At 48.6% G+C, this 120,367-nt stretch overlaps 7 protein-coding genes and 1 non-coding gene across 15 annotated transcripts; 4 read left to right on the top strand and 4 right to left on the bottom strand.

Annotated features, from left to right (window-relative positions):
* Positions 1 to 1,745: 1,745 nt before the first annotated feature.
* FAM167B (family with sequence similarity 167 member B) lies at positions 1,746 to 3,361 on the top strand. 2 transcript variants are annotated; one of them, XM_041767245.1, is made up of 2 exons: positions 1,746 to 2,222; positions 2,886 to 3,361. In XM_041767245.1, exons 1-2 carry the CDS (start codon positions 1,962 to 1,964, stop codon positions 3,111 to 3,113), a joined length of 489 nt encoding a protein of 162 aa, XP_041623179.1. In that variant the 5' UTR covers positions 1,746 to 1,961; the 3' UTR covers positions 3,114 to 3,361. The 2 variants fall into 2 exon arrangements, with proteins under 2 accessions (XP_041623179.1, XP_041623178.1); XM_041767244.1 differs by having other exon boundaries at positions 1,751 to 2,222; positions 2,883 to 3,361.
* A 1,980-nt stretch (positions 3,362 to 5,341) lies between these two features.
* Positions 5,342 to 33,614, top strand: LCK (LCK proto-oncogene, Src family tyrosine kinase). Of its 3 annotated transcripts, none has more exons than XM_041767126.1 (13): positions 5,342 to 5,454; positions 20,460 to 20,569; positions 20,834 to 20,915; positions 21,110 to 21,200; positions 21,614 to 21,712; positions 21,840 to 21,943; positions 22,201 to 22,350; positions 22,644 to 22,796; positions 23,003 to 23,182; positions 25,323 to 25,399; positions 25,492 to 25,645; positions 25,727 to 25,858; positions 33,458 to 33,614. In XM_041767126.1, the coding sequence occupies exons 2-13, from the start codon at positions 20,465 to 20,467 to the stop codon at positions 33,466 to 33,468; spliced, it is 1,338 nt and encodes a 445-aa protein (XP_041623060.1). In that variant the 5' UTR covers positions 5,342 to 5,454; positions 20,460 to 20,464; the 3' UTR covers positions 33,469 to 33,614. The 3 variants fall into 3 exon arrangements, with proteins under 3 accessions (XP_041623060.1, XP_041623058.1, XP_041623059.1); XM_041767124.1 differs by lacking the exon at positions 33,458 to 33,614 and adding an exon at positions 28,616 to 29,251; XM_041767125.1 differs by lacking the exons at positions 20,460 to 20,569; positions 33,458 to 33,614 and adding an exon at positions 28,616 to 29,251 and having other exon boundaries at positions 5,364 to 5,454.
* Positions 26,792 to 26,933, bottom strand: LOC121498261. Its single transcript, XR_005989660.1, has one exon. It is a non-coding gene; the product is annotated as a U4 spliceosomal RNA (small nuclear RNA).
* A 127-nt stretch (positions 33,615 to 33,741) lies between the features above and the next one.
* HDAC1 (histone deacetylase 1) lies at positions 33,742 to 67,884 on the top strand. Its single transcript, XM_041767127.1, has 14 exons — positions 33,742 to 33,915; positions 40,781 to 40,893; positions 53,189 to 53,306; positions 60,370 to 60,444; positions 61,801 to 61,939; positions 62,400 to 62,541; positions 63,576 to 63,668; positions 64,794 to 64,902; positions 64,985 to 65,125; positions 65,673 to 65,781; positions 65,876 to 66,006; positions 66,285 to 66,437; positions 66,951 to 66,999; positions 67,274 to 67,884. Exons 1-14 carry the CDS (start codon positions 33,867 to 33,869, stop codon positions 67,299 to 67,301), a joined length of 1,449 nt encoding a protein of 482 aa, XP_041623061.1. The 5' UTR covers positions 33,742 to 33,866; the 3' UTR covers positions 67,302 to 67,884.
* A 208-nt stretch (positions 67,885 to 68,092) lies between these two features.
* On the bottom strand, positions 68,093 to 70,503 carry MARCKSL1 (MARCKS like 1). The gene is made up of 2 exons (XM_041767128.1): positions 70,204 to 70,503; positions 68,093 to 69,362 (listed from the first exon to the last, which is right to left on the bottom strand). Exons 1-2 carry the CDS (start codon positions 70,288 to 70,290, stop codon positions 68,853 to 68,855), a joined length of 597 nt encoding a protein of 198 aa, XP_041623062.1. The 5' UTR covers positions 70,291 to 70,503; the 3' UTR covers positions 68,093 to 68,852.
* Positions 70,504 to 91,208: 20,705 nt separating this feature from the next.
* Positions 91,209 to 94,170, bottom strand: FAM229A (family with sequence similarity 229 member A). 2 transcript variants are annotated; one of them, XM_041766549.1, is made up of 3 exons: positions 93,990 to 94,170; positions 91,677 to 92,364; positions 91,209 to 91,471 (listed from the first exon to the last, which is right to left on the bottom strand). In XM_041766549.1, the coding sequence occupies exons 1-3, from the start codon at positions 94,006 to 94,008 to the stop codon at positions 91,369 to 91,371; spliced, it is 810 nt and encodes a 269-aa protein (XP_041622483.1). In that variant the 5' UTR covers positions 94,009 to 94,170; the 3' UTR covers positions 91,209 to 91,368. The 2 variants fall into 2 exon arrangements, with proteins under 2 accessions (XP_041622483.1, XP_041622484.1); XM_041766550.1 differs by lacking the exon at positions 93,990 to 94,170 and having other exon boundaries at positions 91,677 to 91,823; positions 91,910 to 92,193.
* On the top strand, positions 92,370 to 94,171 carry TSSK3 (testis specific serine kinase 3). The gene is made up of 2 exons (XM_041766551.1): positions 92,370 to 92,749; positions 93,510 to 94,171. Exons 1-2 carry the CDS (start codon positions 92,605 to 92,607, stop codon positions 94,169 to 94,171), a joined length of 807 nt encoding a protein of 268 aa, XP_041622485.1. The 5' UTR covers positions 92,370 to 92,604.
* A 655-nt stretch (positions 94,172 to 94,826) lies between these two features.
* On the bottom strand, positions 94,827 to 119,835 carry BSDC1 (BSD domain containing 1). Of its 4 annotated transcripts, none has more exons than XM_041766546.1 (11): positions 119,788 to 119,835; positions 119,464 to 119,524; positions 114,207 to 114,323; positions 112,020 to 112,187; positions 110,060 to 110,114; positions 107,271 to 107,386; positions 106,771 to 106,839; positions 106,526 to 106,604; positions 104,517 to 104,996; positions 97,858 to 97,961; positions 94,827 to 95,423 (listed from the first exon to the last, which is right to left on the bottom strand). In XM_041766546.1, exons 1-11 carry the CDS (start codon positions 119,796 to 119,798, stop codon positions 95,292 to 95,294), a joined length of 1,392 nt encoding a protein of 463 aa, XP_041622480.1. In that variant the 5' UTR covers positions 119,799 to 119,835; the 3' UTR covers positions 94,827 to 95,291. The 4 variants fall into 4 exon arrangements, with proteins under 4 accessions (XP_041622480.1, XP_041622482.1, XP_041622478.1 ...); XM_041766548.1 differs by having other exon boundaries at positions 94,827 to 96,407; positions 119,788 to 119,829; XM_041766544.1 differs by lacking the exon at positions 119,788 to 119,835 and having other exon boundaries at positions 119,464 to 119,776.
* Positions 119,836 to 120,367: the final 532 nt, after the last annotated feature.

Genomic DNA, 120,367 nt, shown 5'->3' with positions numbered 1-120,367 from the left:
GGGCTCCCCGCGAGGAGCCTGCTTCTCCCTTTGCCTCTGTCTCTGCCTCTCTTTGTGTGTCTCTCTTGAATAATAAACAAACAAACAAACAAACAAAAAAAACCATACACAAAGAAAAGAAATCAGGTGGATACCCATAGTATAAACATAAAATCGAAGTAGTCTGTGAAAGGCACTAGATGTAAAAGAGTGTAAATTGTAAAAATCCAAACCAAATGGGCTGGGAATTCGTTAGAAATGTGCCCCAACCCACATGTCTCTTTAAACAAGTTTTTCAGGAGATTCTCTTGCACAAGAAAGTGTGAGAACCATTGGAAAGTACATAAAAAAGAACAAAACTAGGAGTACCTGGGTGGTTCAGTCAGTCAAATGTCTGCCTTTGGCTCAGGTCATGATACAAGGGTCCTGGGATAAAGCCCTCCCCTAAGCAGGGAGCCTGCTTCTGCTTCTCCCTCTCTCTTTGCTGTTTCCCCTGCTTGTGCTCTCTCTCTCAAATAAATAAATAAAATCTTTTTTTTTTAATTTTTATTTATTTATGATAGTCACAGAGAGAGAGAGAGAGGCAGAGACATAGGCAGAGGGAGAAGCAGGCTCCATGCATCGGGAGCCCGACATGGAATTCGATCCTGGGTCTCCAGGATCGCGCCCTGGGCCAAAGGCAGGCGCCAAACTGCTGCGCCACCCAGGGATCCCTAAATAAAATCTTTAAAAAAAAATAGGCAAACTAATCTTCACTGTCAGAAATTGGGAGAGAAAAAAAAAAGAAAGAAGAAAGAAAGAAAAAGAAAGAAGAAAAGAAAGAAAGAAAGAAAGAAAGAAAGAAAGAAAGAAAGAAAGAAAGAAAGAAAGAAAGGAAGAAAGAAGAAAGAAAGAAAAGAAAGAAAGAAGAGGGATCCCTGGGTGGCGCAGCGGTTTGGCGCCTGCCTTTGGCCCGGGGCGCGATCCTGGAGACCCGGGATCGAATCCCACATCAGGCTCCCGGCGCATGGAGCCTGCTTCTCCCTCTGCCTGTGTCTCTGCCTCTCTCTCTTTCTCTCTGTATGACTATCATAAATAAATAAAATTTAAAAAAAAAAAAAAGGAAGGAAGAAAGGAAGGAAGAAAGAGAAAGAAAGAAAGAAAGAAAGAAAGAAAGAGATTGGGAGAGTAGTCACAGACCAGGAGCACTTCCTGGATGCTGGTAATGCTCAGTTGTTCTATCTGGGTGCTGGGTACATAAGTGGGTTCAGTTGGGGAGAATTCAGCAAGGCATGTCCTTAATTATGATGTGTGAAATTTTCTGCGTGTATGTTATAGATCAATACAAAATTTAAAAAAGGGAACAGCTCTGGTTGAAGCCCTGGGAGGGGCAGGGATAGGTGGGTCTAGGAACCCAGCCACAGCTCTGTCTTTATCACATACAGACCTCCTGAGGGATTTCCAAGGGAACCTAAAGTTCCTGAGAGTACAGGTTGAAATCATTGATCTGTCCCCATAGAGTCAGTGACTTGTCTAAGTGTCATGAGTGAGGAGAGAGGGCACCTCACCAAACTTCAATCCACTCCCACCCCCTTAACTTGGGTCTTGGGAAGAAGGCCAAGACTTTAGTGTGGATGATGCTTTTCTCATCCTGGAGCAACTTCCTTTCTGGGAACAGGGTGTCTCCTTCTGGGCAAAGACAATAAAATTCATCCAAGGGGCAGGAGGAGCCCTGCTCCTCCGCCATCCGGATGGGCATCACGTGGCTCCCCAGAGTTGCAGGCCAGGAAAATCCCAGCTTGCACACTCAGCCTTCCATACCCCTCTATTCGCCCTCCCTGACACACTCAGCCTCTCTGACCCACCTTGAACATTCACCATCACACACTCCCTGGAACAGTTCTGTCACTCTCAGCTCCTGCCACCACTCCCCAGCAATACTGCCAGCCTTTCCCAAATTCCCAGGGCTGCAGCTTTGCCCTGTCACCCACTCCAAACCCACCATGTCCCTGGGGCCACTGAAATTCCAGGCACTAGGTGAAGAAAATGAAGAGGATGAGGAGGAAGAGAGCCTGGACTCTGTGAAGGCGCTGACGGCCAAGCTGCAGCTGCAGACACGGCGGCCCTCATATCTGGAGTGGACAGCCCGAGTTCAGAGCCAGGCCTGGCGCAGGACCCAAACCAGACCTGGGCTGGGGGGCCCTGGGGCCCTCTGCGGATTCGACTCAATGGACTCTGCCCTTGAGTGGCTCCGACGGGAGCTGGTGAGTTGGGTAGGGTGGGCAGTCATCCTTAGGACCCAAGAAACATGGGTTTGGGGAGGGCATGAGAATGGGCCTCACCTCTAGCAACTGCCTACTCCTTGGCTTTGTCCTGGGGCTGAGGAGCCGTGAATGGACTCCTCCAGTGATTTATTCAGGGATACTTGCTGAAGCAGGATTCCATCCAATCTACCTACTACCGACTACTCCCGTGACTCTGGGGACAGAGCCCTGCCCTTTGGGGCCACAGGTCTTAAGTGGGGAAGGCATAGCCTCCCCTACTCTGGGAATGGCCATACCTCAAAGTTGCAGGGAGGGACAAAATGACGCATTGATCACACTGTAGGCAGAATCTGAGGAAGCCAGCATTATGCAGGTGGCTCTTAACCCAACATGTGCAAACAAAAAAAATGTCTAGGCTCCAAATTGGAGATTGCGCTTAGTTGACCTGGGGTGGGGCACCGGACACCTGTGTTTGTGTAACAACTGCTCCTTAGCTTAGTTTGAGAGCCAGATCTGGACGTTGGGGAGGGCTCAAGCTGGGGCGATGGGGGGTGGGGAAGACACAGCCTGTGCAAAGACCCAGGGTGTTGACAGGAAGGGAAGACTGATGCGAGTGGCTGAGGACCCGTCAGGCAGCCTCACGCCCCCTCTCTGCTGCAGCAGGAGATGCAGGCTCAGGACCGGCAGCTGGCCGGGCAGCTGCTCCGCCTGCGCGCCCAGCTGCACCAGCTGAAGGTGGACCAAGCCTGTCACCTGCACCAAGAGCTGCTGGACGAGGCTGAGCTGGAGCTGGAGCTGGAGCCTGGGGCCGGCCTCGCCTTGGCCCCGCCGCTGCGGCACCTCGGCCTCACCCGCATGAACATCAGTGCCCGGCGCTTCACCCTCTGCTGAGGGGCACCTGCTTGCCTCCTGGGACCTCCTGGGAAGGGGGAATGGAGGGGTGCCTCAAAGGTGCCAACACCTGGCAAGGGGTGGTGGGAGGGTTGCTAGGGGCGGGGCTCCCTCAGTTCTCTGGGAGCGTAAAGCCCCAGCATCCTGTTACCCTTGCTGCCCTAGATTGGGGAGGGGAGGTTGGAGGAAGGGGAGAAACTCACAGACCTCCAAGCTCTTCAATAAAGGCCCTCTCTGTTTCCCAAAAAGGTCTCTGCAGTCATTTATTCAGGCCCAAGGTCACTGTGTGTCATCTGTAGCTAGGGCCAGGACTTCCACTGTGGGAAAGAAGGCCTGGGTTGGGGGTAGAGATGAACAGATGGATCCCCATCTCTCCCCCAGCTCCAGCTCTGTCTCTATATCTTATCAAGCTCAGAACTGGGCACGAGCTTGAAATCCTGAATCACCCCTATGGAAGGTGACAGGTCAATGGGCAGCTGAAGAATGCAGGGCCTAGTAGACCTGGGTTCAAAGCCAGCTCCACCTTGCATTTCTTTTCTTTTCGCTTTTTTTTTTTTTTTTTTTTTTAAATTTGAGAGAGAGAACAAGTAGGGTGGGGTGGAGGGAGAGGGAGAAGCAGACTCCCTCTGAACAGGGAGCTGGAGGTGGGGCTTAATCCCAGGATCCTGAGATCATGACCTGCGCTGAAGGCAGACGCCCACCGGTTCACTAAGCCACCCAGGGGCCCCTCCACCATGCATTTCTAGCAGACCTTAAGGATGTCCCTAAGCTTGCAGCTGTTTCTTTACCTCTAAACTGGAAATGCTATTTCTTACTCCACAAGTAGTTGAGGATGTCTGAAGTGAGACAACACTTAAACACTCAAAAAACATGAACTCTCTCTTGCTGATCCTTGCTTCCGCCAGTGGTATGAATGCTGTTGTGCTGAAGGCCAGAGACGGGCCTGTGCAGGGCTCTGGGTCAAGTAGGTTTTTTTTACAACGTATCTCCTCAGCCTTTGTTTCTGTGTTACCCTCTTTGTCTGACTTTCCAGCTCAGGCTTCCTCTTCCCCCCACCCATTTCCTGTCTCCCCCTTCCCTCTGCAGCTGAGGTGCACACAGCATCAGCTTCCACCTCACAAACCCCAACAATGCTCTGTGGGCTCCCCTCCCCCAAACTGCTCGCTAAGTGTGGGCTCCAGCAGTGGTGACTGTGACACATTTATACTTTCCTATGGGTGGGGCCAAGGCCCAGCTCTTGTGCCTCATAGAGACCATCCAGAGTTCCTCATAACACTGATAACCTGGCACTTAACCTATGATGGGTGCCTGGCACTTAACCTATGATGGGTGCCACCCTCAGCTTGGCCCCAGGGGGAAGGGAGATTCTCAGCCTGCTTGCTGCTCCTGACAAGGCTTCTCTGTCCTGCCTCTAACAGAAAAGACCTGCCAGTCAGCGGCTGGCACATGGGAGCCTGGGCAGGAGTGTTTGTCTGCCTTCCACCTGTTGCAGGAGATGGTGGCAGGCCCTACATGTCTAACAGGGGCTGTGACCTTGCCTCTTCCTGAATTAGAAGTGTCACCCTGATGAGTGGGTGTTAGCCTGTCCTCTGCCCCCAGCAGGAGCTGTTAATCTGTCATTCTAAAGACACGAGGTGGTCTGGCCTGCTTGCTTAAACAGCTTGCTGTCCAGTCTTCTGTCTGTAAGAAGCTTACCCTCTGACTCTAGTAAAGTTGTTGTCCCTTGCCCTGAGATGGCATGACAGTTGTTAGGCAGCCATATTAGCCTGACATCTGACTGTAGCATAGGATGTTTGGCTCCCCAACTATTTAACAGGGCTAGTGTTCTCTCCTCTGACTTGGAAATGGGGTCACCTTTGCCATCTCTAGACTGCAACGAAACGTTCACTCAGCTCTCAGACTGTGACAGCCGTACCACTCGCCTTTCACTGAAAGCTAAGTGTGTGTCTGCTCACCCTTTGCTCACTGGGGTATAAAGGCTGCCCTTGACTCTCTTGTCCAGGTGCTCCCTGAGGGGCAGGAGGGAGGTTCCATCAAGTGTCCTCTCTTCAGCTCCAAGTGCCACCCTCAGGAGGGCCTGGAGATGGTTAGGACCCCCAGGGACTGAGGAGTGGGGGGCTCTAACAGCAGGAAGCTTGGGGTGCCGGAGGCTTGTGGTTGGGCTGCTGGGGCCCGGTTGGCTGCGGAGCCCTCAGGAGGAGGCAGGAAGTCAGGGTGGGACGTGGGCGCGCTAAGACAGGCGGTGGCCACCTTAGCAAGGGGAGCCGAAAGTGTGTGTAAGCAGCCAGGCCAAGCCAGGAGGATCATGTGAATGGGACCAGAGGGCTCCCGGGCCGGGCAGGTAAGGAACACTGGGAACAGGGGTCTCAGGGCTGTGCCGGGAGCCTGACAGTGGGGGCTACACCTGGGCATGGGCATGGGGCTGGGCTCCTTGGGCATCCAGCAGCCCTACAGGCTGGGGAATAGAAAAATCTTGCTAGAGGTCAGGTGGGCCTCATACAGTTCAGCTGGATCACCTCTTGCCCCTGCCACATCGTCAGTCACTGGTCCCTACCTCACTGGGAGCATTTTCTTAGAGATCTGGCACATGGACTGTCAGGTATTTTAAAAAGGCCTCAGAAATCCCTGAGTTCAAGGGCACCTGGGTGGCTCAGTTCGTTAAGCCTCTGCCTTCAGCTCAGGTCATCATCTCAGGGTCCTGGGATCGAACCCCACATTGGGCTCCTTTGTCAGCAAGGAGTCTGCTTCCCCCTCTCCCTCTGCCCCTAACCCCACTCATGCTCACTCACTCTCTCAAATAAATAACTAAATAAATAAATAAAATATTGAAGAAAGAAAGAAAGAAAAAAAGAAAGAAATCCCTAAGTTCAGCCCCTGATCCGATGATGGGTGAACATCTTGAGGCCCAGAGAAGGCAAGACCTCCCTCCCCACAGTACTCAGCAAGGCAGTGGCAGGGCCAGTCTCTGGGAGAGGGTGGTGGCCTAGGCTAGTACTACCCCCCACCCATGGGGCAGGGTGATAGTCAGGCTTGAGTCAGGGGACCCAGGAATCCTGTTGATTGCTGGGGCAGACCCCAGGGACAGGAATCTTCTGAGAGAGACAGAGTGAGATTGAGAGAGAGAGAGAGAGAGGAATCCCTCGGAACATCCGGATGGACACGTGAGAAGTGATTTTAGCCTCAGTGACCAGCAGCGCTGGAGAGGCAGAGGTGTATTCTTTGGAAGCTGCTGGATACGTGAGGGTATGTTTATCATCTGGGATGGGCCTCCAGGGCGGAAGTGTCTGACTGGAGGTCAGGGAGTCGAAGGACAGAGAATGGGAAGGGAAGAGCAGAGGAAGGGCTATTTTTATCCAAGACAGGGGTGCAGTTGGCCCTGGGCAGAGAACGTCTGCATTTCCATCTGGAAAGTTGCCATTCCTGCCCCTGCTGAGTGTCATGGAATGCCCACCCCCTTCCTCTGGTTTCACCCCTACCCCCTACTGCATGTGTAGGACCAGTTGGTCCTGCTGATTGCTGCTTCAAACCCCTGGGAAGTGGAGGCCCAGGAAGGCATAGTCGGCTACCTGCCCACCCCTTCATTTTCTTATGAACCTTCAGTTTATGGGGGGCATCCCCATGTGAGCCAGACTTTCCAGGTTTCCCTCACCCTACGCTCCACCATTGGAATTTTTTTGACACATAGTTTCCACCTAGTCAGCAGCGTATCCCAGCCTTTCTCTTGTCCCCAAGCCCAAGGCTGGAAGCCTTTTGTGGGGACTCTCCCTGTGCTTCAGAGGGGCTCATCTGCACCCTGGACTTGCACCCCTCTCATCCAGCATGTGCTGATAGATCACACAGGGTCCCTTGCCTTCATGGCTCAGGGACAGAGGTTCTCCTCAAAGGGTTAAGGACCAAGTGATGGGCAAGAGAATAAGGTGAGGTTCTCAGAGAACAGCCTTCCCTCAGGTGATCTGGAAGGCTCCCTGGAAGAGTCAACACAGTTCTGAGAAGGACAAAGGCCCATTTTGGAAAGCGGTTATGACATAGGCAAGGGCACTGTCCTTGGTTTCTGTTTCTTGAGAAGCAAGAGAATAGAGCAAGACCAAACACCAGACAGTTAATGGACATGGTGTAGTGCAAAGAACATGGGTTTCAGGGTTAGGCCAACCCAGATAGTTTTGGTCCTGGCATTTCCCTGAACAATATTGACTTCATCCTCTAGACTCCCAACTCCAGATCACTAATCTGTGAAGAGGCAATACTAAATCTCTCCCTTACAGAATGCCTGTGGGGACCTGTGATATGCCCTGGGTTGTACCTGACACATTGTAGGTACTTAACAGAGGTTAGGTAGTCCCTCCCCTGTAAATAGTGCACCAAAAGGAACACTGTTCACACCCAGAATTACACCTATTCAGCACCTTGGCTGGCCAGTGCACCACCATTCCCTCACACTTGTGGTGTGGCTTTGCAAATGAGCTTGTTTCCTGTGTTTAGTAGGAGTGAGAACTCTAAGCTGAGCCACAGAGTCTGCTCAGCGCTAGATGAGAGTTCCCCACACACAACTTCACACTCACCCTATCCCAAACACGAGACATATCACCAGAAAATATATGTGTGCACGAATGGGCAGAGGCAGAAGCAGGTTCTATACACACAACATACACTGGATCTTACAGATCTATACACACCCCCACAGGTCGGTGACTTCAAGGCCAAACTCAGTTCAGTGAAAGCAATGCTGAGGGGAGCTGGGGGTGGGGGTGGGGGTGGGATGGGGGCCGGGAGGACCAACATACCATCCAGAGAGGTGGCCTCCAATAACAAACTTTGGTGTTGGCTTTAATGTAGCTGGCGCTGCATTTCCAACGCTTGTTCTTTTTTTCTTTTTTTTAAGATTTTATTAATTTATTTGAGAGAGAATGAGCAGTGAGGAGGGGCAGAGAGAGAGGAAGAAAGAGAGAAGTAGACTCCCTGCTGAGCAGTAAGCCTGGATCCGGGGCTTGATCCCAGGACTAGAGATCATGACCTGAGCCAAAGGCAGATGCCCAACCGCCTGAGCCACCCAGGTGCCCTTCCAATGCTTGTTCTGAAGAATACCAGTTCCATGAGGCACCTGGAAAGGGAATCATTCTGGGGCCAAATCAACATGGCCTCAGCCACAGACTGGCCCATATTAACTTCTCAGTCCAAGTCAGCATGTTAGAACTCTGAGAGTTCCCCCAGAGAAGGGGCCTGATCCATTCTGTCTAACTTAGCGTTTCCCAAGCTACTTTGGACACAGAACCCTTTTTTTCCTGGATGACCCATTCCACGCCTACCTTTGAGACAAGGAGAAGAATGGAAGGGTAGGTTATGCAGTGAATCCTCCTCAAGTGATTGTGTCTCTTGGCAGAGTTTCTGCGTTGGCGGTGGTTTGTTGTTTTTTGTTTTTCAATTACAAAATTAGCACATGGCTGTCGTTAAAAACTCAAACAGTACAGAGGCATAAAAAGAAATATAAAAAAAGCAGCCCCCTCTGATTTCACTTCTGGGATGTGTTCACTGAGAACGATTTGGTGTGCATTCTTCCAGATTTTCCTATGAACAGCTGTTGAAAAGGGTAGTGGTTCAAAGCTTAGTCTCTGGAGGCAAGTAGACCAAGGTTCAGCTCACTACTCCACCACTTATTTGTTTGTTATGAGGCCTCAGACAAATAGCTTTACGCTGTTTGTGCCTCAGTTTTTGCATGTTTAAAATGGGTATAATAATAGCCTTGACGTCACGTCGTAGGATTATAATGAGAATTACATGAAAACATGCAAATAAAAGCTTAGCACAGAACCTGGCTTAAAAGAATCCCTTATAAGAAAAAAAAAAAAGAAAAAAAAAAAAAAAGAAAAAAAAAAGAATCCTATATATATATATATATATATATATATATATACATATTTAAATGCAAATAGGCTTCTATTCTACATTCTGTTTTGTAACTTGCTTGCCATATTTTTTGTTTTTTTGGTTTTTAGCTTGCCATGTTATGTCTGGGATATCTTTCCAGGTCAATATATGGAGATCAACCTCATTTTCAGTGATTTTAGCTAAATGTCAACTTGGTAAATGGGTAGTGGTGGTGATTTTGCAATGCTACTTCCTGACAAGTATTGCTGTTTTGTGTTGCCAGTGTCCTGAGCCATAGACATTACCAATCCCTGAGCTGAAGACAGGCCTATGGCCTCCTATGAAAATGGAGTGACCTGCTAGAGGGGCACTCACTCACCTCTGTCAGAGAGAACAGGGCTAAATGGACAGGAACCTCTCTATCTGCTCACCTCTGTGTCCCCAGCACTAGATCAGAGCCTGGTACATAGAGGTACCCATTAAATTTTTGTCAGTAGACTGGCCAGTTAAGAAAATTGTGCCATTTCCAACCCACTAACAGAGGTCTAAGCCCAAAGTTCTGTCTCACACTGCAGCATTTCCCAAAATATCCTGTGTACTTCTGATGTAGAGTCATTTTAGGGGGTAATGAATGTGAATTAACATATGATATTATGTGTTTTTTATAATGTATATTGATTTCTATCTATGGCTGGTAATACTGGTTTTCCATTTATAGTAGTGAAGTTTCCATTTTAGGTAAACATATTAAAGGTGAAAAGGTGTTTGTGGAAGTGCCCAAAATCACAAAGGAAAATGAAATGAGGGCACCTGAGTGGCTCAGTGATTGATCGGCTGCCTTTGGCTCAGATCATGAACCCGGGGTCCTGGGATCAAGTCCCACATCAGGCTCCCCACGTGAGGAGCCTACTTCTTCTTTTGTCTATGCCTCTGCCTCTCTCTCTCTGTCTCTCAGGAATAAATAAAAATAAAATATTTTTAAAAAAGAAAATGAAATGAAAATGAAAATGATTGATAATAGCTAATGTTAGGATTTAGACTGGAAAATGTTCGAGGCTGGTGTAATGACATGCTCATGCTAGCCTCAGTAACAATTAGAGTTGACCTTTAAACAATAGTGGGGTTTGTGTTCTGACCGCATGTAGTTGAAAATCCACATATAACCTTTGACTGCCCAGAAGCTTTAACTACAGTTGATCCTTGATCAACGTGAGGGTTTAGAGGTGTTGACTATCAATGGGGTCAAAAATCCACGTATAACTTTGGTTCCCCCCAAAATTTTACTAATAGCGTACTATTACCAGAGCCTTATTGATAATGTAAATAGTTGTTTAACAAATATTTTGTATATGTCTTATATACTATATCCTTACAGTAGAGTAAGCTAGAGAAAAGAAAATGTTAAGAAAATCATGGGGGAGGCACCTGGGTGGCTCAGTGATTGAGCACATGCCTTCCGCTCAGGGTGTGATCCCCAGGTTCTGGGATTGAGTCCCACATTGGAGTCCCCACAGGGAGCCTGCTTATCCCTCTGCCTATGTCTCTGTCCCTCTCTCTATGTCTCTCGTGAATAAATAAATAAAATCTTAAAAAAAAAAATCATGAGGAAAGGGCACCCGGGTGGCTCAGTCGGTAAGATGTCTGCCTTTGGCTCAGGCAGTGATCCTGGGGTCCTGGAATTGAGCCCCATGTCAGGTTCCCTGTTCAGCAGGGAGCCTGCTTCTCCCTCTCCTCCCTGCTTGTGCTCTCTCTCACTATCTCTGTCTGTCTCTCCCTCTCTCTCTCTCAAATAAATAAATAGAATCTTAAAAAAAAAAAAAAAAAATGGGATGCCTGGGTGACTCAGCAGTTGAGCATCTGCCTTTGGATCAGAGCATGATCCCGGATGCAGGGATCAAGTCCGCATTGGGCTCCCTGCAAGGAGCCTGCTTCTCCCTCTGCCTATGTCTCTGCCTTTCTCTCTGTCTCTCATGAATAAACAAATAAAATCTTTTTAAAAATTATTAAACAAAGAAAGAAAAGAAAAGAAAATCATGACGAAGATGGAGTATTTGGCTGGCTCAGTCAGTAGAGCACGTGCTCTTGATCTTGGGGTTATAGGTTCAAGCACCATGTTGGGTGTAGAAATTACATAAAAACAAAATCTTAAAAAAAAAGAAAAGAAAAAAGGAAAGACAAAGAAAATCACGAGGAAGAAAAAATGTATTCATAGTACTCTACCGTAAAATATCCAGTATAAGAGGAGCCACACAGTGAAAACTTGTGTTATTCAAGTGTCAACCGTATTCACATTTGTTTAGTTTTACTATGTGCCGAGCACATGATAAGCACTTTATGGGATCATCTGTATCTCACATGTAATGCTTACAACAGCCCTACACACAGGTCCCACTTTAATTCCCATTTTGCTGATGAAGAAATAGAGGCTCCAAAAGGTTTAGTAACCTGCCCAGAGGCCCTCTGCCAGTGAGTGACTAGGAGGCTTTGGGATTGACTGTGCATCACTATGACATGGATACGGTAAGCTGAGACTCTATGACCTGCAGACTCCCAAAGACTAATAAAACAGCATGGTTTGTCAAGCTGTAAGCAAGGCTCCAGGCAGCCCAGGTGGCTCAGCGGTTAGCGCCGCCTTCGGCCCAGGACCTGATCCTGGAGATCCAGAATGGAGTCCCATGTCAGGCTCCTTGCGTGGAGCCTGCTTCTCCCTCTGCCTGTGTCTGCCTCTCTCTCTCTCTCTCTCATGAATAAATAAATAAAATCTTAAAAAAAAAAGTAAGCTCCGTCCATCCTGATAAAACCCTTATGTCACAAAATGTGCACAGAGGTACACAGGGAGTGGACTCCCTGAAAGGGATTTCTAGGTACGTACAAGTTACTAGTTGGAGGGCCTCTACCAAAAATAGCAACTTTATTTTTTTTAATTTTATTTATTTATTCAAGAGAGACAGAGAGAGGCAGAGACACAGGCAGAGGAGAAGCATGCTCCCCACGGGGAGCCTGACGTGGGACTTGATCCCAGGATCTCGGGATCATGACCTGAACCAAAGGCAGACGCTCAACCACTGAGCCACCCAGGCACCCAAATACCAGCTTTGGTATATAGAATCATTGCTCTGTAGCCCATATTTATGGCAATAATTAATAGAATCTGTCTTATGGTCAAGCCACTTCCAGCTCTTGCTTGCATTTAAGAGAAACTTATCTTTTTGTTCTTTATGGATAAGAAACAAAGGGTATTATATCACAAAGGAACACATGAAAAAGGAGGGAACTCAGGACACATCCTTCCTTTGTTTTATTTTATTTTATTTTATTTTTAAAGATTTTATTTATTTATTCATGAGATACACACAGAGAGAGGAAGAGACATATAGGCAGAGGGAGAAGCAGGCTCCTCGTAGGGAGCCCGATTTGGGATTCAATCCTGGTACCAGGATCACACCCTGAGCCAAAGGCAGACGCTCAACTGCTGAGCCACCCAAGTGTCCCTAATTTATTTTATTTTATTTTTAAAGATTTTATTTATTTATTCATGAGAGACACACACAGAGAGGCAGAGCCATAGGCAGAGGGAGAAGCAGGCTCTCTGTGGGGAGCCAGATTTGGGACTTGATCCTAGGATCCAGGGATCAGGACCAGAGCCAAAGGTGGATGCTCAATCATTGAGCCACCCAGGCACCCTCTTTTAACCATTAGAAATTATTTACCATGCCCACCAATCTTGATTCTTGAGTACTGTGGTGAAGGAACTGGGTGGCCCTCTATAGCCAAGGCTTTTCATTGAACATATACAACTTTGCTAATAACCAAATCTCGGCCAAAGAAAAAGGCCAAGAAAGCGTTTTAAATGATTCCTGACAGATTTTGCCACAAAGTGGCCCAGAGAACCACAATGGTCTGCCATAATATAGCCACTTGACTAAGAAACCCCTGCAAGAAACCTGCACACATTATGGACAGAATGTTCAATACGTGAATAGGTTTATAGTGTAGGGAAGGAAAAATGTTGTGCCACCCCCCTTTTTAAGGGGACAGAACACATTCTAGGCCCAGCCAGGTGAGATAATGTCTATGGGGTTGATAAAAGTAAATGGATTGGCAAAAATCAGAACTCATGGTGATATGAGTCCTAAACAGGTCTGGGTTCAGACAATCCAGTCCAGGAGCTGCACATAGCCTGGGATTTATGGTCAGTTCTACACAGTGAACAGGGCCACTCTTGTGTTTGGTGCTATGCTGAAGGGCATGAAGGGGTGGGGAGTGAGGTCTCCTCCACTCTCCAAGTTTGAAATCCCAGGGAGGAGTGGTTCTTTATAATTGACACAGAGTACTCTGTGGACCATGGGCAGCTTTGAATTTGACCAAGAACAGTATAGACCCTGGTCAGAGGAGGTCTAGATCTATAAAATTCCTGCTATTGACCTTGAATTCTGAGTTAGGAGAAGAGAACGTCCTGTTTCAGTCACCCCAGAATCTGCCCTCGATGCTGGTTCTGAGAACCCTGTAGATTCTCTGGATCTGCCTTTTCTTCCTTTCAAACAATGAGCATTAACTAATTTTTAAAATATTTTATTTATCTATTTGAGAGAGAGTGAGAGAGAATGAGTAGGGAGGATGGGCATAGGGAAAGGGAGAAGCAGACTCCCCACTGAGCAGGGAGCCTACCCACAGGGCTTGATCCCAGGACCCCGAAATCATGACCTAAGCCGATTGAGCCACTCAGACAGCCCTGACAATGAGACATTTATATTAAGCTTTATTTTTTATTTTCTTTTTACTGACCTCATTTATTAACCTGGTTAGATTGTTTTGGCTCCCCAGTAATCTCTGTCAAACTAAGACCAGAAGGAGGGGACCCACATTTTGTTTGGTTTTTTTTTTTCATATTTTGTATAGATAGATGTATCAGTACATGACCTCACAATTATATAGGGACAGGCACAAACCATACATAGTCTCATTCTGTTACACATCCATCTACACCCACAGCCTGGGACAAATCCACAGGTATGCTCACAAAAGCAGGATGCTCACTGAATCATGTGCCTTCATATACACAGAGCTGCTTTCACCAGTCAGGTAAATGTACACTTATAAACATGCATTCCAGGTGGAAGGAGAATTTTCTTGGAGAAAAAGGCCTTTGTCAACAGCACAATGATCAAATTTTTGATGAAGAGTGGCTCCCTACCCTGCCTCCCTGCCCTGTTTCCTCCAAGACCTCTCAGGATCCTCCACCCTCCCCTTTTAGACTTCCCAGGGAGTGAAGAGTAGAGGAGAAAACCCCCAAAAAGGAGGCAGGGACCTGATTTGTGTTGTGCTGCTGCCTAGAGCCCTCCTGTGCGGCTGGGAAAATCATGTAAACTCTCTGATCTTTAAAACAAGGCTGGTAAAGTACTCTTGTGTTTCTAAACTCTTCCCTCTCAGACTCCATGGCCCTTTCTCTTTTGTACTCCCGTACCCCTCTTGGTCATGGGTCCCATGATTTTGAAGTTTTTGCCTACTAAACTATCTCACTTAGGTACTCATTTTCATGTTTTTCTCTCTTTCTTTTTAAATATTTTATTTATTTGACAAAGAGAAAGGGAGAGAGCAAGCACAAGCAGGGGGAGCCAGGCAGAGGGTGAGGGAGAAGCAGACTCCCCACTGAGCAGGGAGCCTGATGCAGGGTTCAATCCCAGGACCCTGGAATCATGACCCAAGCTGAAGGCAGATCCTTAACTAACTGAGCACTCAAGGGCCCCTCATTTTCATGTTTCCTTTTTTTTTTTAATTTTTATTTATTTATGATAGTCACAGAGAGAGAGAGAGAGAGAGAGAGAGAGAGAGAGAGAGGCAGAGACATAGGCAGAGGGAGAAGCAGGCTCCATGCACCAGGAGCCCAACGTGGGATTCGATCCCAGGTCTCCAGGATCGTGCCCTGGGCCAAAGGCAGGCGCTAAATCGCTGCACCACCCAGGGATCCCTATTTTCATGTTTCCTAATTCAAATTTTAATCAGAGACTTCATCAAGTATGCACTGAAGAAACAATAATATAATTTGTCAAACCTTCACAAATTATAGTATAATTTTTCTTGAGGTTTTGCAATACTGAAATAACCTGGTGCCTCCCAGGAGCATGGAGCGTCCAGTAGCTGGGAGCTATTGAGCAAAATCATCTCTGGTATTGGCGGAGCCTAGGGTCTCATGACTACTGCCAGGCCCTACATTCTACAACTCATGCTTTTGTAGAGGGCAGGATACATCCACTCCCTGCAGTTGGACAGCTCCAGGAACACACAGCAAGCCACAGAGGAAACACTAGGGGTCAGATTCCTAGAAGAGTTAGAGTTCCTTTTGGCTTAATCAAGGCACAGCTTGACATTTTCCTCATTCCTGGCTCTAGTCTTTAGGGACATCAGGTCTTCTCTGGTAGGCCCAGACATTGGTCCAAGACATAGGTCTTGTCTTCATGCTGTCCTGGTTCCTGGCTCTATGCCTTGGGGTTCTTCCCTGTGCGGTCCCCCAGCCCCCTGCCCCTGCATGACCCAGTACCAGCTTCCAGCCCTGTGATCTGTAGCCTAGCTTCCTTCTGGCCCTTCCCCTGGCCTCTCCTCACTGCTGTATTCATATTCATTCCGTTACCTCAACTCTAAACTTTTCTCATCTCTCTCTTACTCTTTGCTGCAACCTTTGAGAATGTTAGCCTGGAAGGGACCTTACAGATCTAAGTCCAATTCCATCTAATGTTGGCATTCTCTCTGCAGTACCACTAGTCTGTGATCTTCCAAGGCCCACTTGAGTGTCACAAACAGGATGCTCAAGGCCTCACTACATAGTTCATCTTAGGCTGCTTCCAGATTGTTATCAGTGCTTCTCTGGAGGCTTTTGCTGCTCATTAGTCCCTAGCCATAATAAAATTAGCTGTCAAAAAGCCATTTGCAGGGGATCCCTGGGTGGCTCAGCGGTTTAGCTCCTGCCTTTGGCCCAGGGCGTGATCCTGGAGTCCTGGGATGGAGTCCCATGTCAGGCTCCTGGCATGGAGCCTGCTTCTCCCTCTTCCTGTGTCTCTGCCTCTCTATGTTTATCATAAATAAATCTTTTTTTTTTTTAAGCCATTTGCAGGGGTGCCTGGGTGGCTCAGTCAGTTAAGCATCTTATTCTTTTTTTTTTTTTTTTTTTTTTTTTTAAGCGTCCTATTCTTGATTTCGGCTCAGGTTATGATCTCAGGGTCCTGGGATTGAGCCCCGAGCCATGCTCCACCCTGAGCAAAGAGTTGGCTTGTCCCTCTCCTTCTGCTCCTCCCTTGCTCACTCTCTCTCTCCCTGTCTCAAATAAGTAAATAAATAAATAGATTAAAATCTTTAAAAAAATAAGCCACTTGCAGCCATAAATGGCTGGTTGAGCAGGATTTCTCAAATGTCTTTCCCCCACACTCCAGGATTCTTAACAGTAGGGAGGAGAGTGAATTGTACCCTTTCTCTTGATTTGACCTAAAATTCCATCTGTGGGCACCCTGGGTGGCCTTCTGCCCAGGGCCTGATCCTGGAGATCCTGGATCGAGGCCCTCGTTGGGCTCCCTACATGGAGCCTGCTTCTCCCTCTGCCTGTGTCTCTGCCTCTCTCTCTCTCTCTGTCTCTCGTGAATAAATAAATAAAATCTTAAAAAATAATAAAAAATAAAATTCCATCCGTGTATATTTTGCATTTTCCTCCATAATATATCTATGCTTAACTATATGAATAAGGTCAGATAACATTCATGTTCTGGGAAGATGTATACCCATGACTCCTGGTACTCATGAAGGGTTCTGAGTGTTTCAGTTTAAGAAACATGAGTTTCAAGGGTGCCTGGCTGGTCCAGTGGTTGAGTGTCTGCCTTTGCCTCAGGGTGTGATCCCCAGGTCCTAGAATCAAGTCCGACATCAGGCTCCCTGCACAGAACCTGTTTCTCCCTCTGCCTATGTTTCTGCCTCTCTCTGTGAGTCTCTCATGAATAAATAAATAAAATCTTTTTGAAAATTAAGAAACATGAGTTTCTAGCAAGAAGGATTATTTACCAATCCCATTCTTCCACCCTCCAAAGTAGGTGCTGGGAGGACGGAATGAGCAGTGGTGGAAGTCTTTCTAAGCTCTAAACTAAGCTAATGGGATGCCTGGGTGGCTCAGCGGTTGAGCGTCTCTGCCTCTGGCTCAGGGTGTGATCCCAGAGTCCCAGGATCGAGCCCCACATCGGGCTCCCTGCATGGAGACTGCTTCTCCCTCTGCCTGTGTCTCTGCCTCTCTCTGTGTATCTCTCATGAATAAATAAATAAAATTTTTAAAAAAATTTAACTAAGCTAACATTTGTGTAAACTTATGAGAAAGGGATGATCATCCCCATTAGACAGGAAAGGAAAAGGAAGAACAATTTCAGCAAAGCCATATAGTAAGTGTCAGAATAGGGGTTAGAACTTAGGTCTCTCTGACTCTGAGGCCTGTCCTTGAGTCTTTTTTCTTTCTTAAGATATAATTGACATGTGTCCTTCAGTCCTCCTGCAAACCAAAATATCTCCACTACTCCCCACTTTCACTTGATCCCAGCATGGATTAGCTTCTCTGACTTTGTTCTGTCCCAAATAGGTTGTGTGAGTTTAACTTTTTAAAAGATTTATTTATTTTACAAAGAAAGCATGCCTGAGCCAAGGGAGGGACAGAAGGAGAGAGAGAATTCTAAGCTGGTTCCCTACTGAGCGCAGAGCCCTAGGGCAGGCGTGGGGGAGCCTTGATCTCAGGACCCTGAGACCATGATGTGAGCTGAAACCAAGAATCAGATATTCAATTGACTAAGCAATTCAGGCATCCCATATGAGTTTATTTATTTTAAGATATATTTAATTTTTTAAAAAAATTATTTAATTCAGCTCAGGTCAGGATCCCAGGGTCCTGCGACCAAGCCCCACATGGGGTTCCCTGCTCAGCAGGGAACCTGCTTCTCCCTCTCACTCTGCCCCTCCCTGCATCAAATAAATAAATAAAATCTTCAAAAAACCCCAATATTTATTTATTAATTCATTTGAGAGATTGGGGGAGGAAGAGAAGGAGAGAAAGAAAAAACTCAAGCACACTGTGCTGAGTGGGGAGCCCAACACAAGGCTCAATCTCATAACAGCAAGATTGGCCCTGAACCAAAACCAAATGTCAGTTGCTCAACTGATTGCACCACCCAGGCCTCCTTAAAGCGGCCCTCTTTGGGCCTCCATTTGCTCATCTAAAATCAGAAGTTAGGGGACACCTGGGTGGCTCAGCAGTTGAGCATCTGCCTTCGGCTCAGAGCATGATCCTGGAGTCTTGGGATCGAGTCTCACATGGGGCTCCTTGCATGGAGCCTGCTTCTCCCTCTGCCTATGTCTCTGCCTCTCTCATGAATAAATAAAATCTTAAAAAAAAAAAAAAAGAAACACTTCTGTTCTGGATGAACCCCCTCCCATCTCATTAAAGGGATGGGAAAATCAGTGGGACTGACCTATATCAGTCTAGTCACAGCACTCAGTGCTAAGGGGACGACTGTGCCTGTGTTGTAGGAGAAGGGTATTTGGAGGGCTTCACAGAACAGGTAATATTTGAGCTGAGCCTTAAAGGTTGAGTTAGTTCAGTAGGCGGACAAGAAAACATTAAGGCAAGGGAACCACGTGTGCAAAGGCATGGAGTAAGAAAATAGTATGGGGTGTTTGGGAAAGGCAAGGGTAGCTCAGAATAAAGGCTCTGTGAGTGTGAGTGTATGCATGTGTGTGTAGCAGAATTGAGTGTGGAAGTAGATTTGGTCTTGATATTAAAGCCTCATGTGTTGGGATGCCTCAGTGGCTCAGCAGTTGAGTGTCTGCCTTTGGCCCAGGGCGTGATCCTGGAGTCCCTGCATGGACCCTGCTTCTCCCTCTGCCTGTGTCTCTGCCTCTCTCTCTGTCTCTCATGAATAAATAAAATCTATAAAAAATAAAGGTTTGTGGGGAATGCCTGCGTGGCTCTGTCGATTGAGCGGCCGACTCTCGGTTTCAGCACTGGTGGTGATCTCAGGGTTGTGGGGTTGAGCCCTGGAGGGCTCTGAGCTTGGTAGGGGGTCTACTTGGGATTCTTGCTCTCCTTCTCTGCCACCTGGGTGCAAGCTCTCTCTCCAGAATGAATAAATAGATCCTTATTTTTTATTATTTTATTTTTAAAGATTTTATTTACTTGTTTATGAGCATGTGCACACAGGAAAGAGAGCATGATTGGGAGAGGGCAGAGGGAGGAGAGACTCCCCGCTAAGCAGGGAGCCCAAGTGGGCATGGGGGAAGGTGGGTGGGTGCTCCATCCCAGGACCCCAAGATCAAGACCTAAGCCGAAGGCAGAAACTTAACCGAGTCACCGAGGCACCCCAATAATTTTTAGGGGTCATGGGGCACCTGGGTGGCTCCCCTCGGTTAGGCATCCAACTCTTCATCTTGGCTCCAGTCTTGATCTCATGGTGGTGTTTAAGGCTCACGTTGGAGCCATTGGAACTGTGCCTAGCGTGGAGCCTACTTAAAAAGGGGGTCTTGATCTTGGCTCCAGTCTTGATCTCATGGTGGTGTTTAAGGCTCACGTTGGAGCCATTGGAACTGTACCTAGCGTGGAGCCTACTTAAAAAGGGGGTCTTGAATGGTAAATTGAATTGTATCTGAGGACTAGTGCTTTCCAAGAAGTCCGGAGGAGCAGCCCTAGGGCAGGAGGGGTCTCAGGACTCCTAGGGGCTTCACAATGACATCTCCACTCTGTTTCAGGCAGAACAGTCTCATTTTTACCTGCTTTATCTGTGAGGTTCTGCTTGATTTTCAGCTGACAGAAAGTTTCCACTGCTTAAGCAAACAAATAAAAAAGTTATGGCCAATAGCATCACTGAAGGGTTTTCAGCTGGTGAGAATGAGAACTCTCTGAAGGAAACTTGTTCTGGGGGAGGCTGAGGCCTGACCTCTGACATTACAGAGCAGGAACCTCTTACTCTGCTTCCTTGGCCAGAGAGGGGAGTTGTAATTAGAAGGTAGGGCACACACACTTCTCTGGTAGGGGAGTACCAAATTTAGGGCTCCCCCAGAGCCTGGGGAAGTGTGTGTGATCTCTAGTAGGTAGTCCTCCAACGTGGGGGATGGGAGGAGAGAGAGGGGTGGGGGGAGAGGCAGGAAGTGGGCAACTAGGCTAACAAAGGTATCTGCAGCGGTTTGCCCATCCCAGGTGGGAGGGCGGGGCCTAGGGTTCAGTGGGGGCCCAAGTGTGACTTTACTTGTGGCCTGGGGGTTCAGAGGGAGCAACAGTAGGGAGCTCCCACTGACCTGACCTGGCCCTGCACCACCAGACCCATTTCAGCTTTTCTGTGGCTGGTGAATGGGGGTTGGGAGGCCTGACAATCTCAGGTACTTCTGGAAATTCCCAGGGCAGGTCTTAGGATGTCTGATGTTGGGGACGTAGATTTTGGGGGAGCCCCTTCAGCCCCCTCTCCATTCGCCCAGGGACCATGGGCTGTAGCTGCAGCTCAAACCCTGAAGATGACTGGATGGAAAACATCGATGTATGTGAAAACTGCCATTACCCCATAGTCCCACTGGATGGCAAGGCCACGGTAAGAGGCAAGATGGGGGACTTGGTGAGGGAGATGGGTGGAGTATACCAGCCAGGAGAAAGAAATGGATCATCACTGAAAAAAGAGTGGCCCTCTGACCATGGAAAACAGAAAGGAAAGGAGTACCAGATAGGAGAAGGGACTCTCCAAAGTAGTTGGCAAATGCAGGGAGAAGACCCAGGCAAGCTGGAGAAGTGGGAAGGGGAGCTAGGATCTGACTCAGGTCTCTTGCTCTCTGACCCCACTTTTGAACTCACCCCACAGCTGCCCATGCGGAATGGCTCTGACGTGCGGGATCCACTGGTTATCTACGAAGGCTCCAATCCCCCAGCCTCACCACTGCAAGGTGACCTCACAACCAGAAGGGCCTGAAAGTTAAGGGCCAGGGATAGATCCTTGGCTGTCCACCTCCATCTCCGTATCCACTCTCTATCCTGTCTTGCCTCTCTTGCCCCCGGTCTCTGCTGCCCCGGAACTCCTAAACTCTGTACTGCCAGCACAGTCCAAGCTAGTTCTCCCTGACATCTCCTGTCTTTCCAGACAACCTGGTTATCGCTCTGCACAGCTATGAGCCCTCTCACGATGGAGACTTGGGTTTCGAGAAGGGTGAACAGCTCCGTATCCTGGAGCGGTGAGTGCACCCTCCGCACGACCATCCTTGCCCGATGGGAGCATGGGACCGAGCAGTGATTCCCCAGGACCGCGGTCCCTGGGACGGAGCAGTGATTCCCAGGACCGCGCTCCCTGGGAGAGGGAGCCGGGATCCCCGGTACCGCGGTCCCTGGGCGGGGGGGAGCTGGGATTCTCGGTACCGCGGTCCCTGGGGGGGTGGCTGGGATCCCCGGTACCGCGATCTCTGGGAGGGAGCCGGGATCCCCGGTACCGTGGCCCCTGACGGGCTTGCAGAGGGCGCCTTTGGGACAAAATGGGAGGCTCCAGAGTGCTGAGCTGGAGGGTGGGGTGGCATGGCGTAACTGGGGGCTCTGAAGGTTTCCAGCCGAATCCAAGGCCAAGCCGACCCCACTGACTGCCTCTGTCGCACAGGAACGGTGAGTGGTGGAAGGCGCAGTCCTTGACCACGGGCCAGGAAGGCTTCATCCCTTTCAATTTCGTGGCCAAAGCGAACAGCCTGGAGCCCGAACCGTAAGTGGGCACTCCTCGTGGCGAAGGGTGGAGCAGAGGTGGGGTGCTAGGCTGGCGGTGGATGCTTGAGGGCGATGGAGGAGGAACAGGCCAAACAGACGACGGCCTTCGCTTCTGCCTTGTGCAGCTGGTTCTTCAAGAACCTGAGCCGCAAGGACGCGGAACGGCAGCTCCTGGCGCCCGGGAACACTCACGGCTCCTTCCTGATTCGGGAGAGCGAGAGCACCGCGGGTGAGCGGCGGGGCGGGGCCTCGGGGCCTCGGGGGCGGGGCCTCGGGGGCCTCGGGGCGGGGCCTCGGGGGCCTCGGGCCGGGGCCTCGGGGGCCTCGGGGCGGGGCCTCGGGGGCCTCGGGGCGGGGCCTCGGGGCGGGGCCGCGGCGCCGAGGTGGGGGCCAGGCGGCCCCAGGGAAGGGACCCGGGCCAGGGCCGCCCCTTGCAGGAGGCTTACCGTCCCCCGTTTGCATTCGTTCACCCATTCTTTCGTCCAGGATCGTTTTCATTGTCTGTGCGGGACTTCGACCAGAACCAGGGAGAGGTGGTGAAACATTACAAGATCCGTAACCTGGACAAAGGCGGCTTCTACATCTCCCCTCGCATCACTTTTCCTGGCCTGCACGAGCTGGTCCGCCATTACACCAGTGAGCGCCAGCGGGAGCCCCTCACACGTGCCCCTGAGGCTCTTTCACCCCTGCCCTACCAGCCTGCCTTCCCTAAGCCCCTCTCAGGGTACCCTCCACCCACCTCCGTATGCTTCTTCGTTACTCGCAGTGGGTGAGCTGCGGTACCCCATAGCCCCGGTGTCGGGTGACAGCCCCAGACACCCCCTACCAGTCCATTTCCCCTGGGGACGGGGACTTGGCCCAGTGGGGACTCATGGGGACACCCGAGTCCACCGTATTGACGGCCCTAACCCCCTCGCTTGTGCTCGCAGATTCTTCGGACGGGCTGTGCACGCGGTTGAGTCGCCCCTGCCAGACCCAGAAGCCCCAGAAGCCTTGGTGGGAGGATGAGTGGGAGGTTCCCAGGGAGACGCTGAAGCTGGTGGAGCGGCTAGGGGCCGGCCAGTTCGGGGAGGTGTGGATGGGTGAGTGAGGCCCTCCGGGGCTGCAGGGAAGAGGGGATGGGACGCATCCGCTGAGGTCGTGAGAGGCCCAAGACAACGTCCTGGTTCTGGCAGCCACCTGGCTCTGGGTGCTAGGGCTCCGAGTGATTCCCCGATCCCTCCCCAACCAGCCACCTGGCTCTGGGTGCTAGGGCTCCGAGTGATTCCCCGATCCCTCCCCACCTCAGGGTACTACAACGGGCACACAAAGGTGGCAGTGAAGAGCCTGAAGCAGGGCAGCATGTCCCCTGACGCCTTCCTGGCCGAGGCTAATCTCATGAAGCAGCTGCAGCACCAGAGACTGGTCCGGCTCTATGCGGTGGTCACCCAGGAGCCCATCTACATCATCACGGAATACATGGAGAACGGTGGGTGCCGCCACTGTGATCGACCGCCGGGGGGCGTTCTCATCCCCTCTGCCCCTGATAGAAGATGGAGGAGATCTACATTTTCGCCTGGTTTAGCACCAAGAGTTATAGTTTTCCCGGGCCCCTAAAGACTCACCACCACACCAGGGATGGGAAGAGGGTGTGGTGTCGGAGCCTGTCTGGGAGCCCAGCATAGGGTGGCAGGCTCTGGAATAGCTTTCACTTCTCATCTTCCCTGACCTGCAGTCTTGTTTGCCTTTTTCAAAGCCCTACCTTGATCTTGGGATGCTTGATTTCAAATGAGTGGATCTCTTGCCACGTTTCTTTATTCCTTTCGACCCTGACTCTTGGGAGGTCAGATCTGCTTCAAATCTCTTTTTCAGTTCTAGGTGGGCTCCTTGCCCTCCCTTGGGCAGATTGAGAGTCCCTAAGAAGATGGATAGAAATTTCTAGGCCTTGCTTTGTCACTGATTTGCTGTGTGACACAGGCCAAGTCTGTCCCATTACTGGTGCTCGTTTTCCCCAAGTATAACATCAGAAATCTAGTACGGTCCTGTTCTAGAAAGAATTCAGAATACTCATTAAGGACTCTAGAATCTGACTGCCTGTGTTAGAATCTTGCCTTCACAATTGTGTGGCCTTGGGCCAATCACTTCACTGCTCTCTGCTATGGTTTCTTCATCTGTGAAATGGTGATAATACTACTGTAGTAACTTTCTCATAGGGCCTTTGTGAGGATGAAATAGTGTCTATAGAGCAGTTAAAATAATGTCTTCAATATATTAACTGCTCAGTAAGTTTGTTTTTGTCATCTGGTTCTGATTTTTTGGGGGGTATACGATCTGTCCCTCTTTCAGAAAGGAAAAAAAAGCTCTTAATTGGCTAATGGATTCTGGGAGTAGCAAAAGGTTTTACCATGTGGGCCAACTTCAGCTGGTAGCTGCTTGGAGTTCTGTGTTGAGGATGCTGAGGCTCATTGGAAATGAGTGCTGGGATTGATCAGAAGCATCTGCCATGGCCCCAATGCAGGAATGGCAGTACATGCCCACATATTGCCTGTGTCTGGGGGACCATTTTATCTTTGGCAACTAATTCAGCACTGGTAGTGGGGATACTTAGGCTAATGCCTTTACATAGGGTTTTTTTTTTTTTAAGATTTTATTTATTTATTCATGAGAGACACAGAGAGAGAGGCAGAGACAGAAGCAGGCTCCATGCAAGGAGCCTGATGTGCGACTTGATCCTGGGACTCCAGGATCACACCCTGAGCCAAAGGCAGGCAGGCACTAAACCGCTGAGCCACCCAGGCATCCCTACACAGGGTTCTAACCTCTTGAGAAGGGCTAGCAGTCACTAGCTCCATTCTAGCAACTCCCATTCCTGGTCTTCTCTCCTAGTCATCCTCTGCTACCAGATGTGGCCTCCCAGGTCCCCAGGCACCTCTTTCCATACTCCATTCAATACACTCAGCACACATTTATCACTGCTTACTTTGGGCTGGGCACTTTTAGTATGAATGGACAAAACAAGGTTCCAGATTTCAGGAAAAGTTCATTTTAGTTATGTGGCACAAATCCCAGGAAAACCAGAGTCTTTGTACAGGAAAAAATTCCAGCATGCCATGGGGAATGTAGATTATGATGCAATTTATTAGACCTGGTAACATCTAGAGAAGCTTCATAGAGGAATAATCTAGCTGGGCCATGAAAGAAAGAAAAGTAGAATTTTTAGCAGGCAGAGATGGGACAAAGAAACTGGGGGTGAGAGCCCAGTGGTCTATGCGGAAAAAAAAAATCTCAAAATTGTCTAGGGTGGGTTAAGAGGCAGGAGTGGGGGAATGAGAAGAAACTACAATATGGCCTATGCAGGGCTTTGGACACCTGGCTAAGGAATTTGGGCTCTACCATATTGGTGACAAGAAGCTTACAGACTTCTCCAAGCATGCTCCATCCTAGTCCCCAGGAAAAGACTTTATATATCCTGGGCATCCTCACCCTAAATGCACCCTTCTTCCTTCTCACCCCTTATTATTCTTTCTTCCACTTGTCAGAGAGCTTCTAGATAGCCAGTTAGGGGAGGAGGGTCTGAGAGCTTTCTGCTAAGGGCAGCTTGAGTCAGCAACTTTTGCTTTCACTTGCAGGGAGCCTGGTGGATTTCCTCAAGACCCCCCCAGGCATCAAGCTGACTATCAACAAACTCTTGGACATGGCAGCCCAAGTAAGCAGATTGGGGAGGGGCTGGACATGCGCATAGCCCACTAGGGTGAGGATGTCTGGCCCAGGACTGCTGACCTCTTACCTGGCCTGCAGATTGCAGAGGGCATGGCATTCATTGAAGAGCGGAATTATATCCACCGTGACCTGAGGGCTGCCAATATCCTGGTATCTGACACCCTGAGCTGCAAGATTGCAGACTTTGGCCTGGCACGCCTCATCGAGGACAACGAGTACACAGCGAGGGAGGGTAGGTGTGGGATATAAGGGAAGTCTGGGGGCTGTAGGGTCTGGCCAAGCAGACCCAGGTGACCTCATTGCCTCCCTGCAGGAGCCAAGTTTCCCATTAAGTGGACAGCACCAGAAGCCATTAACTACGGGACATTCACCATCAAGTCGGACGTGTGGTCTTTTGGGATCCTGCTGACAGAGATTGTCACCCATGGCCGCATCCCTTACCCAGGTCAGGGCCAAGGGCAGGAACTGAAAGAGTGATGGGGAAGAGCAGCAAATCCATGTCTGTCCACTCACTTCATCTGTTCCTGATTCAGATTCTGAATCTTTCTAGCTGCTTTTCCTGTATTCATGCAGCACTCCAGCATGCCCAGTCAGGTGCTATGTTTCCCAGGGCTGGCTTCCATCTCTGTCTCAAATTCCTTCCTCCTTCAATAATCCCAGCTCTTTACTTTTGACATGGGCAGCCTAGGATGGTAGAAGAGGATCTGGCTAGGGAGGCAAAAGGCCTGCCTTTATTACCAGATCTGCCACTGATGCTAACTTTCTGTTTGGGCTTGATCAGATCACTCTTTCCCCATCTGTAAATTATGAGATTAGAATAGTACCTGGTCCATACAAAGCACTCAAGAGTGTTAGGTTTCATTATTATTATTTTTAAAAGATTTATTTATTTCAGAGAAAGAAAGAGAGCAGGGTTGGAGGGGAGAGGGAGAAGGAGGGAGAATCTCAAGCAGACTCCCCTCTGAGCATGGGGCTCAGTCTCGCGACCCTGAGATCATGGCCTGTGCCAAAATCAAGAGTCAGACACTACACAGACGGAGCCACCCAGGTGCCCCTAGGTTTTATTATTAATCATCACTTTGAGCAAGTGACTTTACCTCTCTAAGCCCCAGTTTCCTGATATGAACAAACAAGACTGTGAAAGATCTTGACTTCTAGTGGGTACTCACTAAACACTGACTTGCCTTCCCTCTGAAACTCACCATCTAAAGAATGTGAGAGACATATAAACTAATTCCTACCCTCTCCCATCCCTTCCTCCAGTCTCTGGACAGAGTCCTTTACCCCTGAATTCAGCCCAGATGGATGGAATTTTTTGAAAGGAACTTCTAGGACACTCTAGGGAAAGGAAATAGGACACAAAGACAGAGTAGAGAGGTCATGGAGCAGATTTGCAGAAGCTTCCCACATCCCCAGAGCAGTATATATAGAACTTTGCTCCTAGGAAGGTAACGGCACCTTAGCAATAATCGCACCTCAGATAAACCTCATTGGCTACGATACTGCCACTGCGCAAAGCTAGGTAAAGGTCTTTAGAACCAGGTGAGAGCCTTAAGGCCTTCTCTGCCTGGAATTGGCCCCACCACAGAGTTCAAGGGCAGCACGAGGACTAGAACTTTAGTCAGCCTGCCAAGGGTCATTACTGCTCCTCCACTGTGCCCATAGAGGTAAACCCATAAAGAATCTCTCTGTTAGGAAAAAAAAAAGCATGGAGCACCTAGCTGGTTTAGTCAGTATTACATGCAACTTGTGATCACATTGGTCATAGTTCAAGCCCCACATTGGGCATGGAGCCCACTTAAAGTTAATAATAATTTTTAAAAAAGAAAGCATTGAAAGCATGATGATAATTGGCAACTGACACATGGCTTCAGGGTCAGAGAGACGATGGGGAATAATGGGGACCTGAGTGAACTTGCCTCTGTTCAGAAGACGGTTGCTACTAAAAAAAAAAAAAAAAAAAAAAAAAAAGATGGTTGCTACTAAGATATAGATAGGAACCCCCAAAATAGATATTTTCTTTTTTAAGAGAAGCCAAAACTTGGAATTTTAGGAAAATTTGCCTATATCCAAATATTGATGATTGATTCAAATTATTTAAAAACATTGAAGAGGGGGGCATTTGGGTGGGTCAGTTGATTAAGTGTCCAACTCTTGATCTTAGCTCAGGTCTTGATCTTGGGTCTTGAGTTCAAGCCCTGCATTGGGCTCCATGCTGGGTATGGAACCTACTTAGAATAAATAGATAGATAGATGATAGATAGATAACACTATAGGGGTCAAACCAAAGTATGTCTATGGGCTATATTTAGTCTGGGTGCAGACTATGACTTTGCACCCTTGGCTCTAGCCATGGGCATTTAGTTCCCTTGTCTGTGTCCTCTAATATCCTGATTTTAAGGGATATCCCGAATTTATTTAATCTGGGTCATGAAGGTGCCTGGTGAATCTACCTTATGCAGGGTCTGCTCTGCTGGGGTCTAGGACCCATCTGGCTTCTTGATGCAGCATCTCATGTGCCTGGTCCCCAAACCCAAGAAGCTTCACCACTGTGCTGTCTGTGGCTCCCATACTGCCCTGAGCCCTGACCACCTCATCTTTCCCACCAAATCATAATAATCACAGATATTTTTCATGAAGCATCTCCTCTCCAGGCACTATACTTGGTGCCATATATGTACTGTCTCATTCAATTTTCGTAACAGCTGTATAAGGTTGGAGATACTGTTTAATCCATTTTCCAGATGAGAAAACTGAGGCTCAAAGAGGAGACATGGCTTACCCAAGGTCTCACAGTGAACATATAGGTGTTATTGAGTGCTTGAGCCATAGCAGACACTCCAGTGGCATTACTGACATTTGGCAGGTACCTGAAGTATATGGTCTTACTTTTTTTTTTTTTTAACATTTTATTTATTTATTCATGAAAGACACAGAGAGGCAGAGACATAGGCAGAGGGAGAAGCAGGCTCCCTGCGAGGAGACCAATGTGGGACTCGATCCCAGGACCCCAGGATTACGACCTGAGCTGAACCACTAAGCCACTCAGGTGCCCTAGTATATGGTCTTACTACCGATGAAGACCAAGATCCTTTTGGATTGGTGTTCACATGGTACCAGTTAAATATTCTGAGCATCCCCCCTGCTGTGGGTTTCCAAAGCCTGGACCCTTGATACTGTTTTTGAACCCATCAACCTCTAGGGATGACCAATCCTGAGGTGATTCAGAACCTGGAACGAGGCTACCGCATGGTGCGACCTGACAACTGTCCAGAGGAGCTATACCAACTCATGATGCTGTGTTGGAAGGAGCGTCCAGAGGATCGGCCCACCTTTGACTACCTGCGTAGTGTGCTGGAGGACTTCTTCACAGCCACAGAGGGCCAGTACCAGCCCCAGCCCTGAGAGACTTAGGGGCCTGGACCCTTCCCTGCATCTAGCAAACCTGGCTGGGGGAGAATCAGTTCTTGTGTCATACCCATGTAGCCTATGCACATCTGGACTCTGTGTGTGAATTCCACCCACGGGTGGCATGTACACTTCTTGTGTCTTATACAGGGGTTCTATAGTTGTATGGGCTCTGCACGTGTCCTATAGATGTGTGGCATGTGTATATATGTCTTGGACACCTGTTCAAGTTGTCCCCTTATGGGCCTTTCTACTTCCTAAGACCACCAGAGAGAAGAGAGACACCTGTGATTGACACCAGCTTCTGCCCGCCCCCTTTTCCCTTTCCATCAAGAAGTTCCTTGAGGCTGGGGCCTTATCTGATACCTCTGTGTGCTCCTCCTTGGTGCCTGGCACACATTAGGAGCTCAATAAATGACTCTGTTGATGAGGACTGTACATCTCTCAGTTCTCCACTCCCATCTCCTCTTCTTGGGAGGGGGGAGTAGGGGTTCAGAAGACGGAAAATAAGTCACCCTGAATTGAGGTGAAAGATGGGATGAGGGGGGATGTCTGAGCTTTTTTCAGTTCTGCTGATTTGGGGTTCCAAAAGGAAACTCCTACAGTTTGCTGAATGGGTTCTTTGAACTCCTTCATACCCCTACCCCAAAGGATTAAGGGTGACCTTTTCAGAACCTCCTAAGGAATGGGTGTGTCCCAGGATCCTCCCTTCTCATTATATAAGGGCAATAGCATTTTTTACAGCTACTGATTCTGGGGCTATATTTGTACTCAGGTACGTTTTGATTCACCTTCAAGATGTTTTTAAATATTTTAAAGTAATTTCTACTCCCAGTGTGGGGCTCAAACCCACAATCCTGAGATCAAGAGTCACATACTCTACTGACTTAGAGAGCCAGGTGCCCCTAAGATGTGTAGTTGGTTTTGTTTTGTTTTGTTTTGTTTTGTTTTGAGAGCGGAGGAGAGAGAGAACAAGCAGAGGGAGGGACAGAGGGAGAGGGAGAAACAGACTCCCCACTCAGCAGGGAGCCTGATGCTGGTCTCATTCCCAAGACTCTGAGATCATGACCTCAGCCATAGGCAGATGCTTAACCAACTGACCGCCCCCCCACAAGATGTTTTTAAACATTGAATTAATCCATTCTTTGGCAAATACTTATTTGTGATATATTTATTTATTTGAGAGAGAGAGAGGGCAAGTGCAGGGGAAGGGAGAAGGAGAGGTCATCTCAAGCAGACTCCATGCTGAGTGCAGAGCCTGACTTGAGGCTTCATGCCAGGACCTCCCTGAGGTCACAAACTGAGCCAAAACCAAAATTCAGACGCTTTTTTTTTTTTTTAAAGACTTTATTTATTTATTCATAAGAGACACAGAGAGAGAGAGGCAGAGGGAGAAGCAGGCTCCATGCAGGGAGCCCGATGTGGGACTCGACCCCAGGTCTCCAGGATCACGCCCTGGGCCGAAGGCGGCGCTAAACCGCCGAGCCACCCAGGGATCCCCCAAAAGTCAGACGCTTAACCAACTGTGCCACCCAGGCGTGCCTTGGCAAATATTTATTGAACATCTACCATGTGTTAGGGATGGTTCTGGGTTCATAAAATATATAATAGATTAAAAAAAAATCTCTGTCCTTATGGAGCTTACATACAATAGGACAGACAATAAATGTAGTTAGGGAATACAGACAATAAATGTTACAAATAAGTAAATGATACAGTACACAACAAGGTGCTGAGTGCTAAGGGGAAAATAAAGCAGGGTAAAGGGAATTAGGAATGTCGTATTTGGGGGAGGTTTGCAATTTTAAGCAGGGTGGTCTGGGAAGGTCTTATTGAGAAGGTGACTTAAGGAAATATTTGAAGGAGATGAAGGAGCAAGCCACGTGGTATGGGGGAGGAGAGGCCAGGCTGAGGGAACCGCCTGAGGCAGAGCTCCTTTGGCAAGCACAGAGACGTAGGTCTTGATGGGGGGCCTGAGGGGTAGAGATCCTGTGGTGCCTTGTGGCCTTTGCAGAAACCATTTCAAGAAGACTTTGTGGAGATTTTTGCAGAGCCATGACAAGACCCGACTTACTTTTCTTAAGCCTTTTTTTTTTTTTTTTGAAAGAAGAAGAGAGCATGTACTGGCACAGGAGTGGGGCAGGGGTGGAGGGGGTGGGAGAGAGAATCTTAAGGCTCCCCGCCCAACGCAGAGGCCGACACAGGGCTCTATCTCACAACCCTGAGATCATGACCTGATCCGAAATCGAGTCAGAAGCTTAACGGACTGAGCCACCCAGGCACCCTATGACCTGACTTACATTTTATTTTATTTACTTATTTACTCATGAGAGACGGAGAGAGAGACAGAGAGGCAGAGACACAAGCAGAGGGAGAAGCAGGCTCCCGACGGGGGACTCGATTCCCAGGTCTCCAGGATCACACCCCAGGCTGCAGGCGGCGCTAAACCGCTGCGCCACGGGGGCTGCTCCCTTGACTTACATTTTAAAAGAATACCTCTTATTACTGTCTTGAATGTGAACAGAGTGAGTTAGCAGTCAATTTATAAAACTGGGAGATTTAAAAAAAAAACTGGGGAGATTTTGGATAAAACTACAGGTTTCTGTCTTCTCTTGGAAAAAAAATCTTGAAGATTTGGCTTCATTGGGCTTACCTGTCCTCATGGAGCTGATTAGTGGACACCACCTTCACATAGGGCTTAAGCTCTTCCTTTGCCAGGGTCTTCTTTTGCTAGAGTCCCTTTGCCAAACAGTTGAAACTGAGTGTCAGTGGTTATCATCATGCTTGCACTGTTGTTCTCATAATGAAGAGGAAAATGAAATGTTTTTCACCTCTATTTCCAATAAAAAGTGAGAAAATGAAAGGTACCTGCAGATGGCAGTGTGTTTGAGGAAAGATGGGGGAAAGGCATTTTGCTTTACGAAAGTGAAAAGAATCCAATTTTAGAAATATGCAAAGCACCTGAATCAAACTAATATAAAACCACTTATTTTTACACCACCTGCCTCACCTCTATAAGGATCTGAGGTTCTGATTCCTGTTCTGCATTTTATAAAATGCTGCCACACCCATGACCTCATCTGATCCCCACCCTCCTCTTCTTTTGGATACTGTGTGCAGCATAGAGTTAGTGAACTTTGAATTCTTATCCTCTGCATTTTACAAAGAGGGAAGTGAGGGCCAGAAAGGTTCTAGCCAGGAAGCAGCAACACAGAGCTGGAAAAAGGGATTCCCTGGCTCTTTAGCTGTTTTCTTTCTTTCTCTCTCTCCTTCTCTCTCTCTCTCCTTCTCTCTCTCTCCCTCCCTCTCTCTTCCTTTAGCTGTTTCTATAAATCTTAAATTTTCTGTTACTTTTATTTTTTTTAAGATTTTATTTATTTATTCATGAGAGACACGCAGAGAGAGGCAGAGACATAGGCAGAGGGAAAAGCAGGCTCCCTGCGCAGAGCCGGATGCAGGACTTGATTCCAGGACCTGGGGATCACGACCTGAGCCAAAGGCAGATGCTCAACCACTGAGCCACCCAGGCGCCCCTCTTCTATTACTTTTATAATGAGTGGCCCAAATGCAGTTCTCAAATGAGGAACACAAGTGTCTAAGTGCCCAAGCACTCTTTAAATTGTACAGGCATAGGGTTACCTGGGTGACTCAGTTGGTTAAACATCCAACGCTTGATCTCAGTTCAGGTCTTCATCTCAGGATCATGAGTTCAAGCCTCCAGATGGGCTCCACTCCGGGTGTGGAGCCTACTTAATAAATAAATAAATTGTAGAGGCATAAAAATGTATCTTATCAACTATAGGACCATGAGTTTGTAACTTACTTGTCACACAAATAGTAAGTACTCACTAAATATTAATATTGTTGTATTTTATTATTTTAATAGCCCATCACAGTGCTTTTCAGTTTTTCAGATTTTAATAATGAACAGTTGATGATTGATAAATAAGTTCAGTGATCCTCAAAGTTATGGTGGGGCAATTTTACACTCCTGTCTTGCCCTGGAAACAGTTATGCAATGTCTGGAAACAATTTTGGTGACCACAGCTGAGGGTGGGAGTGGAGGGTGCTATTGGCATCTAATGAGTAAAGGCCAAAGATGCTGCTAAACATCCTACACAATGCACAAGAGAGCCCCTTACAGTAAGGAATTATCCAGTTCCAAATGTCAATAGCTTCAATAGGTTCAGAAACCCTGCCCTAGTAGAAGGGGACAATCAGTGTCCTCCTATGTAAAGGCACTCTTCAGTGCTCGCGGGTGACAGCATCAGGGAGGCCCCGCTTTGGAGGTAAGAAAGGCTGGGTTCGGCCCCTTCCCTACAGTGTCTCCGGTGCACAGCAGGCATTCAGAAAATCTGTACTAGTGAAAGGTGAATTTAATTCCTAATTGTGTGACTCTGAGCAAGTCACAAAGGTCTGAAGTTCATTATCCTTATCCATAAAACGGGAATAAAAAGCCTCTTCCAAAGCTTTTGTGAGCAATCGTTGAGATAAACGTCGGTAAAGGGGTTGCACAGCACTTGGTCCACAGCAGTTTTCTTTCCTTTGTCAAGTTGATTCCAAACTCAGGCTCCAAGCCAGGTTCAGCCCGGTCCTTAGCTGAGTGACCTTGTGCAAGTCACTTTCCTCCCCGCAGGCTTCAGTTGATTCTCCATAAAACGACAAAGTTGGCTTCTGGTCTCCCAGCGCACTTCCAACACCGAAACGCGACGGCGAAGTGTACGGATCCGTTTTCTTCCCCCGGGACTAATGGTACGGTCCCCGGGCAGCTCCCCCACCCCCCTGTCGCAGACCTTGGTACAGGCCCAGGGGGCCCTCGGCAGCCTCTCAGGGCTGCCCTTGCCCCCTGCCGAGTTCCGGGCCGTCCCTGCGCGAGCTGATTGGCTGGAGCCGTGCCCGGGCTGCGCGGCTATAGGTGAGCCCGGGAGGGGACGGGCGGAGCGGGCGGGAGGCCCGCCCCCTCCCCCCCTGGGTCGGACGCCGAGCGGAGCCGCGGGCGGGAGGCCGGACAGACCGACTGACGGGAGGGACGGGAGGCGAGCAAGATGGCGCAGACTCAGGGCACCAGGAGGAAAGTCTGTTACTACTACGACGGTGAGCACCGTGCGCGCGGCGGGGGCGGGGCCGGGCCGGGGCCGGGAGAGGGAGGCTGAGGAGATGCGAGTGGGGAGGCTGGGAGAGGCTGAGGCGTTGGGGAAAGGCTGAGAAGAGGAGGCTGCGAGGAGGACGAGGCTGAGAGAGGAGGCTCAGAGGGAAGAGGCTGAGAGGAAAGAGGTCGAGGCTGAGGGAGGAGGCTCAGTAAAGAGGGCAGGGGGAGGGAGGAGGCAGGGGGAGGAGGCTGAGAGCAGGAGGTGGAGGCTGAGGGAGGAGGCTCAGAGGAAAGGAAAGGAAGTCGAGGCTGAGGGAAGAGGCTGAGGCCGAGTGGGGGTCTTCTGAGGAAGCCTGCGGTAACTTGGCTGGAGGGGGGTGGTTCTCAGGAAGCCTGATGGAGAGAGTTTGAGTGGGACCCCAGGAGAGGAGGCTGAGTCTGAGGGCGAGGCAGGATCTGGTGGAGAAGGGTGCAAGGATGTGTTTTCCTGCCGAGAATACAGAAGTCTTCCTCTACCCCTTTGCTTCCTCATCCTTTTTGGTGAGAGTCCTGCAAGAGTCCTCACCTCCTGTCACCAGCCTCCCCGCCCCCTCCGTCTCTCAGCTGGGCCTACACTTTGCTGCTGGAAATGGGGCCCCTGGGCTTGGAAGGAGAAAGATACAACCTGTTAAAACAGACTTTTTCATGTAGCAGAAGCCTGGAATGGCTTACTCTGTACTAGGGACATTTAGGTGCTGAGGTCGTGGGGCTGATCAGGTCACTTCTCATTTTCTTCTCAGCCTGGATGGGAAGATAGATGGACAGTGACACAGAATTGCCTTCCAGGATCATGCTGGGATAAAGGAGAGCTCAGAGTGTTTGGGGAGCACAGAGGCACCCAACTGAGACTGCCCACTTGGGGCAGGAGGTGCCATCTCAGTTAGGACCTGAAGAACAGGAGTTAGTAGCCGAACCCAGGGAAGGCAAAGAGAACCGTAAATTTAGAAGAGAGAGGACAGCATTTTTTTTTTTTTTTTTTTAGGACAGCATTTTTGAAAGACCTCAGGTGTGTGTACAGTATAGGTTTGAGGGCAGAGTGTAGAAGGTCAGGGAATAGGGTGGAGGGAAAAGTTGAAAGTCATGAGGCTGGAGAAGTATTCGGAGACTAGATCCTGAAGGGCTGGACACACTGGCTTAGGGAAGTTGGACTTTATTCTGAGTGCACTTGTGAATCATTGAAGTTTTGTGCAAGGTTAGTGACATCATCAGATTTATACCTTAGAGCTATCACTCTGAAAGAAATTAAGTTTATGAATGTAGAGGTAAGGAAAAAGGTAAGGATCCCAAACTCCTGGGTTGGGCAGTTTAATGTGTTTGGAGAAGGCTATATCAGTCGATAACTTTGGGTTTTGTATTTCTACTCTTAAAAATACTTACTGAGGGCTACCCCTACTGGGGGATATCCGCTTAGAGGTATCCAGTAGGCAATTGGCTATTCAGGTCTGCAGTTTATTTTTTATTTTTTTAAAATATTTTATTTATTTATTCATGAGAGACAGAGAGAGAGAGAGAGGCAGAGACATAGGCAGAGGGAGATGCAGGCCCCCTACAGGGAGCCTGGTGTGGGACTCCATCCCAGGACTCTGGAGATCAGGGCCTGAACTGAAGGCAGACGCTCAACCACTGAGCCACCCAGGCATCCCAGGTCTGCAGTTTAGAAGATAGAAATGAGAAGGTAGAGATTTTTGGTAGTTATCAGCATACAGATGGTAATTTTAGTTACAGAAGAGGATGTGATCATGGGGATCCCTGGGTGGCTCAGTGGTTTGGTGACTGCCTTCAGCCCAGGGTGTGATCCTGGAGACCCGGCATCGAGTCCCACATCAGGCTCCCTACATGGAGCCTGCTTCTCCCTTTGCCTGTCTCTGCCTCTCTCTCTCTGTGGGTCTCTCATGAATAAATAAATAAATCTTTAAAAAAAAAAAAAAGAGGATGTGATCACCCAAGAAGTGTTTTTTTGTTTGTTTGTTTTGTTTTTTTTAAAGATTTTACTTATTTATTTATGAGAGACACAGACATAGGCAGAGGTAGAAGCAGGCTCCCTGCGTGGAGTCTGATGTGGAACTTGATTCCAGGACCCCGGAATCACAACCTGAATTGAAGGCAGATGCTCAACCACTTAGCCACCCAGGTGTCCCTCACCAGAGAAGTTGTACACAACGTGGAAAGAAAAGAGGATTCCGGGTGAAATTCTAAGGAAGTGGACTGAGGAAAAGTCTAGTGTATTCTTTATGCTCTGTACCCTTCTGTCATAGTGCTTGTCACTGTGTATTGGAATTGCCTGTTTACTTGTTCATTCTTCTTAGATGGTAATCTCCTTAGGGAATGGGATCGTGTCTTATCTAGCTCTGTATGCTCAGCCCCCAGAACAGTGCCTCCTTCATAGTGGGCTCTCAATAAATACTTGCTGATTAAATTGTACAGAGGGAATATAAGTGAACCAGAAAGTCTTTTCTTTGTTGTTTTTAAGTAGCTCCACTCTCAGCATGGAGCCCACCATGAGGCTGGAACTCACTACTGTGAGTCAGATACTTAACCAGCTGAGCCACCCAGGCACCTCAAGAACCAGAAGTCTTTGTTACAGTAGCCAAAAGAAGGAGGGAGTGGCCAGGTGTTGGCAAGAACTATTTCCTTTTTTTTTTTTTTTTTAAAGATTTTATTTATTTATTCTTGAGAGATAGAAGGAGAGACAGAGCCAGAGACACAGGCAGAGGGAGAAGCAGGCTCCATGCACCAGGAGCCCGACATGGGATTCGATCCCGGGTCTCCAGGATTGCCAGGATTGCGCCCTGGGCCAAAGGCAGGCGCCAAACCGCTGCGCCACCCAGGGATCCCCAGCAAGAACTCTTTCTTATGCAGGTTTGCAGTGAAACTAGATTGCAATAGATTGGAGAATGAATGGATGGGTGAAGAGAAGACGTCAGATTGAACCCTTTTCAAAGGAAGTTTGGTTGAGGCAGAGAGAAAGAGTTGTTTATAAAGAGGGACATTAAAAAAAAAAAAGGGACATAGTGGCTAAGGGTTGAGCATATTCAAAATCCAAATGGAGGGGTGCTTCGGTGGCTCAGTGGTTGAGCATCTGCATTTGGCTCAGGTCATGAACCTGAGCTGTTAAGTAGCTGTTGTGAAAGAGGGAGCTGAGGAAATAAGTTTGGAAGAGTCCTTCCATTACTGCTGGGCAGCAGTGAGGGCCCGTTCCAGGCTGGAGCCTTTGACTTTGTAGCCATATGAGTTTGCACAGTTTTGTGATCTCTACACCATTAGTTTAAACTGAGAAAAAGTAGAAAGACCTTAGTTTTTAGACGAAAGAGAGTTACTTTTTGAGAAACCATTTGTGAGTTTTACAGAGGTGAGCATGGGACTCAGAAGCTTTGCAGTATTGGGCAAGTTACTTTACCTTTGTAGGCCTCAGGTCACTCCTATAAAACCGAAAAACCTTGAGGGGCACCTGGGTGGCTCAGTGTTAAGTGGCTCAGTTGGTTAAGTGTCTGCTTTTGGCTCATGTCATGATCCCAGTATCCTGGGATTGAGCCCCTCATTGGGCTCCCTGCTCTGTGGGGAGTCTGCTCCTCCCTCTTCCGCAGCCTCCCCGCCTCCCATCTCTTTCTCTCTCTCTCTCTCAAAAAAAAAAAAAAAAATATATATATATATATATATATAAATTTTTTTAAAAAACCCTGAAAAACATTGAGAAGAGTGGGAAAAGCTCTCTAACTATAAAGGTAGTATCTAAATAAAAACGACTATTTCTTTTAAAAAGTCTCTCAGCAACTGGATTAAAAGCTGTTAAGAAAAGGATGGTGCCTCTGGGCCCCACGTCAGGTACTCCCCTAGCCTTCTAGATAAGTTATCTTAGTTCTCCAAGTCTAAGCCTTGGCTGAATTCAGGTTTGATAGGCAGGGGACTTGCTGGGGATTAAGGCCCTGGGTAAGCCAGGAATCCAGTTACGTAACAGTATTGGTCATATTACTATCCATCTTCAAATTGGGTCTGCATCTGGATGTCTCCACCAATCCCTAGGGAACCTGTTCTACCAATCGCCATGGCTGATAAGGTGGTCTGAAGGTCTCTGGAAACAAAATTTTCCACGTGCCTTCTCTGCTACTACATCTCAAAGTCTGTGTCTATATGGGACAAGGGTCCCAATTGACTGCCACCAAATACTATACTCTGGCTTGTGGCTCTTTCAGCACAGTTCTTGCCCTCACAGGCCTTACTAAGATTAACAGAATAGGGTAAAAGGATGTTAATAAAAACTAAGGGAATTTGAATAAAGCATGGGCTTTTAGTCAAAGATAGTGTATCAATATTGGTTCATTAATTGTAGCAAATGTTTTATCATGTAGAATGCTGATAATAGGGAAAACTGGGGTGTCTGAGAACTCTCTCTACTATCTGCAATTTTTTTTATAAATCTAAAATTGTTCTAAAAAATAAAATATATTAAAAAGACAGGTAAGAGGGCAACCTGGGTGGCTCAGCAGTTTGGCTCCGCCTTCAGCCCAGGGTGCAATCCTGGAGACCCAGGATCGAGTCCCGTGTCGGGCTCCCTGCATGGAGTCTGCTTCTCCCTCTGCCTGTGTCTCTGCCTCTCTCTGTGTCTCTCATGAATAAATAAATAAAATCTAAAAAAAAAAAAAAAGGTAAGAGAGTGAGATCCTAAACATCTAGCTGTTTAGAAGTTTTCCATTGTCCCTGGCCATGTATATGGCAAAGAGAATTGGGAGTGTGGTTTGGATGCTATTGGTGACATTCTCCACAGTGCATTAGTCCGTGGAATGAAGCCTGTTACTGACACCACCCAACCATGATGCATAAGAGGTTGAGACCTTTTTATTGGTGCTCAAAAATCTGCCTCAATCTGATGGACTTCTAAGTAGGGATCCTTGGGTGTGCAGTTTACTTCATTCTTGTTTGTTTTTCAGTTGTTTTGTTGTTTCATTTTTTTTTTTTTTTTAAGTAAGCTCTGTGTCCAAGGTGGGGCTCAGACTCATGGCCCTGAGATCAAGAGTTACATGCTCTAGTGACTGAGCCAGCTGGGCACCCCCACTTGATTTTTGGAATATTTGTGCCAGGAACTTTGTGCCAAGGAGTTTCACAGAGCTCCCTAGATTAAGGGCAAACTGAAGTAGGTACTTGGGAAACCCAATGCAACTTCTTAGGGTACTAGATTTGGAGTCAGAAGAGTTGACCCCTGCCTGCATCATTTGTTGTGTGATATTAAATAGACACAACTTCTCTGAGTCATTCAGTTCAATTCCTTGAATCTTTATTCAGCCTTTATGATGTACAGAATGCATTTGTCCTGGCATTCAAGGAGCTTCCAATCTTATGTATATAAATAGATAAAGTAATTCAGATACAAAACAAAATTTATTAAGTGATATATACAAATTGCATGGAGAGGAAATGGCCATTTATTTTAATTTTAATTCTTTTTTTATATTTTGATCAGGAATATGTTTGGCACTTAAGCTGGGCTTTGTAGTATGAGGGTCATCAGAAAAGGAAGGACATTCTGGGTCAAAGGAACAGTCTTAACAAAGACTACTTGGGTGTGAAGGTGAATGCCATATTCAGGATGCTGATAATCATCCAGTGTGTTTAGAACAGAGATTAGCAGATTTTCTGTAAAGGGCCAGATAATATTTTTGGCCTCGTGTGCTATATGGGTGGGTCTCTGTGGCAACTGTTTACTCAGCTCTGCTATTATAATGTTAAAGCAGCCATAGACAATATTTAAGCTAATGGGCTTGGCTGTGTTCCAATAAAATTTTATTTACAAAAAAACAGGCAGCTAGTTGTATTTGGCCCAAGGGCCATAGTTTGCCTTTTCCGTTTAGAGTAGAGAGCTGGGAGAGGGAGAGAGCGGGAGAGGGAGCGTTGTGAGTTGAATGCCAGGCTAGTGAAGTTGTTCTTTATCCTGTAGAAGATGGGGAGTCATTAAGGGTTTTTGAGCAGGGGAATGGTGTTATTAAAGCTGTGTGTTAGAAAAATAACTGGTCAGTGTGGCAGATAGTTTTGAGTTGAAGACAGAGGAACCAATTAGAAGTCTATTGCTATAGAGGAAGCTAGAGATGATAAGAGTTTAGTTTTCTTATCTATACAATGGGAATAATACTCCTGTTTTACCAGGTTATTGTGAGGATCCATTAATTTTTTTTTAAGATTTTATTTATTTATTCATAGACACAGAGAGAGAGAGAGGCAAAGACACAGGCAGAGGGAGAAGCAGGCTCTGTTCAGGGAGCCTGATGTGGGACTCAATCCTGGGTCTCCAGGATCACACCCCAGGCTGCAGACTGCACCAAACCGCTGCACCACCAGGGCGGCCCCTGAGGATCCATTAAGAAAGTAAATGTAAATGTGCTTTAACCCCATAAAGTGTTTTAATATGAAAGAGGTGAACTGTGACTTATAATAATTCTGAATAGTAATGGTTATTTTTCTGTTGTAGGAGTGAATTCTTTGCAGATACGGTGAGGTGAATCACCTCGTTGCCTGCTATTCTACAGTAGCTTTGGAATGAACCGTTTTTACATTGTGTAGTGCCTATCGGCTAGGCTTATATCTTTAAGTGCTGGACTCACCAGAGTCCCCTGCTTTTTTTGTTTGTTGTTCCTGTTTTGTTTGTTTTATTTTTATTTTGTTTTTTTGTTTGTTTGTTTTATTTTTATTTTGGAGTTAACTCTTCCTCAAGGTGGGTGAGAATCTTGGGGACTAGAACGAAAGAGAAAGAATTTGATTAGGAGATGGTTATAAAAATTCCTGGATTCTCCTGGGAGTGTATGTCTAACTGTGTCACTGAAACTGTCACTCTTTCTTCTTCAGGGGATGTTGGAAATTACTATTATGGACAAGGCCACCCAATGAAGCCTCACCGAATCCGTATGACTCACAATTTGCTACTTAACTATGGTCTCTACCGAAAAATGGAAATCTACGTGAGTTACTGGGACCCCCACCACTCCCTAACCCCATCAGCTCTAGTTATGTTATCTCATTTTCTCAACTACTTATTCATCAGATGTGTCGAATGGGCTGTTATGTGGCAGACATTGATAGAGATTTCTGTTTTTAAAGGGTTCGCTCCAGTACTGGAGACTGACAGGTACACAAATAAATTGTACTACAGTCTGAGAGTGCACAATTAAATAATGTACAAGATACAGAGATAATGAAAAGTGAAGGAGGAAGGGAACCTTGGAATGTTTCCTGGAGGTACTATCTGAGCAGAATTTTAAATATTGAATAGAATTTAGCCAGGAGTTCAGGAGGGGACTGACATTCTAGACCAAGGGAAGAGTGTAAACAAAAAGGCAAAGAGGAAAAAAAAAAAAAAAAGGCAAAGAGGTGAGAATAGTATGGTGTGTTTGGGGAAACTATGAGTAGTTTCTAGGTAGTGCTATAGTGTAAAGGTCTCACAGGTGTGAGTAAAGGGACCTACAGTTGGAGAGGTCAGCAAGGATTGGATATGCTGTACTATGTAATAAGCAACTCTGATGGGCCAGGATTAAAAAAAAAAAAAAAATCCAATGCCTAAAAAAAGAGCAGTTGGGACTATGTTGAGCTAGACAAGTCCCTAATTACTAGAGAGCATAGACTCTAAACTGCTTGACTCAGTTCCGTCTGATTTTTGCCCACCTACCAGTTTTTATTTTATTTATTTATTTTTTAAATATTTTATTTATTTGAGAGAGAGAGCACAAGCAGATGGAGAGGGATGCCTCCACTGGTGGTGCCCCCACCATCAGTTTTTAAAGAGAAGATAGGGATCCATATTATTCTGTAATGTGGGGCCTGATCTCAAGACCTTGAGATTGTATTCTGAGCTGAAACTGAGAGTTGGACATTTAATTGATTATGCCACCCAGGTGCTCCAAAGATTTTTTTTTAAGTAATCTCTACACCCAGTGTGGGGCTGGAATTCAACCCCAAGATGGTGAGTTGCATGCTCTACTGACTGAGCCAGCCAGGCATCCCCAAGTAATGGATTTTAAATCAAAGAGAGATAAAACAGGTATGCATTTTATTTTTATTTATTCTTAAAATATTTTATTTATTTTTTGAGGGGGGAGATGCAGCTGGGTGGCTCAGTCGGTTAAGTGTCTGCCTTCGGTCAGGTCATGATCTCAGGATTCTGGGATTGAGCCCCACATGAGGCTCCCTGCTTCTCCCTCTGTGCCTACTTGTGCTTTCTCTCTGTCAAATACATTAAAAAAATGAATTAAATTTTAAAAAATAGAGTTGGGTGGGAGGAAAAGGGAGAGAGAATTTGAAGCAGACCGCGCTGAGTGCAGAGCCACACATGAGGCTTGATCCTGCAACCATGAGACTATGACTTGAGCTGAAACCAAGAGTTGGATGCTTAAACCGACTGAGCCACCCAGGTGCTAAGTAATCTGCCCGGTATGGGGTGAAAACTCTCAGCCTCGAGATCAAGAGTCACATGCTCCACCAACTGAGCCAGTCAGGAGCCTTCAGGCATGCATTTTAGTAGAGAAGCCAGTTAGGCTGTTGCAAAGGTCCAAATGAGAAAATAAAGAAGGGCTGGGGCCTATGTTGCCTTATGGTTAGAGCCTAAGAGTCTGTGGTTAAAGTCTGTGCTGGCAGCTTAAGTAACCTAGCAACAGCAGTATCCTTCCTCACCATTCCAGAGACTGAAAGGAGATGAGTCTTCTGTCTCAGATGGCCCTGTTATGTCCCTAGAGCCACTGGAGGCAGCTGGGGAAGCAAGGAGGGAAGGTAGACAGAGGAGCAGGCAGATGTGGGACCAGAGACCTTTGTCAGGTGTGAAAGGCATCTGAGAATGAAAAACATAAAAGGTAGCAGACAGAGGTTTTGAGGGACTCTAGGGAGTAGACTAGCATTTAGATAAAAAGAGGATACCTGAATGTGGAATAGCGAGCGCCGAGACCTTCCAGAGTTCCCTCTTACACATCTATACCTTGCTAATCTGGCTCTAGCTTGCCTCCTTTTCTGTCACTCCCCTCTCAGAACCCTCAGATCAGATTCTGCCTCTTTCTCCCCAATCCTGCCCAGTCATATTTTACTCATCTTCAAAAGTTACCTCAACCCTCTTTCTCTCTTTCATTCAGTATGTATGTATGTGTGTATGTATGTATGTATTTATTTATTTATTTATTTATGATAGTCACACACAGAGAGAGAGAGAGAGAGGCAGAGACACAGGCAGAGGGAGAAGCAGGCTCCATGCACCGGGAGCCCGACGTGGGACTTGATCCTGGGTCTCCAGGATCGCGCCCTGGGCCAAAGGCAGGCGCTAAACCGCTGCGCCACCCAGGGATCCCCTCATTCAGTATATTTTTGTTGAATACTTGTCATATCCCAGGGACTATATTAAACTCCATGAGTGATACTGAAGTATTAAAAAATGGATCTTATCTTCAAGTAAGGAAAAATAAATGAACATTTATTGAAAATTGCTTGGGTGGTAGGCCAGGGCTACCTGTTATTTCATATAATCCTTATAGCAACCTTAATTTATAGCTGAAGAAACAAGGTCAGAGAAGATGATTGACATGAACCTAAGACTCCAACCCATATCTTTTTGGTTCCAGAGTCTTTATGTGTCCATTTGTCCTCCTCCTACTCCCTCAACCTAAGATATATATATATATATATATTTTTTTTGATATATATATATTTTAAGTAGACTCCACATCTAGTGTGGAGCCCAGTGTGGGGCTTGAATTCAAAACCCTGAGATCAGGGCAGCCTGGGTGGCTCAGTGGTTTTAGCGCTGCCTTAAGCCCAGGACATGATCCTGGAGACCTGGGATTGAGTCCCACATTGGGCTCCCTGCATGGAGCCTGCTTCTCTCTCTGCCTCTCTCTCTGTATCTCTCATGAATAAATAAATAAAATCTTAAAAAAAAAAAAAAACAAAAAACCCTGAGATCATGAACTGAGCTGAGATCAAGAGTCAGATGCCTAACCAACTGAGCCACCAGGCAACCCGCCCTAAGCAATATTTTAACAAGAACTCTAGAAGTAGATGGTCTCAGAATTTTTTGATGATATCATCAGAGACCCAGGCTTATTCTCTCCTGCTCAGTCATCCTTAGCTTATTTGATTGTTTTTGTTTGTTTGTTTGTTTGTTTTAAATATTTTTTATTTACTCATGAGAGCCAAGGAGAGAGAGAAAGAGATAGAGACATAGGCAGAGGGAGAGGCAGGTTCCCCACAGGGAGCCCAATGTGGAGACTTGATCCCAGGATTCGGAGATCATGACCTGAGCTTTGCAAAGGCAGATGCTCAACCACTGAGCCACCCCAGGTGCCCCTGATTTTTTTTTAAGTTTTATTTATTTTCTGTGTGTGTGTGTATGTGTGTGTGTGTGTGTGTGTGTATAGAGAGAGTGCATGCATGCACGTGTGCAAGTGGGGGGAAGGGAGAGGCAAACGGAGAGGGAGAGAGAATCTCAAGCAAACCTCCTGAGTTAAAAAAAAGAAAAAAACAGGGGCAGCCCGGGTGGCTCAAGCAGTGTACCGCCGCCTTCGGCCCAGGGCCTGATCCTGGAGACCCGGGATCAAGTCCCACGTCAGGCTCCTTGCGTGGCGCCTGCTTCTCCCTCTGCCTGTGTCTCTGTTTCTCTCTCTCCTCTCTGTGTATTCTCAGAAATAAATAAATAAAATCTTAAAAAAAAATTAAAACAAAACAACAAAACAAAAAACAAAACAACCTCCTGAGTACCGTGGAACCTGATGCGGGGCGGATCTTGTGACCCATGAAATTATGACCTGAGCTGAAATCAAGAGGTAAACACTTAACTGACTGAGCCACCCAGATGCCCCAGCTTATTTGATTTTATCCTTTTGTTTTTTGCCTTGAAATCCCATGATGGGTGTCTCAGCTCCAAGTGTTAAGAGTTTGTACAACAGAATACAAAGAAGAAGGGAAGTGGTGGCAAATGGATCATTTTCCACTATCCCCATCCCACACTGTCTTCTTTATTAGAGAGGAAAACCCTTCCTAGAAGTTTCCCAACAGATTTCCCCTTAAATCTCACTGGGTCATTTGCCATCCTTAGATCATTCACCAGCAATTGGCTTAGACTAATCACATTTGATTCCTTTGGCTGAGTGCATTAACACCCAACCAAATTGAGATCTGTTAACAAGAAGAGAGAAAATGGTTCTTTGGGAAGCATCTAACAGTGGTTGTTGTAGTGATAATACCACCTCTTGGCAAGACGCCTGGGTGGCTCAGTGGTTGAACATCTGCCTTCAGCCCAGGGTGTGATCCTGGAGTTCTGGGATCGAGTACTACATCAGGCTCTCTGCATGGAGCCTGCTTGTCTCTCTGCCTATGTCTCTGCCTTCTCTTTGTGTCTCTCATGAATGAATAAATAAAATCTTTAAAAAAAATAATACCTTGGCAATTTCTTTATCTGTAGGTATTATTGTAAACTTCTAAAGTGAAATTCCAGTATACTCTCTTAAATCTTTAAACTGGTTCTGTTTAATGTGATCTGTTTCCTTCTCTTGGGTATGAATCTTTGATCCTCTTCCCCCAACAGTGTTTCTGTGCATTCATTCTATCTTCTCCTTTCTCTGGGCTGTGATCTTAATATTCCTTTCCCAAAACACAGATAGCTATTTTAATATCTTTCCTAAAATTGATGGCTTTTGAGAGTCAGACCTGGAAGAAGCTCCGTAGATTTCTTATAGAAGTTGCTGTATTCTGGGGCACCTGGCTGCCTCAGTCAGTAGAGCATGGGACTGTTGATCTCAGGGTTGTAAGTTTGAGCCCTATGTTGGATGTGGAGATTACTTAAAAATCAAATTTAAAAAAAAAAAGTTGTTGTATTCTGTCTCTATACCTGAAGGAGACATATTGAAGTCTTTCACACAGTTGGTCCCTCCCCCAATTCTGCCTCCACACATCTAATTAATCTCTCCCAGAATCTATATCCTCATTTTTCATCCAGGAACCTTCCTATTTACATAATCAACAATTCTGCTCTCTTTCTTGCCTTGGATGCTAATTTTGTATATTCCCAGGCTTCTTATTCATCGCCTTCTGTTCTTTTGTGCTTTTTTTAAAAAATGTTTTTATACAATATTGAGTAGATATGAAAGAATTTTTATAAAATATGTGGAAGGTATAAAGAATCACAATACAATTAATACCATCTAGTTTAAGCAAACAAACATTGCCATGACTGCTAAAGCCCCTATATACCCTTCCCTGATCCTCTTTGCTCTCCTCTTCCCCAGAGTTAATCTCTGCCCTGTATTTAGGGTGTGTTATTTCCTTGCCTTTTTTTTTTTTTTTAAGATTTTATTTATTTATTCATAGAGACAGAGAGAGAGAGAGAGAGGCAGAGACACGGGCAGAGGGAGAAGCAGGCTCCCCATTCAGGGAACCCAACATGGGACTCGATCCTGGGTCTCCAGGATTATACCTTGGGCTGTAGGCGGCGCTAAACTGCTGCGCCACTGGGGCTGCCCTAAAGATCTTATTTATTTATTCATGAGAGACACAGAGAGAGAGAGAGGCAGAGATATAGGCAAAGGGAGAAGCAGGCTCCCTGTGGGGAGCCCAATGCGGGATTCAATCCCAGGACTCTGGGATCATGCCTGGAGTCAAAGGCAGACACTCAACCGCTGAGCCACCCAGGTGTCCCTATTTCCTAGCTTTTTAAAGATAATTTTACCAGTATATATTCTTAAACAATACACGTTCTAGTTTTACGTGTTTGAATGTTATGTGAATGGAGTCATACAGTACTGATTATGTGACCTACCTTTTTTGCTCAACATGTTCTTGAGAATCATACATGTTGATGCACACAGCTGGATTTATTTTCACTGTATTTCATTGAAAGAATATACTACAGGACATATGTACATATTTACCCTTATTAGGGAGTCAAAATGGTTTCCAGTTGCCAGCAATGTAGAAGAATTGCAGTTGCTTTAAGTCTTTGCCAACACTTGATTTTGTCATATTTAATTTTTTTGTCAGTTTAGCTTAACGTGAAATGATACTTTAAGTTTTTTTTTTGATTTATGCTTTCCTTGATTTCAACCTAGGGAGAGTAAGGATCTTTTTGTATGTTTATTGGCCATTCAAGTTTCCTTATCCAAGTCCCTTTTCAAGCCTTTTACCCATTTTCCTACTTGATTGTCTGTTTTGTTTTAATTGGACCTTGGATATACAGAATTGAGATAAATGTTATCCTTGGCTCATAAGCATCAAAGGAAGGTCATTTTTGGTCTTTTGAAAATATATATCTGGGATGCCTGGGTGGCTCAGGGCATGATCCTGGAGTCCCGGGATTGAGCCCCACATCAGGCTCCCTGCATGGAGCCTGCTTCTCCTTCTACCTGTATCTCTGCTTTCTCTCTGTGTCTCTCATGAATAAATAAACAAAATCTTAAAAAAAAAGAAAAAAAGAGGGATCCCTGGGTGGCGCAGCGGCTTGGCGCCTGCCTTTGGCCCAGGGCGTGATCCTGGAGACCCGGGATCGAGTCCCACGTTGGGCTCCCGGTGCATGGAGCCTGCTTCTCCCTCTGCCTGTGTCTCTGCCTCTCTCTCTCTCTGTGTGTGTGACTATCATAAATAAATAAAAAATAAATAAATAAATAAATAAATAAAAAAAAGAAAAGAAAAATATATTTTACTGCTTATTCAATATTTTAATGGGTGTTGAGACATCAATATTCCTACACCCTGATCACCTCTAAATTTTGTGTTTATTATTTCTATCTTTTAAAAAAATGTTTATCTTGTGTGTATGCCTAAACAATATATAGTAATTATTTACTTATTTTTGAACTTTTAAAAAAAGGTGTCCTACATGTAATCTTTTTTTTTTTTTTTTTTTTAAGTTTCTTTATTTAGGGACGCCTGAGTGGCTCAGCAATTGAGCATCTGCCTTTGGCTCAGGGCGCGATACCAGGATCTGGGATCCAGTCCTGCATTGGGCTCCCTCTGAGCAGTCTATACTCCCTCTGCCTATGTCTCTGTCTCTCTTGAATAAATAAATATATCTTTTATTTAAAAAGTTTATTTATTTTTAATAATCTCCACACCCAACATAGGGCTCAAACTCATGACTCTTTGATCAAAAGTTACATGCTCTTCTGGGGGAACCGGGATGGCTTAGTTGGATAAGTGTCTGATGTCAGCTCAAGTCATGAACTCAAGGTCCTGGGCTCTGTGTGCAGGGAAGAGTCTGCTTTCCCTCTTCTTTCCCTTTGCTCCTACTCTGACTTCTCTCTCAAATAACTAAATAAAATCTTAAAAAAGCAAGCAAGCAAGCAAGCTGCATACTCTTCCAACTGAGCCAGCCAGGTGCCTCTTGTGACTTGTTTTTTTATCACACAATATTATGTTAGTAAAATCCAACCACCTTGCTGCATATAGCTATAGTTTTTCGATTTTTCTCTGCTGAAAAATATTTTGTCATTATCTTTCAATTTATCCATTCTCCCATGATCTTAATTTGTATTTCACTTTTTAATGTTAGGAACAGTGCTTTGGATATTCTTGTACATATCTCTTAGTGCATGTATGCAAAAGTTTCTTTTGACTGTTTCTCTAGTACTGGAACTGCTGGACTGTAGGGTATGTGAATAACAAATGCTACGTTGCTTTTCATTGTAGTCAAATGAATTTATACTCCCACTGGCAGTGTGTAAGTGATAGCTTGAGAGGTGTCTGGCTGGCTTAGTCAGTGAAGTGAATGACTCTCAATCCCAAGGGTGTGAGTTTTTTCCCTTACCAATTTGTAGTAGTATTTTATTTTAGTAGAGGTAGTCCAGTGTCAGTTTATTGCTCTAAATATCTTTTTTTTTTTTTTTTAAGATTATTTATTTGAGAGAAAGAGTACACGGCAGGAAGGAGCAGAGGGAGAGAGAAATTCTTTAAGCAAACTGCTGAGAATGGAGCCCAGTGTGGGTCTGGAACCCACAACCCCCTGAGATCACTACCTGAGTCAAAACTAAGAGATGCTTAACCAACTGTGCTACCCAGGCGCCCTGCTCTAAATATCTTCTACTCTGGTTTTGTCTTTTTACTCTATCTTTAATGAACAGAAATTACTGATTTTAATATAGTCATATTTATTAATTGTTTCCGTTATAAGTGCATTTGTGTCTCTAGAAATCCTTCCCTTGGGGCACCTGACTAGTTTAGTCAGAAGAGCATGCAACTCTTTATCTCCAGATCGTGAGTTTGAGCCCCATGTTAGCTGTGAAGATTACTAAGAAAGAAAGAAAGAAAGAAAGAAAGAAAGAAAGAAAGAAAGAAAGAAAGAGGGAGCCTGCTTCTCCCTCTGCCTGTTTTTTTATCTGCTTGCTTCTCGCAGACAGCCTGATGTGGGACTCGATCCCAGAACCCCGGGATCACGCCCTGAGCCAAAGACAGACGCTCAAACGCTAAGCCACCCATGCTTCCCGCAAGTCACTTTTTTTTTTTTTTTTTTAAAGAACAAAGTGGAAGGACTTGTGCTACTAGGTATCAAGACGTAACGAAGAACCATTATAATTAAGCCACTGGGTATTGGCATATGGGGTAATAAACAGACCAAGTCAACAGAACACAGAGCCCAGAAACAGACCCATACACACTGCTTGGCATAAAGCTGGTGCTTACTAAGTATTTGTGGAATGAATGAACAAATATGGACATCTCATACATAAAAGAGCTGGCACTTAGATCAATGGGGAGACAATAGAGTTTTCAGTAAATCAGCTAGGACAATACAAGGGAAAAATTTCAGTGGATTCCTACCTCAAACCATATTGACAAATCAATTCTAAATATAGTAAATACATGTACGTGAAAGCAAAACTATAAAGCTTTTATCTTTTTAAACTGTTTTTATTTTTTAAGTAAACTCTATGCCTAACATGGAACCTGAACTCACGACCCCAAGTCCAAGAGCCACATGCTCTACTGACAGAGTCAGCCAGGCGCCCCCCATAAAGCCTTTTTTTTTTTAAATATTTTATTTATTTATTCATGAGAGACACAGAAAGAGGCAGAGACACAGCAGATAGAGAAGCAGGTTCCTCACAGGGAACTCAATGTGGGGCTCAATCCTGAGACAGGGATCATGCCCTGAGCCAAAGGCAGATGCTCAACCGCTGAGCCACCCAGGCATTCCTCCTATAAAGCTTTTAATTTTTTAAAAGATTTTATTTATTTATTCATGAGAGACACACACAGAGAGAGAGGCAGAGACACAGGCAGAGGGAGAAGCAGGCTCCACGCAGGGAGTCCGATGTGGGACTCGATCCCGGGTCCCCAGGATCAGGCTCTGGGCTGAAGGCAGCGCTTAACCGCTGAGCCACCCAGGCTGCCCTTAATTAAGTCTTTTAAAATGTCTTCTATAAACACTTCTTTTAACTTTGTTATTGTAAAATATAATACATGTACAGAAGTGTATAAAACAAATGTGCAATTTAACAAATATACAGTAAACATGCATGTAAACAACAATTAGTGCAAGAAGTAGAACATTGACAGTACTTCAGAACCCTGCCTTTGTCCTTTCCTTATCACAGCTTCTTTTGCTGCAGAAAATAACCAGAATCCTGACTTTTCTATTAATTGCTGCTCACTCATCATTTAATTACCTAAATATGTATTCCTAAACAGTATAGTTCAATTTTGCCAAACTTTATATAAGGGGAATTATACGATATCTCTTTATTGTAGTTTGTTCATATTAATTGTTTTGTAGTATTTTATTGTAAAGTATACCACAATTTATCCATTCAACTGTTGATGAATAGTTGAGATTTTGACTGTCAGTCTAAAGTTTTATAAATTTCTCCTTATGGCGCAGCCAGGGTGGCTCAGTGGTTTAGCACTGCCTTCAGCCCAGGGCCTGATCCTGGGGACCTGGGATCAAGTCCCACGTCGGACTCCCTGTGTGGAGCCTGCTGCTCCCTCTGCCTGTGTCTCTGCCTCTCTCTCTCTCTCTCTCTCTGTCTCTCATGAATAAACAAAAAAAATCTTAAAAAAAAAAAATCTTAAAAAAAATAAAAATAAAAATAAAATTTTATACTTAGATTTATTTGCATATAGAAATGTTATGCATTTTTTTTAATTAATCATATATCCAAGGTATCTGTAAATCTTTTTCTGCTATTTGTTGTTTCTATTAGCTCTCACTCTTAGTGCTTTGTTTCCTTGCATGTTTTGTGATTTTTGGCTGTGTGGTCACATTTCTTGGAACTTTGTGGCCTGGGATGAAGATAGGTTCTTAGAGCAAGATTTGTTTTTACTTCATAAAAGGGGCAGCTTTTGAAATGGGCTTTGTCCTTGTTGAATGTAGTAGATGAGGAATGCAAAATTAAGTGTGGCTTCTGTCTTGAGCAACTGGGTGGATGGTAGTGAGGATGGGAACACTGGGAAAGAAGAGCATAGGAGAAATAAAGTGGTGGATGGAGTACCTATAATGAAGGGGATAGGCAATGGATTGAAATGGAAGTCAAAGAGGGTGGAATTAAGGATTACATTTAGTTTTGCAGCCTGAGTGAATGTTGGTGTCATTAACAAAAATAGTAAAAGAGAAGTCTGGAAGTGAAGTTAAATTTGAATGCCTTTGGGCTCTCTGTAAGTTGTCAGATCCAGTTGAATTTGAAGTGCCGCTAGGATTCACAAGTGGGGCTGGCTGAGAAGCTGTTGGAATTGTGAATCTGGAGCTCAGAGCAGAAAGCAAGATGGAGTGAGTCTGGGCAGGTATCTATGTAGAAGGGATAATCAAAGCTCTGTCCGCAACATTGCTGTGAGAGTAAAAGGCTTAATATAGAAAAAGCAATTTAGTATTTGGGGCCGTGTCTTGCTGCTTTCACTATGACTGTGTTCTATAGAACAGTATCCATTTTTTATTCTTACATTCCTCCTTATATTAAGTGAGGATTAAACAAGAGTCAGGTAGTGCCTGCAGCCAGACCTCTGGGTTCCTAGTCAATTTTCCAGCTGTGTAACCTTGGACAAATTACTTAACCTCCCTGGGGGCAAAGTGAGGTTAATAATAGTATGGAGTTTAAGAAGTTGTGGTAAGGATCACAAAATAGCATACAATGCCTGACTTAGGGTAAACAATGTTAGGTATGTATTGAAAATGCTTTATGGGGTCCCTGAGTGGCCTCAGCGGTTTAGCACCTGCCTTTGGCCCAGGGCATGATCCTGGAGTCTCAGGATCAAGTCCCACAATCAGGCTCCTGCATGGAGTCTGCTTCCGCCTCTGCCTGTCTCTGCCTTTCTTTCTCTGTGTCACTCATGAATAAATAAATGAAATCTTAAAAAAAAAAAAATGCTTTTTATAAACTAGAAAGGTATTGGTAGCTAGAAAAGAAAAGCAGAGGGTCATCTTAGAAGAAGACCTACCTTTAAGAGATGGGAGGAAGAGAAGAGGTTTTTAAAAAGGGAAAGATGAAAAAAATAACATAAAATAAAAAAGGGAAAGATGAATCAGAATGTTAGGATAACATTCTGGAAATTACCATGTCAAGGAAGTTTCAATGGGGAGGGTGCGATCAGAATTATTGGTGTGATGGTGATTTATAAAATATTTCATATTTCAATTATTGTTAGTCACCCTTTTTCCTCAAACTCTTAGAGCCATTTGGCCCATAACTATATATTGTTTTATTTGGAATTAAAAAGAATGAAGAGTTTGTAAAGCACTTCACAGTTTACAAAGAGATTCAACATCTCATCCAATTCTCGTGATCCCTGTGAGGTAGAAGTTGTTCCTGTTTAGTAAATGAGAAAATTGAGGCTCACTAGATAGACTTACCTAAGCAACAGAGCTTGAGTTGCAGTCAGGGTCTTTTTTTTTTTTTTTTTAATTTATTTATGATAGTCACAGAGAGACGGAGAGAGAGAGAGGCAGAGACACAGGCAGAGGGAGAAGCAGGCTCCATGCATCGGGAGCCCGACGTGGGATTCGATCCCGGGTCTCCAGGATCGCGCCCTGGGCCAAAGGCAGGCGCCAAACCGCTGCGCCACCCAGGGATCCCTAGTCAGGGTCTTCTGATACTGAATCTCATTTGATAATCTTATGTGCCTAATTAGATTGTAAATTTCCTGAGGCCTTAATCTAATCAGTGTTGTTTGTTTGTTTGTTTCCCTCCCCTCACCTTTACAGCACCTACCTCAGTGCTAGGCTGATACAGGTGTTCAGAGTAGACTGGGTGAAGACTGGCCACGGTCAGGAATAACACGTCCTTTCTCCCCTCTGCCCTCTAGCGCCCTCACAAAGCCAATGCCGAGGAGATGACCAAGTACCACAGTGATGACTACATTAAATTCTTGCGCTCCATCCGCCCAGATAACATGTCCGAGTACAGTAAGCAGATGCAGAGATGTAAGTCCATTCTGTTCCCTCCTTACTCTCGAGGCCCCAGTCAGGTCTGCCTTTGATTTTTATTTTTTTTTAAGATTTTATTTATTTATTTGTGAGAGAGCGAGTGAGTGAGCATGAGCTGTCAGGAGGGACAGAGGCAGAAGGAGAAGCAGACTCCGCTGAGCAGGGAACTGGATGCAGGCTTACTCCCAGGACCCTGAGATCATGACCTGAGCCAAAGGCAGACACTTGACCAATTGAGCCACCCAGGTGCCCCTGGATCTACCTTTGAATTGTAGAAGTCTACCCTGTCTTCCCTAGTATCTCCTATTCAGCTGACGCTTAATTTCCCCTGCCTCTCAAGGATGCCAAAGTGCTGCTTTTTTCTCAAGTCTGGTTTTCCTTGTATCTTGATTATAAGGAATAGAGTTTGATCTTTGTCTAGTTAGATTCACAATACTATGCCAAGGAAACTGTAAATGTTGTTATGGAAAAAGCACTGACCTGGTAGAGAGACATAGGAGATAGAAGCCCTAGCTCTGACACTTAACTGACCAGACAAGTCACTTTCCCTCAGATTTTTGTAAAATGGCCTGGATGTCATCCCATACAAGTTTAACTGTTCTCATTTTTGTGAGTGTTAATTGAAAATTGAGTGGCCACTTAGACTCTAGATGATGTGTTTTTTTTTTTTTTAAGATTTATTTATTTATTCATTCAGAGAGAGCGAAGAGAGAGACAGAGACACAGGCAGAGGGAGAAGCAGGCTCCATGCAGGAAGCCCGATGTGGGACTCGATCCTGGGTCTCCAGGATCACACCCGAGGCTGCAGGCGGTGCTAAACCGCTGCACCACCGGGGCTGCTGCTGATGTGATCTTTGAGTTGAAGTGATTTTGCTCCTGCTTCCTGAGACTTGAAGCTCAGAACAGGTGGCATCTCAGAAGCTACACTCGGTTTATAGGAATCATGGGGATTGTTTCAGCTAAGGGAGAAAATGTGTTGAAATTCGGGAGAAAAACTATTATGTGACTTCTCCCTTGTGTTATATTAGAAATTTTCTCTCAGCACCTGATATCTCATATAATAAAACAATGAAGCCACATTGTCCAGAAGAAGTTTTTTTTTTTTCAGTAGTTTTGATTAGCTTATAACAGCTTATTTTGAAATATCAGCAAATCTTTTTTTTTTTTTTTTCACATAACAGCACTTTATTGAACTTGTAATATCAGCAAATCTGTGGCACTTGTTGCTACTGGCCACAAGGTAGTCTGATTCCCAAGGCAGAAAGTTTATTTGTTACAATAATTGTGTAGTTGTAATGATTACAGAGCCACAGAGACTTTTTTTAAAGCATCAAGCTTCTTTACCACCTACAACAATACTGTCCCCTCTTTTTTTTTTTTTTTAAGATTTTATTTATTTATTCATGAGAGACACAGAGAGAGAAGGAGAGGCAGAGACACAGGCAGAGGGAGAAGCAGGCTCCATGCAGGGAGCCTGATGTGGGACTCGATCCCCAGACCCGGGATTATGCCCCAAGCTGAAGGCAGACACTTAACCGCTGAGCCACCCAGGCATCCCAGTGCTGTCCCCTCTAAGTGCAGTATTTGCTCTATGAATTGACAAGATCTTTTTTGCTTTCAAGATGAGACAAATTCCTTCCTTTGCTCTGGATGGCTTTAGGGCTTCTCATAACCTATTTAGGCCACTGATCAGGCTCCACTGTCAGCAGAGAGGATTCTCATTAGAGAAGGAGCTTGGTGTTGAAGAGAGAAAATGAGCTTTGATGTCGTGGTTTGAATTCTTTAGCTCTACTACTTAGCTGCTGTGTGTTCTTAAGCAAGCACCTAGCCTCTCTGAGCCTATTTTCTTTTCTTTATTTAGTCTTTAAAGATTTTTTTATTTAAGAGAGAGTGTGCTTATGTAGGGGTAGAGACAGAGGGAGATGGAGAGTGAATCTCATGCAGACTGTGCTGCTGAGCCCAGAGCCCGATACAGGGCCTGATCTCATGATCCTGAGATCATGACACAAGCCCAAACCAAGAGCCAGGTGCTAAACTGACTGTATCATCCAGGCACACTTGTTTTCTTTTCTTTAAAAGAAAGACAGGGGCACATAGGTGGGTGGCTCAGTCATTTAAGTGTCTGTCTTTGGCTTAGGTCCCTGAGTTGGGCTCCAGCCCTGAGTTGGGCTTCTTGCTCAGTGGGGAGTCTGCTTGTCCTTTTCCGTCTCCCTCTGCCCCCTACCTCACACATGCTCTCTCTCAATTAAATAAATAAAATCTTTTTTTTTTTTTTTTTTTTTTTTAAAAAGGAAGGGACACCTGGGTGGTTCAGTGGTTGAGCATCTGCCTTTGGGTCAGGGTGTGATCCCAGGGTCCTGGGATCCAGTTCCTCATCAGGTTCCCCATGGGGAACTTGCTTCTCCCTCTGCCTATGTCTCTGTCTCTATCTCTGTGTCTCTCATGAATAAATAAATAAAATCCTGAAAAAAAAAAAAAAGAAAGACAGTAATGACTATTTCATAGTGGAGGTTGGGGGGATATAAGTGAGAGCACTGACTGTCAATGAATAGTAACTTTTGCTGTGATGACATATTACTTTCATTATTTTCAAATCTGTCAAAGCAGACATAAAATATTAGGCCCTGAGGAATGCCCAGGTTTGGGTCTGGCTCCCAGTTTGCTCCAGTTTTCCTGAAACTAGCATTCTAAGGTTGTGTATTAAAAGATTAGGTCTGGGGACGTCTGGGTGGCTCAGCGGTTGGGCATCTGCCTTCAGCTCAGCGCATGATCCTGGAGTCCTGGGATCGAGTCCCAAATTGGGCTCCCTACAAGGAGCCTGCTTCTCCCTCTGCCTGTGTCTCTGCCTCTCTGTGTGTGTCTCTCATGAATAAATAAATAAAATCGAGTCCCTCCCACAAATAAGTAAGTAAGTAGATAGATAGATAGATAGATAGATAGATAGATAGATAAATCGATCGATCTGGGGGGCACCTGGGTGGCTCAGTGGGTTAAGCGTCTGCCTTTAGCTCAGGTCATGATCCTGGAGTCCTGGGATCAAGTTTCACGTCGGGGTCCCTGCTTAGTGGGGAATCTGCTTCTCTCTCCCTCTGCCCCTCCCCCTGCTCTTTCTCTCTCTCTTGCTCGCTCTCTCTCAAATAAATAAATAAAATCTTTTTTAAAAAAAAATTAGGTCTGGGATTTTTTCTCTCATTGAAGATGGATTTGGAAGGATGAAACTCTCTAAGGACTTTAAGGCACCTTACTGACTTGATCCATAGGGTTATAGAAAGATGTCATTTAGTGAAGTGCTGTATAACCAGGGGTATCTACAGAGACAATAACAGGGATGTGAGAGCCAAGCTCTTTTATTATATTACCAATATCTAACCTAGGAAGTTATATGTGTAATAAGACTAAAAGTAAGTTAGGCTTCCTTGCTCTTGGCTAGAATGTAATAGACATTTTGTGGTCATTTTGAGACCTTGAGAATCTTGATCAGAAGTTCTGACCTAAAAAAAAAAAAAAAAAAGAAGAAGTTCTGACCTAGGACGCTTGGGTGGCTTAGTGGTTGAGCATCTGCCTTTGGCTCAGGTCATGATCCCAGGGTCCTGGGATTGAGTCCTACATTGGGCTCCCCACGGGGAGCCTGCTTCTCCCTCTGCCTATTATCTCAGTCTCTCTCTCTCTCTCTCACGAATAAAGAAATAAAATCTTTAAAAAAAAAAAAAAAGTTCTGACCTAATATTTTAATTAGTTAACATGGGACAATGATGTACAGTGAGCTCCCTGACAGCCTGGCTCGATCTGCCCATTTGCACTTGGTCCCCTATCAGCCAGCCTTTGCCTGCCAGGGAGCTCATGGCCTGTTGGGCTCAGGCCTTCTTAAAAATAGTAATAAATAAATAAAATGGGTTCAAACATCAATAAATGCAGTTTTGGGTTTTTGGCCAGATAGTTTATCAGAATGTGAAACATGGTGGAAAAATGATAAAGGGGAATTATGGTGGTAGAATTTAGAGATATTGTCTATTTTATAGATACATAAACTGAAGTGAAATGACTTTCCCAGAATCACCCAGCAAGGTAGTGGTAGAATGGAGAATGGAATGTTTCCACACAAAAGTATAAAAAGTAATAGAATGAACATCCAACTACCCACTCCCAGCCTAATAAAGAAAACATTACCAATATAGTTGAAGCCCCCTTGGTCGCCTCCCCTTGATCACATACCCTTCTTTCTTACCCTCCACTCCCCGCCCCCCATTATAGCACCACAGTGGTACAAGCCCTCTCCTGAAGTCCCTGTTAATCCCATGCATCTCTTTCTGCAGTGTGCTTTTTACCGCCTTTCCCATCTCCCTCTGCTCTCCCATCTCTCACCCACTGTTGCTCCCTTCATTCTAACACCAGCCTAAGAGTAAGAAACGTATTTGTAGTAGGAAGAGAGAAACCCATAGAAAAGTCCTCCCTAATTTCACAGACGAGCACAAGTGAGGGTCTTCAGTCCCTTCCCCCCTTTCCATCTCCAGTCACACAGCTTGTTGAGCTGAGAATAATGGGCTGGCTCTTTGAGCCACGTGTTGGTTTGGGGCCTGAAGGAAAATATTTTTTTCTCCTATCTAAACCATTTCCTGGGCCACCTGGCTGGCCTAGTCCATAGAGTACGCAACTCTCAGTCTGAGAGTCGTGAGTTCCAGCCTCATGTTGGGTATAGAGCTTACTTAAAAATAATAATAAAGGGATGCCTGGGTGGCTCCGCAGTTTAGCGCCTGCCTTCGGCCCAGGGAATGATCCTGGAATCCCAAGATCGAGTCCCATGTCAGTCTCCCTGCATGGAGCCTGCTTCTCCCTCTGCCTGTGTCTCTGCCTCTTTCTTTCTCTCTGTGTCTCTCATGAATAAATAAATAAAATATTTAAAAAAATAATAATAATAAAAATAAAACATAAATAAAACAACCATTTCCTCCCATGGTGGCTCCACATCCCAGATGGGAGTATAAGCAAAACTCTGGAAACCTAGGCAGGCCAAACCCAATGAAGGAGGAAGCAGCTGGAAGGGGCAGTCGGTTGCCAATGGATAAGGATCCTGGCCCCAGGGACCAAAGTTCTTATTGACACAGCCTCCCGGTGCTCAACTGGGGAGTGAGGGTGATAGCTACCGACTACTGCTCACCCCCTTCTGCAGGCCACACTTCCCCAGAGCGCTTGTCTTGGCAGGGAGCCCTCTCAGTCTAGGCCAGTGCCAGAGTGGGTAGCGTGTGTAGTTACTGCAGACTGAGCTTCAGCCATCTCAGTGGGTTACCGCAGTCTGAGCTGGGCTCTGCTACCCTCCTCCTAGGGCTCCTCCTTGCTCTACCTGGGGAACCCCAGTTGACAGCAAGTGCAATAGGAAGGCCAGAGCAAGGGATAAGGGTCTAGCTTACCCTGCCTGTAATTTCCTGTGTATCATTCATGTCTCAATAGTTTCCTTTTTTTGGTTGTTTTTTTTTTTTTTTTTTTTTTTTTTTTTAAAGAATTTTTATTTTATTTTATTTATGATAGTCACAGAGAGAGAGAGAAAGGCAGAGACACAGGCAGAGGGAGGAGAAGCAGGCTCCATGCCCCGGGAGCCCGACGTGGGATTCGATCCCGGGTCTCCAGGATCGCGCCCTGGGCCAAAGGCAGGCGCCAAACCGCTGCGCCACCCAGGGATCCCTTTTGGTTGTTTTTTTAAAGATTTTGTTTATGTGAGAGAGACTGCTTGAGGAGAGTGGACTGAGGGGGAGAGAGAGGGAGAGAATCTTGAGCAGCCTCTGTGCTGAGCCTCAGAGCCTCATCTGGCCCTGAGGTGAAACCAAGAGTCGGATGCTCAACTGACTGAGCCCCCCAGGCACCCCTCATAGCTTCCTTTTCTAGGAGAGGAGACTCGGAGCCCTGAGGTTCCTCCCTAGCTCTGTGACTCTACAGCCCTCAGGTGTGCTTCCTTTCCTGCCTCTCAGCTTCTCAGTTCATTTGCATCACTGTTTGCATGTGTTTCCTCATTATGTGTTAGTTTGGACTTTTGCCCCTTTAGGCCGGAAATAACTTGACTCCAGTTGTCACTTGGGTGTAATAGCAAGAGCCCTGGACTGTGGGAGTCGAGACACCTGGACTCTCATTCTGGCTCTGCCACTGCCTCCTTATATAACTATGGGCAGGTCGCTTAATTCTCTGGATCTGTTTGTTCCTCTGGACAGCGGGGTTGATGTGTCTTGTCCAACTCATGGGGTTGTGATGAGGATCAAATGAGATTGTATATGGAATTATTGGGGAGAAGGCCTGAGTATATTTTCATGGGCTTTTTAGGGCAGGCAGACCAATGTTTAAGATCGCCTCTGCTGTTTATTAGGAGTTCACGTCTCTGAGCTGGTTTCCCCATTTATAAAATAGGACCAAATCCCGCCTTAGAAGGTTGTGCGAGGTATCTAAAGCCTTTAGCACAGTGTCTGGCACATTGTTAAGCATTCAGTGGATGATAGTTATATAGGTCTCAGTTTTTCTCTGCCTTGTTAGTCAGCTGGAGTGAGATCTGAACCAACTCAGGAATAAGTAGCTCAATTTTCTCCCTCGAGGAAAGAGCTAACATTTTCCAAGTACTTACTTGCCGTATTCTTCCCCAGTAAGACTTCTGTTAATCTTCTCAACATTTAGGTGAGGCAGATATCATGGTTGCTACTTAAAGGTAATGAGCCAAAGCTCTGAGAAGTTAGATGACTTGATCCAGTCACAGAATCAGTAAGTAGGGCAGCCCTGGTGGCTCAGCGGTTTAGTGCTGCCTTCGGCCCAGGGTGTGACCCTGGAGACCCGGGATTGAGTCCCACGTCGGGCTCCTTTCATGGAGCCTGCTTCTCCCTCTGCCTGTGTCTCTGCCCCTCTCTCTGTGTCTCTCATGAATAAATAAATAAAGTCTTAAAAAAAAAAAAAATCAATAAGTAGAGCCTGAACTATACCAAGCCTTCTGAATCCAAATTCTGTGGGTTCCCCCTGCCCTATAGGCTCATATGTGTAAACAAAAACTAAAGGAATTGTGGAAACTAACCTTTCCCTTATGTCTTTCAAGTCAACGTCGGTGAGGACTGTCCAGTATTTGATGGCCTGTTTGAATTCTGTCAGTTATCTACTGGTGGCTCTGTGGGTAAGGAATATACCTCCCTCCTCACGGGCTGTGCTGGGTTGTACTAGTGAGGCCTGCCTTTTAGGCCGCTGTCCCAGTGGGGCTGATCTGGGACCCTTTAAACGGTCCTATGAGTTTTTACCTTACGTCTTTAAAATATCCTTCTGGTTCAGTCCGAGCCTAGGTTCAGTCTCTGACATGGTACTGACAGGTGTCCTTGACTGTCCTCTCCTACCAAGAGATCTTAAATACTAGAATTCCCTGCGGACCTCATGGGGTTGTGGAGATGCTGTACATAGAAGCAATTTGCAGACTGCAAAGTGCTATAAAAATGGGAAGTGTCACCATCTGTGTCTTACAAAAGACCATTGTAATTACCTTTAGAGGTCAGAAATAGTCCCCACATATCTCCCACTTCCATTATTAACTTCTAGATTACCTCTATGATTACTCTAAATCCTTTCTTAACAAATATTTATTTTCCTATGATCCTTATTTCCTCTCCTCTCCCCTTTGGCTCCCAATATAATCTCAGAGAACAAAGATGTGTACAGGAAAAAGTTGCCCACAATCACGCTGTCCACAGATAATCGTTATTACCATTTAGGTGTTTATATATCCATTCTTTTTTCTGTGTGTGTATATGTGGATAAAACATATACATCTGTATTTTGCAAAAATGTGTCACGTGTGTATAATTTTGTGTCTGCATCTTTTACTTAGTAAATCTTTAAAATTTCTTTAGTTCTAGTAGACTATAGCATGATTTCTAGGCTACATGATTATTCCATGTTATGGACCAACTTTAGTTGATATAATCAGTCCCCTCTTGTTGGATCACTTGACTTGTTCCATGTTTTTATTGCTGTTAGAATTACACTGCCACAAATGCACCTGATTACACAAGTGTCTATTTCTCTAGCTTCTGGGGCCAGTTTGTACTTGGAGCTTCTGATACCTTCAGTCAGTATCTTCATCATTTTTTGACCATGAACCCCAGTAATAAATACATTTACACGCAGTTGAGGTTCTGCATGCACATTCTTGCTCAGAAGCCAGTTTCACAGAAGAGCATTTACCTTTACTGTTATTTTATCCTAGTCTCTTTTGTTTAGTACACACATACTAATCATGACCCATTAAACCAATTTTAAGGCTTACTGATGGGTTACCACCCTCAGTTTGGAAAAAAGTTGTTTAGAGTAGCCAGGGTCATATTTACTCTCTGTTGGAATAGGGAAGGAGGGAGAGGACTGGCCTCTGGATCATACAGTCCAGTTGTCTGATAGGTCCTACCTCTCACTGGTTTTCTGGGCTTCTTGGGGAAAGAGAGAAGATGGTTTGCTAACAGTCTTGTGTTTGCTCTCTCACACCCAGCGAGTGCTGTGAAATTGAATAAGCAGCAGACAGACATCGCTGTGAATTGGGCCGGGGGGCTGCACCATGCAAAGAAGTCTGAGGCATCTGGCTTCTGTTACGTCAATGATATCGTCTTGGCCATCCTGGAACTGCTAAAGTATGCCTGCCTGGCCTTGTCTCTTGGAGGAGCACCTTAGGCCAGGTTCCCACTTCCCTCTCCCCATGGGCTTGCCTCCCTAGTTTACTTTTCCTAGCAGTGTGTTGGCTAGGATTGTGTTCAGTGAGTGTCTCTGGCCATCCTCTCCTTGACGGGGTCCTGGTTTGATCTGAGCCCACGGCAAGATCAGGGGCAGGCGCTGCTCAGATCCTGCCTCCAAAGTGTCCCTGTGTGGCTGGAGTTGACCCTGGCTGTAGAGTAGGAAGATCGGACTTGGTCGGCTTGGTCAGGCCTCTGGAGACACCCTGCCGCTCTTCCACCTTCCTTCAGCCAGTTTCCACGTCTCTGGTGCTTAGAGATACCTGAGGGAGGCAGCCAGCCCGGTAAGCTGGGACCTGGCGCCCTTGGCGCGTCCCATTCCCAGAGAGCCCCCAGACCCCTGACCCCCTTCTGATCCTAGGTATCACCAGAGGGTGCTGTATATTGACATTGATATTCACCACGGCGATGGCGTGGAAGAGGCCTTCTATACCACAGACCGGGTCATGACTGTGTCCTTTCATAAATACGGAGAGTACTTCCCAGGAACTGGGGACCTACGGGTGAGAACTCCCTTCAGGGGCCTACCAGCTCACCCTCAGCTGCCAGCTCTAACTCTCCTATCTCATGTCACCAGAAACCACTCCTGCCTCTTTAGCCATTCAGGACATCATACCCCAGCCTAGGGTACCTGCCCTTATCGCCTTCCTCCCTTATTCTAGAGGAAGAGAGGGATAGGGCTCTCATGAGAGGTCCCTCCTGGCCATAGCTAAGTTACGTTACACTACTCAGATGTCCCATAGGACTTGAATTTTAGGCTAGAAACATCAGGTTCACTCCAGTGGGCTTGGAATTGGGATTCTTATGGACCATCTCAAGGGTTCTTAACCTTTCCCCTTGATCATCTGACTGCAAGCTATGGACTCTGTCCTCAAGAAAGTGTAGGAAACCTTTTGTGTCTGATAGTGAATAGTTAATAACAGACACCTCCCCTTACAGAAGCCCATCAATAGACCTCAGGATAAGAGTCCTTGGAAGCTAACTCATCAAACTCTTGTATCTGCTTCTATTATCATGAATATGAAACAAGCCCTTTTCCATGTAGCCCTCTGGTGAAAGAGTGGCACTAGTTCATTTGTTTGCTGTGGCAAGCACTAGAATAAGTGGGCATTTCCTTTTTTTTTTTTTCTTTCTTTCTTTCTTTTTTTTTAAGTGGGCATTTCCAATTCTAAAGAACTCTTCTGCCTTCTCTGGGGAGGAAAAAGTTGTCCCAGGGTGAGTGTTAGTTCTGTGACCCAGCCACCAGCAGCTCTAACCCAATCCAAAGGTGAGGTCTTGTGCTATGGGGTAGGCTATTCCATCTCTGGCTCCATAAATAGTTCTCAGCCTGGGTGCAGGCTCAGGGGTGTGTCCAGAGGTGTGAGCCTGTGTGAGGGATGGTATTAGCCAAGATGCCCCTGTTCTGTCCCTGGCTCAGTTCCTGGGCCCCACCTGTCTCTCTCAGAACCACTGCCTCTTTCCTTAGCCTTCCAGCCCCCATCTTGAACTTCTTCCTAGCTTCATCTTTCACTATTACTTTAATGTCCTTCTTGATTAGGATATTGGGGCTGGCAAAGGCAAGTATTATGCTGTTAACTACCCGCTCCGAGATGGGATCGATGACGAGTCCTATGAGGCCATTTTCAAGCCGGTAAGTGGCTTATCCACCACCCGGGCTGCAATCAGACTTAGTCTGAGGGAGGGGTAGCAAAGTACCTCCAGCATACCTAGGGACTTCTCCCCCAACCCCAAGAAGCTGGTTGGGAAATGAGATGTGTTTTGACCCTGGATTGTATGCTGTGTGGTCAGCTAGGGGAATGAAATTCATGCAAATATTTATTGATGCCTTCTGTAGGTCAGGCCCTCTGTTGGATACAAGAATATCTAAGACATGAATCATACCCTTGAAGACCTCACAGTCTACATTGCGGGAGGCAGGCACATACACGACAGCGTGTGGTCATTACTGTTTTTGCAAGATGAACAGAAGGGTGGGAGACAAATGGCTGCCTGGGTTGGGGGGATGGTAGTCAGAGATGACTTCACAGAGGTGGTGATATTTGAGCTGGACTTTGAAAAATGAGTTGCCTATGTAAAGGAGGTGGAGGCTGGAGAGCAGGGTGGCATTCAACGGGGGAACAGCACCAGCAGAAGTACAGAGGTGCCAGTATGTAGCTGCATCTAGACTAGTTCAAATATGGGAGGACCATTGAAGGATGTGATGGGAAACGTATGTTGGGGTCAGGATTTCAAAGGGGGCCTTGAATGCTGAGCTGAGGAGTTAAATCTTTGTCTGTAAGCCACAAGGAACCATTACTGGCTTATTAACCTAATAGGGTCAGGTAGTGAAGTGCTTCCTATATGCCTTATAGTAAGGGTAGCAGCGAAGCCCAACATATGGTCTTTGTCCTAGGTGGTATCAAAATCTTGTCAGAATGAGAAAGATGAAAGTGAGTGCCCCCTCACAATATGAGGCACAGAGTCTGTAGGACTGAAGGCAGATGCAGCTAACAGTCAGAAGTGGCACTGGAGCTTGGGCAGTGAAGGAAGGGAAAGATGAGGCTGTTCCAGGTTCAGCATTACTAGAGCTAGAAAGATCTTGGAGAGCCTTTCAAATTGGAAAATTGAAATCCCAGACTGATGCTCCCTACCACCCAGCATGAGGGAGAGTGGAAAGGTAGGAGTAAATGATGCCAAAGTACTGCACCCACCCTTTGCAGCCCCAAACATCACATAACCTCTTCAAGCTGGTGGTTACCGGGATGTGTCCTTTTAGGTCATGTCCAAAGTGATGGAGATGTTCCAGCCCAGTGCGGTGGTCTTACAGTGTGGCTCTGACTCCCTGTCTGGGGATCGATTAGGTTGCTTCAATCTCACGATCAAAGGTGAGGCCAGGTAGCATAGGGATTGGTGGGCAGGGTCCTGCTGGGTGCTCCTGTAATCCAACAAACCCTTTCTTCCCCGAAGGGCACGCCAAGTGTGTGGAGTTTGTGAAGAGCTTCAACCTGCCTATGCTGATGCTGGGAGGAGGTGGCTACACCATCCGTAATGTGGCCCGCTGCTGGACATATGAAACAGCTGTGGCCCTGGACACGGAAATCCCGAATGGTGAGAGCTCCAGGGCCAAGCCAGGCTGGGCTGGGCACAGCTGAAGCTTGTGTTTCCTCAAGTTCACAAGCCCTTTCCCACTAGCTGTGTGGCCTCCCCTCTTCTGATGCTAGTCATCGATTAATTCTCCTGCCTATCCTCTTGTGATAGTCAGACCACCAGTTTTTCCTGAGTCCTTTCTTGACCCTGTCCTCTCTCCCTCCTGCTTCTGGTCTAGACAGAATTATCAGTGGTTATTTATAGCTTTGGAATTTCTACTCTGTAGGGGATCTGGGGTAGTCAGTGAGGAAATGCTCCCAATGGGCATTGCCTAAATTTTTCCAAATTGGGCTTGTGCCTCTTCTCATTTTGTGTATGTTGGAGGGTGACACTGGAGAACAGCATTAAAAAGACTGAAACCCCACTAAGTACCCAAGTCTCACCATCTCAGAGGCATTCTTCTGTGTTAGATGGTTGGGCTGACAGGTACAGATAAACCTACAAATGCTTTTTTCTTGGGGTCCTGTGGCAGCCAGGTCTCTTGACTCCTATCTCCTGCCCCAATTAGAGCTTCCGTACAATGACTACTTTGAATACTTTGGACCAGATTTCAAACTTCACATCAGTCCTTCCAATATGACCAACCAGAATACCAATGAATACCTGGAGAAGATCAAGTGAGTATATCCCCATGCACCCCCTGATTGAACATTCCAGGCTCTGGTTTGTCCCTAACCAGAGCCCAGCCACCCTCTCTACCATTGGCCATAGACAGCGACTGTTTGAGAACCTGAGAATGCTGCCCCACGCACCTGGGGTCCAAATGCAGGTGATTCCCGAGGATGCCATTCCAGAGGAGAGTGGCGACGAGGATGAAGAAGACCCTGACAAGCGCATCTCTAGTAAGACCCAGATCCGGGGGCGGTACCTTCCCTTTCAGTAGGTAGCTCTGGCTTCCCACCCCTGTTCTTGGTTCCATGTTCCTCCTAAGCTACTCATCTGTTGAGAAACCCATGTTCTAGTTCTTGGGACAATTTAGGGAGTCTGAGTTTCCTTCCCCTCTTCTTAGTCACCCCTTCCCTTGGTGTCTCTTGGAGGACACACAGGGAAGCACTGGGCACAGACCTTGAGGTAAAGCTGATCTCCTGCTGTCTCACTTACATTTCCCATTGCCTCCCAGTCTGTTCATCTGACAAACGAATTGCCTGTGAGGAAGAGTTCTCGGACTCTGATGAGGAGGGAGAAGGTGGTCGTAAGAACTCTTCCAACTTCAAAAAAGCCAAGAGAGTCAAAACTGAGGACGAAAAAGAGAAAGACCCAGAAGAGAAGAAAGGTGGGTTTGGGTCATGCCCAGACTTGGGTCTTGAGCCCCAGGCCCCAGAGGAGGATGAATGTATGTAGGGCTCTAGGAGGGAGCTGACTCAGGACCTGCCTTCTGTTGGGGTTCTGCCTCCACCCCCAGAAACGGCAGGACCCACAAAAGAATGAAATTCAATTTGTTATCTGCACTGGCCGGTTGAGCCCTGCCAGGCTCCAGAGCCAGGGACATGCCTGGTCTCCCCATGGTCAGGAGTGTGGCTCACACACACCACCCAAGCCCCTTTCCCAGTGCTTCACCCCAGGTTCCCAGGGGGCTGCCCCCGCCCATCGGGTTCAGGCACTAGCAGGCTGGGAAACCGGTCCAACCTGTTTGTTCTCTGCAGGGCTCAAGGGGAGGGCCTGGGATGGGCTTTTCTCTTTTGTATGTCCAGTGAGCTGTGTTGGGGAAGGGGTTTCAGCCTAAGTGAAGATTCCATGGGTCTTTCTGGAGGGGAGCCTTGGCCATCCCTGCACTCTTATGTTCTAGAAGTCACAGAAGAGGAGAAAACCAAGGAGGAGAAGCAAGAAGCCAAAGGGTGAGGAAGGAGCTGTCGGCCATCTCCCTGGCATTGGAGCACCAGCCCCTTTGTCCGCCCTGCCGAGGGAGGCGCAGGGACAGCTGGTGCAGCTTACAAAGACCTCTTTCAGGGACCAGTCTGTCCGTCTCTGCAGTTCTAGGCAGAGCTAGGAAGCCCCAGCCCTCGGCAGTCACCTGGGCAGCTGGGGTCCTATAGAAGTCATTGTCCCCATATTTTTGCCTCAAGGCCTCTGGGGCACGTTATCTCATGCCAGTCTCTGCTCTCTCCACAGGGTCAAGGAGGAGGTCAAGTTGGCCTGAGCAGACCTCTCCAGTTCTGGTTTCCTGCCAAGTTCCCCACCTTTCTCCCACAACCCCTCAGATTTTATATTTTCTATTTCTCTGTGTATTTATATAAAAATATATTAAATATAAATATCCCCAGGGACTAGACAGGAACCAGGGCCCTGAGCCTAGGGCACACATTATGAGTGAGCTTTTCTAGTGGCTGTCTCGCCACCCATCCTTCCCCAGTTCTTAATTTTGAACCATAAAGGGTACCAGTTCTGGAAGGCATGCTTTTAGGCAACCATAGGACAAAATCCAGAAATGCCAAGTGCCTGCTTAGTAGCTTTGGAAAGGTGCCCTCATTGAGCATTCTAGGAGTGGCTGGGTCTTCTGGGACACCCCCCCCCCAATCAGGCTCCTTAAGGTAACATCAGCCATTTTTAGATTGGTTCTCTTATCATACCTTCCCACTGGCCCCATGTGAGCCAAGGAACTCACTGCCTGCCCTCTATCCTTGCCCAGTTCTGCAGGTGGAGATTGATAAGTCAAGTATCCTTTTTTGAGATACTATTTCATTTTCATGAGAATCTTTGTAATAAAATGGTACATTTCTACATCCTCCTGAGCTTATCTCCTAGCAGTATCCCTGGGTTGATTTCAACTCCACTTCCCTGCCCTTCTGGTGTCCAGGAGAATCTGGGCAACTCCATGAACAAGGAAACAACCCCACAAACTTAACCTTCACCCTAATCCCTCCCACAAGGGTTGAGGTTAACCGATCTTCTCACCCTACCCCCAGAAGACCACTCATTAAAAAGCACTACTAAAGGGACGACATTTATTCCTTTTCCAAATGTTACAGTAAAACCAGGTGGAAGAGAATGGTTTTAGCAGTTAGAAAAAAAAAAAAAAGTACAAATCTGGGGTTTGGCCATTAAAAGTTATTTACAACAATGGGAGGGGGAAAAAAAAAAGACAACAAGAAGTTGTTTCACATTACAGACCTCCCCCCCACCCCAAAGCCTAATACTTGCTTACCAAGTCAAAAAAGAGACACAGTCGATTCACAAGCTGGAGGTTTGAACTTGAGTAAGACATTTATAAAAACCTAGACAGGGGCAGTGTCCTCCCCAGCCCAGGTGCCACTAGGCACAGCACAAGAGACTAAAAACTCAACAGAGGGGAAGGCTGGACACTCGGGTTTGGGAGTGTAGGCACCCCACATCTGGCTCAGGGATTTGGGGAGTAAACAAAACCTACTTGGAAAAGAACTGGGGAAGAAAACCAGCAATTGCCTTCTGCAGGGGTAGGGGCAGGAGAGGTAGGGGCAGGAGCATATTTCACATCACTAACCTAACTCGGGAAACTGCAAGGGACCATCTTCAGCTGGCCTTAAGAGGAAGGCCAGATGGATGATGGGAGAATCCACAGGAGGGAAAAGGAGAGGGAACGTGGCTGGGAGGGGGCAACAGCCCCTTCCTTTCTGGGCACAGGAAGGCAGCCAGGGCACCAGGTCCAGGGAGTGACCTCACAAGGACAGCACAGTTTTTGCAGCTTAGAGATCACCCACCTGCCCCCACCCAGCTACTCATTCTGCTCGGCAGGTGTAGGGCCACTCTCCGGCCCCGAGGGAGTGGACGGCTCTGCAGCCTGGGGCCCTGCCTCTTCTTCTGTGTCTCCTCCCTTGGAGGCAGCACTAGCCTCTGCCCCCTTGGCCTGGGGCTCCTGGCTCTCAGGGGTGGCGGCAGCCTTCCCTTCCTGGGCTGTGCCTTCCTCGCTGCAGGCACCGATCTCGCCCTGCTCCTGCTCTTCCTCTGTGGGTGAGGAGGCAGAGGAATCACCCCCACCCTCCTTCCGATTTCTCTTGAAGGACAGACCACTCAATTTGAAAGGCTTCTTGAAAGAGAATTTCTTCTTCTTCTTGGGGGTCTCCTTGGCCGGGACATCCCCCTTGACCTCAGCGCCCTGGCTAGGGGGTGCTGGCTCGATGGCATCGCCAGTGGCCCCGGCTGCCTCCTCTGTTCCGTTCACGGGGGGCGACTCCCCTTCACCCTTGGGGGATAAGTCTCCATTGCTTTTCACGTGGCCATTCTCCTGCAGGGCAGAGGAGACAGCAATGAGGCCCGGGGCTCTACCCCTCCTCCCCCCACCCGCCCCTGACCCCTTCCAGGCAATAGGATCCCGACTCTTCTGCAACCCGGGAGGCTGCTTGTGGCCTCACCCCCCACCAGGATCCCGTCAAACATCTCCCTCCTGCCCTCACGAGCGCGCGGGGGCCGACCGCGCAGAGGCCACGGCCGGCAGGAGGCGCTGGGGTCCCGTGGCCCCCCACCCACCTCCCCCGGGGCGCGCTCTCCATTCGGCGCAGACCCGCTCGCGGCCGCCGATTCCCGGCGGGCGGGCGAGCCCTGCAAGCCGACATCGGGCGGGAAGCCGCCCCGGGGCGCTCTTCTCCGCACCTGGACGGCCCATTTTCCCAGCCTCCCGCTTTGTGTGAACGGGCCCCCCACCCACCCCGGGCTCTCCCCACATCTCGACTCCCCACTAAAAAAGGGCTGTGAGCCACCGAGGTCGAGTCTGCGGGAGGAGTGCCCTCCCCCCCCTCCCCGGGCACCCGCCCCGCGGCCCCTGGGCGCCCCCTTGGCGCGGCCCGCCAGCGCCTTTGTTCCCCGCGCGGCACTCGGGGCGGCCGGGGGGCAGCGCCGGGGGCCGGGACCGCAAACAAAGAAGGCGGCGGGGCCAGGCCGGCGCCCCCTCCCCGCCCCTCCCCTCGCTTCGCCCGCGGGGGCTGCGGCGCCGAGAACAAAGGGACCGGGCGGGGGAGGGGGCGCCGCGTGTCCCGGGCCGGACAAAGCGCGCGGCCCCGGCCCAGGGCCCCAGAGGGGGCGAGGTGCGGGAGGAGGGGGCCAGGTCGGGCCGTGCCGAGCGCACCCACCTGTCCGTTGGCCTTAGCAGGGGAAGCGCCTGCTGCCTCCTCGGCGGTCACGTCGCCCCGGGGAGCCTTGGAGCTCTGGCTGCCCATGATGGGGGGGGTCTGCTGGGGGGCGCCCGGGGCGGCCCCGGGCTCGCGCCGCAGGGGATAGTTCGGCCGGGTCGGCCTGGCCGGCGGAGGGGTGGGGCTCGCGCCTGAGGGGGAGGGGTATGGGGGGAACCGAGCTGCACCCCCTCTCGGCGCCCGACCCGCTAGCTACGCCCGCCACCGCTCCGCTCCGCGCCAGAATGCCGCCCGCCGCCCGCCGAGCCGCCTTATATATGCGCCCCAGCTCGGGGCGGGGCCGGACATTTAAATGAGCGCCCAATCGAGGAGCAGAGGCGGGCTCAGGTCCCGGGCCCCACTTGCGCAGTGGGCGACGCTGGCGGTCTGATACCCCCAGCCCGCTCTCCTATCCGGGGCGGGCGGGGGCCAACGTGGAAGGGGGGAGGCGGGTCGTTAAGCGAGCTGGGTAGAGGACGTGCTCCCAGAGGAAAGGGAGAGCAATCGTTCCCTCCTCTCACCGCCCACCCCCCAGGGTGGACGCCCCCGCACCTGGAGTGGCCCCGGACGCCTCGGTCCTGCACTGACAGCCCCTGTCAGTCTCCCCCCAGAACTCCTGGACGGGCTCACATGCCCAGACTCGTCAGAGGGCTGGTCCAGAGTTACGCTCCGGAGAATGTGGTCATAGAAGCCGCTGGGCCCCGCGCCGGGATCTGCGCCTCCTCAGGCCTGGACACCGTCACGGGTCCCACCCACGTCCCCGCCTGCCTGCCCCGGTCAGCCTGGGGGGTCCGGCCCGCCGCGGAGGCACTCTGGTCAGGCTGGTGAGGCCCGGCCCCAGCTCTCCTCCCAATCCCCTGGCAGCCGGTCACACCAAACCCCCACTGACGAGCTCACCCTCCGGCTCCCTGGCCCTCAGCCCCCCTCGGGGCGGTCGTGCGATCTACAAGGGCATTTCCATCTCCTGTGACAGCTGAAGAGTCTGAGGCTCAGAGACGTTGACATAACCTGTCCGACTTGTCAGATGCTCTCCCCCTACATCTGCTCCCTCACATTAAGGCAGAGGAACTCCAGGAGGGAATTCAACAAAACCTCAAACATTCCAGTAGAGGGATGAAACCTCACCGAGGCTCCTGGGACAGCCTGTTGAGGACAACCTCCAAGGCTACCCAGCGCAGCCTTCCTGCCCAGCCTGAGTGGAGGGGAGCCTGGACGCAGGGACCAGGAGCTGGTGGCTGGAGACCCTCCAGCTCTGGTCCCCTGCCTCTGCCTCTTCCCCTTCCCCTTGTGTGGACAGGCCTGTGGAAACTCCAGAGTCCTGACTGGCCCCGGATGTGTGTGTCCGGTTGCCTTCAGCCTCCAGGAGGAAGGGGATAGGGGCTGGAGGAAGGAAAGTGTTGCAAAAGCAAGGCTATGTCCTGGACAGCTCAGCACCTCCCTCCCTCCTTCCTTCCCTCCTACGGGTAAGGCCTCCTGGGAGGCCTGAGGCTGTGAGGTGTGGAGACACCCCAGGGCCTGAGAAATCAGGAACTCCCCACAGATCGGACCACAGAGGAGCGGAGGAAGGCTGAGCTGGCATTGACACTCAGCACCCACTCCCCCCTTACTCTGAGGCTCCAGAAGGCTCTCAGCTTCATTAACACCCCTCCTCTCATTTTCCAGACTGGGACACTGAAGTTCAGAAAGGGAAACAGACATATCCAAGGGCACACAGCAGATGCCAGTAACTGAGGTGAGAAATGGTTTGGAAAGACCTGCTCAAATGAGGTGGGGGCTCTGAGGAAACCCCTGGAAAAATTCTCCTTTGACATCGGGGACTGCCAGGCCAGAGTGGAGGTACAAAGAACCAGCTCTGGGATAGGAGGGGCACCACGCCCCACTGCTGCTCACTGACAGAACAGTGCCTTCACCCACTGCCACTGAGCGATGGGTTCCGTGACCTGCATCTCTGTCTCGACCACAATAGGGAACCCACAATGCTGCCAGGCGCTGCCCGCACCGGCTGGCAGGGCTCAGATGGAGAGTGTGTGACTCCTGGAGGGCTCGGGGTCAGAGATTAAGAGCAGATCCCAAGGCCCTGGACTTCCAGGCTCTGCACTGTGGGTTGACAGGCAAATCTCTGGAGGAGAGCGGAACATCTGAACTCAAGGACCCTGAGTTCCCAGAGCCTCTGGGGGAGCTTGGGCCACAGGGAGCTCTGCCTCTCCCACCAGGTGTTCCTGGAGGCTGGGGAAGGTTCATCCGGGAGCTCAGGCCCTCAGGAAATCCAGGTCCCCCAGAATCTGGCTTCTGGAAGAGGGAAGAGGCTTCGGATGCTGTGAGAGTGAGGGGGGTGGTACAGCAGCCCCCACGGCCTCCTCCGTCCACACTGTGGCTCCTTCCTCCCCAGCTGCTGCCAGCGCAGACAATGCACCCATTGTTCCATGGTCTCCAGGGGCCTGTGTGCAACTGTGTGTGTCTGTTTCCCTCTGTGTGGGACTGTGTATTACTCTGTATCTGTCTGTGTGTGAGAGACTTTGTGACTCTGTGTGTGTGTGTGTGACCAGGTGTGCACGTTTGTGCTTGTGTGAGTCTGTATCTTTGTGTGTGTTCAGGGCAAGAGAGGCTTGCTGACTCTTGGTGTCTCTGAGATTTTCTAGGTGTGTGCCTGTCTGTCCTTGAGATTGTGTGTTGGTAACTGTGTCTCTGTTTGACTGGGCATATAACCATGAGTGTGTGCGGCTGTGGGAGACAATCTCGATGAGCATGTATGATAAATTAGCTATTTGGTGTTTGGTGTGAGTGTCCCCATAGGCAGCTGTGTGTGCACCCGTGGGTTCTGATGCTGTGATGGTCAGAACCTATGAGGTATGGAGCAGCAGGGAAAGGAGGATGGAAAGGACAGGATAACTCAGGAATGGACGCGGGAAGTGAGCAGCTGGAGAGACTAGAACCCCATATTTTCACCGGCCCGTGGCTGTCCCCGTTCTCAGGTGAAGCCTCAGCCCCTGGCTCTGGCCTGAGATGCCTCTAGCTTTCCTGGATGGAAGGGAATGAGTTTCCTTGGCAGGAAGCCCAGGACCTCAGGAGAGCCACAGGGTGGGGCTGAAGGTGGGAGGCAGGCAGAGAAGAACATGACCCCATAAAGGAGGGTTGGGTGCACTTTGAGGTCTCCGACTGGGCCCTGTGGTGGGGATCAGATTAGATGCCAGGTGAGGTGTGAGTGGGCAAGAACTAGTCAGATGGGGGCCGGGCCTTCCTAGCAGGGGGTCCCCCAGCAGGGGACTAGCACCTGGAACAGGGAAGAGACATCAGAGAATGGCTGGATCCCAAGGGAGACCTCAGTAGTGCTGGTGTGGCACCGCCCAGATTTTAGCTCCAGTTGCCCCCACCCCATCTCCTCCTGGGGAGCATCAGCCGGACCTAGAAACCTTAGTTTTGTCTCCCCCTGCTCTGTAACGGTGAGCTAGTGCTTTCTTCTTGGGCCTCTTTGCTGGTGAGTGACAGGCTGGGCTCCATGATTCATACTCACAAAGACTAGAGTATTCCTCCTCCTGCTCACAAGTGGTGGAGCACCAGCTGTGAGTCATGCAGGGCTCCTGCCCTCAGGGGTTTCCCATCTAGGGGAAGAGACTGGCAGTGCCTTAAGGGGAGAAAAAGAGCCAGACCAGGGCCTGCCAAGGGGCCTGCAGGCTGCATGAAGGAGGGCCATATGCATGGGCCGGGGATGGAGTTTAAAGCAGGACAAAATGGGAACAGACATGGGTTTGTGTGAGGGCAGGGGTGGAGGGACAGGCCTAACCTGGAGCAGGGTTTGGAAATAAGATCCCTAGGACTCCAGGACCAACTGGCTGCACAGTTGGGAGGGAGTAGGGAGACGAAGTGACAATGTTGTCACCTGCATCTCTGTTATGGGTGACAGCTGGTCAAGTGGATCCTTTTGAGACAGGAAAACAGAGGGAAAGAGAACTTGGTGGGAGGGGGTGCTTGCTGAATTGAGCCTTGCTGAGTCTGAGGTGCCCAAGGAACACTGGGGAGCCCATCCAGGAGGCAGTGCATAGACATGCCATCAGATCATGTTTCCTGAGCCACAGGCCAGGGCCCAAAGTCTGGCTAGTGACCTTATAGGGACAACAGACAGTAGGTTTTAAGTCAGAACTGACCCCAGGAAATCTGGACCTCTGGATGCTGCTAGATAAAGATAAGTGTTGCTGAGCAGTACATGAGGTCACCCAGGAAGCACCAGGCCAATGAGGAGCCCTACCGTTGGAGAGGCAGACAGCAGTACAGGGCTCCAGGGAAGGAGTCTGGGAGGGAGCCAGAGGGGAGGCACAGGAGGGGACCCCAGAGTACAGAATCATGGAGATCCTTGACCACCCGGGAGAGTTTTGAAGAGGCGGGAATGACCACCAAAAACAATAATCACAGTTCCCAGCATTGCTTACTTACACACGGTTGAATGCCAAGCCCTGTGCCAACTGCTTTCCGTACCTTACCTCGTGAGCCGGTGAAATGTGTCCCCTCATTGTTCCTTCCCATTCACAGAGGAGGGAATGAGTCCTGAGCCCCGTGAGGCGGGGTGTCTCTGCGAGCGAGCAGCAGAGGAGGGCAGCACCAGCAGAAAGTGGTTTTCAGGATCTCTGAGGAGCAGAAGAGTATGGCCAGAGTTTGGCCAGAGGCATTCCCAAAGGGCTCAGATGCTCCCAGTTATGAGCAGCACGCAGGGTGTCAGCAGGGAGAGGCCAGGTGGCCCCAGGCTCGGGACCCCAGGCCCTCGACTCCCCGGGATCCTGGGTACGCAGGGGTTCTGGTTTGGTTGTCAGCAGCACCCAGGGTCACAGCCTCCCTGACAATCACGGGCCTTGAACCTGGGCCTGGAGACTGGGGCACCTTAGGGGCTCTTCATAGGACCCACCATCCAACTGGTCACCAAATCACAGGCACAGGGATTCCATAGGTTCCCTTTTAAGATTTGAGGCTGCTCATGCTCTTATTTCTTCCTTCCCTCCCTCTTCCCTTGGTCTCTGAGTGAACATGTGTGTGTGTGTGTGTGTGTGTGTGTGTGTGTGTGTGTGTGTGTTTGTGCGCGCGCGCAAACGCATGTATGTGGGGGTGGGGTGGAGTGGTTGTGTAACCTGGCCAAGGCCCAGTCACTAACAGAGCTGTCTCTCTGGGGCTTCGATTTCCCCAATAACCAAGAGATGTGTCATCGGCTCACCTGCCTATCTTCCCCAGGCTCGATGAGGTCACCAGAAACTCAACCCGTTTGACACTGGTGGCTTGAGCCTCTCCCTTTCCCCTTCCCTCCCCGCTTCCAAACTTTCAGTTTCTGTTCGGATCCTGGGTGCCACAGTGGAAGAGGCAGCCAAACCTGTGGAATGTGGATTGCTTACAACTTTCCAACCAAAATCCCCCCCCCGCCCCCCACCCCGGAAAGTCCCTTTAAAAGGGAAACTGAAACCCTGTCTTGGTCCACTCCCCAGGCCCACCTCATCCTCTCCAAGCTATTCAGATCCCTCGCTCCTCCCATTCAGCCTCTCCCTCAAATGATCTGGACCCACCTTGCAGCTTTGGGACCCCGGACAAGTCCCTCCCCTCGCTGGGCCTCCCAGTGCGCACCCCATAAAATGAGGACACTGGGTACTGCTTGAGGCAGCAGCAAGGGTGCGGCGAGATATTTCTGTGTTGAGGCAATCGTAGTCATGAAGTATCGTGTCCTCGCTGTGTGGCTGTAGGGCCTCTCTGAGCCTCAGTGTCCTCATCTGTAAAGTGGGAATGATCATAGCCAGGTCTGGGGTAATTGTGAGGTAATGAGCCAGCAAGTGAAGCCCTTAAATCCGTCACCTGAGGCTCAGAGCACACGGGAGCATCCAGTAACATTCACTGATATGACTGAGTGAAATGCTGCGCAAGAACGTGGTGCCAACTTGGCACTCAACGGTGTGCCCATTCTCTTCTCGACCTGGGGAAAGGAGGGAGGGGGCCAGGAGCTCCCTGAGACGACCCAGTGTCCCCTCTATCAACACTCTTCGGGGGCAGGTGGTAGAGGGACTGACCAGGCTGCTCTAAGGATGTTGAATTATTCAGAGGGAAATTTATTTGACTCAATCAATTCTCCATGATAAAGGAATCTGCGTCTTCCCAGAACCCTAAGGATTCTCTCCGTCTCCTCTTGCAACCCCCGAGTGTCCCACTGGGACCTCCTCTTGGTGACTATTCCTAGAAAGACATGCTAGGAAGCTTGCCTCCTATACACTTCATCTGTCTGTCCCCTCCTAACCCCTTCTCAAACTCTCCTTCCCTCCCACCTGCACAGAGGCCCCTGATATCCTGGTGACACCCCTGCCCACACCCCTCCCCCCCAGCGCTCCAGGGCGTACCTCACAGGGATCAAGCTCCCAGCCTCATTTTCCTGATTTTTCTCTGGCTCCCAGAACCTCAACTCTACTGGCTTATCAGTGCCTCAGAGTGTTGAGTGTGTGTGGCCTCAGGGCTTTTGAACGTACTCTTCCCTCTGCCTAGAATGCCTCTCTCCACTTCTCTATTTGTTGAATTTCTACTCTTTTCTTAAAACCTAGATCGAACAAAAACAAAACAAAACAAAACAAAAACCCCAGATCAAACCACTCCTGAGAACTTCCAGGTTTGCAGGAGGAAGGGAGGCTCTCCCCATCACATACCCTATATCTCTGAGCATAAGGTTCCCACTACTCTGTTGCCCAAGCCAGGAATCTGCTCCCCACCCTCCCAGCTCAGCTCATCATCCCCTCTCCTCCACGTCCTCAACTGCGGCCCTTCTCACCTGTGCCCAAGGCCTGCAGCACAGCCGCCTTCACACTTGTCTGTCTGCCCCACGTCCAGAGCCTCCAACTGCTCTCCTCTGCCTCAGGGTCACTTTCCAATAGAGGGTGCTCAATGAATATTTACTAGCTGATGGAGTAAATGTGCCAAGGAAGGCACAAAGGAGTGAAAGGAATGTCAAATCAAACACGTCCCCTTGGGCAGCCTGGATGGCTCTGCGGTTTAGCGCCACCTTAGACCCAGGGCATGATCTTGGAGACCCGGGATCGAATCCCGCGTCAGGCTCCCTGCATGGAGCCTGCTTCTCCCTCTGCCTGTGTCTCTGCCTCTCTCTCTCTCTCTGTCCCTCCTGAATAAATTAAAACAAACAAACAAACAAAAAACATGTCCCCTTGGCTTTAGACCTTGCTGTGGCTTCCTACTGCCCTCGGGATGTCTGCACCCTAGAACGAAGGTCTTGGCCATCTGGCACCCATGGCACACTCTGGACTGTCCACCATGCTATAACCTTGCTCTCTTTTCTGCCGTTACGCAGGCAGTCCCTCTGCCTGGACTGTCCCTCCCTGCCAGGTAGAAGGGAGACACTGGGTTGTTGCAATCACCCAAGCTAGACATTATGGGGTCCTGAACTAAAGGTCCAGAGCAGCAGGCCAACACCAGCATTTCCCGAGCTGGGGCCTGTTCTTAGGGCTGAGGCTTACATGCATAGCTTTGGAGTTAATGCTTGAGATGCCCATCAGAGCCCCATGGAGATAGCAGGCTTGCAGTTAATGAGTCTGTGAGCCTGGACTTAAGAGTTTGGGGTGTCCCAAATTGGAATGGGACTGGATGGGATTCACCAGAAAAGGAGTGACTCAAGAAGACAGCTCCAGGGGGTGCTCACCAACATTAAGACTGGGAGCAGAGCTAGCAGGGGCACCCAGCCGATGGTCATTGGGAAAGGGAGCAGTCCAGGAGCAGGGGGCCCTGAAGGCCGAGGGAAGCAACGGTTTCCAATGGGAATGAGTGATGCACCACGTCAAATGCTACTGGAAGGTGGAGGAAGGCAGAGGGAGAGAGGTATGGACAGTGTGCAGGGGGCAGAAGGGGCAGGACTCAGGGAAGGACCAGGGACTAAGGGAGGGAGTGTGTCAGGAGGGAGGACAGGGGATGGTGCTGAGGGTCCAGCCTAGCGAATGGGTAGATGGAGGCACCAGGCCACACACGGAAGCCTTAGAGGAGGAGAGGTGGGCACATGTGGAGACGGAGAAGTCAGTTTGGGACAGGTTGAGGTGAGGTGACTTTGGGATGCCATTAGGATCAATGGGTCTAGAGAGCAATCTGTGCTGGAGAGGAAGATCTCACTCTCTATTTCTCTCTCTGTACGTGTGTGTGTGTGTGTGTGTGTGTGTGTGTGTGAAAGTTTATATGCTGATGACTGAAGTCTCTGTCCCTAGCCTAGATCTCTCCAGAATTCTGGCTACCCTTGGAGATTATCCTGGATGACCCACAAGGACATACAAAACAGGAAAACAAGCCCTGGTGGACTAGAAGGGACAGAGCTGTTGGTGAGAAAACCAGAGAGAGACTGGTCCAGATGAAAGCAATAGTGTCGGGGGGTGGGGGCGGGGGGAGAAAGTGATAATGGCCGGGACAAGATGAGGGTGGAGGGCAGAGGAGGAGACAACATCCAGAGACATTCAGGGAGCAGAGAGCACCAGAGACAGGGACCCACGTGGAGGGAGAGGGGCTGGAGGTGGAAGGGAGATGGTTCTAGGAGTCTGCTCCTATGGGGAGCTGGAGTGGGACAGCCTTGTCGTTACCTGTTTGTGTGACTGAGTCCCCCATAAAGGGCATGGGATGGACCATACGTGGGTCTCATGGGATGCAGAAGGGGGCTGCTGTTGACCACTGAGTGGATGAGTTAAGGTAAGAGCCCAAAGACTCCATCCTCCAGCCATTAGCACCCTCTGTCAGACCTTTGCAGGGAGGCTTGGACAGGATCCACTCCTGGTCTCAGTCCCGGGTAGACGCTGGCAGAGTGTGTAAGGGGGAGCATAGGGACAGGTGCCCTGAGGCCTTGGACTTTGGTTGACCGCCAGAGGCTACTCATTGCCCACCAGCATGGTCCCTGAAAACACGGGGAGGGCTCTAGGCCTGGAGATGCCATGAAGGGACCATGTCTCTCCCTTGCTTTAAACCTGTCCACGGTTCCCCATCTCCTCCTGGAGAACGTCCAACTCCTTGTTTTAGCAGTCAAGGTCTTTGAAGCGCCAGGCTCAGTTAGCCTCACTTCAGGCAGAGGCCCTGGACTGCCAGTCTCACGATTCCCTCGGCAGGATGACCATTTCTGCCCGTAAATGACTGCTGCCCAGTCGGCCTGGAGTGCTATTCCCTCTACGTGCCTACCCAGTGCCTGCGTAACCATTAAGATTTAGCTCAAGGAACCCCCCCCTGAAGTCTTTCCTGGCCCACCAGGGGACTCACTGTGCCCCCCAAAAACTAATGTCACCTGCTGTGGCACTTTACTGAACTGGCATATGTCTCTGTTTTTCTCCTGCTGTGATACTGTGAGAGTCTGGAGAGCAGGAGCCAGGTCTGGTTCATCCATTCTCTCCCATTGAAAGGGCTCGATGAGGGCAGTGGAAGGGTCAAGAGTGACAGCAGAAGATGCCACCGACCCCTAGCCCTGCGGGTTCAGTCTATCTCAGAGGGTGTGAATGGGGAGAATTGAAAGGATCACCCCCAAAGTAGAGAGAGCCAGAGAGGTGAAAACTGCTTTATTTGGGCAGTAAAGAGGCAGAAACATGGAGATCCCAGGGAGGAGGGCAAAGGTAGAGAATCTTCCCCCACAGAGAGGGATACAGGATTTTGCAGGGCTCCCAGGACATCTTCCTGCTTGTCCTGCCTTGGCACGAGTCAGCCTCGGGACGTCATGTGATGAACCTGAAGCCCGGCTCCTGAAATCCCTGGAAAACAGACCTCCATGACATCCCCTGGAACCCTGAGGCGGCGGGTGTGTCACTGGGCATCCAGCACTGCCTGGGGTCACACGCAGCTCTGCCACCAACTAGCTAGGTGTCCCTGGGCAAGTTGCATAATGGCTCTGAGCCTCAGTGTTCTCTGAGGGGAAAAGAAATAACTGTGGTAGCCACCTTGAGTAGGTTTATGATACATCTTTTTTTTTTTTAAGATTTTATTTATTTATTCATGAGAAAGAGAGAGAGAGAGAGAGAGAGAGAGACAGGCAGAGGGAGAAGCAGGTTCCATGCAGGGAGCCTGACGTGGGACTCGATCCCAGGACTCCAGCATCACACCCTGGGCCAAAGGCAGGCGCTAAACCACTGAGCCGCCCAGGGATCCCCGGTTTATGATAAATCTTAAAAAAGAAAATGCAGGGAATCCCTGGATGGCTCAGTGGTTTAGCGCTGCCTTCAGCCCAGGGAGTAATCCTGGAGTCCCGGGATCGAGTCCCACATCGGGCTCCTTGGGTGGAGCCTGCTTCTCCCTCTGCCTGTGTCTGCCTCTCTCTCTGTGTGTCTCTCATGAATAAATAAAAATTTTTAAAAAGAAAATGCACGCAAAATTTTAGCACAGTACCCGGCAGAGAGTAAATGGGCAATAAATATCTGTTGTCACGATTATTACTATTTCGTCAGGAGACTTGTGCTTGGGTCCCAGTTCTGCCCCCTTCTGTTCTCTGGGCCTGCCTGAGTTTCTGTCTATGAAATGGGCGCTGAAGGACTGAATGACAAAATACATGTAGCAGAAGCTTTGAAGATGAGTGATTGCTCTGCCCCTCCCAGGTGCAGGGGGCGGTGCGGGGGCGGCAGGGGGGTTATGCCTCCCACTCTGTCAGGTCTTTCCTGGGCCTCTCTGTCCAGGCAGGACTCCTCTGCCTGCAAGGCAGAGTGAGAGGAAGGACTGTGGTTAGGGAGCATGAAGGCCTTCCTGCCAGCTACAGGATGCTAGCCCGGGAAGGAGCCAGAGGTCATGGGACTGAGGCCGCTGGGGGGAGGGTTGGCTTCCAGGGGAATGGCCGGGCCAGGCTAGTTAGGCCAGAGCAGGCCAGGGGGTGAATCAGCTCAGTAGTGACCTCACTTCCAGAGACCCTGGAGGGGCCCTGTTTAAACGTGCCTTAGGATTCCCAAGATCACAGAGACAACAAACAGAGCCGGCAACAGGGATACAACAGGGCAGACAACCGGAGGCAACTAGTCCTGTGCTGTTCCCTCCACTCAGAACACTCTTTCCAGGGTCTGGAGTGGCTGACCCTTCATCCTTCAAGCCTTGATTGAGTTCCCTCCTCAGACAGGGCCTAACCAAACCATTCATTCATGCAACATTTACTGAGCCTCGATTATGAGTCAGGTATTGTTCTAGACAAGACAGATTCCCTGCTCTCTCCATATAAAGCAGCACCTGGCCCACCTTGTTCTTCTCAAACCCAGGGCATTGTTTATCCCTTCTTTTTATTGTTTCTCTAACCAGAATGCAAGCCCCATGAGGGCAGGGAACTCAATGTCAGCTCAATCACTCAGAGTATAAACCTAGCATAAACGAAAACAGGCCCTTGATCCTTGATAAGTAATCATTGAATAAATAAACGGACATAGAGATCAGAGATAGATGCACACCCAGAGAAACACAGCCATGCTCAGAGGCAGAGGCAGACATTCAGAGATGCACAGAGGGTGACTGTCAGTACTGTGCCCTCAAGGCCACCAGGGCTTCCTTTCTCTCAGGTCATTCAGCTGGGTTGCTAGGCAGGAGCTTTGTTTGGAACTCTATTATACTTTATTATAATTTTTTATTTTTAAGATTTTGATTTATTTGTTTGAGAGAGCGAGAGACAGTGAGAGAGAGAGAACACAAGGCGGGGCAGGTAGGGCAGGTGGGGCAAGGGACACGCAGGCTCCCGGCTAAGCAAGGAACCCGATGCAGGGCTCCATCCCAGCACCACCTGAGCGGAAGGCAGAGGCTTCACCAACCGACCCACCCAGGCGCCCTATTATTATTATTATTTTAAAGTAATTTCTATGGTCAACGGGGGGCTCAAATTCAGGACCCTGAGATCAAAAGTTGCATACTCTACCGACAGAGCTCGCCAGGCACCCCTCTATTTTACTTTTTTAGGTGCCTTCTGATGAACAGAAATTTTAATATAGTCCAATCTGTCAATCTTGTAAAAAGTGTGGTGGTCAGAGAAAGGAAGGGATGAGTAATGCCGCAGAGTCCGACGGCCCGTCCCCTCCAGGTCCCGGAGCCCGGGAGGCAGCGGCTGGGGAAGCTCCGCAGACGTTGGCGCCTCGCCCTGCCCCGCCCACCGCCGCCAGGCCCCGCCCACCTCCGCCAGGCCCCGCCCTCGGAACCCCGCCCAGCCCCGCCGGCCGCACCCTCCTTTGGCCCCGCCCCTCACCGGCTCTCACGGGCGCAGGGGAGTTAGATGCCTCTTCCTCTTGCCCAGGAATTGGTAGTTAATATTCTGCCATCGGTGCTTCCACCTGGAGGGGGGGAAAGTCGGGCAGACAGGGTGGGAGCAAGGCTCCGCCCCCCGGCGACGCCCATTCCGCCTGGCCCCGCCCCTCCCCTCCGCTCTCAGCGGCGCCCCGCCCTCCCCGCCGGGTTCCGCCCCCTGCTCCCGCTCCCAGGCCCCGTCAGGCCGGGGCTACCCAACCCCTGACCGGCCCTGCGCCTCAGGCCCCGCCCCCGCCCCGCCCCCGCCCCCGCCCCGCGCGCTCACGTGAGGCGCGGGCGCGCGCCGTAGCAGCTGGGCCAGCGCGCCGAGGGCACGTCCGCCAGGCCGGTGGCCCCCGGCAGCAGCAGCAGGTTGCGCGTCGGCCAGCGCCAGGCGGCGCCCGGCGGGCGGCGGCGCTGCGGGCTCAGCCAGTAGTCGCCCAGGCTGCGGCGGGAGGCGGGCGCCGGCAGGGCCGGGCCGCGGCAGCCCCAGAAACACAGCTCCTGGTCCAGGCGGTGTGGGGGCGGGGCCCGGGGCCGCCTGCGGGGGAGACGCGGCAGCCGTCACCCCGAGCTCCGCGGGCGGGCCCGGCCTGCGTCGGAGGCCCTGTGGGCCGGGGCACCGGAGGGCCTGGAGGACCGCGTCGGGGTGCTCGGCCGGCGCCTCCTCCCCCCGCTGCTGGAGGCCCTTTGTCCCGCCGGCGCCCTCCCCGGGGCCCCCTCACCGGGACAGAAGAAAATTCACCACGAAGTGGGCAGTCTCGGTGAAGAGCATGGCGTCGGCCCGCCCGGCCGGCCTCGGCCTCCTAAATACCCGCCGCGGTGGAGGGGAGGCCTGAAAGCCCATACTCCCCCCGGGACGCCCGTTTTTAGCAGGAGGCATCAGCGGGCGCAGCGGGGCGGGGGCGGCACCAGCCCGTCGGGCGGGTGGGCGGGTGGGTCTGGGCGGTGGTCGGACTTCACCCGCCGCCTTGGTGGGAGGCGGCCAGGCCCCGGATTTCCAAGGTCTCCTGAGACACTCCCTACTCCCCCCCTGCCCCCAGGACCAAGGACGGGCAGCAAGATCAGCTGCAGGCTAGATGGACTTTCCCCATCCCACCCCGGGGCGCCAGCCTCTGCTTACAGGCCGACCCGATGGCATCCTCAGGCAGGACCCACACCTCCAAAGGCGGGTCTGCTCCCAGGCTTAGGATCCCCCACCTCTGCCTCCCAAGGCCCTTTCAAGAGCTTTGCCCCTTGCTCCAGGGCACTTTCAAACGTTAGAGGCAGAAGGCCCCTCAGCCACCTCTAGTTCAGTAGTTCTCATCTGGAGACATTCTATGAATGAACTTCTGGGGATCCAGGACCCCCTAGACTGTCTCAAAGTTCCAAATACATATATATTTCTGGGAAGAGTTTAGAAAGGATCCCTGACAGCAAACCCTCCTCACCACCCCCAACAAAGAAAAAGTTAGAAGCCCTTGATCTGGTCTAACACCCTCTTGGGAGAAGGGGAAACAGGTTCAGAGAGTGGCAGAGAGAAGCCAAAAGTAAAACCCAGGCTTCATACTGCTCTGCCCACCCCTACAGAGGTGCCCTTGTTCTGATCAGAGCATGGGGTTCAGGGCTCAGAGCCCAGGCTGGGCCCTGCTCCCCGACCCCCTGGGGATCCAGTGGAACGTGCTGGCCCAGCTCTCTTTCCCACACTGCCAGTTTGGGCTATTTCCCCCCCAGTGACTCACACTGGCTGCTGGGGAGAGTGGGCAGCTGTTCCGAGCCCCCAGGGCCTACTACAGGCCCTGACTTGTCCCCCAATTTTGCAGCCATATTTGGGGATTTAATCTCCTGTTTTCCCCTCCTTAGGGACTCTCCCTCCCCTCATCCCTTCCTCTTTTCTCTATCTCCATCCAACCTCTCCCTCCCTGATGGCTCCTTCCCAGCAGCAAACAAACAGGCTCTAGTCTTTCCTATCTTTGAAAAAGAAGAAAGCCTCCTTCAACCCCATGTCCTTCTCCAGCTCCCCTTCACAGCCAACATTCTTGAAAGAGTTGTGTACACACGCTGTTTCCACTTCCTCACTCAGCCCCTGCAATCTGGCTTCCTCCCCCACCATTCCACAGGAACAGCTCTGCTCGTCAAGGTCACCACTGACCTCCTCCTTGCTAAATCCCAGGGATGGTCGTGAGTCTTTATCTGACTTGACCCTTTAGCAGTGGCTGACTTTCATACAAATACTCCCTCCCACGTGAAATACTTTTGTGTCCTTGTTTTTCTGGACACTGTGCACTCTTGATTTCCTTGCCATCTTAGTGGTTGCTGCCATATGGCAAATTTCTCATCCTTTGCTCACTGCCTAATCATGTCCCAAGGAAATCTCATTGGTTCCCTTGCCTTGGGTGTCTACCTCTGTCAGAGACTCACTTCTCTCTTTCAGCCCTGGTCGGTCTTCTCTGCCCTATACCTGTCTCCTCACCCCTCCCTCCCCGGATGTCCCACCTCGGAGGAAACATGCCCCACACCTGCCCTTCCTCCCATGTTCCCTAGCTTGGCCATTTTCTCAGCTGCCAGAACCAAAAATCTGGGTTTTGTTGTAGGCTCTTCTCTGTCGTTTCATATTCAAGCAGCTATGAAATCCTGTCCTCTCCAGGACATTTTATTTTTTTAAAGATTCATTCGTTCATTTATTCATTCATTCATTTATTCATATATTTATTTGAGAGAGAATGAGAGAGAGCCTGAGCAGGATGAGGGGCAGAGGGAGAGGGGAAAGCAGGGTCCCTGCTGGACAGGGAGCCGACAGGGGCTCAATCCCAGGACCCTGAAATCATGACCTGAACTAGAGGCAGACGCTTAACTGAGCTACCCCAGGACATTTAGAAAATCCCATAGCTTCTGTCCATTCCCACTGCTAATGCATGCCTGGTCCAAGGCCCCTCACCTTTCACCCAAGGGGGCTGCAGCAGCCTCCTGCCGTGGTTCCCTGCTGCCACTCTCTATCCCTTACGTGGTCTATTCCCGCAAAGCAGCCAGGGTTGTCTTTCCAAAACATGAGTTTGCCCCTCTGCACAGTGTCTTTAGCACCAAGAGCACCCTTGGCACCTACAAACCCCAGTGCCAGGGACATTTCCTCCCCTCTTCCTTGCCTCAGCTGCATTGTCCTTAGGGGAACCATTCTGGACCTCCTCGCTGGCTCTGCTGGTTCCTTCTCCTCGCAGCACTGCGGCTGCTCCTCTGTGGACCTATCACACAGTCACTAGCTAGTCTAATTTGCAGACACTCTACCAACTCCTGAGCCCTGCCATTCTATCTAGGCCCCTGGGATGTCAGGATGAACATGACACAGCCCGTGCCCTCAGTGAGTCCACAGGGTAAGGGGGAAGGCAGACATGCATCAGGGATCACTGGGCACACAGTGGAACAAGAAGGTGCTACGAGAGGGGAAGCACAGGTGGTCAGAGGACCTGTGTCAATTGGTAGAGACCTGAAGGGTAAGTGGGCTTGGGAGGGAGGCTGTTCTGGGCAGAAGGAACAGCATGCCTGGAAAAGCAGGTGGAAGAATGTGATGTGAATCATTTAGGGGTGTCTGGTGCCGCTGGATAAATGATGTAAAGAAACCACTGATGAGTCTTAAATAGGAAAATGGTATGGCTGGGTTTGTGATCTTTATTTTTCTTTTTTTAAAGATTCTATTTATTTATTCATGAGAGACACACACACACAGAGCCAGAGACACAGGCAGAGGGAGAAGCAGGCCCCATGCAGGGAGCCCAACATGGGACTCGATCCTGGGTCTCCAGGATCACACCCTGGGCTGAAGACAATGCTTAAACCGCTGAGCCACCTGGGCTGCCCTGGGTTTGTGATCTTGATAAATAACTGGTGGGAGGCATCAAGCCAGGAAGGAAACAGGGAGTCAGGTTAGGGGCTTGCTTGGGCAATGATGGGCCCCTGATTCAGGGAGGTGGAGGGGGAACTGGAGCAGAATGCACTGCTGTAGCCTGGACAGAAGTGAGGGCAGAGACAGGCAATGAGAACTTTTTTGGTGGCCCCATGCCTGAAGATGGGTGGGGAGATGCCAGCGGGCACTGGGATGCCCCTATACCTGGGGCGTCCAACCTACTCAGTGTCTGGCTGCCTGATGTCTACCTGTGGGCTTTCCTCCATCCTTTTCCATAGAAGAGCAGATGGAGGCCCATGAAGACTGCTGAGAAGGCCTAGGAGGAGGCAGAGGGAGCAGAAGGGGAAGTTGGGTCAGAGTCCGGATGTGACGGGGTTTCAGGGAAAGTGGCATCTGGGGTTTCCTCAGAGTCTGGAAATTCCACTGTTTCTGGCTCCACCTTGAGATGCCCCCCCCCCCATTCTAAGATGCTCAAACTTGGGAGCTTAGTTCTATGTTCTTGGGGGGCTATGAGTCTGTATCTGAAGGGCCACATCCACTGATGGATCCCCAGGACCCAACAGTCCCTAATGTCAGTGTGCATCTCCTGTGAGCTGGCCCAGTGCCCATGACCTGCACGATCCCATGCGGTCCTCACACTCACCCTGGAGGCAGGTAGCTGATTTATCCCCATTGGAAGATGAGACTTCCAGGGCTTAAGGAACTTGCTAAAATTCCCACAGCTAAGACAGGCAGAACGAGGATTTGAACAGGGTTTGACTGACATCAGAGACTGCTTTTAACTTGTGCTATATTAAGCTCGTCGACCCTCTGGTTGATTGGCTCAGTAAGGAAAGGAGGCTTTGTGGGGTATTTGCTTGTGGTTGGGGTGGCTGCCCCCCCTCATATCAGGCAACAGGAAAGGGTAGTACTGACGTCAATTGTTGCCATGACGATACAGCAACCTTTTCCCTGCCATCTCCATGGTAACCCGGGGGGTCCATCTGTACTTCGCCCCCTCCTTCTAAAAGGGGGTCCTTTAGGGAGGGGCTAGCTAATAAGGTGTCTGAGAGGCAAGTCAGGGGAAGCCGTGATTTGAGTATGCCCCTTTCTCCAGGTCTATCCCTATTCCGTGGGCCTAGAGAATCAGCTTGGGATCTGGGGGTCCTGCCTTGGGGTCTGGGGACCACCTTATCTTCGAGGGTGAGGGAGGCAGCTCTTCCTTTCCGACCTGGGGATTTCCCTGGAAATGCCCCCCAGCCAAGTTCCTAGGCTCAGGAGCAGAACTGCTGGGAAGTTGGCAGAGGGAGGCGAGAGGGATTCCCCAACCCGCTCCAAGGCTGGGCATCACCCAGGCCCAGGGCTCGCGACTGGCTGGCTCTCTACTGCCCCTTGACGTCAGAGGTAGGAGCAGCAGCTTCTCTTGCTTAAGTGCTGGCTGTGCCAGAGACTCCTACCTGGTGCTGTACAGGCACGAAAGCCTCCTGCAGGCGTCATTAACCCCATTTTACAGATTTGGAAATGGAGACTCAGAGAGGCGAAGTAACTAGTCCAAGTTTGCATAGCCAGTGAATGGCAGAGACAGGACTCAAATCTCAGACCAGAGTTGAGGCCAGTGACTTTTCTGTGGGGGGTAGGGAAGGAAGAAACAGAGAATAAGATGGAAAAGGAAAGAAAAAATAAGAGAGCAAAGTAGCTTGAGTTGGGGTCTGTCATGTTCCCTGTCTCCTAGAGAACAAAGCTCAAATTCAAGGCCTCCTTGGTCCAGCTTTTCTTTTGTTAACTCATCCCCAGATCCCCTGAATTCTGAGCTCTCGGAGGGCCAGGGATCTGTGAGAGTCAAGCCTGGGTTCTCAGTACCCGGTGCAGCCCAGAGAGGGAGGTGTTGGCAGAAGGTGACTGAACAGACTTCCTGGAACTTGCCTCCACTTTCCAGTCTCCAGGGCTTTGCCCCCACGAGGTGCTCTCCACCTGGTGGAGCTAACTAGCCCCAGGGTCTGACCCATCTAGGCAAGGTGTGTGTCTGAAATCTTTGCGTTACTGGTTACCCACGCATATGGGGGAGGGCTGGCAGTAAGTCTTGTCTTTTCTTTCCCTTTTTTAAGATTTTTATTTATTTTAGCGAGAATGAGAGAGAGAGAGAGAGAGTGAGCAGTAGGGTGGGGTGGAGGGGAAGCATGGAGCCCGATGTGGGGCTTGATCTCACAACCAGAGATCATGACCTGAGCCAAAACCAAGAGTCAGACACCCAGTTCAACAGACTGAGTCACCCAGGTGCCCTCTCCCTCTTTGTAAAATTAATATGTGTGTATGTATGTAAGCTCTAAACTCAGTGTCGGGCTTGAACTTACCTGACATCAAGAGTCTCACTCTCCTCCAACTGAGCAAGCCAGCCAGGTGGCCCCCCTTTTTTCTTTTTTTTTTTAAATCAGTGAAGAAGGGATTTGCTTGAGTGAGGTCTCTGGCCTGCTAGGCTGTATGAGTTCCATGAAGGCCAATGTCTGTGTCCTTCACATTTTCCGCTGAATTCCCAGTGCCCTGCACAGGCCTGGCTGGTGGGCTTGTATCGACTGAGGCAGCACCAGGGCCCAAACTAGAACCCAGTGGCCTGACTCCTGGTCACACTGTCCAAGGATCTCCATTTACATGGAATAGAGTTGTTACCCTGGCTCCTGCCTCTCTCTCTCTCTGCCCAGGCTTCTTTTCCTCCCAGGTATACCCAGTGTTGACATAAGCTATCTCTGCTCCTGGAATGTTTTTTCTCCATCACTGCCCATTATTTTCTGGTGATGCTGTCAATCACCTGGCCAGGCTTCTACCTCAAGGGTAGGTTCTGCTGGTCCAGCTGGATCAGTTACAGTCTCACATTTCCCTGACTACAGTAATTGGCCAAAAGACTTCGCATGCCACTTATGAAGGGCCAATTGCTGCCCTTGCCAAGGTCAGGTAAACTGAGACAGGGAGAAAGCACCTCTTCCTTCCACGAGCAGATCTTCAAACTGCCTCAGCTATGATCACTGCCCAGAGCAGATAATCATGGACAGATGGGCAGTCTTGGTGGGCCCAGCGACCACCCTAGTTCCTAACTTATTCCTTTAATGTTCCTTTATGTATCTGGAAAGCTTATATCCTTCCCAGCCACTTGAGACGACCAATTCCTTTTTGGCATAAGCCAACTTTAGTTGCTTACAAAGGAGATACCTTATCAGTACAGAGGCCGATATTTTTTCTCTCTCTAAACTTAACAGTGGTCTTCTAAGAAGGGAGGTTACTGTTTGCAGGGAAGAAGGCCCTTTTCTGTGGGGTAGTGGGGTGGGTTCTGCTGAGTAGGGCCTGCCTGGATGCAGTTCAGTGGGAATAGAAACAGCCGGATTACTCTACTTAATGGAGTGAAATGAGAACCCTAGGGGCTCTCTAGGAATTAAGGGTGGAGAAAGAGAGGAGTAAAGAGGAGAAAGAAGCCAGCATTGTGGCCTGAAGCCAGGTATTCTCCTGATGGGTAAAAGGGAGAGGGAGGCATAGGAGAGCTTTCAAGAACTAGGACGTTTGAAGGACCAGGCACCAGATGGTCAAGTCTAAAGTCCTCACTTCGAAGTAGACCCTTTTTTTGGCAAATATCTTTTTTTTTTTTTAGTGTATTTTTAAATTTTTACTTTTTTAAAGTTTTAACTTAAATTCCAGTTAACATGGTGTAATATTAGTTTCAGATGTACAATATAGTGACATCCTCTACTCTTTTAATAAGTCTCCTACATTTGGGAACTGCCTGGGAGAGAATTGTACGGCAGTTGAGAATGATGGTCCTTTGGGAAGTTGAGAATGGTGGTCCTTTGGGGTGACTGGGATTCTGAAGTATTCTAGGGAGGGCTGGGAGTTCTACCCCACGTGGCTTAGGGGTGTTAAGTCATCTGTATTTAGATTTCAGGGAACAGGAGACTGAGCTGACCTCTGGGTCATATACTTTTGGTATATACTGGTACATATACTTTTTTCTAATATTAAAATAATACAAGCTCATTAAAGCAAAATTGAAAAGTGGAAATACTTGTTCAGCTAAATGCTATACTTCCAGGCAGCCTTGGCTCATGGATAGATTTTAGAGTATTAAGTCTGAGGACACTGATGAGTGTGCTAGACTCTCAACTATCATCTGGGGGAACCTGGGCAAGTCTCTCAAGCCTCAGTTCCCTCAACTCTATATAAAATAGGAATGAGGGGCAGCCTGGGTGGCTCAGCGGTTTAGCACTGCCTTCAGCCCAGGGTGTGATCCTGGAGACCTGGGATCGAGTCCCATGTCGGGCTTCCTGCATGGAGCCTGCTTCTCCCTCTGCCTGTGTCTGCCTCTCTCTCTCTCTCTCTCTCTCTCTGTGTCTCTCCTGAATAAATAAAATCTAAAAAAAAAAAAAAAAAAGGAATGAGAAATCAAGGTTTTTTTTCCCCAATCTTCTTTTAGTCCTACCACTCCCAGGAGAAATCAAGGCTCTAGAAGGCCTGGGAGGCCGCTAATCCCTCCAACAAAGCCAGAGGTGCCTGGGGTCACAGAACAGCAGGTAACAAAATCTAACTCCATCTCGGGAGCATTAAACAGGCCTGTTGTGGGTGGCTATTCTCTTTATTCTAAGTTGTCTGTCCAACGCCTCCAGGCCAGAGCCTCTCCGGACCACCAGAGTCCAGCACAGCTGTGCGAATTTCCCTGGAAAACCAAGAGGGATGAGGCGAAGGATGAGGGCAGGGGAAAGGTTGCCCTGCAAGAGGTCAGGACCCGGAAGAAATGGGGGGAGGGGCTGGCGCCCACTGGGAGCGTGGGACTCTAGGGTTGGGTCCCCGCGAGGACGGCGGGCCGGCAGCTTGCAGGCCAATCGACGGGATAGACATACACGGCCAGCCCGGAGTGGAAAGAACAGTTTATGCTGTGCTTTATTAAAATGTGCATCATTCTTTTATTTTAAAATGTGCATCATTGTCTCGTGCTCGGCGCGCGCGACCTCAGCATGGTGGCCCGCGGTGGCCCCGTCCTCGCCCGGCTCCCGCGGAGCCGCCGTGCGCAGGCGCACTCAGGTGGCGCGGGCCCGGGGGCTCCCGCCCATGGCCAGGTAGACGTCGATGGGCACATGCAGCAGCGTCAGGCAGTGGCAGCCCGGGCAGCGTCGAAGCGGCCTGGGGAAAGCAGGGCCGGCCCCTGCTGTTGGGAACGCGGGGGAAAGTGCACCCGCCCTGCCCCCCGGAGCCCTGACGCGGGGACGCGGGGACGGGGTTCTGGGCGGGGGAAGCGGACGCAGGCGTCCCGGGGCCCCCACGGCAGGGACGCCCCAGGGGGCCGGAGCGGCAGCAGGGGCTGGGGGGGGGGCGGCGCCGGCCTCACCTGACCGGGTTGTGCTCCGTGGCTACCGGCTCCGGGCTGTCCTGGGACTCGGGGGCGGCGGCAAGGCCAGGGGAGTCTCCGGCCTCAATGGGGAATCTCCGACCCTGCGGGGGCTCCTGGGCACTCATGTCCGGGCCCGGGGGCGCTCTGCGCGGGGAGTGGCGGTCAGGCGCTCCCGGGCCTCCGGGCGCCCCCTGCCCGCGCCCGCGCCCGCTCCCCGGGGCGTTGCTCACCTGCCGGAGGCCGAGGCCGGTCCCGGGCGGGAAGCAGTTGCCCGACCCTGGGCGCGGGAGGACGCTCGGGTCCAGGCGGAGCCGGGCAGGTGTCTGCGGCGCGCCACGGCCCGGGCGTCGAGGGGCGGCTGCATTGTGACCCGGGCCGTGGCGCGCTGACCTCACAGAGCCCGTTTCTCTCGCCGGGAGCCCCCGGCCGTGGCACTCAGCGCGGCCGCGAGCCGGGGCCGGAGGGCTCTTGCCATGGCCCCTGGCGCTGGGTTCGGGCAGAGCCCCGGCAGCCGCGGGGCCGGGGTCCACGAAAAGGAGCGCGTCCTCCGGGCGGCGCGCAGACGCCCCGGGCGCCCCCGGGCGGACTCCCTGCCTGGCTCCGGACCCGGCGCGGCGGCGACTTAACCCGTGCTGGGTTTGCTGGTGGTGGTGGTGAGGGCAGGTAAGGGCACTGCCCATTTTGGCTAAGGGTCACACAGCATTTACATCACAATTGGGCCGGAGTTTTAAAATGTCTGGCCCTCTCCCTCCCCACCACCCGTGGCTGCTGTGTCCAGACGGAGAATGTTCTAGCGCTGGGGGCAGCTGCGGATGAAGTCCTTGGGGGGAAAAGGAGCAGGCCAAGGGCGATGGTGGAGTAGAGCTGCCTCACAGAGGCAGCATGAGCTGAGAGGGTGATAGGAAGGAAGGAGGCGCTAGACAGCATGGAGGACTTTCTGCTCTCCAATGGGTACCAGCTGGGCAAGACCATTGGGGAAGGGACCTACTCAAAAGTCAAAGAAGCATTTTCCAAAAAACACCAAAGAAAAGTGGCAATTAAAATTATAGACAAGATGGGAGGGCCAGAAGGTGAGCTGGGGCCCCTTTGGGGGAAGGGAGGGCTGGTTGAGGGGGGCGGGCACTTCCGCAGCGGAAAGGATCATTCCCTAACTCCCCTTAGTCTGGAGCCAAGGACTGCAAGAGTTTGTGGCTCTGGGGTAGGTCAGCGGGGGAACAGAAGGATGCTGGGAGTCTAGAAACAGCACAAAGAGCTGTTTAAAACCCAAGAGCTGAGTCTAAAACCCAAGATTAAAGTGGCAGGAGGCAAAGGGTCATCAGAGGCAGAACCCCAGCCTGCTGGATCTGCCCTATTCCGGGAGAGGGACAGAAGTGGGCACAGAGGCTACAGTCTAGGCTGGCAGAGGGCAGGTGCTGCTGCCAAGGCAGGCAAAAATGGGAAAAAGGGAGACAGGGCTCATGGGAAGAACTGTGGGTAGGAGGCAGGGGTGTGAGGAGCTGGCTCACTATGCTGTGGGCAAATCAGGCCTCATAACAGATTCAGTGGTTTTGTCTAAAAATCCCCAAAGCACTTTGATATCCGTGGTATCTCACAGGTTGCTCACAGTCCCTTAGGGTGGCAGGGAGTAGTTCCTCCTGAATACTATATTAACTATAAAAATAACAGTAGTGAATGTTCTTTGCAACATCCAAGCAGCTAGACATTTAAGACTGTTAATGGGAACCAGGGCACAAGACCCAGACAGACAGAAGCTGGAAGGCAGGAGACAGGAGTGAAGAGTTATCCCTTTCTGGACTTGACATCCTATCTTTTTTTCCCTTGTCTCCTCAGAATTTATCCAGAGATTCCTGCCTCGGGAGCTCCAGATTGTCCGCACCCTGGACCACAAGAACATCATCCGGGTGTATGAGATGCTGGAGTCTGCTGATGGGAAAATCTACCTGGTGATGGAGCTGGCTGAGGGAGGGGATGTCTTTGACTGTGTGCTGAATGGGGGGCCGCTGCCCGAGAGCCGGGCCAAGGCCCTCTTCCGTCAGATGGTCGAGGCCATCCGCTACTGCCATGGCTGTGGTGTGGCCCACCGGGACCTCAAGTGTGAGAACGCCTTGTTGCAGGGCTTCAATCTGAAGCTGACAGACTTTGGCTTTGCTAAGGTGTTGCCCAAGTCACGCCGAGAGCTGAGCCAGACCTTCTGTGGCAGCACAGCCTATGCCGCCCCTGAGGTGCTGCAGGGTATTCCCCATGATAGCAAGAAGGGGGACGTCTGGAGCATGGGCGTGGTCCTGTATGTCATGCTCTGTGCCAGCCTACCTTTTGACGACACAGACATTCCCAAGATGCTGTGGCAGCAGCAGAAGGGGGTGTCCTTCCCTACTCATCTGGGCATCTCGGCCGAATGCCAGGACCTGCTCAAGCGGCTCCTGGAACCAGATATGATCCTCCGGCCTTCAATTGAAGAAGTTAGTTGCCATCCATGGCTAGCAAGCACTTGATAAAAGCAATGGCAAGTCCTCCCCAATAAAACAGGGAGAGAAAGCAAACCCAAAAACCTGCTTCTAAAATGGTGATATATATTTAAGTTTACTTCTATCCTACATATATATATATATATACCTATATATATAATATATATATTAAGTTTACTTCTATCCTATAACTTACCTATGCCCTCCCGAGCCTTACTTCTCTTTCCCTTTAAAGATCTTCATGCAACCAGAGGGCCTCATTCAGACTTCCCTTTTATTAGAGCTAACAAGTGATTTTCACACAGGTGTTTCACTCAAGTTAATTAAAAATAGACCCCAGAATCGTACACACGGGTGGGGGAGGAGAAGAGAAAAGTGACAGAGAGCAGTGGAACCACTGCTGTTGTAACTTCCTTTCCAAATAAAAGCAGAAGCACTGGGAATGCAGAGATGACTCCTTGTCTTGGTGGGAGGCCTGCTGGGGGCCGTTCCCTGCCTTACCCCAGGGTCTAAGCTGTGTCTGAGGTAAGGATGAGGGACTTCTTCGTCACTCAGACCGCTCCTCCTGCCATCCCTGCCCCTTCCTTAGGCTCCACGCAGAAGCCACTTTGCATTCTGTGTTTGCCCGGCCCTGCCTCCAGCGCAGCTGCTGCTGGGGACAAGAAGAGACCCCCAGACACCCTTCCAGCTTCTTTGAATCTCTTTAATGCTGTTAACGGCAAGTCTGGAAAAGGTTCAGGACAAAGTTCTTTTTTCTTTCTTTTTTAATTACAAAACTAACAGCTGTTAGAATCTTTTTTTTTTTTTTTTTTTCCTTTTTTCTTTTCCTGGCTACAAAATACTCTGGGGAGATGCATTATAATTTAAAATATATAATATTGCACAAACAACCAAAAGGTTAATTAAACTAAAGAAGTAATTACAAAGAGAAAAACCCCATCCCGTCAAAAAAAAAAAAAAAAAAAAAGATTCAACATTCTTTACATCCCACCCCCTCACTGAAGGTTTGAAGTGGAAGTGACCACCACTCTCTTGGCATATCTGACCACAATCCCTTTAAATCATTGGTGAATACACCAGATTATGTACAAGAATCACCAGAGCAGCATCATGAAGCACCAGGGTCTCCAGGAATTCCTGCAGCCCCTCATTCCCCCAAGAGAGGAACAGCTTTACCAGAGTGGAGGGTGAGAGCCACAAAGACTGGGTCTGTCTTCAGGAGGAAGAGCTTTTGCAGAAGCCTGATGAGAGTCTCAAGAGGTTCACCCCCAGCATATCCCTTCAAGAAGCAGAAGGGTTGAGGTGGAGAAGTTGGGCTTACCAGAGGTGTAAGTACTAGGCTTTGATCACTGCTCTGTACCGCTGGTAGCTGGCTTGTGTCCTAAGCTACGGGGAGGTCGAGGTGGGTAGCTGGTTGGACAAGGTATCCCGCCAGGCAATGCACAGAAGGGCCTGAAGTGACCCCCTCCCTTCTTGGGGAGGGGAAGAAATGCAAGAGCAGACTCTTGCAGGTGGCACAGCTGGGCTAAGGACTTGGGTGCATTTAACATGAAGAAGCCCTGGGAGAGGCATTGGGGACATACCAGCCTGGGCTGGACAAAAGGAAGGAGGTGGGGACTCAGGGTTTGGTCTCTAGATTCGGAACCACAAGGAACCTTTCTGGGAATGGAAAATGCCTGGGAGGGGGAGATCCCCAAAGAGAGGCAAGTTTCCCAGAGACGAATGCCTCTTACTCACTGGGCTAGGAACCAAAATGTGCTAGCCATCCCTGTCTAGTCAAGGACAGGTGGGATGACCTTCCTTGCCTGCTTATGGATGGGACAGAGTGTTGTCTCAGCTTCCTCCAAGAGACTGGTGCTTAGCGTCTGTCTACACAGGTAGAAGGGCTAGAGTTATCCCTTGGGATTTCCCAGCAAGAGTCCCCAAGAACAGTGGGTGTTCAGCAGAGAAATGTAGGCTCTTCTGGTGTCGGGGGTAGGTTTCCTCCCCCTTGAATCATCCTATAGTTGGCACAAGGCAGAGTTTCTGGTTTGGATTTAGTGAGCCCCTTCCCAGATATGAGCAGAGGCCCAAAGGACCAGCAAGGAGCCACCCAGAATCTGTGCCCAGAACTCTGGTTGACAGAGGCCACTGGGGAAACATTCTCAGTCAGTGTCTTCCAGGGCTGGGCTGAGACGAGCGAAGGGGTAGGAGGTTCTGTGGGTGGGGGAGCTGTACGCTCTGGCTCCCCTCATTCCCAGTCCTCCCACTCTACATCTTCCAGCTGCAGACAGGAGGGGATAATGGAGAGCACAAACACATATTTACTCCTCTGAGTCAAGCCCAGACCCCACCTCCCCTAGCTGCCTCCATTTCTGGATAGCCCTCCCCCAAACAGCAGCCCACCCCCACCCCATGCCCAAGTCCTGCCTTGAGCCATACCCTCCTACCCTCTATGAGAGTGAACCACTGTCTTAAGGAGTGTGTCTGGGGAGCAGAGCTGCCCTCTGCCTAAGGGGCTGCTCTGATCATTCCAGAACTAAAGAAAAGGTTCTAGAAGGGGACACCCTGTCTCTAGGAACCAAGCTGGTCAGTCCCTTAAGGAGAACTTGAGAGTGGCATTGTGATGAGATGTAAGGTGGCACTGCACTGCAGGTGTTCACAGCGTCTTCATTAGGGGCTCCAGCATCCTACTCCCAACAGCTGAAGTCTCCCCAGGGAACTTTCTAGTGGCCTGCTCTCAGCTGATCCCTGGTATGATAGGTTATAAAATGACTCTGCTGAAGTATATGGTCATCCGGTTTTACAGAGGGCTATGAAGATACAGAAAGAAATCAAGCCCCTGTGACATGATAGGTGATCATGGGCCTTCTCAGTCTGGATATAGTGAGGTCACAGGAGCCAAAGACTCTTGGGTAGGCCTCTATCTCTCCCCAGGCTTGTTTTCCAGTATGAAAAATGAGGCCCTGCCTGTCTCTCTAATCTGTTCACCTCATATAGCAGATTCATGAGCTATATGATGGAAGGATCATGTGGTTCTTGTGTGACACTGGAAGAAACACTGACTTGAATCAAATGTTTGGGCTGGACCCTCAGTCCTGTCACTTCTTATCTGTGAGAGCTTTTTTCCCTGCCTTTCATTCAAAATGACCCACTCCTGATTCTAGCAGGTAATGAAGAGTAAGAGTAGTAAGGCCTCTGAGCTTTTAGCTGGACTGGGTTTTGTGGGGGCTTTAGTAATGTTCACTGAGTCCTCCCATGTCCTAGGCACAATGCCTAACATGTCTACGTGCATTATCTATCACAGCTTACAAGCTTCTAGGACCAGTTCAATGATGAGGAAACAGAGGCTCAGGTTAAGTGACTTGCCCTAGATCACACAGTCTTTTGCCCCAAAGCCAGAAATCTGTTCAGGTCCCATCCCTGGGGACCATGAGTCAGAAGATGTGGGGTGGGGTTTGGAGTCTACATTTTTTTAGTAGCTCCTCACGTGACTTTCATGCAGAGCTAATGTCAGAAACTCTCCCACCATCCAACCTGGAACTGAGGGGAAGCAGAGCCTGCTGATCGAACTGTTCAGGGCCTGAGTGGGAGGTCCCAGCACCCTTCCTGAAGCTGCCATCTCAGAAAGGAGTAGGGATCCACTCTGAAGGGACAGTTGGGCCTGATGGGGAGAATCCTCAGATACTGGGGTCACTGGGCTTGCTTCCCTGAGGCCGGCCAGGCCCACTTACCTCCCCAGAGGCATCCACTTTGGAGAGTGCCATCTGCACTTCTTCTTCAGTCATGTCCAAGTCAAAGTCCTTTTCCCAGTCCTCGCTGATATCTGTGCTTGAGCCTGGAATCATGATCCACAGTGTGAAAGGCAGGAAGGGGTATGTATGAACAATTTGTAGCTGGGAGTGATAGCACTCTTTAAAAGGGGCTGGCAAATATAAATCAAAGGTCTTACATTCTATTCTCACTCTGGCTCAGTGAATCCACTTTTAGGAATCTATTCTAGGGATCCCTGGGTGGCGCAGCGGTTTGGCGCCTGCCTTTGGCCCAGGGCGTGATCCTGGAGACCTGGGATCGAATCCCAAGTCGGGCTCCCAAAAAAAAAAAAAAAAAAAAAACCAAGTCGGGCTCCCAGTGCATGGAGCCTGCTTCTCTCTCTGCCTGTCTCTCTGCCTCTCTCTCTCTCTGTGTGACTATCATAAATAAATAAAAATTAAAAAAAAATAAGGAATCTATTCTAAGGGAAAATTCTGGATTCAGTCAAAGACTTAGCCAATAAGAGGTTCATTGTAGTGCTGTTATAGTAATGAAAATTTAAAAACCCAACTTGACAGTTCACTGATAAGGAATTACAAAAATAAATAAATGGTGTAGTCACATGATAAAACATTATGTGCCTCTTAAACGTTAGACTGCAGAACACTTATACACATGGCAAAATAGTCTAGAATTGTTAAGAAAAAGGAAGCTACTTTAGTGAAGATGCACTTTGGCCCAGAGGCTCCCCAGAGCCATAGAAATCTTCCAGAAGACATAAACAATGAACCTCTCTTCCTCTTCACTTACTGCATTCTACCTTCACTGACTTTGCTCCTCGTGAAACACACCAGACACATTTCCGCTTTTAGGCCTTTGGATGGGCTGTTCCTTGTACCTAGAACTCTCTCCTTGGACACCCACGGGCCAACTTCCTCGCCTTCTTCACAGCCTGCTCAAATCCTCCCATCTAATTGTGGCCTACCTCGACTGTTCTACTTTAAACTACAACCCAGGGCAGCCCGGGTGGCTCAGCAGTTTGGCGCTGCCTTCAGCCCAGGGCCTGATCCTGGAGATTCAGGATCGAGTCCCGCGTTGGGCTCCCTGCATGGAGCCTGCTTCTCCCTCTGCCTGTGTCTCTGCCCCCCACCCCCCGTGTCTCTCATTAATAAATAAATAAAATATTTAAAAAAAAAATACAACCCACTCCCCTCACTCTGCTCTCCTTGTTCTTTTTTTCCATTCTATCAATCTTCAAATATGTCACATCATAAGACTTAGTGTGCTTATTGTCTACTCATAAAAGAACTGGAATGTGAGCTCCCTGAGGGCAGGGATCTTTGTTTTCCTTTCTTATGTCTGCCAACTACTTCGAATATAGAGTCTGGGCTCAATAAAATATTCATGGACCCTTTTTCTAAACTAGGGTTGGCAGACTATGGTGTGTGGACCAAATCCAGCTTACTGCCTGTTTTGGGAAATTACATTTTGGAGCACAGCCATTGCCATTTGTTTACATATTGCCCATGCTGCTTTCCTGCAACAACAGCAGAGTTGAGTAGTTCCAAAAGACTAAAGTATTTGTGATCTGGCCCTATATAGAAAAAGTCTACTAATCCCTACTCTAGGTGATTCTAATGCCTGCTAAGTTTAGCAATCACTGCTCTAAACATTCATATTTGGTATAGGCAGCATTAAAAAAAATGTACATGTGAAAGCTATTACTAAGAAAACTATAGTTTTTTTAAAAAAGTATATGCAGGGATCCCTGGGTGGCGCAGCGGTTTGGCGCCTGCCTTTGGCCCAGGGCGCGATCCTGGAGGCCCGGGATCGAGTCCCACATCGGGCTCCTGGTGCATGGAGCCTGCTTCTCCCTCTGCCTGTGTCTCTGCCTCTCTCTCTCTCTCTGTGTGTGACTATCATAAATAAATAAAAATTAAAAAAAAAAAAAAGTATATGCAGAAAAAAGTGTATTAGCAATGTGATTCCATTAAAAAATACGCTCACAGATCCTTATACACATAGAGAAAAGATGCATAACATACCCACAAAAATACTAACAAAAGTTACCTCTAGGTAATGAGGTCAGGGAGTAATTTTCCTGTTTTTTTTTCTCCCCCTAAAATGAACATATTTAGATGCGTCTAAATCTAAAAGGTTTTTCCCCCCTAAAATGAACACATACTACTTTGTATTTTTTCTTTTTCCTTTTTTTTTTTTTTTTTTATAATTTTTATTTATTTATGATAGTCACAGAGAGAGAGGGAGAGTGAGAGAGGCAGAGACACAGGCAGAGGGAGAGGTAGGCTCCATGCACCGGGAGCCCGACGTGGGATTCGATCCCGGCTCCCCAAGATCGCGCCCTGGGCCAAAGGCAGGCGCCAAACCGCTGCGCCACCCAGGGATCCCATTTTTTTCTTATCTATTAAAAGCACCTTTAAAAAGAGTAGGTCCCTGGGGCGCCTGGGTGGCTCAGTTGGTTAAGCGTCTGCCTTCAGCTCGAGTCACATTCCAGGGGTCTTGGGATTGAGCCCCGCAGCAGGCTCCCTACTCAGTGGGGAGTCTGCTTCTCCCTCTGCCTTCCTCCCACCTGCGCTACTGCACTCTCTCTCTCTCAAAAAAAAAAAAAAAAAAGAGAAGAAGTAGGTCCCTGATCTCCCACTGGCATGACCTGTAAACATATCCCTTGCTGCTTCTTCAGCTTGCTACTCAGCAGGCACCCAGGCTCTGACAAACCCCCCCAAGCCCTGCCCCTACCTTTGTTATAAGGGGTCTTGTACTGTTCTCCTTCCTAACCACCTGGCCAGCCACAAGCATCCTCTTAAGATCAAAATCTCTGGAGTCACGCAGACCTGGGTGGAATCCCTACTTTTTATCTATTGTGCAGTCCTGGGTAAGTTATTTTGGGCTTTAGTCTATTTATAAAATAAGGATAAAACCACCCTCTTTGCAGAGAACCACAGGAGGAGATAATGCAGATGCCTGTCTCCCCACCCCCCTCATTCTGATTCTGCAGGTCTAGGTGGTGGCCCAGAATTATGCCTTATAAATAGGAACCTGGGTGATTCCTTGTAGGCCTGGACCTGCAGTTCTGAGATACAACAGTGTTAAGGTTAGAGGTATCAATGTGAGGTGCATGTAACATGTACACATAGTGGGAATTTAACAAAAGGGGCTGTTAAAGGCACTGACTCAGAGGTAAGTAATGTTGCATGTGGTCCCAAGGCCTCCAGGGCAGACTGGCAACCAAGACCCAGTTCTTCAGACTCCACACCTAAGTCTCCTATGCCTTTGGACACTTGGTGGCACCTGATTATCTGTCAGTGCAGGGCTCCTCTGGGTTAGGTGCCGGAATCCTGGCTGATTCCTCATCCCAGAGCTGTGGCCGTGGCCATGACGGCTTTCCCTAACCTCAGGCTGCCCTCTAGGGATTTGAAACTCTTTTTCAGGCTTTAAATGCTAGGGCAGCCCTTCCAGGGGTGTAAAACAGTATCAGCTTTCAGTTTTGGAGTGCTTCACATCCACCCTCTGAGGTGGGTATTAACAGTCCCAATTTACAGATGATGAAATGAAGGCCTCAAGTGGCAAAGATAAGAATTGAGGCTTTCTATGCCATGTGCCTCCTCCCACCATCCTTTCTTGTCACACGACAAGAGTACTAAGACCTCCATTATGCACATGACAGAGAACTGATCTGTGCCAAAACAATTTAAGCTTTCATGATGGAGTTTTACTGTTTTTTTTTTTTTTTTTTTAAAGAAAGGGGAGTTTTCAGGTGATTACTAACCTCACAGTGCTGTCACTTAGCTCATTTTGTTCCGTTCAATTGGAACTCTGCTTCCCCAGAGAAGAAATGGAGGCAAAAGCCACTCCTAGGTCAGACATTGGTGAAGGAGGGCCTTGAGCCCAGGGCTCCTTCTAGTCTGCAGGCCACAGACCTGTCCCCATCTCTCTTCCCCCGCCCTGCTGGTCCAGTCTCTTAAACAGATCTTGGGGCAAAATGCAGGTGGGAAGCCGCTCTGCAATGACAATGACTGCCCTGGAACCTTGGGAGATCCTGTGGCTAGGTTACCCCAAGAGACTCTGCTGCTAGCAGGGACCAAATTCTCTTATGTCATCTAAGGATATGGACATAAGAGGGAAAGGAGTCACTGTCTCCAAGCCTTCATTCTTTAAGGTTCACTCTCTCTACTCTAGCATCTACTATTCCCACTGTGCTCCCCCAGTTCAATACCCCAGGCTTCCCCTGACTAAGTGACTACACCTATTTCTGGTGGGTCTTCTGCAAACCCCTAAGTAGGTCAGAGGCAGTAGAGCAGGGTGATGAAGAGCTCCTGCTAGTTTCCCCATAATCTCATTTCGTCCCATTTCAACCCACCACTCATTTTTCTAATACTGTTCTCCTGTAGCCCAATTCCCCATGGAGCCTACAGTTCTCTAACCAACCAATTGTTTCACTGTCTATCCCTCCCTTCCCCAGCTGATTCCATGAGCCACTATTCTGATCACTTCTTGCCTATACTTGTGGACACTCTTCTTTTCTTCCACCAATTTCCCCGGGGCTAAACTTGAACCCTGGTTCAATCCAACTCCCCATCTATTCTGTGCCTGCACCTGCATACAGTGCTGACTGGTATCTTTTTAAAATTCACGACTACTACCTTGAATGGGCCCTTAGTACCACCTGGCCAGCAACCTCCACCGCCTTTTGAGTCCATTACCTCCTTTTCCACTTTCCCAAATAATTAGTAGGTAAGTGATTGATCTCTCTTTCCAGTAAAGAAGTGGGGAAAATTACCCAGATCTCTTAGGCTTCTGTGAAGACTGAGTGGCATACATATCCAGTGCTTAGCACAGAGCTATACAGACATATAGAAAGCGCTCAGAGATGGCTCCTTATTATTATTTCCCCAAAGAATGGCTCTACTCTGATTTCTTCCCTGAAATTTTCCCTATTGTGAAACAATTACTCTCGATTTATAGAGGAATAAATGGGGCTTAGAGAAGATCAGTAACTTTTCTGAAGTCATACAGCTTAGGAGCAAGGTTGGGATTTGAAACCAGAACTGTCTGAACCCCAGTGCCTGAGCCCTCAGCCTCTACATGTAAAGTTCTTAGTATAGATCAGGCATATAATGTGAGCAGCGTGCCATGCTGCTTTATGACACTAAGCCCAACCTTCCAAGTTCGGCATAAGGTTAAGTCCTTAAGCTCTACTTCTGAGCTAACCCATCCACCCTTCTTGTTCCTCCCTCTCCTGATGAAAGCAAAGTGTGCTTTCGTCACTGCCCCTTCAATGTGCTCAGTGGCCTCTGCTATCTGGATTGTGTAGGCCCCTCAGCCGAGACTACCACTCCCCCGCACCTGCCCCAAACTCTCCACCTCTCCTCTACAACGCCTGTCTCTTCGGTGAAACAACTGCAGATGCCCGGAGGTTCCTTCTTTCTCTGAACTCCTCCAGCACCAAGTCTGTCCCATACTGCTTCATGCTTCATCATAAAGACTGCAGCTCTTGCCCCTCCCTCCTCAGTGTCTCATAAAGAGAGGTAGGAGCTCAATGGATGACCTCACTGAATCAGAGCCAGAAGGGGAGCATTGTGTTGGAAACTGGAAACCCCACCGTTTCTATCAGGGAGCAGGATATGGGTGGGGTAGGGCCAGTTTCCCTTCTAGGGTAGCAAACCAGTCTCTCACTGCACCAGCAGGCCTGGGCTCACCTGCTGGGCAAGTTTTGTGGCTGACTGGTACCATGTGTCAGCAGAGAGAGTTAGAGAGAGAGAGAGAGAGAGAGAAGAAGCCTTGCTGACAATCAGCTCTCTCTGAAGAGGTATTCTGGATGTGGGGAAAAAAGTCAACACCAGAGCTATCACTGTCCTTTAATTCCAGGAATTAGAGAGGTTCCCTTTGGATAAACAGGCTCCAGTCTAAAATTCCATTATACAGATAAGAAACTAAAGTTTTATTATTTAAGCTGGGTCACAAGTTCATGAGTGTTCATTTTATTCTTTTTTCAACTAATGTAAGTTTTGTTTATATATATTTCATACTCATAATAATGCAGTATTAGGGAAGCTAAATGACTTTCCTGAGGTTATCCAGGGTAGAAGACCCTGACTTCAATCAATGTCATGGGGATTTCCAACCCAGGCTGAATTGTCCAAATGGATGGAAACTGGCATAGTGTGGTAGCTAAGGGCATGGGCTCTGAGTTCGAGAGACCCAGGTCTGAATTTGGGCCTGCCACTTCCTGGCCATGTGAATTTGAGCAAGTTACTTAACATTTCTGAGCTTCACTTCCTTCATCTGTAAGAGAGGACAATAATACTGACCTCACTGGGCTGTGAGATGTAATGAGAAATTAAATGCAATAAATCACACTAACCTGGCACAAACCTTATTTTGTTGAACCTGAAACCCCAATAATTGTAAGATGCACCCTTATTTCAGAAAATAGGTATATATTAAATGGATGATATATGGTAATCCTTAGTAGGTAGCAGCTGTCATCATCATCAGTATCATAAATGAAGGACAACTGCTCCTGGAATCCTCACAAGGTGTGAGGGCACAAGGCTGCATTAAGGGGTAGTAACTCTTACCTGCCCCTCCCCCCACTCTCTGGGCTTTGGCCTTGACTTACCTTTCTTTCCGTTGTTAGAGGGTGTAGACTTCCCACTATCCGAGTTCAGCTCAAACACCCGTAAGTCTGTGAGTACCTCCTCCCTCAGAGTCTCTACTCTGGCTGGAGGCCTGGGCTCTGGGCCAGTGGGACGGCCAGCAGGGGTGTGGGGCTTGAACTGAGCTGGGGGTGGAGGTCCAGTCTCACCCACATCCACAGCCAGGCCCTGTTCCTCCAAAGATGCCTCTAGAAGCTTTTGAGACAGGTCCTTGGGCAGCACTTGTGCCTCAGCTGCAGTGGCAGGTTTGGCAACCTGCGTTACAAGGGAGATGCTCTCGCTGCTCTCTGATGGAGTCACCTCTCTAGGAGGCTCAGCTGGAGTCACTGGATTCTCTTCACAGGGGCTCAAGGGGCCAGGTCCTCCTTCAGGGGATGTGGAAGTTTTGGCCACAGAAACCTTTGCCTCTTTTGGAGATGTGGGTGAAATGCTCACAAGCTCGTCTGTTGAGAGAGCAAAGGGAAGAGGGCTACGTGCCCTGGTCAGCCCCAAGACAACCTTGGAGCTCTGAAGATTCCTCCCAAAGCCTCTAATCAAGACTAAAGGGGGCCAGATTCCTCACCCCCTCCCCATCGTGGTTCATCTGCAGATACTCCCTGTTGGTCAAAGTCTCTCCTAGCCTCGAGGCCTAGCATATGTCTGGTGGACACACAGCTTCTGGCAACACAGCCCAAGATGGCATTATAGATTAGAAAGTTAAGACTTGACAATGAATCAGTTCTGGGTTCAGGACAGGTTCTGCTATATCCTCAGTGTATGATCTTGGACAAGACACTTAACTTTTCTAAAAGAAAGAAAGAAAAGAAAGAAAAAAGAAAGAAAAGAAAGAAAAGAAAGGAAAAAAGGAAGAAAGAAAGAAAGAAAGAAAGAAAGAAAGAGAAAGAAAGAAAGAAAGAAAGAAAGAAAGAAAGAAAGAAAGAAAGAAAGAAAAAAGAAAAAAAAAACTTTTCTAAATAAAGAAAACACTTGGGATCCCTGGGTGGCGCAGCGGTTTAGCGCCTGCCTTTGGCCCAGGGCGCGATCCTGTAGACCCGGGATCGAATCCCACATCGGGCTCCCAGTGCATGGAGCCTGCTTCTCCCTCTGCCTATGTCTCTGCCTCTCTCTCTGTGTGACTATCATAAAAACAAACAAACAAACAAACAAACAAAAAAACACTTAATAAATGTGTTAACAGCATGCAGGTGGCTCTAACATACCATCCTAAGCTGAGCTACCACATAGAGGATGCTCAGCTACTTCCTTAAGCCAACAGTTCCCAAACTTAGCTAGGCATGGACTTTACCAGGGGAGCTTGTTAAAAATACAAGTGAGGGGGATGCCTGGGTGGCTCAGTGGTTGAGTGTCTGCCTTTGGCTCAGGTCATGATTCCAGGGTCCTGGGATCAAGTCCCGCATCAGGCTCCCAACAGGGAGTCTGCTTCTCCCTCTGCCTATGTTTCTGCCTCTCTCTCATGAATAATAAAATCTTTTTAAAAAGACCAAATTGTTAAAAAAAAAAAAAAATACAAGTTTGGGGGTGCCTGGGTGGCACAGCTGGTTAAGCGTCCCACTCTCAATCTCAGCTCAGGTCTTTATCTCAGGGTCATGAGTTCAAGCTGGGCTCAGTGCTGGGCATGAAGCAAAAAACAAGTTTGGCCACATCCTCACAGAGTCTTATTTAGAACGGGGGGAAGGGAATCTGGAATTTCAATAAGCATCCCAGGTGGCTCTGAAGTGGCTAGTCCATGGGCTGGCAGGACAATCCTGCTGCCCTGATACATGTGATTTCTGTACCTAAACCAGGAATTCCACCAGCCCAGGCAAACATTTCCTTGTTAGTTGAGCCTATCCTCAGCACGTACGAACACCGTATACATATGCCCTATATTTCCCTAGGTGTCAGGTCTCTCCAGTGCTTACATAACAGCCAGACAGTCCCCACAGGCAGGACAGGACCCGTTACTTGCTCATCACCTCTCAATATCTCTTACCTTCTTCTTCCTCCCAGCCAGGCTCTTCAGAGATGCTCTGTTCTGCCCGTTGCTTCAGGGCATCCCTCCGGGCCTGCTCCTGAGTGTGGGGGAAAACATAACCAATGAAGTCAGGGCATGCTCTTCCAGGACCCTGGCCCTGACCCCAGAGTTCTTGGTACCCTGTGCCCTTTCTTCCCTCAACAAAATCCAGTGTGCTTCCCCAAGGGCCGAGTGAAGCACCTCCCCAGGCCAGGCCAGCATACCTGCTCTAGTTGATGGACTTTATAGAAATATCGATGCCAAAATTCTGCATGGGAAACAGCTGCTGGGACCTGGAGAGAGGGGACAGTGGAGATGAGACTTTGGGAGAAGTTGTATAAGGTCTGTGTCCCCAGCCTTATCAGCCTACTCCCAGCTGCTCTGGATTTCAGATGTGGTTTAGTGGCTAAGCAGTTTTCCTCAGAGCATTTATACCCTCCATCCCTAGACCCATCTTCCTGGCCCAACTTGACCAAGGAGGAAGAAAAGAATTTTCATCAGGCTTTGCTAGCCCTTCCATTTCTCACACGACTGCCAGAAGTTTGGCAAATCAGCTTTGCCCATGTGGCTTCTTGGCTCAGGACCTGGCTGGTCTGGCTCCAGAGCATCTCTGACTGCTCTGTGGGCCAGGTGATTCTGCAGTGACTCTAAATAAAATGTCCCTCCCAACCTCCCAACACCTCAAACTGAAGCTGGGTTTCCCCGCAGCCAGCTGGGCCCTCACCATCTTGGTGTAGAGGGCCCGGATGGAGGGGCTGCCTACAAGAAGCTCTGAGATCTCCCCCTTCTTCTCTTCCAAGCAGAACTGGGAAAGCCAGGCATCAAACAGTTCCGGGGGTCCTGCAGAGAGACACTGATGTCATTTTCCTGAGTCTGGAGAAAGAACACTGGGCCTACAGAAAACACACTTAAGCCTGGACATGGACAGTGAGGAAAGCTTAAGGTTTTTTTCAAAGCTGTTTGGCCAAAGATGGGGGGGTCAGCAAGGGTGTTGGGGTATACAGCCCCACTGATATCATGGCATGGCACTTAAGTGGTCTCTAGAAACGAGCTGCAGTCTACATGTTCTCACACGCCTGCTCCTCCTTTAGCCCAATCCACCTGGCTACCGAACCCCCTCCTCTACTTGAAACTATTATTCTCAGGTCCCCAGGGGCCCCATGTTGCCAGTCTAAAGGCTACTTCTTTGCCCTCCCTCATGTGACCAACCCAGCTTCTGATCTTGGGAGCCACTGTTTTCCTGTGAATGCCCTTTTCTCTCCTGGCTTCCCAGGCTTTTGTGATTTTCCTCCCACCTTTCCAGTTGTTCCATCAGTCTTCAGTGGGCTCCTTTTTCCTTATCTTGTCTCATTATCTGTTTTCTCTTAAGATAAGCTCCACTAAACCACAAGTTTCAACCTCTTCCTCTCCTGACAACTCAGTCTGTCTTTGCAGCCCCAGCTATCCTTCTGGGCTCCAGATTCAGAGGTCCAGGTGTCCCCTGGACACTTCCACCTGCTCAAGTACAGCAAACCCAATGTATGCTCATTTTCTTCCCTCCCAAGCTCTCCTGCCTACTTATCCACCAGAACCCTGGGTGCCCTCCTAAACTCCTTTATTTGATCACTCTGGATTCCACTTTCTCAGTGTCTTCTATATGCACACCTTCCTCTTCATTTCACCTGTCACTGCCTCGGTTCTGGCTTTTACCTCTGAGTGAGGATTCCTATCAAGCCTCCTACCCACTCAGCCCATCTTCTGTCTTTCTCTATTTTACCCTTTACAACCATGCTTGATGTCTTTTACAAGATGCAAAATCTAACCACCTCAGGCTTCAAAACCCTTCAGTAATTCTCTAGTTTGGGCTTTTTGTGTGTGTGTGTGGGGGGAGGGGGGCTTTTGATTTATTTTTAATTTAGTACATATTTTTTCTTATTAAGTAAACTCTATGCGCAATGTGGGGCTGGAACTCACGACCCTGAGATCAAGAATTGCATGCTCCACTGACTAAGAAAGCCAGGTACTCCTCTAGGGAGGGTTTTTTGTTTGTTTTTAAAGATTTAATTTGGAACACCTGAGTAGCTCAGTTGGTTGTCTGCCTATGGCTCAGATTATGATTCTGGAGTCCTGGGACTGAATCTTGCATTGGGCTCCTTGCTCAGCGTGGAGCCTGCCTCTTTTTCTGCCTGCCTCTTTTGTTTGTTTGTTTGTTTGTTTTTTGCCTGCCTCTTTCTCCACCTGCCTCTCCTTCTGCCTGCTGCTCCCTCGCTCATGCTCTCATGCTCTTTCTGACAGATAAATAAAAATCTCAAAAAAAAAAAAAAAAAAAGGATTTTATTTATTTATTTTAGAGGGAAAGAGGGAGAGTGAGAGCAAGTGAGCTGGCTGGGAGAGGCAGAGGGACAAGCAGACTCTTCTTTGAGTGCCCAGAGAGCGGGCTTGATCTCAGGGCCCTAATCTCATAACCCTGAGCCAAAACCAAGAGTAGGATGCTCAACTGAGCCACTCAGGTGCGGGAGGGCTTTTTAAGCTAGGATCTAAGGATGGGCTTCAGATGGTCAAAGAATTCCCCCACTGCGTTATAAAATTTTGCAGAGAACTTGTCATTTTCAACAGGTTTTTAAAGGGCTTTGTAACTAAAAAAAAAAAAAAAAAAAAAAAAGGTTAAGAACCACTACCTTGTGGCATTTAGAACAAAATACAAACCTCTTAGTTTGGCACTCAAAGCCCTTCCAATCTGTCCCCTCACCCTTGGCAGTTCTCATGGACTCCTTCCTTCACATGCACCTCTGCAGCTTTCCTCAGTATCAAAACTTCAAATGTTCTGCTGCCACGCTTGAACACCCTTCCCCCCACTGCTAAAAGTAAAATGTTTACTTCTTTTTTCTTTTTTAAGTAGGCTCCGTGCCCAGTGTGTGGCTTGAACTCACAACCCCGAGATCAAGAGTTGCATGGTCCACTGACTGAGTCAGCCAGGTGCCCCCTAAATTAGTTTACTTCTATTCCATTCATAAAACCTCAACCTAAGTGTCATATCCTAGGTTCCCCAGGTTGAGCTGCGTGCTGCCCTTCTGTGGAAGCAGCACCAGATCCCTCCTGTCGTTGCTTTATTTCATAGTTTCCTGCTTCTCTCTCCCTAACAGGAGGCTCCTGGAAGTTTGGACCGGGGTGAGGGTTTGATTAATTTCTGAGCTCTAGTTCCCAGCCTGGCTTGGGTTTGGCCCAAGATAAAACCAGGGGTTTGGCCAAAAAATGCCAGAGAGAAGGCAGGTGGGGCAGAAGGGCTGGGAAGGGGCCTGAGCGGAGAATGAGGGAGTGGCATGAAGTCTCTGCAGACTGGGATGAACACAGTCCAGGCTGAGGGAGGAAAAGGGGTCAATTCATCCCACCAAATGTAAGGTGCACTCTAGCCTCACTCCGCTCCCTCCACCAGGGGGTGCCAGGCCAACGCTATCAGAGACAACAGGGTGCTCAGCCCAGACCCTCTTCATCTCCCTTCCCTGCAAGCCTGCCCCCTCACCACTACCCCCTCACCATCTGGTTCATTGCAGTAGGTTGCCGGGTCTGACTGTAGGCTATAGAGGCGAGCCTGTAAGAAACAAAGAACAGAAATTCTAGAGTGCGTAGAGAAAACACCTCCCCTCTGCCACATACCCTGCCACTGTTGTTGATTCAGATGCTTTGAAGACGTCCTTTATCCATACATTTATTCCCACTGGAAGGCAACCTCAACCCAGCTTCTCCTCTGCTGGCTGCCAGACCCACAGGGCACTTATCAACTCACCCTTTGGCTAGAGAGAGGGGAGTAGCAGGCTAGGAGTGCAAAACTGGGGCTTCCAGAAAAATGGTCTTTCCCTAGTATTCTACCTTGGGAACTAAGAAAATAGTGTAAGCAGACTACAAGATTGTATGTAAAAATGCTTTTGAATTATATTTGAAATTTGAAATATATATATTTGGAATTTGAAAAACATTAGTTCAAATATATTAATAAAGTCCAAATTTATAGGCAAATTTTGAAGTAAAGTAGCTCCCCCTAGTTAAAATCATTCATCAAGAATTTCTTAATTTTGGGGGTGGGGGATGGGGTAACTGAGTGATGGACATTAAGGCGGACATGTGATGGAATGAGCATTGGGTGTTATCTAAGATTGATGAGTCACTGACCTCTTACCTATGAAACCAATAATACATTATATGTTAATTAACTGAATTTAAATTTTAAAAAAGAAAAAGACCCCAAATAAACAAAAAAAATAATTTCTTGGGATGCCTGGGTGGCTCAGTGGTTGAGTGTCTGCCTTTGGCTCAGGGTGTGATCCTGGGGTCCGGGATCGAGTCCCAGATTGGGCTCCGTCTGGGGAGCCTGCTTCTCCCTTCTGCCTATGTCTCTGCCTCTCTCTCTCTGTGTTTCTCATGAATAAATAAAATTAAAAAAAAAAAAAGAATTTCTTAATTTCACAGCCAGTCTGCCAAATGAATTATCTGCTGTGTTCCCATTAAGGAACTCCAAAACAGAAAATCTCACCTTCCTTCCTCAGCATTATGTGAAGCAAAGGCTGGCTATCTGCACCAGAACTTCAGCAAGTAGCTTTGTGATTCACTGCTATTATAATTTTAAATCCTACAATTTAAGAAGCTTCACACTTCCACTCAAATGTTCACTAAGTGTGGTATTAATACTAGTGCTGAAAGATAATGCCTGAAAAATCATTGTTTGGAATGGAAATTCAATGTGGCAAAATGCTTCAAAGGCCAAACTGCTTGACATCACACTGTGAATTTAGGAGAAAACACTCTATGAACCATAACAAGTAATGCTGAGAAGACAAAATGTAGAAGAAATATCCTACGACTGTTGTGATCTAGGTACTCTGAAGACATCCTCCCCCCCCCCCATACATTTATTCCCACTAGAAATCAGCCTTAGCCACAATGTTGGGAATATCATGCCTGTACAGCATTCCTTATTATGTCTGAAAGCTGAAAAGAATCCAAGTATGCAACATTAAGGAAATGACTGAATAATTGTTATCTTCACTTGCAAGGACTTAAAGACATTAAAATGATGGTGACTAAGAAAGATGCTAATATTTTTTATATATTTTTTATAGCAGGTTATAAAAGTGCATGTATAAAGTGCCTTTTTTGGTTAAAAAGAAAAAATTCTAACTATCCTTACCAATGTTTATAAGCAAAAAGAAATGAGAGGTTAGACACCAACAGGAAATTGGTGGTTGTCTTCGAGGGATGGGATTATGGATTTAGGAATCATTATCTCCTTGCTTAAAGAATTCTCCAATTTAGTCATATATGTTTATTTACTTTCTGGCCTGAACACACATTACTTTTGTGGGTGCACACAAAAAAAGCTAGAAGCCAGTGTTGGTAGGCACCTGCAGGGGAGGCTAGAAGCCAGTGTTGGTAGGCACCTGCAGGGGAGGCTAGAAGCCAGTGTTGGTAGGCACCTGCAGGGGAGGCTGCTGATGAATACCTTGGTGCCATCATAAGGCTCGGCTGTACCAGAGGGTGTGCCCATCAGGGTGATGACATCGCAGTCTATGGTTTTGTCTGGCGAGGGAGCAAAGGTATCGGAGATGACCCCTAGGAAGTCAGACAACCCCTTCTTCATTTTCTCTGTTGCCCCCGAGGAACCTTCAGTCTGCAGAAAGAAGTGGGCAGAGGAAACAAGTGGCTCAGGAATAGGCTGCAATCTAGGGTATGGGGTGTTGAGTGGTGAGGCATTGGCGGCAAAAGTGAGGGGTGGGTAGGGAAGTGCTTGCAGCCTTTCACCCCATCTCTGGGGCTAGAGAGAGACAGAGGCAGCCCGGGTCTCCATACACCAGATGGGGGTATGGAACACAGCCCCAGTAAGCCTGTGTAAGTTAGAGTAGAACTCCTCGACTGGCTGTTTCATTAAAATTTCAACGCCAGTCAGGCTGATCAAGAACTGGTAGGAGAGGATGCATGCCATACACACTCAGTGGGGAAGAGGACCTATGGGCAGAGTGGTGGCAAAGGTACTGGTTTTGGAGACCTAAACCTCTCTGAATTTGGTTCACGATCTGTAAAATGTGGATAAACAGACTTCCTTCAGAGGGCTGCTGTGAAAAATAAAAAAGATAAGGCATGTACAATGCCTGGCATATAACAAACATTTACTAAAGAGCAGTATTGTAATAGTACAAGTTCATCATCATCATTGTTCAGGAAGTAGAACATTTCGTATGAAAGGTTGAGGAAATATGGACAGCATGAGAATAGATACTCCTTCCTAGAGGCAAACCTGGGACCAGCTGAGGGCCAATGTATGGATCATCTAGAAGGGGCAAGAGGAACACCAAGCTTGAGCCACACTGGTCCAAATGGCCTCAAAGCAAACATGGGATGAGATGCTGATAGGGCCAGGCTCTAAAAACCTTGAGGAAACCATAATATTTAATCCTGATGAAGCTACCCAAGCATTTTACACCTGGGATATATCAGAGTGCCTGCCACATGCTAGCACAGGTATACAATCATATTTGCTCAATGAAAAAAAGGAATAAATAAATGGAAGAAATGAGTGGCATCTCTGCTACTGGCAGGACTCTAGCAGTTTAGCAGGATTACTACTTGTCATTCATGCTCATCAGTAGCTCTGATTAGCAGGCAGACAATATTTTATAAGAGTCAACCAAATAAGGTTGGCTAAAAGAACTCCAAAACATGTTTTTCATATCATGGTCTCTAATCACAAGGTGACTAGTTAAGCTGGTGATCAAATGAAGAAAGTGCAATTGTCCCAATACTAAAGGAGAAACTGTTCATGTAAAACCTGTGTATTGTATTTCATCAGAAGCTTGAGATTTGCAGAGATATCCAACACAATTTTACACAACAAAATTTTACACAATATTTACACAATTTTCACTTTTCACACTGACTTTAGAATCTAACTCCTATCTCACAAGATTTTGCTACACATCTTTAATAAAAATAGGGCCAGTAAGAATATAAGTTGGCACAACCTTTCTGGAGGGTACCTTTGCAATAAATATTAAAAGGCCTAAAACTGTACTCATCCTATGATCCCTTCCAGTATTTTATTATAAAGAAAATGTGAAGGATAAAGATTAGCAATCACAATGTTCACTGTGGCTCTGTTTATAGTACTAGAAAAAAATACAGTAGGAAACTTAAAACTTAGAACTGTTTGAACCCAGAAAACAAAATAACAGGCCATTTATGATGCTGGAGAGCAAGGTTTGCGATGATTAAATCAGAAAGTAGGTTACAAAACATGATATTCGGTTGATTCCAGTTTTGACAAAGAAAGTGGATGTAAAAAACAAATATATACCCCAATTTTTTTTATATCCCCAAATTTTAACAGTTGTTGTCTTTGGGAGATGGAATTATGGGTGTCTCCAGGTCTTTTTCTTCTAATTACATGTATTTTCTAAATTGTCTACAATGAACAACTTTGTTAACAGGAAAACGTGCTAAAACAATACAGAAATGGGAAAGTCTATTAATACTTATTCTATGTAGCTTGTTTGCTTGACAGACATAATTCAAAGTGGAAGCCTATGGAGAAAGGAATCACTTAATAGTAGAAAGTCTGGGGCATCCCCACCAGGGTCCCAGGGCAGGTCCAGCTGTGAAGGACAGCCACTCAGAGAGTGGAGGCAGTACTCACAGCGAGCTTCTCCTTGACCACGCTGGCTGTGGCTGCAATGGTACAAGCCGTGTCATGCTGCACCACCTGGGTAAACTCTGTCAGGTCTCGCTTCATGAACTCCAAGGCTTCGGAGGACTATGGGAAGACAAGAGAGGGATGACAGGCCAGCTGGCTCCACCACCCTTTGTTCCTGTGCCCTGGGCTGCTTCTGTCCCAGACAGACACATGGAAAACTCAAGTGACACGGGAAGCCTAGGTACAGAAACAATGCCTGCTTGTCCCAAGTCCATTACCTGGGATAACCGAAAAGCAGGGTACAGAGGGACTTCCTGCTGCTCTGAGAATGGGGACAAGTCTTAGCCCAGGCATTTAAAAGCTCTGTGGCCACACCTAATTCTCATCTAGTCTTGATTTTCTCCTATAAAATGAGGGAGGTGGCCTAAGTCAGTGGTTCAAGAGCAGGCTGGGGAAGGGGCAATGTAGATTAAAAACAAAACAGAGTCTGATACACATCGCTCTGATATGCCTTAAGTCATGACATTTGTTTCGAATTTCACATAACATGAAGAAAAGATGTGATTTTTTTTTTTTAATCAAAGGAAAGTGTTTCTACCTTTACTTTTTTTTTTTTTGTTATAGGAAGATTCAGTTGAAATATGAGGCAATATGTAAAATTTATTGGAAAAGTTTACTAACATGTTCCATTAGTAACAGCAATAGTCTAGAAAGCACTTACGAGGGATTCTTGACAATTTAATACCAGTAAAAAGATGTGTGATTTTTAATTCAACAAAGGGTGTGTTGACAGAAATAATGGATTGGATTTTCTCCAAGGCCTTCTTGGTTCTACCACTCCAGGATTCTATTCATCCGTACAGCAGAATGGATCTTTGCTTCTGTTAGAATGACCTGCTTCCCACCCAAATGCTCAGACGGCATGAGACAGCAGGCCTTCAGCTCTGGTCTTAAGTCTTCCCTGCTTTGTTTCACCCTTACCCACTCTAGGGTACCTTCCCAGATTACCTTTGTGTTCTCCCTGGAAAGCCCTCTCATTTTATAGATGGATAATCAGCTGCAGTTTTGTTTTTGTGTGTATGGGGGTTTTGTTTTGTTTTAGCATTTTTGAGGGTTCTGGTGTTTTTTTTTCCTTTGGGGAAGTGACTGCCTGTTTTTCATCAGCCTGGGAAGTCTCTGAATGGGGCAGTTTTGTCTATCAGCCAGAAGCTTCTCTGGGAGCAGGGAATCATGTCTCCATTTCAGACTTAGGATTACTTAATTGGGATGGAGGGGTCAGCTATGAATTCTCTCCATCCACTCTGCCATCACCTTGGTCTAGGCCAACCTGCTCTTTTAAGTGGATTTCTTGCAGGTTGCATCAGATACCTCTACTACATTCTCCTCGTGACACTGCTAGGAGCTTTGGAAGTCAGAGCCGACCAGGTTGGCCCTGCTTTACCTTCTTCAGTGCTTATACAGTATCCTATGAGCAAATATAAAATCTTTACCTTCACTTACAAAGCCCACATAATCTCACCTCTGGCAGACTTTACCACTGTGTCCCTCACTGAGCTCTAGCTGGCTTTCTGCAAGTTCCTCAAATGCTCTAGCATCTTCCCTACCTCAGGGTGTCTGAACACACAATTCTAACTCTTCAAAACACATACGTGAACAAACACAACAAACAGACCCCCTCACCTGGTTAACTCTGGTTCTTCCTTAAGATCTATGCTTAAATGTCACTTTCCTAGAAAAGCTTCCCTGATGCCATCTCAGATTAGGTTGGCTCCCTGCTTCCCAGGGCACCTGTATGTTCTCTAACATTTATCATGCCGTAGGCTTATGATTACCCATACAGTATCTAACTTCCTGGATAAACGGAGTTTTGTGAACATAGAGCCTGTGATTTTGCTCACTGATCCTTTCCCAGTATGTGACATAGAACCTGGTACAGAGTAAGTGCTCAGAGAATGCTTGCTTGTTAAATTTACATGTACCAGGGCTATTTCAATTATATAACCATTACCATATGATTTGATGAATGGCTGTCTCCCTCACTAGACTGTGGGCTTTGAGGGGACCAATATCAATATGAACAGGCATGGTACCTGCCCTCAAGAAGGTCATCGCCCACCAGGCAAAATGCTCAAATAACAGGGCGAATGTGCAAGAGCAGAGTTGTGACCAATGTATTATCGGGAAGTTGGAAAGACTTGGTGACTGAGCACCTAAAAGAATGAGTAGTCAGCAAAAGAAGCCAGGGCATGGCAGGGCAAAGGGTTTACTGAGGCCTTTGAGCACTTCAGTCCTAATGAACATTCAAGGTAGAGCAGAAATAGTTTGGAATAAAGCTGGAGAGGCTGCCAAGGGCAACTATGGTAGGCCTGGGTCAGCCCTGTGAGTGATGGGAAGCCATCAAGAGTTTGAAGGAGGAAAAAAAAAAAAAAAAAGAGTTTGAAGGAGGTAGGACATGACAAGATCTGCATTTTTGATAGGTCACTCTAGTGACTGGCACTGAATGTCATGATAAGTCCAAAAAGTGATAAGATTAGGAGAACCAGTCTATAATAGCTGCTATAATAATTCAGAAAAGAAAATAAAAGAATATGAATAAGGATAGAGCTGGTCAGGATGAAAGGATGGGACAAATTCAAGAAATATTAGGCAAAAAAAGGTATATTTGGGGATTAAATCGGCATGTTGAGTGAGGGCAAGAAAGAATCAAGGAAGAGCCACTGGCTGCTAAACTAGGGGACCTCATAGATACAGTGCTGCCAACTAAGAGAGAAAATGGGGAAGGCGGAGCAGGCTTAGAATGATGATGATGAAAAAAAAAATTAAAAAAAAAAAAGAATGATGATGATGATAATGATTTTGGTCATGCAGAACGTGTGATGACAGTGGGGTATCTGGGATAGCTGTCCAGCAGGAGCTATTCTCAAGCACTAAAGCTCAGAGAAAAGGACTAGGCGTCATGGTATTATGAAAATGGAGGAGGTCACCCAGGAAGAGTTTGTAGAGTGAACAGAGCAATGAGCTGAGGACAAAACCCCTCAAACATCACACCTTTAAGGGACAGGAAAGGGAAGTTATGAAACAGGAAAGAAAAGCTTGGAGATGTAGAGAATTGAAAGAGAAACATACCACAAAGCCAAGGGAGTAGTGTTTCAAGAAAGAGGGAGTGATCACTAGTGTCAAATGCAGCTGAGAGGCCCTGGAAGATAAGAGCTGAAAACCACCCACTGGATTTGGCAAAGTGGTAGGTGAAGCTGAGTGTGTTTACAGATAAGCTTACATGTGGTGGCTGCAGGGAATGGGGAGTGGTGGTGGTTATGAAAGACCATACTGTTTTTTTTTTTTTAAAGATTTTTATTTATTTATTTATTCATAAAGACAAAGAGAGAGAGGCAGAGACACAGGCAGAGGGAGAAGCAGGCTCCATGCAGGGAGCCTGACGTGGGACTCGATCCAGGGTCTCCAGGATCACGCCCTGGGCTGCAAGCGGCGCTAAACCACTGTGCCACCGGGGCTGCCCGAAAAGACCATACTGTTGACCTCAAATATAAAAAGTAGGAGGTGAGGTTGTCTCCTAGGAGTGAAAGAGGAAGTAGGTGAATAGAGGACCTGAGGGAAGTTAGGTTTGGGGAAAGCTCCTGAAGATAAGGGGAAGAACAGCAAATCAGAGCCTGAAAAAGATGCTGGGGGGGTGCTCAGGCCTAAATAAAGTTAGGGAATCTGTCGTTGGACCAAAGAGCAATATGACCCTATGAGTGTCTGTGGGTAAACGCAAACACAGACATACACTATAGAAGAAGGTAAGGAGTAGAGGAAGGTAGATTAGAGCACCATGTCAGAACTGTATAGTCTCTAGGGCAATGTATGCTAAGGGGTGCAAGAGAACTGAAGGTCCTGGGAACTGAGTGGTCTAGATGGATCCAGGAGAGGAAGGCAAGGGAGCAAGGCCAGGAGAGCACTGAAAGACCAAGGGAAAAATTGAAGTAAAAATGGACTGGTTGTGTTTAAGAGGTTTCCCCAGCACCCTCCTCAGCACTTAATAAAAATAACTAATGTTTGTGTATTACACACTGTGTGCTAAGTATTGTTCCTGATGCTTTACACACGTTATCACTTAATCCTCACAACAGTACTATCAGGCAGGTATTATCAATACTCTCATTTTGCAGGCAAGGAACTGAGGCCTAGAGAGGTTAAAGAACTTGTCCAAGTTGACATGACAGTAACTAGCTGAGAGAGAAATTAAGTTCCCTCTTTCTAATGGGGAACTGTCAAAGGCAAAAACAACATCACACCCTTGCTTCAAAAACACGGAGCTCCTCAAGAAAGAAGATGGGAAGCTAACCAACTATCTACTTTTCATGAATTATGGTAAGTCCAGTCCTGAGGGAAACACACAGGAGGTCCTTGCCCAATGCTTGCTGAATACATGTCAGATTCTCCTAGGAGATCGCTCAACAGTACTTTGAGGTCTTCTCAATTGAACTTCAGTGTGAAATTCTCTTAGTCCTCATCAACAACCTAAACAACTCAGGGGATTCTCAGATTTGCTAGGCTGTAGCTGAGAGGCTATTCAGGAGTATGCAGGCTAAAGGAGGTATTAAAATGCTGCCAGAGTAGAGGATGGATTTTAGCCAAGATCGGAAGCCTCCTGGAGTCTGCCCTGAAGCAGGACTCACCCCAATTTCTTGAAGTAAACAGTAATTAACTTTTTTTTTTTCTCTCCACAATTCACTTGGGCTGGTTTTGACAAACTAGCATGGAGTGGAACAGAAACACACGACAGCCTTTTCCACTGGCAGAGCCAAGGCTCACTCATCCCACAGGGACTGCTGCCTCCCCATTAGGCTGTGAGCTTTGTGAGGCCCAGGACAGCATCTGTACACCCAGGACCTGTCAGAGGGTGCTGGCTGTGGCATTCTAGTATTTGGATGACTATAGCAATAGGTTTCTATTGGAAGAATTCTTCTTCAAGGCCTAGATCAAAGGTTCTCTCTTCTACGAAGCTGTGAATTTCCTGAGCTGGAATAAACTGCCCTTCCTATGGATTCCTACAAAAAGGTCGCTCCAGCCTTTAAAACATTCTGTATTTCACCATGGCTAGTGTCACGCCGGTCTGAATCGGGGTCAGTCCTCCCTGAGACCCACAGGGGATAACAGCAAGACCTGGGTGGGCCTCGTCTCTGGCTGGGCGGGGCCGCTCGGACCTGCTCGCAGGAGGCGGCGCGAGGCCCCAGCGGAGGAAGGGCGCCGCCGGGCTTACCTTCTCCTTGACTGCCTGGTAGCTCTGCTGCAGCCAGCTCCGCCACCAGCCCACGTCCTCCCTGTGAAGACAGACATATCTGGCGGCCCTGCGGTGCGACTCCTGCCCGCGCATGATCGGGTCTCAGTTTCCCCCTCAGATGTGGTCCGCGGGCCGAGACTTGGCAGACCGCTTCCCCACCCCCTCACACTGCGACTCCACCCCGCCTTTTCAGCTCCGTCCACTCCCGGGCTGGCCTCTTGTTCCCCTCGGGGACCCTGGCCCAGCACCCCGACCCGGGGAGAATTCAGGCCCCAACGCCCGAGAGCTGGATGACGGGCTCACCCTTCCGCCATCTTGCCTGCATGACATCACCACTATTTACTGACCTCTGACTTCCGACACGGCACCGCCCCCTCAAGTACCGCCCCGGAGCGCTCGGCCCAATCGTCGCGCTGACACCGCCCTCGGCCCAATCACCGCTCCGCTTCATCAATAGGCCCCGCCTCCTTGAGCTCCGTCCGCTTTCCGTCTGGAGTTCGCTCTTAAACTCCGCCCCTGAGCTCTTGGTCCAATCCCTACTCAGTTCGGTTCTCGGGCCCACCCCCAAGCGTTGGCCCAGTCCTTCCAACAACTACTTATCCTCAGCTGACTTCGGTTACGGTGGCTGAGGTGGGCCACTTCCGCCGGCTTGGACCCCGGAAGTGCGGGAGCCCATGGGGAGCGAGGGAGGGAGCCGGGCTGGCGCTCGAAAGTTTGGATCCTAGAGCGCAGGCCTAGGACCACCCCCCTTTATGAAACAAGCCGCGTAGTCGCTGCTTGGGGTCTCTTCGGGCTAATTCACCTGGCGCAGAGCGGGGCCCTGGGCCAGGGTCGGCAGGTGTATGGAGAAAAGCTATTCATCGAAGTTGACTTCGATGCAGCC

Source organism: Vulpes lagopus, chromosome 8 (assembly GCF_018345385.1).
Source record: "Vulpes lagopus strain Blue_001 chromosome 8, ASM1834538v1, whole genome shotgun sequence".
Taxonomy (NCBI): domain Eukaryota; kingdom Metazoa; phylum Chordata; class Mammalia; order Carnivora; family Canidae; genus Vulpes; species Vulpes lagopus.
Note: the sequence above shows the minus strand (reverse complement) of the source record. Positions and strands in the feature narration are given on the sequence as shown.

Excerpts from the sequence above, each read along its gene's own strand:
- FAM167B (XM_041767244.1), top strand. The coding sequence starts at position 1,962 with ATGTCCCTGGGGCCACTGAAATTCCAGGCACTAGGTGAAGAAAATGAA. Across the intron at positions 2,223-2,882 it reads AGTGGCTCCGACGGGAGCTG|CAGGAGATGCAGGCTCAGGA; the intron begins GTGAGTTGGGTA and ends TCTCTGCTGCAG.
- LCK (XM_041767124.1), top strand. The coding sequence starts at position 20,465 with ATGGGCTGTAGCTGCAGCTCAAACCCTGAAGATGACTGGATGGAAAAC. Across the intron at positions 21,201-21,613 it reads CAGCTCCGTATCCTGGAGCG|GAACGGTGAGTGGTGGAAGG; the intron begins GTGAGTGCACCC and ends TCTGTCGCACAG. Across the intron at positions 25,400-25,491 it reads TCTTGGACATGGCAGCCCAA|ATTGCAGAGGGCATGGCATT; the intron begins GTAAGCAGATTG and ends CCTGGCCTGCAG.
- HDAC1 (XM_041767127.1), top strand. The coding sequence starts at position 33,867 with ATGGCGCAGACTCAGGGCACCAGGAGGAAAGTCTGTTACTACTACGAC. Across the intron at positions 60,445-61,800 it reads ATCTACTGGTGGCTCTGTGG|CGAGTGCTGTGAAATTGAAT; the intron begins GTAAGGAATATA and ends TCTCACACCCAG. Across the intron at positions 67,000-67,273 it reads GAGAAGCAAGAAGCCAAAGG|GGTCAAGGAGGAGGTCAAGT; the intron begins GTGAGGAAGGAG and ends CTCTCTCCACAG.
- MARCKSL1 (XM_041767128.1), bottom strand. The coding sequence starts at position 70,290 with ATGGGCAGCCAGAGCTCCAAGGCTCCCCGGGGCGACGTGACCGCCGAG. Across the intron at positions 69,363-70,203 it reads CTGCTAAGGCCAACGGACAG|GAGAATGGCCACGTGAAAAG; the intron begins GTGGGTGCGCTC and ends TCTGCCCTGCAG.
- TSSK3 (XM_041766551.1), top strand. The coding sequence starts at position 92,605 with ATGGAGGACTTTCTGCTCTCCAATGGGTACCAGCTGGGCAAGACCATT. Across the intron at positions 92,750-93,509 it reads CAAGATGGGAGGGCCAGAAG|AATTTATCCAGAGATTCCTG; the intron begins GTGAGCTGGGGC and ends TTGTCTCCTCAG.
- FAM229A (XM_041766549.1), bottom strand. Across the intron at positions 91,472-91,676 it reads ACGGAGCACAACCCGGTCAG|GCCGCTTCGACGCTGCCCGG; the intron begins GTGAGGCCGGCG and ends TGCTTTCCCCAG.
- BSDC1 (XM_041766544.1), bottom strand. The coding sequence starts at position 119,577 with ATGCGCGGGCAGGAGTCGCACCGCAGGGCCGCCAGATATGTCTGTCTT. Across the intron at positions 107,387-110,059 it reads CTACTGCAATGAACCAGATG|GACCCCCGGAACTGTTTGAT; the intron begins GTGAGGGGGTAG and ends GTCTCTCTGCAG. Across the intron at positions 106,605-106,770 it reads AAGTCCATCAACTAGAGCAG|GAGCAGGCCCGGAGGGATGC; the intron begins GTATGCTGGCCT and ends CCCCACACTCAG.